The sequence below is a fragment of the Cetorhinus maximus genome, chromosome 18, assembly GCF_964194155.1.
Source record: "Cetorhinus maximus chromosome 18, sCetMax3.hap1.1, whole genome shotgun sequence".
Lineage (NCBI taxonomy): Eukaryota > Metazoa > Chordata > Chondrichthyes > Lamniformes > Cetorhinidae > Cetorhinus > Cetorhinus maximus.
In genome coordinates, this window is record NC_135896.1 from 81,761,133 (window position 1) to 81,875,341 (window position 114,209).

A 114,209-nucleotide genomic window follows, 5' to 3' on the forward strand; every position below is an offset into this window, starting at 1 on the left:
TGTTGTTTAATCATTCTACTTTGTTGCTCAGGAGCCATTTGAACTTTCTACCCTATGAGATTACTGATAAAATAGAATCCGATTACACACCTTGTATGAAATAATTATTTTGAATAATATCATGCACCCAGGAAGAGAAAGTCTTCTCCTTCTCAGAATGGAAAAAGATCTTGTGCAGCTTATCTGGGTTGTAAGTGTTAATCTCCCCCCCAAATATGAATTTACTGTCACCATGTCCATATGGTGCAATATGTAGAACACGTTAATGAGGGCTGAGACGGTCACCAAAATCAGTGTTATCATCTGCACAGTGTTATAGATAACCACTGGGATATTTTCCTGTCAAATTAACAATATTGCATGATGCTGTTAAAATAAAATTTGTACTTTCTGTTTTGTTTAGTAGTTGCGGTGGGATCACTTGTAGGGTGCACACAAATTAATGCTGCAATATATCATTGCTGCTGTTAATATTAATGACCCATGCTGCATATATGTTCGATGATATTTGTAACCAGATGCCAACAATGGACGTTATTATTTTCCTAGGACTTTTCTGTGATTGGTGAATTGATTGGTGATCTGGAAAGGGGAAAAAATATCATGCATTATTGAAGGAGAGGGTTAAAGAGGTAGGGGTGGGGTGGTGTGGGGATGTGGAATAAGGAGCACAGAAACAGAAGCACTAGAGCCCATGATTTCTCTCCCTGGTCCTGGCACTGGGTTTCTATAAAGCATGACAACAGATGTATGAAATTTCTTTACTCTGTCCACTTGCAGTGTGAAGGTCTATCTCTGATGAGAATATTGATTATGAAAGTAAATTAGCAAGAAATATAAAAACAAACAGCAAGAGCTTCTATGGGTATATAAAAAGAGAGTGGCTAAAGTAAGCATGGAACCCTTGGAGGGTGCGACTGGAGAATTGATAACGGGGAGCATGGAAATGGCAGATAATTTAAACCAATATTTTGCATCGGTCTTCACAGTGGAGGACACTATAAACATCCCAAAGATATCAGATAAGCAAAGAGCTAATGTGAGGAAAGATCTTGTAACAGTCTCTATCACGAGGGACAAAATATTTGACAAACTAATGGGACTAAAAGGAGAGAAGTTGCCAGGACCTGATGGCCTGCATCTAAGGGTTTTAAAGGGAGTGGCTGCTGAGATAGTGGAGGCATTGGTCGAAATATTCCAGAACTCGCTGGTTTCCAAGAGGGTCCCAGCAGATTGGAAAACCGCTAATGTAATACCCCTGTTCAATAAGGGAGGGAGACAAAAAACAGGAAACTATAGGCCAGTCAGCCTAACATCTGTTGTTGGGAAAATGCTAGAGTCCATCATGAAGGAAGAAATAGAAGCACATTTAGAAAAGCTTAACGTAATCAAACAATCAACATGGTTTTGTGAAAGGGAAATCATGCTTGACAAATTTGCTAGAATTCTTTGAGGATATAACGAGCAGAGTTGTTAAAGGGGAACCGGTAGATGTGTATTTGAATTTCCAGAAGGCATTCGATAAGTTGCCACATAAAAGGTTATTGCACAAGATAGGAGCTCATAGTATTGGGGGTAATGTATTAGCATGGATTGAGGATTGGTTAACACACACAAGACAGAGAGTCAGGATTAATAGGTCTTTTTCAGATTGGAAAGACGTAACTAGTGGAGTGCCACAAGGATCAGTCCCAGGGCCTCAATTATTTACTATCTATATTAAAGACTTGGAGGAGGGGGCAGATTGTAATGTATCCAAATCTGCTGATGATACAAAAATAGGCGGGAGGGCATGTTGTGATGAGGACATAAGGAATATGCAAGATAGGTTTAGTGAGTGGGCAAAAACTTGGCAGATGGAGTTTAATGTAGAAAATTGTGAGGTCATGCACTTTGGTAGGAAGAATCAAAGGCAGACTATTATTTAAATTGAGACTCCAAAAAAGTGCAGCACAGAGGGATCTGTGTATTCTTGTGCATGAAACGCAAAGAGTTAGCATGCAGGTGCAGCAAGTAATTAAGAAGGCAAATGGAATTTTGGTCTGTATTGCTAGGGGGTTGGAGTTTAAAAATAGGGAAGTCTTGTTACAACTGTACAGGGTATTGGTGAGGCCGCACCTGGAGTAGTGGGTACAGTTTTGGTCCCCGTATTTAAGAAAGAATATACTGGCATTGGAGGCAGTTCAAAAGAGATTCACTAGGCTGATTCTTGGGATGAAGGGGTTGACTCATCAAGAACGGCTAAACAGGTTAGGCCTTTATTCATTAGGGTATAGAAGAATGAGGGGTGATCTTTTGAAACGTTCAAGATTTTGAGGGGGCTTGACAGGGTAGATGTTGAGGAGATGTTTCCACTAGTGGGGGATTCTCAGACTAGGGGACATAGTTACAGAATAAGGGGACACTCATTTAAAATGGAGATGCGAAGGAATTTCTTCTCTCTGAGGGTAGTGAATGTCTTGAATTCTCTACCCCAGAGAGTTGTGGAGGCTGGATCACTGAAAGTATTTAAAGAGGAGGTAGATAGATTTTTGAAATATGGGGGAGTTGAGGGCTATGAGGAGCTGGCACGAAAGAGGAGTTGAGGCCTGGGGCAGATCAGCCATGATCTTAATGAATGGTGGTGATGGCTTGAGAGGTTGAATGACCTACCCCTGCTCCTATTTCTTATGTTCTTATGATGAGGTGAAGACTGACTTTGGTGATTTGAATGTCTCTGTTGGTTTTAGGTATGTCTCTCCTGGATGTGACATACGTATCTGCTGGATTGAAGCCTGTCTGCTGGTGTAGGTCCAGTCTCTGCTAGGTGTAGGTCTGTATCTGCTGGATGTAGGTCTGTAGCTGTTGGTTGTAGCTCTGTCTCTGCTGGGTGTAGGTTTGTCTCTGATGACTTGAAGTCTATCTCTGGTTGTAGAAGTAATTTGAAATGATGAATTAAGGATGGGGCACAACTGATTTTAATTATAAATTTTAATTAATCTTATTAAATAATGAACCTAGGGAAGATGTGGAATTGCTAAGACCCTGTCTGATTCATCACACTGAGGTTGTACACTGTTTCAAAATTCAGACTATGCCACATGAATCCAGTTTCTCCAACCCACACCTCAATAATTGGCTTGGTGTTTATTAATCCATTGGGGTGAGTCCTAAAGATCTGAATGTGTCAGCCTGTAGAATACATAATTTAGACATTAGCCGCTGTCTAAAAGTACACCTTATACCCAGACTGTAAGTCAACATAAAATGACAAAGCTTCCCACATACTGAAAGATTTAATAGCTTTAATAATTCCTGACAGTTACTTCGAATTCTCCTCATTGAATAAAGAGGTTGAGAAGAAAGGAAAAGGTCAGAAGATCTATCCCTAATCTTCTTCACGATACTTTCATGCAAAAAGTTCAATGACATGTGTCTTTTGGTGGAAAGGGGGAATGGATAGCGTTTCACTGTTTTTCCACAGGCACTAGTAGCCCTCCAGTAATTTGTCCAAATGGCCATTCTTTGTGAAGGAATTTGCATAGTGAAGGGCAGCAAATTATGCAACAGTGGAGGGGGGAGGCCATGGTTATATATGGTCATTGCAACAAATCCTGTCCTCAGCAAATTGCTGAAAAGCTGCCTTCAATTTGTGACTTGCACACCCATGCACATTCTGGCAGTAGTTTTCTTGATACTGCTCAAGAGAGTGTTTGCTGGCTGCATTCTTCCTCCTCCCTAGCCCAGGAACACTGAGACCAAAAGAATGACCTTAACTGCTGCCTTGACTGAGATCAGTTATCTCAGCACAGACTTGAAATTGAGCCTGGAAACCTCAAGTCTTTATGGTATAGTTCTGTATTGGACAGTATCTTTTCTCAATTGATGATCAGGGGAGCTACAATATACTCTTACCATGATCTTTATTATGGTATTGCATGCTTGCAAAAGAACAAGTAAAGGGTTTGCTGACAATTTATTTAAGAAGACAATGCATATTTCAATCTGTTGGTTTTGGTTTGGGACTTTCTTGGTTTGCTGTAATTATAGGAACCCCTTTATGCTATATGTACTCTTACGCAATTATAGATAAAATACAGCTCACATACCTCCCAACCAAATCTGGGAGTATAACCAATCACCTACCTCTCCAATATTGCTACCGAAACTTCTGACTACAACAGAAAGGCAGTAATTTGGGAGTTCCCTGGATTGCCCCTGAAGATGTTAAAAGCATTGAAAGGTGTCACTGAACCAGGCGAGGGAAGGTCAAGGACATACCACTCCATGCTGAACCCTGCAACAACATTATATCCTTGAACACCTTGGGCAAAATTTGTCACTTTATGCTCCAAATGGGGAGCAGCATTTGCAGGGAATGCATCCTGGCACTCAGCCCATCATTCCTTTACTCATTAATTTTAATAATGAGCTGGCACAAACAAGATCAAGATGTGTTCACTGCTGGCAGCACTAGCAATGCCAGATAATGAACATGCCCTTGGATTTTCCATTAATATGTACATGAGTTGTCTAGAGCATTAAGCCATTTAATGAGCAGCCGATTGGTAACTGGGAACTCACTGTGGAAAGAACAAGAATTGTTGAAAGTCTAGGCACATTGCCATAGGAAATGCTTGGCAACTATGAAGTGGCGTGATTTGCAGTTAGCAATTAGTGAAAATTGAAGCAGGGGCTATATTATGTATTAGTGCATTGCTGTGTACACATCAGCTAGAGTGCTCTAGCCACTGAGCTAGGGGCAGAGGGTATTTTACCGTCTATTAAGTGATTCAGTCAGCACAATGGTTAATCACTAGCAATGTGCAGTTAGAGAGAGAAGCAATCATGAGGTTTTTATGTACCAGGGAGCAAAGGGTAGGGCACAAGATATCAGAATTCTGATTCAAAATCCACATTAAGGCTGGGAGGAGAAGGGGAAGAAAGGAAGAGTATATTTGCAAGAAAGGTGCTTAAGAAAACGTCTGAGTGCTGAGCTAATAGGCAGTGGGCTGTGGGTGGTATCTGAGCATTTTACATTGACAAGATTGCAATGGACAAGGTACTGGGTAACAGAAGTAAGACTCTTGAAAGGGTCCCGAACTACTTGGGAAAACCTAGACTTGTGCAAAAGATCCCTTGAATACTTCACTCAGATTCATGACCTTTCTGTATGTAAAAAAAATCTTCCTGAACAGAGCAAAACTACCAAATGCTTGAGGAGGTCTACAAGCCCTAGGTTTGGTGTGGGGTAAAAACAATACAGCATGTGGCAAACTCACCTTACATCAGAGAAGACCATTTAGTTAATATATTTTCTTGGGATAGGGGTCATGCTGGCAAGTCCAGCATTTATTGCCCATTCCTATGAGAAGATGGTGGAGGCGGGGGGGAGGTGCATGGTGGCATACTGTCTTGAACCGCTTCAGTCCATGTAGTGAAGATGCACCCACTCTTAGGTAGGGAGTTCCAGCAGTAATGAAGGAATAGCAATGTGTTTCCAAACCAGCACAGTGTGTGAATTTCAGGGGAACTTGAAGGTTGTGGTGTTCCCCCTGCCCTTCAGGCAGATAGAGATTGCATGTTTGGGAGGTGTTGGAAGACCACAGTGAACTCTCTCAATTTAGTACTACAGCTCTCCTACACACCCCTAGCATACTTCTGCTGCTCTGGCAGTATTTTCACCCTAATTTCAGTAAAAGTCTAACGGTGGAGTTAAAGTCTCACACAAGGGAGTTTAACTGCCTCAATTTCTAGTGTTGTAGTCATTTCCATTAATCATTTATGGGTAAAACAACGCAGGCAAAGTTTAACACAAACGTACCAAAGCACAGGAGGGAGATTGTTAATGCAGTGGTGTCAGCCATGGCTCAGTGGATAGCCACCTCACTTCTGAATTAGAAATACGGCCGTGGTTCAAGAACACAAAATCTAGGCTGACACTCCAGTGCAATACAGAGTGAGTGCTGCACTGTTGGAGGTACCGTCTTTTGAATGAGATGTTAAACTGAGGCCCCATTTGCCCTTTCAGGTGGATGTAAAAGACCTCGCGGCATTATTCAAAGGAGTCCCGGCCAATTTTTATCCCCAAACCAACAAGACAAATAATCTGGTCATGGTCACACTGCCTATTGTGGGACCTTGCGATATGCTAAAGTACAATTCACAAGTACTTCATTGGCTGCAAGGTCTGAAAGGCCTAAATAAAAGTAAGTCTTTCTCTAGTGTCAGCTGTGGTTCAGTTGTTTGTACTCTTGCCTCTAAGTCACAAGGTTTTGGGTTCTAGTTTCCACTCCAGGGCTTGAGCATAAAGATCAAAGCTGACATGCCAGTGCAGTACTGAGGGAGTACTGTTCTATAACAGATGCCATCTTTCAGTTGAGACATAAAACTGAGATCCCATCTGCTTGCCTGGGTAAATGTAAATGATTCCATGACACTATTTAAAGATGAGCAGGGGAGTTACCCTGTGTCCTGGCCAATATTTATCCCTTAATCAACATCACAAAAGCAGATTATTGCTGTTTGTGGGAGCTTGCTGTCCACAAATTGGCTGCTGCATTTCCTACATTACAACAGTGACTACACTTCAAAAGTAAAGCGCTTGAGACATCCAGCGGTCATGAAAAGTGCTATATAAATTCAAGTGTTTTTTTGTTTAACATTAATGCCAACCGATTTCAGGAACTACTCGTACTAATACATAAGCATGTCCACTGACAATACAGTCTGATCCACCCTGCAATCCCTTCAGCCAGAGCTGTACTCCTCCCTATAATCCGATAAAAAGCCTTGACCAGTTGAGAATGAGCAGGTGGGTAATCAAGCCAACACTTAAAATTATTGCACCTTTTAATCAAGTCACCTGCTCAAAGAGAATTTTTTTTTTTAAAAGTTTGTTTAAATTCAGATCAAAAAGTGTGCAAGGAAATCTGTCCAGTAAATTACATCTAATGTTCAATAGGTTGTTTGTTCCAGTTTTCATTGACAACGGAAATCTCAAAGGTCTTTTTGGATCTGCATCCTGTTGAAGGTGGTGAACCTACAAGTGTTCGACCCTTGTGTGGTATGAAGGCACAGCTGAGAGGATCACCCTCAGTTTCATTATTGCACTGCTCAGTAATTAAGCCAAAGTATCCTGCTGCTAAAGATTTATAGTGACTTCATCTTCCAGTTGTCCGTCATGTATGGGGTCCACTAAATCATTTGCTGAGGTCTCCTCTCTTCTGTCTCCCATCAAACCCAGAGGAGCTGTCACATAACGATAGTCAGCAGTGTCTGAAATAGCCGAGGCTTCCATACTGTCTACACCATCCACTTCCCAGCAGGCCAGGCTGCGGCCTTGATCAGATGCAGAAGCCTCTGCCCCTCTCTGCAAGTTCATGTAGAGAAGTTGTTCTGACTCTGTGATTGGAGAGAGGCCCAGTAAGAGGCTTTCCAGCGATGTCCTCAAAGATTCAAAGGAGGGCCTGAGCTTGGGGTCAGTGTGCCAACACTTGTGCATGAGCTTGTACCTGTCGCAATACAAAAACATTAAAAGCTCTTAATAACAAAGTCATTCAACTGTAGACGAGGATTCCACAACATGTCTCTACTAAACATCTTCAAGGTTACTTTGGAAGGAACAAAAGAACAGGAGTAGGCCTTTCAGCTCCTTATTCCTGCGTAGCTAGTGGTGAAGCAGAGCAAGGGGACAGCACATGCAGTAGAGCTGGCACCAGAGCTGCTTTCACGAGATATATCAGCCTCATATAATGATTAACCCAGCCCCCTCTACAGCAAATTCATCTATTGCAAGTGTCCTTTGTCAAAAGAAACACTCTCCCATTTAACAAAAAGTGTTTGTTTCCCCCGACCCCCACCCGATCCCCATGAAATAAATTAAACACTAAACAAATCCATTTCCAGCCCTTACCTCAACCATAAGTAGCACCGCTAACCCCTAACCCAATAACAACTTGCATTTATATAGCGCCTTTAATGTAGTAAACTGTTTCAAGGTGTTTCACAGGAAGGATTATCAAATGGAATTTGGCACCATGCCACATAAAGATATATCCAAAAACTTGGTTAGAGATAAGTTTGAAGGGACATCTTATAGGAGAGAGAGGGAGAGAGGTGTAGGGAGAGAATTCCAGAAACTTAGGACCTAGGCAGCTGAAGGCATGACCACCAACAGTGAAATGATTAGACTGGGGATGCACAAGAGGCCAGAATTGGGGAGTGCAGATATCCCGGAGGGTTCTGGGGCTGGAGGAGATTACAGAGGTAGGAACGGCCAAGGACCTGGAGGGATTGGAAAAAAAGGATGAGGATTTTAAACTCGATATGTTGCTTGACTAGAAGCCAGTGTAGGTCAGCGAGATGTTGATAGGTGAAGGGACTTGGTGTGAATTAAGAACCGAGGAACATTTTATTCTGAAAGTTAATTCCTGTCCTAGTGTCCCCTAGAATTGTTACTTACAGTTCATCAATGCAATCGGGGGGCTGCTTCAGCCGATGCCCACGTATGAGGTAGTCATAAATCTCTGCATTCTCAACCCCTGGGTACGGGGTCTGACCTCTTGTTGCTATTTCCCACATGGTGACTCCAAATGACCACTAGAATCAGAGTTACACAGTTACAAATAGAAAAGATGTATGATAAACACACTGGCACATTCTCATTTACCCTGCTATGTTCCTGATACCTGTTGGGAGCCTCACTATAGCTGTAAGTCAATAGCAGGTTTGCATACAGCACACACATATCCTGTCTCTACTCTACCGCTGCCCCTGATACCTCATGTGTTTCACTCCTGCCAGCACCTTTAGCACATAGTCTTGAGCATCAATATTAATGGGAGGACCAGGAGGGTACGGGGAACCCGGTAGCAGGTGCTGCACATGGCGAGTTTAGGGGATCCTGCAAATCTTAATGGCAAGGCTTCATTTGAGTAAATGTTAGCAAAGATCCACCTGAGATTTGGCCAGTTTGACAGCCTGGGTGGATGTCAGCGACTGCAGCGCCACAAGGCTGCCCTGGGAGATGGTCCCCAGTAGTCAATGAGGTTGGCAGTGAGGGTGAAGGGGGGTATCTGGCTGAGATCTGTAGGGCAACAACCCAGGAATATGGAAGCCAAAGGTTTCCTTGTGAGGCCCAGAAGAGCACTCAAAAGAGCAGGTTGGTTAGGATGGGAAAAGGCAGGAAGGCAGCTAATCTAATGGCATGTGACAAGCTAGATTTTAACAGACTACCCCCTGCCAAACTAGCTTTCTGTCAGGTGCAGTCCTGGACTAACTGGAGCTTAATCAGATTTTCTGTTTCAGCCTCTCAAGGCACCAAGCCTTCACCCGGTAATGCCAATCCTCAATTGACCTAATGACATTCAAGGTGTCCCTTACCATCCAGTCCTTGGGGATACCACAACAGACTGCTTCTCCCTCTGGTCTTTCGTATTTATTTGAACTCATTCTCACAATGACAAGGCCAGCAGTTACTGCCCATCTCTAGTTACTTAATAAGATGAAGGAGGGCCTTCTTCTGCAACTCTGGCCATTTAAGACCGAGATGAGGAGAAACAAAGTAAACACTGCCTATCTTGCTAGCTGTGGTTCAGTGGGCAGTGGAAGGTCATGGGTTCAAGTCCCACTATAGAGGCTTGAACATCTGTTTGATACACTAGTACAGTACTGAGGGAGTTCTGCATGGTCAGAGATGCCACCTTTTTGGATGAAGTGTTAAATTGAGGCCCCGTCAGCCCTCTCAGGGGGATATAAAAGATCCAGTGACACTATTCAAAGAGCAGTGGAATTCACCCCGTTGTCCTGGCCAATATTTATCCCTCAACCAATATCACTACACCAGATTATCTGGCCATTATCACATTACTGTTTGCAGGACCTTGCTGTATGCAAATTGATTGCCACACTTCCTAAGTTACAACACTGGCTGTAAAGCGCTTTAACACGTCCTGAGGTTATAAAGAAGCTGCCTAATTGCAAGTCTTTCCGTTGGTCGTGAGTCTCTGATCTGCTCTGTGTCATAGTTCACATGTTCTACGCAGTGACTGTCAGTTAGATGATGACCTTGTCTGTTCCATGTGACCTGTTCCCAGGAGTGGCTTCATTGTTCCCTTGTCATGACCTTTACCATGATTGGAATGATTTTTCCACCCCAGGGCTAGAGCAAAACTGTTACCAATCTATAGAAGCTTCCAACAGCAACAAAAATTAGCCCCTTATTGACCTTCTGACATGCCATTCCCATGAGCAATAACTTTAAAAGGGGCATTTTCATAAGCAATGACCTTAAAAGGGGCAAGACCAGCTAAGATCTGAAGGTCACAACTATGCTTCAGACTGTACATGAGCAATGCCATAGGAGATAACTATGTGCATAACATACATGCATGGACTTTGTACATACCACATCACTGTGAACTGTGTACACATTATCTGCCAAACTCTCCAACGCAATCCATTTGACAGGCAGCTTGCTCGCGCTACCTTGTCTATAGTAATCACCGCTGTACAGCTTCCGAGATAAGCCAAAGTCTGCCACACACACACGCATATCTTGGTCCAGCCTGGAGAAAACAAGAAGATTTGGTGCAACATATATAAGAATTCACAATGACAATCGGGTTGATTTTAAGAAGCTCACACTCCCACAACACCCATATAGTAACAGGAGGAGGTCATTCAGCCCCTCGAGCCTGTTCCACCGTTGAATTAGATCATGGTTGATCTGCACCTTAATTCCATCTATCCACCTTGGTTTCTTGACATCAATGGTAAAAAAATGACCAGAGACCATTGTCAAGGACAAAATTAATTCTCATTTGGAAAAGCACAAGTTAATAAGCGGCAGGACTTGTTAAAGACATTAAACCATTGTCATGCCTGATGAACTCAAGATTGAGTTATTTGATGAAGTAGCAGAAGGGGTTGATGAAGTTATTGCAGTTGATGTATACATGGACTTTCAAAAGGTATTTTGATGGAATACTCTTCACTTGCCTGGATGAGTGCAACTCCAACAACACTCAACAACGCTCAATACCATCCAGGACAATACAGCCTGCTTAACTAACACTCCCTCCATCGCCAGCCCGCAGTGAAAGCAGTGTGTACCAACCACAAGATGCGCTGCAGCAACTTGCCAAGGCTCTTTCGACAGCACCTTTCAAACCCCTGACCTCTACCACCTGGAAGAATATGAGCAGCAGATGCATCGGAACATCGCCACCTGGAAGATCCCCTCCAAGCCACACAGCAACCTGACCTGGAACTATATCGCCGTTCCTTCACTGTCATTGGGCCAAAAACTAGAACTTCCTTTCTAACAGTGCTGTGGGTGTACCTACACCAAATGGACTGCAGCAGTTCAAGAAGGTGGTTCACCACCACCTTCTCAAGGACAATTAGGGATGGACAACAAATGCTGGCCTTGCCAATCATGGTCAAATCCCATGAATAAATAATAATATGTACTGCATACCCCATATGTGCTCACTTACATGCAGTTGCGTGTGGCCAGGTCCCTGTGGACAAAGTTCTTGCTACTCAAGTACTCCATTCCTTTGACAATGTCAATCATAAAGTTCAACAGGGTCTGTACTGGAATGTCCTGAAAAAGAGAGAGACAAAGAATATCATCAACTGGGGAATAGAGAGACACAACACAAACCATCTAACCAGGGCTTGGAGGAACAAATATAGCCAAACACCCCAAGATGTGTCAGACAGGGGTAATTAAAAAGAAGAAAAAAAGAAAGACCTGCATTTATATAGCGCTTTTTATGGCCTCCAAACCTCTCAAAGCACTTCACAACCAATGAAACATAGTCATTGTTGTAGGAATCGCTGCAGCTAATTTGCGCCCAGCAAGCTCCCACTAACAGTATTGTGACACTGACTAGATAATCTGTTTTTGTGATGTTGATTGAGGGATAAATATGGCCAGTTCACTGGGGAGAACTCCCCTGTTCTTCTTCAAAATAATGCAATGAATCTTTTACAGCCAAGTGACAGGGTAGATGATTTAATGTTTCATCTGAAAGACAGTACCCTCCAACTGTGCAGCACTCCCCCCCCCTAGTACTGCACTGGAGTGTCAGACTTGATTTTTGTACTCAAGTCCTGGTCAAAAAGCTAAATATTAAGCCAAATTGTGAAGGATTTTAATCAGGGTCTTATTGGAAGAGAGGGAGGTGGAAAGATGGAGGGAATTCCAGAGAATGGAGCCTAGTTAGCTAAAGTCACAGCTGCCAATGATGAAGCAAAGGAACAATTGCTAGAGGTGAGGATAGATGGAGCAGGGAGGAAGGATTTGAGGAAGCTATGATGGAGAAAAGAACAGAGTTAACTTTGCACTTAGGGATAACGGCCGGAATTTAATGCTCTCCCCCGAAGCGAGTTTGGAGGTGGGAGAGGTCACTCAATTTGGTGGGAGTGTGTGTGGTGCAGATCCCACTACCTTCCTGCCTCTGCCCCGATTAAGCCTGGAGCGGGAAGTCTTGTGGACGGCCATCGTGCCCCGATGCCATTTGAGGCCCTTAAGTCCACTTATGAGACTCATCCCGCTATTGCTGGTATTCAACCAGCAGTGAGTGGGACAGTCACCATGTGGGAAGGCCTAAAAGTAAACTCTGTCATTCAGGCTCCAGGAGCAGGAGGATCCCTCATTCAAAGCACTCAGTGCCTGAGCTGGGGTCCTGCGTCGGGAAGGTGGGGGGCGATGGGGGTCAGCTGAGAGCTACACCCCTGCCTTTGCTGCCAATCCCCCTACCCTGCCGCCCCCACCCCACAACTCCCACCCCGCCCTCACTCACCTGGGTCTCTCGGTGACCCTAGGCCCCGTCCTGGGAACATTGCTGGCAGCTACCACCAGTCCCGCTGCCTGCAATGAACAGCTGCCGGCCTCTGATTGGCCGGCAGCTTTCGAGGTGGGGCGGGATTTCCACCCCTAGGGTCCTTAATTCCAGGAAGACCATTGACGGGCCTTCTGCAAAGGAGGTGGTATGGGGCTCTCCGGGCAAAACTCCCATCACCTACATTAAATATTGCCCATTGCGGCAGTGTGCATTTGTCACGAGGGCAACAAAGCCCGGCAAAACTTGATATAAGTTGGTCAAATCGGGCAAAGGACGGTTAAACCAGTTGTGGACCAGATATACTCAAGTTTGTGCCCCATGACTTGAGGGAGCAAAGATGGTGGCCAGGGAGATTGACAAAGATGGAAGAGAAGAAATGTGGAGGTTTGGGGATGGTTGAGCAAATCGACAGCTACAGAGGTACTGTGGTAAATGAAAGGCCAACTGCTAGGTATTTTGGAGTTAGAGAGAGAGAGAGCACGAGACACACAGACACACACACACACACACACACACATATCATGAACTAGAGCACAGAAAGAGACAAGTAAGAGAGAGGTACATCACCAGCCAGGCACAGATAGAAACAAATAGAGGTAATATAAACCAGGGTAAAGAAAGAGAGAGACATGCAGACATTACCAATTTTAACATGGAAAGTGAGTGACAGTAAAAGTGCAGAGCAACGCTAATGGTAAAGAGTGTGAAAGAGGGATCACCAATCAAAATAAGCAGAGATAGAAAAAGAAAAAAGTCATGAAAAAGAGGAGGAGAGCAAGAAAGAGACGATTAACTAGGGCAGAGAGAAAGTAAAAGAACAACATTTGACCAAACGGGGCACAGACAAATGTGTCACTAACTAGGGCAGAGAGAGTAACGCACATTACCAAGTAAACTGATGGCGAGAATCGCAGGACAGCAAACAGCGATGACCTGAATTTAACTATAACAGCTGAAATAAAAACAAATGTCTGTGCCAAACACTGACTTCCAAATAAAATCACTTCCTTATCAGCCTAATAATGATATGATAGGCACAGAGGGAAAATTGTCTTCACCAGTAGCATGAAATGTGCCCATAGCCAAGCTGATGTATGTGATTCTCTCAGCCATTTGCTTTTTTAAATTCATTTTTCACAGGTTGCGGGCTTTGCTGGCTGGGCCAGCATTTATTGCCCATCCCTAGTTGCCCTTGAGAAGGTGGTGGTAAGTTGCCTTCTTGAACCTCTAGAGTCCATGTGGTGCAGGTACACCCACAGTGCTGTCAGGGAGGGAGTTCTATGATTTTGACCCAGCGACAGTGAAGGAACGGCGATATATTTCCAAGTCAGGATGGTGAGCGGCTTAGAGGGAAACTTCCAGGTGGTGGTGTTCCCATCTATCTACTGCCCTTGTCCTTCCAGATGGTAGGGGTCGTGGGTTTGGAAGGTGCTGTCTGAGGAGCCTTGGTGAATTCCTGCAGTGCATCTTGTAGATGGTACACACTGCTGCTACTGTGCGTCGGTGGTGGAGGGTGTGAATGTTCATGGAAGGGGAGCCAATCAAGTGGGCTGCTTTTGCTAGACACTGTCAAGCTCCTTGAGTGTTGCGGGAGCTGCACTCATCCAGGCAAGTGGGGAGTATTCCATCACACTCCTGACTTGTGCCTTGTAGATGGTGGACAGGCTTTGGGGAGTCAGGAGATGAGTTACTTATTGCAGGATTCCTAGCCTCTGACCTGGTCTTGTAGCCACAGTATTTATATGGGGAGTCCAGTTCAGTTTCTGGTCAAACGTAACGCCGAGGATGTTGATAGTGGGGGATTCAGCGATGGTAATGACATTGAACGTCAATGGGCGATGGTTCGATTCTATCTTGTTGGAGATGGTCATTGCCTGGCACTTGTGTGGCACGAATGTTACTTGCCACTTCTCCACCCAAGCCCGGATATTGTCCAGGTCTTGCTGCATTTGGGCATGGACTGCTTCAATACCTGAGGAGTCGCAAATGCTGGTGAACATTGTGAAATCATCAGGGAACATCCTCACTTCTGACCTTATGATGAAAGGAAGGTCATTGATGAAGCAGCTGAAGATGGTTGGGCCAAGGACACTACCCCAAGGAACTCCTGCAGTGATGTCCTGGAGCTGAGATGACTGACGTCAAACAACCACAACCATCTTCCTTTGTGCTGGGTATGACTCCAGCCAGTAGACAGTTTTCCCCCTCTTTCCCAGTTTTGCTGGGGCTCCTTGATGCCACACTTGGTCAAGTGCAGCCTTGATGTCAAGGGCAGTCACTCTCACCTCACCTCGGGAGTTCAGCTCTTTTGTCCATATTCAAACCAAGGCTGTAATGAGGTCAGGAGCTGAGTAGCCCTGGCGGAACCCAAACTGGGCATCAGTGAGCAGGTTATTGCTAAACAAGTGTCACTTGATAGCATTGTTGATGACCTCTTCCATTACTTTACTGATGATTGAGAGTAGACTGATGGGGCAGCAAATGGCCGGGTTGGATTTGTCCTGCTCTTTGATTACAGGATATATCTGGGCAATTTTCCACATAGCCGGGTAGATGCCAGTGTTATAGCTGTACTGGAACAGCTTGGCTAGGGGTGTGGCAAGTTCTGGAACACATGTCTTTGGTACCATTGCTGGAATATTGTCAGGACCCACAGCCTTTGCAGTATCCAGTGCCTTCAGCCATTTCTTGATATCACGTGGAGTGAATTGAATTGGCTGAAGACTGGCGTCTGTGATGCTGGGGACCTGTGGAGGAGGCCGAGATGGATCATCCACTCGGCACTTCTAGCTGAAGATTGTAGCAAATGCTTCAGCCTTATCTTTTGCACTGATGTGCTGGGCTCCTCCATCATTGAGGATGTGGATATTTGTGGAGCCTCCTCCTCCTCCAGTGAGTTGTTTAATTGTCCACCACCATTCACAACTGGATGTGGCAGGACTGCAGAGCTTAGATCTGATCCGTTGGTTGTAGGATCGCTTAGCTCTGTCTATCACTTGCTGCTTATGCTGTTTGGCATACAAGTAGTCCTTATAGCTTCACCAGGCTGACACCTCATTTCTAGGTATGCCCCGTGCTGCTCCTGGCACACCCTCCTGCACTCTTCATTGATCCAGGGTTGATCCCCTGGATTGATGGTAATGGGGAATATGCTGTGCCATGAGGTTACAGATTGTATTCAAGTACAATTCTGCTGCTGTTGATGGCCCACAGCGCCTCACGGATGCCCAGTCTTGAGTTGCTAGATCTGTCTGAAATCTATCCTATTTAGCACGGTGGTAGTGCCACACAACACAATGGAGGGTATCCTCAATGTGAAGGCGGGACATCGTCTCCAAGATGACTGTGCGATGGTCACTCCTACCGATACCGTCTTGGACAGATGCATCTGCAGCAGGTAGTTTGGTGAGGCTGAGGTCAAGTATGTTTTTCCCTCCTGTTGGTTCCCTCACCACCACCAAACCCAGTCTAGCAGCTATGTCCTTTCGGACTCAGCCACTCAGTTGTGGTGCTACCCAGCAACTCTTGGTGATGGACATTGAAGTCCCCCACCCAGAGTACATTCTGCACCTTTCAGTGCTTCCTCCAAGTGGTGTTCAACATGGAGGAGCACTGATTCATCAGCTAAGGGAAGGTGGTACATGGTAATCAGCAGGAAGTTTCCTTGCCCATGTTTGGCCTGATGCCATGAGACTTCATGTGGTCCGGAGTCGATGTTGAAGATTCCCAGGGAAACTCCCTACCGACTGTACATCTCTGCCTGTCCTGTCCTGGCGGTGAGACAGATGATGGTGGTGTTTGGGACCTTATCTGTAAGGTATGATTCCATGAGGATGAATATATGAGGCTGTTGCTTGACTAGTTTGTGAGACAGTTCTCCTAATTTTGGCACTAGCCCCCACATGTTAGTAAGGAGGACTTTGCAGGGTCGACAGGGCTGAGCTTGCCGTCGATGCCAGGTGGTCCATCCGGTTTGATACAGCTGAGTGGCTTGCTAGGCCATTTCAGAGGGCATCAGCCAGACTAGGTAACGATGACAGATTTCCTTCCCAGATGGGATTTTACAACAATTGACAATGGTTTCATGGTCATCATTATTGAATTCAAATTCCACCATCTGGTACAGCTGGATTTGAACCCGGGTCCCCTGAGCATTACCCTGGGTCTCTGGATTACTAGTCCAGTGACAATACCACTATACCATCGTCTCCCCTACTGATTCACCAATAGCCCTTTTCTTGCCGCTAAACCCAATTTTCCCCCCACAATGTCTTCACGAAAATAATGTTTGGAAGGTTTATTTTCTTTGACAAATGAGAGGAGCTCTGTGCCAGCACTTGTCACTGTGACATCATACATAAGGCATGTTTTATTCATGGTTTTGCATCATTGTTTATTCATTCTTTAAAGAATCTCAGTTTGATACCACTCCAGAGCACGCGAGCACAGAACAAGTTGTCCTTTGGCAATGTCATCCCACTCAGAATGCATTTCTGGAAGACAAGCCTTCTCTAGCGCTGTGAAGAATTCGCTTCATTGGGTGGATTCACCCATAGTCTGTGCCTCTAATGCTAGGCAAGGGAGCTATGTGTGAGGGATACTATTGGAATGTGTAATTGCTTTTAAACAAGGGGAACTTTCCATTTATCTCTACTTGTTGGGTAAAAATTTTCTTCTTTATGAATCTTTGGAATTCTCTACCCCAGAGGGCTGTGGAAGCTCAGTCACTGAGTATGTTTAAAGTAGAGATTGATGGATTTCTATATGCCAGTGACATAAAGGGATATGGAGATAGTGTGGGAAAAAGGCATTGAAGCGGATGATCAGCCATGATAGTATTGAATGGCGGAGCAGGCTCGATGGGCTGAGTAGCCTACTCCCACTCCTATGTTCCTACGTTCTTTATCTTTGTCGCTGAATTTCCAGCACCCACTGAGGGAAGGTTTTGTCAGCATTGCTGTCCTCTGCTCCATCACCTATGTGGCCAATCTTCATGTATGCACCTAGACTGTGAGTGGCAGCCCACTATTCCTTTGTGGGAGGAATCACAGTCAAATCCAGAGCTTTCCTCCCTGTATTTCTCCAGTTGGGGAAGGGGCATGGGGTTGGGGTCACTGGACAGCTCTTTCTCTTCCTAGCATAAGGGGCACTGAGGCTGATTGTATCGCTCATTAGCTACTCTGTCTGAAGTCATCCAAATGAGGATTGGACCAGAGCCCATCGTAGTCTGTACAGCACGGAATCACACCATGCACAGGCTGTTCACCAAGAAGATTAGCTCTTCTTTAACATCACATTCTCCTGTGTGGAAATCAGTAGGAGAGCAGGCCTTTCCATTAGCAGCTGGAGGTTGAGGCAGATCATTAACTTACAACTGGCTGGTCTCCAAGCCTGGAGAGTACAAGGTAGGTCCGAAGATCTCCGTGTTTCATAAAAGGTAGCAAGACCATGGGAACTGGAAGCCGGCGATGGGCTCGACTCTGGAGACTCACTCCTAAATGGAGCAGAAAAAAAAAGAAACAAGGAAACATTGTTTTTAATTCAGGGCATGAAGATGCTGTGTTACGCTATTCTCCGAAGGAGCACCAGTTGAAAAAGCTGTTAAAAAGCATATGGGTCCCTTGTCTTTATTATTAGAGGCATTGTACAACAGCAAAGGAGTTATGCTAACCCCCTACAAATCACTGGTTAGGCCTCAGCTGGAGTATTATGTTCATTTCTGGCACCACACTTTAGGAAGGATGTTAAGGCCTTGGAGAGGTTGCACAGTAGGTTTAGTGGAATGGTGTCAGCGAATGAGGGAATTCATTTATGTGGAGAAACTAGAAAAGCTGGGATTGTTCTCCTTAGAGCAGAGATGGCTAAGAAATGTGAATTATGAAGCGTTTTGATGGACTAAATAAGGAGAAACTGTTTCCTGTAGCAGAAGGGTCAGTAACCAGAGGACACAAACTTAAGATAATTGGCAAAACAACCAGGAGGGAGATGACACGTTCCTTTGAAGTTGTGAGTTGCGTGTATTTGGAATGCATTGCCTGAAATTGTGCTAGATGCAGATTCAAAAGTAACTTTCAAAAAGGAATTGGGTAAGTATTGGGAAAGATAAATTTGTAGAGCAATGAGCTAGGAAATGGCATGGCGAGTGGGACTTATTGGATAGTTCTTTCAAAGATCTATAGGCCAATTGGCTTCCTGCTGTGCTGTATCATTCTATGATTCATTTATTTTGTCTGCAATACCAGCCAGGTTCAATCCCGTCTTATAGTACCTGCAGGATCTGGGAGTAGATGGAAGGGAAATGAACCCAACTTAAGGTTACTCAGTACTACCATTCACCGGGTAGATGGCACAAGATGCCATGTCCCAAAATGTTACCCCTCAACGTGTTTCACGTTTGCCACTCACCCTCAGACAAACCTTAGCAGGCCCCAAAGCCAATGCAATGCTTTGGAAGTGTAGTTACTGTTCTAATGTAGGAAACAAAACAGCCAATTTGTATACAACAATCTGCGACCAAATTATCGATTTTATGATATTGGTTGAAAATTGGCCCGGAAATTGGGGGAACTCCCCTGCACTTCTTCAAAAGAAAAACCTTTTATTATTCTTTCACGGGATGTGGGTGTCACTAGCTAAGCCGGCATTTGTTGCCCATCCCTAATTGCCCTTGAGAAGGTGGTGGTGAGCCACCTTCTTTGACCACTGCAGTCCATGTGCTGTAGGTACACCCACACTACTGTTAGGGAGGGAGTTCCAGAATTTTGACCCACCGACAGTGAAGGAATGGCAATATATTTCCAAGTCAGGATGGTATGTCCGTGACTTGGAGGGAAACTTGCAGGTGGTGATGTTCCCATGTATCTGCTGCCCTTGTCCTTCTAAGTGGTAGAGGTCATGGGTTTTGGAAGATGCCGTCAAAAGAGCCTTGGTGAGTTGCTACAGTGCATCTTGTAGATTGTACACACGGCTACCACTGTGCATCGATGGTGGAGGGGGTGAAAGTTGAAGGTGGTCGATGGGGTGACAATCAAACGAGCTGCTTTGTCCTGGATGGTGTCAAGATTCTTCAGTGTTGTTGGAGCCACACTCATCCAGGCAAGTGGAGTTTTACATCCACCTGGGGTTCAACATCTCATCTGAAAGATGGCACCTTCAAAACTGCAGCACTGAGAACATAGGTTCAAATATCTAGAGTGGGGCTTGAACCAATGACCTGCTGACTCAGAGCCCAGAGGGCTACAAACTGAGCCACAGCCATCAACACATTAGCTGCATTTGACAAAGAGACATGGACCCTAGTTAGTGTTCAGAGCAACTATTACAGCATAAAAAGAGGCCATTCAGTGCTTATCCTAAAGGTGGTTGCTGTCGAGTTCCCTGCCGTGCTTTCTTTTATCTTGTTCTACCTTAGCTGTGCTATTTACTTTAGGGGACTGAAAAACTTGGTCGGCCCAGATTTTATTTTCAGAAGGATGTTGATCTAAATTTCGGAGCAATGGAAAATAGTCTGAGGGAAACGACATTATTAAAAGGGAACTGGAAACACTGTAAAATGCCAACAAGCTAAGGCAACTGTCGAGGATTGCCACAGTGCAGATCTTACAGATTTTGCCAAAGGTTCATTTAAATATTTTATATGACTTCTAGAGTCTCAGTGAAGCATGAAATGGGCACAAGTGCTTCAGCTCACCATGAGGCAGTAACGTTCTGAACTCTAACTTGGAGTGGATGGAGTCTGCTCTCCCAACCCAGGGTTCCCTCAGTGTTTCCAACCTGCCAGAACCCGCCCTAGAGTCTCCAGGAATTAAAGATTAATCTCCTGAGCACTGCTGCAAGCAAAACCCAGAAGAAAAATTGTTTTCATTTCTTTGAGCACTTTTGATTTATTGGTTGTAATTGGCTATTCGACTGACAGTCAATTACACAGAGCCTGTTTGCTTTCTAACCGGTTGTGGGTAGGCGGTACACTCTGAGGATGGACTTCTTGGGAGACCAATGGCAGGAGAGTAGGGAGGAGGGACTGGTCAGAGGCAAAAGGTCATGTGATGAAACCTCCTGGAATAGATCCAACCTGGGTTGGCAGCCCAACATGCTGGATTTAGTGGGTTAAATAACTGAACACCAGATGGTGCAATTCTCCAACTGGTCTTCCAGTCTAGTCTCCTCTGTACACACACTAGTCCCTGCAACACTCACCAATCACCTTAATGACATTCGGGTGGTTGAATTCTTTCATGCAGGCTGCCTCTCGCAGAAACTCCTCGATATCTCCAGATGCGTTGATTTCAGCTGCATGGGAAAGATAAAGCAACATAAGAACAGAGGACAGAAGCAGACAATTCGATCTTTGGAACCTATTCTGTAATTCAACTAGATCTTGGCTCACCTTATATTTTAACTCCATCTACCTGCCTTTGATCCATACCTCTTCATACCCTTACCAAACACAAACCTATCAATCTCAGTTTTGACATTTCAATTGACTCCCAGCTTCAACAGCTTTTTGAGGGAGAGCATTCTGGATTTCCATTAACTTTTCTGTGAGGAAAGAATATCACCCCTGAACTGCCTAGCTCTAATTTTAAGATTATGTCCCCTTCTGGATTTCCCCAAATGAGGAAATAGCTTCTCTTTATCTACCCTAATCATCTTAAACATCTCGATTAAATCACCCCGTATCTTCTATACAGTACTCGAGGGAATACAAGCCAAGTCCATGTAACCTGTTCTCATAGTTTAACTCATTTAGCTCTGGTATTGTTTCATCAGATACAAAGAGGGACGGACATCAATCTGAAGCTTCTTTAAGCAGCTTTAGCAACTGCAAGCTCGGCCCTCAATTTGCCATGGCTCCCAGCCTTGGTGATGACCATCTCTCAGTCTCATTAGCCTCAATTAGGAGGTAGTTATCTTTCCCTCCCATTTTTCCAGAATGTGCAAATGTCCCATGCACTGACTCTCATGTGTGTGATCTTCATGTGGCTGGAAATAATATAATTAAGATTTGAAATTTAAAGAATGATCAGATTAACCCTCAACTTCACTAGGTAGGAAACAAAGTGTTACAAAAAGTGAGGGGGGGTAGCATCAATCATCCATGTCGAGTACTAAATGGCTCCAAAAAAAATTAAAGTCAGAATGTTGCTTCAAATTATGCCTGGGGAAAATAGAAGCCTTGTTTTATATGTAGTTTTAAATATCTTAAGAAGAATTTATGTCCTCAAAGAGTGACGAAAAAAGAGCACAACACGGGTTTGAAAATGAGTGGGATAGTGGAGTGGAAGTATGTTAAATGAATATTTAGTTTAAGAGCATAGCACCTTTCATAACTTCAGGACATGATAAAGAATCTTACTGTCAGTGAAGTACTTTTGAAATGTTGTCAGTGCTGTAATGTGGGAAACACGGCAGCTAATTTGTGCACAGCAAGGTCCCACAACAGCAGTGTGATAATGAATAGATAATCTGTTGTAGTGATGTTGGTTGAGAGATAAATACTAAATCAGTAGCATGAGGAGAACTCTTCCTCAAAATAACATCATGCGATTTTTTTTATATGCACTTGAGAAGGCATTAGTTGGTTTAACGTCTCATCCAAAAGACAGCACCTCTGACAGCTCTGTACTACACCCTCAGTACTACACTGGAGTGTCAGCTGAGATGTCCTTAAGCCTCTGGCTGGGACCTGAACCCACAACTTTCTGATTCAGAGGTGAGAATGCTACCCACAACTGAAAACTATCACCAGTTGCTGCAGTGGGAGGGTTAGAATAATAGAGAAATCAGCTTCAATAAGCTAAATGGCCTTTTCTCATCTTTGATTCTCTCAAGCTAGGATGAATGAGAGGGTGGATGGAGAGAGGTATCACTTCATTGGAGCCCAATTATGTCAATCGTGTCAAGGCTGGAAGCCCAAATTCCACGCGTCCATTTCAGCCCAACCACAAAAACACAAAGACCACAAGAATTAGGAGCAGGAGTAGGCCATTCGGCCCCTTGAGCCTGCTCTGCCATTCAATAAGATCATGGCTGATCTGATTGTGACCTCAACTCCACTTTTCTCTGCCCACCATAACCCTGGACACCATTGTCGATCAAAAATCTACCTAATTCAGCCTTGAATATATTCAATGACCCACCTTCCACTGCTCCACAGATGAACAACATTCTGAGAGAACGAAATTCTCCTCATCTCAGTCCTAAATCAGAAACCCCTGATTTTTAAACTGTGTCCCCTCGCTCTAGACTCCCCCCTCAAAGGAGGACATCCTCTGAACATCCACCCTGTTAAGTCCCCTTAAGATCTTATATGTTTCAATAAGATCACCTCTCATTCTTCTGAACTCCAATGGGTATAGGCCCAACCTGTTCAACCTTTCCTCATAAACTAAGCCCTTCATATCAGGACTCAGTTGAGTAAACTTTCAGTCAAATGCTCCTAATGCAATTATATCCTTTCTTAAGTAAGAAGACCATAACTGTACTCCAGATGTGGTCTCATTAAGGCCCTTTACAGCTAAAGTAACACTTCCCTTCTTTTATCGTATTGCATCCTCAAGATGGACAATCGTTTCACTCACTTTTTAACATTTTCACAGCCAACTTTTGAGAGGACCCATCTTCCATCTTTAAATAAGCCTCCTTGACCGAGCCAAACTCTCCTGGAAATTAAAAATGGAAAGAAATGTTGGCAAATCAAATAATAATGTAATCAAAATTTTAAAAATGATGGGGTCCTATGTGATTTCTCATTGGACTCGGGGTGGATTTATGACATTCATCCAGTGTCCTGCAACATTTAATATACAGGCCCAAACTTAAACTACCAACCCCCCCATCACTAAAAAAAACTTGCATTTATATAGCACTTTTCATAACCTTAGACATTCCAAATCACTTTGCAGCCAATGAAATACTTTTGAAATGTCATCTGTTGTAATGTAGGGAATGCAGCAGCGATTTGTGCACAGCAAGCTCCCACAAACAGCACGGTGATAATGAAAGGTAATCTGTTTTAGTGTTGAGGGATAAACATTGGCTCAGAGACTGGAGAAAACTCCCCTGTTCCTCTTCGAATAGTGATGTGAGATTTTGTACATCTATCTCCGAGAGCAGGCAGTGCCTCACTCCCTCAGTGCTGCCCTGGATTGTCAACTAGATTATGTACTTGAGTGGGATTTCTAACCACAATCTTCTGATTCAGAGGGTGAGAATACTACCACTGAGGCAATGTTGATACAGTTGTCAGGTAGCACACCTTCTTCCAATGTGATATCCCTCTGTTGTGGAATAGCCCTTTGAGATTGGCTAAGCAACACGAAGAACCACGTCAGTCCAGAAGGATAGTATGAGTCAGTACCTTCAGGACAGGAAGGGAGGAAAGCTCACCAACCACAGAAAGACTGACCTCTGCCCAGCGTCCGCCCCAGTTCAAGCTGCCTCTCATGGATGAAAATATCTTCCAGCTTCTGCTTCAAAGCATTGCTGATTCCCAAAGTGTCGACTATATCAAGACAAAAAAACAGTTACTAGAGTAGTGTGCAGCACAACAACCTTCACAGACAAATAGAGAGAGACACATACAGAGAATGCCTGAAAGAGTGTGCTGGCATCAAGAACAACAGACAGAGAGACCCAGAATGACTGGGAGAGTGTGCACAGCATGGAGAACACCAGACAGAGAGAGAGACAAACACACGAAGGGCTGAATTTTTAGGAAGGCGGGGAACACATTCCACCCCCCCACCGAATCCAAGAGCCCCACTGCCATTTTACGCTCTAATGAGCATTGATTGGCATAAGGCAGGACTTCTGCCCCTCAGTCAGAGGAAGCCCAGCCTTGAGAGCTGTCAGCCAATCAGATTGGCCAGCAGCTCTCCAGTCCCTCCAGCAACAATGCTGCAGTGGCCGGAAGAGGTACTGCATGGAGCTACCAGAGCCTAGGTCCCAGGAACCGGAGGCCCATCTAAGTGTCAGGAGCCCCAGGGTGGGTCGGGTAGGGAAGGCCTGGGGGGGGAGTCGCGAGGGATAGGCCGGGGTGGTAGGGATGTATGGAGGTCACAGGGCCTTAAGGGGAGGGCCAGTCAGAAGGGGGCTTCTGATGGAGATGCACCCCGCCCCCCAACCTTCCCACCTAAGGACAATCTTTCTTCATTTTTAGCTTTCCTCCCCTGAGCTGTCATCTACCTGCCAGCCTAAAAATTGAGGTTGGGCAGGAAACGGCCCTTAAGTGGCCATTAATTTACCACTTAAGGGCCTCAATTGATGCAAGGGTGGGCTTTCTGTCCGAGGTCCTGCCCATCCCAGTGTAAAATTGCTACAAGTTTGGGGCAAGCGGGAACCCAGAGGGAATCCCGTCCGTGCAATTTCACATTCCCCCTTGCCTTGGAACCCGCCCGGGTGAGGGGAGCATAAAATCTTGGCCAGAATTACTGGGAGAGTATGCACATTTTGGAGAGTATGCAAAGCACATTGGGAAGAGCAGACAGAGATGCAAGAGGCTAGAGAAGGCAACTGAATATGTACAGGACGTTGTCCTTAACTGGACTGTGTGAGTGAATATATAGCGAATTTTGACTTGGTTAGCTCTTGTTTTTTTCTATTGATCATAAATGCCAGCATCACCCATCTAATAAATACTAAAAAAATAAAGTCCAACGTTACAGTCCACCTTAATTGAATGCTACACTCTACACTAAATTAATGCAACAATCCACCTGTATCAAATAATCCATCAGTGGATCATTATATATACATTAGTGGAACATTACAAACTATTATTGAACACTGACTAATCACATTTCACAGATTGCTTTTCCTTAGCCCCAGCAATACAAGAACCAACGGTTTTCATGTGGGTTAAAATTCCTTGTTACTACATTCAGCACAATGGAGGCTAATGCCAGTTACTGCGTGTGCTATTTTAACAATGTGATTAATGCAAAGGTAGATGAACAGATGGTTTTGATTTGAGTATTTTATGCAAAGGGAGGGAAATGTGTGGAACAGACTGCACACAGAGAGAGTGGAGGCGGATAGTGTTAGCAAATTCAAGACAGGGTTGGATTTATTTTTGAGAAAATAAGCGATTGAGAAGGTATAAGGGAAGGGTAAAATTGCAAGCTGCAAAGTGTGTGTACGAGTGCTTAACAAGCCCGCACCACCTTTTCACACGGGTATTAAAATAACTAGCTAGAGTTAATGAGTTAAAATATTTAGAGGTCAGTTTTATACCATCTATCCCTCTGAAATATAAATTTCCAACCTATTTTGAGAATTCTTGAATTAATTTTGCTTTGTGTCCTCTAGTTTTCTATTCACAGCTTAAGTCTAATAATCTGGGATCATAGAATATTACAGTACAGAAGGAACCTCTTTGACAGAGGCATCCAATTAGTCTCACTCACCCGCTCTTTTCCCAGAGCCCTGCAATTTTCTCCCCTTCAAGTATTTATCCAATTCTCCTTTGAAAGCCACTATTGAATCTGTCTGCCCCTTTCTGGTAGTGCATTCCAAATCATATAGCTCATTCATCCTGGCCGCATCTTCTGGCACTTTTGCCAATCACTTTAAATCTGTGTCGTTCGGTTGCTGACCTTTCTGCTAGTGGAAATAGTTTCTCCCCATCTACTCTATCAAAACCCTGTTTGATGTCCTTATTTAAACTCTACAGCCCCACCTGTTATTGTTTGTCATCTCTCTTTCCTTACATCCAATCTTTTCCTGGTCTGCACTGTGACCATTTTCGCCTTGATGAAAGATCTAGCCCAAGACATCTTCCCATCTCAGCTGTGATGCATGAGCATTACATCCTATTTGGATAGTACTGGAAGGTGATGGGGAGAGTCATCCTATTTGCCCCATGGTGATTTACCAGTTACCTGAGGGTACATAACAGGGAATGGGAGAAAGGTCCAGGGGAGGTGACTGATGGTATAGTCAAAGACACGTATTCCCCTACCATCTCTGTGCTCCCTGACCTACACTGACTCCGGCAACACATTGATTTTAATATTTTCATCCTATTTCTTAAATCCCTCCATGGCCTTGCACCTCCCTATCATTGTAATCATCTCCAGTCCAACAACACTGAGGTGTCTGCGCTCTTTCGCAACCCCCATTTCACCATTGGTGGCCACACCCTCAACTGCTAGGCCCAGAGTTCTGGAATTCCCTCCCTAAACCTCTTTACCTCTTTCTGCGCCTTTAAGACGCTTCTTAAAACCTACCTCTTTGACCAAGTCTTGGTCACCTGTTCTAATATCTCCTTATGTGGCTTGCAAGTAAAATTCACTTTGATAAAGCTCCTATAGGTGTCCTACTCTGTTATAGATGCTCAATAAATTGCAAGTTGCTGGCATTGTTTTGAGAAGGCTTTTGAAGGAAGATGTTGATTATATTAAGGGAACTCCAGTGTACAGGAGTATGATGCCTGAAGATTCCACCATGGACGCTTGAGCAGAGGGAAAAGATGATGCCATTAGCTTGACCATGGAGAAGAGGCATTGGAGGAGACAGAGGTGATGCAAAATGGCACAGAGAGGTCAAGGGGGAAAAACAGGCACATAGTGTCATGGTCACAGGCACATAAGAATCATCATTGATCTTGACCAAAGTTCTGTTGAAGAGTCATACGGACTCGAAACGTTAACTGTGTTCCTCTCCGAAGATGCTGCCAGACCTGCTGAGTTTTTCCAGGTATTTTTATTTTTGTTTTGGATTTCCAGCATCCGTAGTTTTTTGCTTTTATCTTAAGATTTTTTTGTTCTTTGGAATGACAGACATGGAATTGGGTGGGAACCTCAGAGCCAAAATTAATGATGAGGCAATAGTTAGAGAAGATGAAGAGGTCTTCAGATGAAGAGATGGGCTTAAGCGCCAGGGATTGAGGGTGGGGTAGGGGGGTGGGGGGTGGAATGATGGCAATTTGGGAAGGGAGAGGAACATGGAGAGAGAGAGGGGGAGTGTTAAAGGTGGTTGAGAGGTAAAGTGCTGGATTGGGAAGGAGTTACTGGTTTCATTAAGATTACCCTAATAGTGGTTGAAGGGGGAGAGAGGGGGAAAAGATGCAGAAGTGCAGAAATGGGGTACTGGGAGACATCCAAGGCAGAGATGTGACTGGTCAATAGAAAGGAGCATGATCCACGGGGATAGCTTCAGTTTTTATACAAACCAATCATGAATTCCTCACGGAGTGTCAGAAGCGAAGATGGGACAAATGAGTAGGAAGGTTAAAGGAGTTTAAAGTAGATGCAGTGATGGTTTGGAGTTACCCTTGCCCTCCAGGAATATCCCAGAGTGATAAGAGAACTTGACCACAGAGAGGGTCAAGTGAGATTACCCGAGGTGGAAAAGATAAACCTGGAGTTTGACAACCAATGCATTAAGTGTGCTAGAGCATATTCCTTCATGCATGAAGTTATAGTGGTGTCTGATCTACTAGGGGAATAGTTAGGATGCGAGGGATCTGGTGGAGACAATGGTATGTATGTTGGTAAATCAGTGAAGAGGGAGTTGGATGCTAAAGTATAGCAAAGGATGTGGAGCAAAAATGAGTAAATGGAGTTGAGGTGCAGATCAGCCATGAATTAACTGAACAACAACTTATATTTATATAGCAACTATAAGGCAATGAAACATCCCAATGTGCTTCACAGGAGCATTATAAAACAAAGTATGACACTGAATCACATGAGGAGGCATTAGGTCAGATGACTAAAAGTTTGGTCAAAGAGGAAGGTTTTAAGGAGCGCCTTAAAACAGGAAAGCCAGTTAGAGAGACGGAGAGGTGTAAGGAGGGAATTCCAGAGCTCGGGGCTTAGGCAACAGAAGGCACGGCCACAATGGTGGAGCGATTATAATTGGGAATGCACAAGAGGCCATAATTAGAGGAGCGCAGATATCTCGGAGGGTTGTGGGCCCAGAGGTGATTACACAGATAGTGGACACAAGGGGATTTGAAAACAAGGATGAGAGTTTTAATGTCAAGACATTGGGCAGAATTTTACGGCCCCGTTGCAGTGGGGGCGGGGCTGTAAAATGCGGCGACTTTGGCGGATCCGTAAAATCCCATCAGCATAAAATTCCACCCATTGCTTGACTGGGAGACAATGTAGGTTAGCAAGTACCGTGGTGTTTGGGGAATGGGATTTGCTGCCAATTAAGACACAGGTAGAAAAATTTTGGATGGCCTCAAGCTTATAATGTGGAAGACCAGCTAGAACTATGTTGGAATAGTCAAGTGTGGAGGTATCAAAGGCATGAATGAGAGTTTCAGCAATATAGAATGAGAAATCAGGCTAGAGGTGCTGAATGGCCAAACGCTGTTGCTCTGTTCCTATGTTATAAATGGATTACAATGATGTTTATTCAGACTCACAAGGCTTGGGATTATCTACCTTTGGACTGGAGTACTAGATTTGATGCTTCATTGCCAAAACTAGCTACAAAGACAACTCTATGTATACATGTGAATAATCAAATAACCAATAGCTTCACATACATGTAGCCTCGATGCGCTCTGCTCCTCTACGGTTGTAGACTCTTCCTGCCCTGTATTGGACCATCTGGCCCACTCCATCGGAAATAGGGCCAAAGGCTTCTCTGTGGAGAGTGATCAGAGAGATCAGCAGCTGGCTTTGTAATACAATGTTTCCACTGGCAAAGTACACACCTCCAAATCACAACAATATTCTGCATGTTACAAAGATGAGGTACTTTTATTTTTCATCCCTTCCCTCAAGAAGCTATTTATACATTGACCAATGCCTCTGTCTTCACACCTAGGGGGACAGCTGTACACAGATTAATGTCTCTCTGTCTCGTCCTCTAAGGTTATATCTGTACACAGTCTGGACTCTTCCAAAGATCAGAAGTGGAGAAAGCAAAAATGAACATCATTTTAATTAATTCATTCAAATATTTAAATATAACGTCCAGTCATTTGTCAGGTTGCGCGATCAGATTAGTTAGCTTTCACTGGCTGTCACATCTTCGTTGACAGTTTTAACCCATGGAAAGTGAACCAACAACATATTTTGTCATGTGACCTAGCCTGCATCAAGGCAGGTAGTGTCATTGGTCTGGCCATGTTACTGTGTGGGAGAGAGGACTCGTAGTTGGGGAGACACATCAATTCTTTGACGTAAATCAACAACAACAACTTGCACTTATATAGCGCTCACATAGTAAGAGGTCCCAAGGTGCTTCAAAGGAGCAACTATCAAACAAAACATGACACCAAGCCACATAAAGAGATATAAGGGGAGGCGATGGCATAGTGGTATTGTCACTGGGCTATTATTCTAAAGAGCCAGGTTAATGCTCTGGGGACCTGAGTTTGAATCCCACCACAGCACATGGTGAAATTTGAATCCAATAAAAATCTGGAATTAAAAATTTGATGATGATCACCATTGCCAATTGTTGTAAAAACCCATCTGATTCACTAATGCCCTTTAGGGAAGGAAATCTGCTATCCTTACCTGGTATGGCCTACATGTGACTCCACAGCCACATGGTTGACTCTTAAATGCCCTCTGAACAAGGGCAATTAGGGATAAGCAATAAATGCTGACTTAGCCAGTGATGGCCACATCCCATGAATGAATTAAAAAAAAGGTAGGTACCATTGGGCAAAGAGGTACAAAAAAGAAAGACTTGCAATTATATAGCACTTTTAGCAACCAGCAGATGTTTCAAAGTGCTTTACAACAAAATGAAGTACTTTTGAAGTGTGTTCACTGTTGTAATGTAGGGAATGCGGCAGCCAATTTGTGCACAGAAAGCTCCTACAAACAACAATGTGATAATGACCAGATAATCTGTTTTTTTGTGATGCTGATTGAGTGACAAATATTAGCCAGGACACTGGGGAAAACTTCTGTGCTCTTCTTCGAAATAGTGCCATGGGATCTTTTATGTCCATTCGAGCCAGCAGACGGGGCTTCGATTTAACATCTCATCTGAAAGGCGGCACCTCCGACACTGCAGCACTCCCTCAGACTGGAGTGTCAGCCTTGATTTTGGTGCTCAAGACTCTGGAGTGGAACTCCACTCTAGTGACTTGAACATGGAACCTTGTGACTTAGAGGCAAGATGTAGGTGTTTAAAGGAGCATTATTAAAGCAGGAGAGAGAGGCAAAGGCAGAGTGATTTAGGGAGGAAATTCCAGAGTTTAGGGCTGAGGCAGTTGAAAGCATGGTTGCCAATGGCAGAGTGATGGCATTGAGTAATAAACTCACCCGAACTGCATTTCCTTTCTCCGGATGTGGTACATAACAAGCAGCACACTGATTAGAGTTAAGGCTGCACAAAGAATTCCAATTATCACAGGTGCCCACGAGATCCTTCGCTCTGTTTCCTCCAACCCTAAGAGAAATATGCCATGAATTATAGGTTAAGCGACTGCCAAATTCTAAGATCAGAGTCCTTTGTCAGCCCCTCACAGCCAACCTCACAACAGAAAAAAAACAACCAGTCATAAAAATGAGGCAGAGTGACAGGTGTTTTGCCTGGTGGCGCAAGGTGTCTGTGCCAATACCCCCTCACATGGTGAGGTGCCCAACCTCTACAGGTCGAGCATCCTTTATCTGAAACCCTCGGGGCCGACTGCATTTCAGATTCCAGATACTTTCAGTTTTCGGATACCACATGGAAACTTACATTACAATAGCCTAAGCCTAGGCTACCTTTAGTCTAAAGTAAATACAGTGGTTGGAAAAGTAAGATGTATCACTGAATAATAAACACAGGGTACCTGTAATAAATTACTTTTTGACATGCTCACCACAAAACTCACAAGGTAAACAGTGCAGACAAACAGCTAGACTTCATCGCGCTAAAGGTCGATGAGGTTAAAAAAAATGCGGGTTTTGGATCTGCTCAGTTTACGGCTAAAGGATTCTCAACCTTGGTGGCAATACAGGCTGGCAGTAGTGGTCAGGTTTAAACAGGAAATGTGTCCATGTGAAAGTCAGGAAGAGAAAAGAATAGTTAAGCATGTAACAGGAAATACATCAAATCTAAATCATTAAAACAGAAATTAATAACAGCAGTAATAATGATGATGAGCATAAGGTTGAGGATGCCACTGTTGGTTAAGTTAATCTTCAGCCATTAACATAATATTTCTCATTAGCCGGGTCCTAGCAGGAAAGTGGGCACAACTCTTGCTGTGCAACAGGAGATTAACACTAAGGGCACCCAACATGCAGTGCAGCAAGGGGCTATATGTCAGGACACTAATTTCTCTAGCAGTAGGGTGTAGGAATCAGGGTCAGCTGTCCAGTACCAGGCTCAGGAGGAAGCTCAGTATCCTCAACAATGGAAATCTCTACCAGTATATCCCCTCAATTTTTTTTTTTATTTTTCCGCCTATAACAACTACAACCTATCTTTGTACAGCGCCTTTAATGAAATAAAACATTATAAAATAAAACATGACACACCACCACATAAGGAGTTTTAGGCCAAATGACCAAAAGCATGGTAGGTTTTAAGGAGTATTTTAAAGGAGGTAAGTGAGGTGGAGAGGTTTAGGGAGGGAATTACAGAGCTTGACCCAGGCATCTGAAAGCACGGCCACCAATGGTAGAGCAATTGGATGCTCAAGATGCCAGAATTAGAGGAACACAGATATCTCAGAGTGTTCTGGGGCTGGAGGAGATTACAGAGATTACAGGAATCTAGCAATAAATTCCTTCTTGCAGTAGATTCCTTCTTGTGTTCATTTCCCTTTAGTTGTAATTTTCCACTAGCAGTAGATTCCCTCTTACATTATATCCTAACAATAAATCCCCTTTAACAGAAGATTCCCTCTTGCACTAGATTCACTTTAGCTGTAGGTTTCTTTGCAGTAGATCCCCCTTCCACTAGATTCCTTCTAGCAGTAGATTACCTCTTACACTAGTTTCCATCTGGAAGTAGATTCTCCCTTGTAGCAGATTACCCATAGCAGGAGAATGTCCAGTGCACTAGGTTCCCTCTTACAGTAGATTCCTTCCAACAGTTGATGATTCTTACCAGTAGATTCACTATATTTCCAACTAGATGTAGATTTGCCATTGCACTAGATTCCCTCTGGCAGTAGATTCCCTCTACCAGTAGATTCCCCCTAGCTCACAGAATAACAGAATGGTTGCAGCCCTGAAGAAGACCATTCAGCCCATCATGTCTGTGTTGGCTCTCTGAAGGAACAATTCACCTTATGCCACCACCTCCCCTGCCTTCTGCGAGAGTAGCCCTGCACATTCTTCCTTTTCAGATAATAATCCAATTCCCTTGGAAGATTCATCTTGCACCAGATTCACTCTAGCACTAGATTCTCTGTTGCAAGATATTCCCTCTGTAAGATTCCCTCTTGCAGTACATCCCCTCTCGCAGTAGATTCCAGCCTGCAGTAGATTCTCTCTATTAGTATATTCTCTGTTTTAGTAGATCCCACCTACAAGATTCCCTCTTGTAGTGGATTCTCTCTAACAGTGTAATGTCTGTTGTGATAGATCCCCTCAACTAATGGATTCCCTCTTGTAGTAGATTCCCTCAGCTGGTGGATTCGATATTGCAGTCGATTCCATCCAGCAGTGGTTCCCTCTTATAGTAGATTCCTAGTTTAAAAAGCCCAAATCAGCCTAGTGGCAGGACTCCCACTGGTGACACTTGCTGAAAATTCCTCAGGACAGCAGAAGCCATAAGGAAAAGTTCAAACAACAACTATAACTAAGGTGACTAATCCTAATGACCACAGTTTTAAAGTGATTGTGTAGCAGTCAAGAGGGATACATCACGGTTCATTCAGCATTGATGAGCCAAAAGGCAGTTTTCATGCAACAAAGGGTGATTTGGTGACTTGGGCACATGTGGGATTAATGGCATAGAAAGTGACACGATTTTTAAACACAGACAGAGATCAGCCACATAACCCAACAGCAGCACAGACAGATCAAAGCAAAATACTGCGGATGCTGGAAATCTGAAACAAAAACAAAAATTGCTGGAAAAACTCAGCAGGTCTGACAGCATCTGTGGAGAGGAAGACAGAGTTAACGTTTCGAGTCCATATGACTCTTATTCAGAGCTAAAGGGAAGTATAAATGTGGTGAAATATATACTGTTTAAAGATGGTGGAATAGGAGAAGCAGCACAGACAGGCTGTGAATTCACCATTAAAATGGCCAGCCACCTGATAACAAGAACTCAGAGGGATGCCTGGCTTCCAGTATTATTAAAATACGGCACGAATCACAAAGAATTTGGAGCAGGACCATGTGACACACATTCCCACAATGAAGATATTCGTGATGGACAAGGACAGGGGGTTATAACCAACATCCCAGCGAGGGATAAAGAGAAAAGAAAAATGATACATTGGACAGATTTTTGATCGACAAGGGAGTTATGGGAGACAGGCAGGAAAGTGGAGTTAAGCCCACAATCAGATCAGCCATGATCTTATTGCATGGCGGAGCAGGCTCAATGGGCCGGATTACCTACTCCTGCTCCATCTTCTTATGATCTTAAGAATTTGCACAAAGTATTCAGACTCTCATGACAGAGGCAGAGTGACTGAGAGATACAGAGAGCCTGAGGGAATCATTTGCCTCTTCACTGTCCAGGAGGCTGCTCATTTGTTGGAGGACACAGCCAATTTTCATCCCATTTATGTCAAAGGAACCACAATCGAATGGGATTGATACCAGCCAGGTGGTAAAGTCAAAAATTACTCTCATATGTAAGAAAAGGTAAACAGGTGGACGGTCCAGAGAGCACAACTAAACAATAGAGACTAAATTTAAGAGGAGCTAATATACAGTCAAAGGGACTAAAAATTGGCAACTTAGCAATCTATACAAACACACAGAAGAGAGTGAGAAATACACACAGAACAACAAATTGTATTTATATAGCGTTCAATGTAGTAAAACGTTATTGATGATTCATAGGAGTGTTATCAAACAAAATTTGACACCAAGCCACATAACGAGATATTAGGGTAGATGACCAAAAGCTTGCTCAAAGAGGTGGGTTTTCAGGTGTTAAAGAATAAAAGAAAGCTGGAGAGGTTTAGAGAGGGAATTCGAGATCCTTAGGAGCTAGGCGCTGCCTCCAATGGTGGAGTGATTACAACTGGCAATGCTGAAGAGGCCAGAATTAGAGAGGTGTAGATATCTCAGAGGGTTGCAGGAGGAGGTAACAGATACAGAGAGGGGCGAAGCCATGGAGAGATTAGAAAATAAGGCTGAGAGTTTTAAAATCAAAGTATTGTTTAACCAGGAGCCAATGTAGGTCAGCGAGCTCAGGGGTGCTGGGTGAAGGAGATTTGATTCAAGTTAAGACAGCAGAGTTTTGAAGGAGCTCAAGGGTATGAGACAAAAACAGAAATAGCTGGAAAAACTCAGCAGGTCTGACTTCATCTGTGGAGAGGAAGACAGAGTTAACGTTTCGAGTCCATATGACCCTTCATCAGAACTAAGGAAAAATAGAAATGAGGTGAAATATAAGCTGTTTAAGGGGGGTAGGACAGATGGAGCTGGATAGAGGGCCAGTGATAGGCGGAGGAAAAGGAGAGATTGCCAAAGATGTCATAGACAAAAGGACAAAGGGGTGTTGACTGTGGTGATATTAGCTAAAGGATGTGCTATTGATGACATTAAGGGTAGAAAGCAGGACGAGCAAGTGACAGATAGCCCTAGTGGGGGTGGGGTAGGGGGAAGGGATTGAAATAGGCTAAAAGGTGGAGATAAGACAATGGATGGAAATAAATTTTAAAATAATAACAGAAATAGGTGGGAAAAGAAAAATATATTAAAAAAATATATAAATTATTAGAAAAAAGGGGGATCGGAAAGGGGGTGGGGATGGAGGAGAGAGTTCATGATCTAAAGTTGTTGAACTCAATGTTAAGTCTGGAAGGTGGTAAAGTGCCTAGTCGGAAGATGAGGTGCTGTTCCTCCAGTTTGCATTGAGCTTCACTGGAACATTGCAGCAGGCCAAGGACAGACATGTGGGCATGAGAGCAGGGTGGTGTGTTGAAATGGCAAGCGACAGGGAGGTCTGAGTAATGCTCGCAGACAGACCTCAAGTGTATGAGGGTGGAGGATGGGGGGATGACCAGGAGTAGATTGGAATAGCAGCAAATGAGCTGAGGCAGGGCAGAGTCAGGCAATGTTACGGAGGTGGAAATAGGCGATCTGAGTGATTGTGTGAATATGTGGTCAGAAGCTCATCTTGAGGTCAAATTTGACACCAAAGTTGTAAACAGTCTGGTTCAGCTACAGAAAGTTGCCAGGGAGAGGGATGGAGTTGGTAGCGAGGGAATGGAGTTTGTAAAATGGACCAAAGACAATGGCTTCAGACTTCCCATCATTTAATTGGAGGAATTTTCTGCCCATCCAGTACTGAATGTCAGATTAACAGTCTGACAGCTCGGAGACTGTGGAGGTGCTGAAAGGTGGTGGTAAGGTAGAGCTGGGTGTCCTCACTGTAAATGTGGAAATGGAAGCTCCTTTTTCAAATTATATCACCAAGTGGGGGGGCACATAGATGGAAGGAGGAGCATGTAAATGACAGGAGAGGTCCTTGGGGACACCAGAGGTAACGGTGCAGGAGCAGGAAGAGAAACCATTGCAAGTGATTCTCTGGCTACGACTGGATGCATAAGAATGAAATCAGGCAAGTGTAATCCCACCCTACTGGACAACAGTGGAGCGGTGTTGGAGGAGGATGGTGTGGTCAATCATAAGAACATGGGAACATAGAACGCAGAAGCACCAGTAGGCCATTCATGTCAAAGGCTGCAGACTGGCTGAGAAGGTCAAGTAGGAAAAGTTAACCTTTGTCACAGTCACATGGGATTTCATTTGTGAATTTGGTAAGAGCCGTTTCAGTACTATCACCTAATTGGAGGGATCCAAACATGGAGTGCCTGTAGAGATGGTCATGGATTTGGGAGGCAGCAGCATTGAATATGGAGAGGAAAGGGAGGTTGGAGGTGGTCGGCTGCAAGGACAGAGACAGTCAGGGATAAGTTTTTTGAGGAGAGGGGTGATGAGAGCAGAGGCACAGAACCTGAGGAAGGACAATCATTCATAATACCAGCTAACATAGGGACCAGGAAGGGAGGTTGGATGGTCAGTAGTTTAGAGTGAATAGGGTCGAGGGAGCAGAAGGTGGGTCAAATGGACAAGATGAGCTCGGAGTGTCCATGAGTGAGGGGAGATAGGAGAGAATCTAGATAGGGAAAGATGCGCATTCAGGAATAGGTTGGGAGGGAGGATTAAAGGAAGTTTGGCCGATTTGGTTAGTAGATGGGAGGGTTAGAAAATGAGTTGCAGTAAAAAAAAGAAGCTGGGGATTATCTTTGCATTCCAGGACGATCCTGGATTGGTGAGCAGTTTTAGCAGATGAGAGCAGGACCCAGTAATGCTTTATGTGGTCTAGCCAGATCTGGCAGTGAACAGCAAAACGAGTTGTCCGCCACATCTGTTGAAGTCTGATTCCCTTGAACTTAAGAGAGCCAAGGTATGGGCCATACCAGGAGAAATAGCCAGGGTTAGAGAGAGGTATGGTTTTAATGGGCCTAGGATATTGAGGTGGTGCTGAGAGTGCAGTTGAGCAACACAGGCGGTTTCAGAGAAAGAGCCAAAAAGAATACACAGTAAGGGAGAGAGAGAAAAAGGCAGACTTGCGTTAGGAGAAATAAAGAAAAACACACACAGAAAGGAGAGGATTGTTGTATGTGCCTGCATACAATGTAACAGTGCTCAGCAGAGCAAGAGTTAATGTGCAACTGGAGAATAGCACTACCCACTGTATGATGTATAGAGTCACGTGGTAATAGATGCAGAGAACAATCTAGAGAGAACACTCTGGAAGCAGACTGAATGAAAGTAACAGCATCATGCATGACAGTAACCTGGAGCCTGTAAATAGTTAAAGATTAACAATAAAGGGTTCATGTTTAATTATACAAGTCTCAAGATCTCATTATTGAGGCATCTAAGAACCCATATTACAACAGGAGTTGTACTCAAAAAGGAGAGAGGAGACAAAGACACACAAACCTGAGATAAAGAGAAATGCAGACAGAAAGGAAAGAATGAGAAAGACGTGCACAAAGGGAGATAGAGAAACACACACAGAGAACAGGAAGGTTAAAGGGAAATGATAGAGAAATACACACAAAGGGAGAGGCTAGGAAATGGAGAGCAGTGAGGGAAAGGGAAAGGCAGGTGGCCTGTGAAACTCATGGTAGATAGTAGGTTAAAGGGTATATGGTAATAAGCATCATTAAATCATCACGCTATGTGCAAAAGTACAATTGGATAATGCCTCAAACTCCCTCCTAGTTCTATTTCAGGTGACCAGTGAGTGACTTCAAACCACATGCTGGGCAAACACTCTGACTGAAGTGCAAGAAGCTGAGAAATGTCTATTCCCACCCCCATGAAATGCTGCTCCTGTTCCATCCGCTACAGAGTAAAGGAAAGGTTCATGCTGAGTGTCTGATGTATATTCATCTCGCACCTCAACAACATCATGCCCTCCCCAACAGACGTTTGAAAGACATTGTTTCCTATTTCTCGTAACAAGAATTAAGGCATTTTGCACTCACCAACCTAAAGTCAGAGCTAGGAATGGAACAGCACCCCTTTGATAAAATCCACATAGCGTTGATGTTGAATATTTCCATATGGCAAAGCTCTCTTGCCTTTAGACCAACAAAATAATTCAGCCTCAAGGGACAAGGCACTCCTGCAGGAAGGCTGCATCTCCATTCTTCAGAATAACTCTCCAGCGGCTGGTGTCAGCAGGATTGGAAGTTAGTGCCAAACGATGGGCCAGTTTCCCTCTGTCGACCTGTGTCTACAAGGAACTGGGCTGAGACTAACCCAGATTTATTTCATATAAAATAAGACCATAAGACGTAGGAGCAGAAGTAGTCCATTCGGACCATCGAGTTTGCTCCGCCATTCAATGAGATCATGGCTGATTTGATAATCTTCAACTCCACTTTCCTGCCTTTCCCTGGATTCCCTTACTGATTAAAAATCTGTCAATCTCAGCCTTGAATATACTTAATGACCCAGCCTCTACAGCTCTCTGTGGTAAAGAATTCCACAGATTAACAACCCTCTGAGAGAAGAAATTCTTCCTCATCTCTGTCCTAAATGGGCGATCCCTCACTCTGAGATTATGCCTTCTGGTCCTAGACTCTCCCACAAGGGGAAACAACTTCTCAGCATCTACCCTGTCAAGCCCCCTAAGCATCTTAGATGTTTCAATAAGGTCGCCTCTCATTCTTCTAAACTCCAATGAGTACAGGCCCAACCTACTCAACCTCTCCTCATAAGAAAATCCCTCCATACCCAAGATCAACATGGTGAACCTGCTCTGGATTGCCTCCAATGACAGTATATCTTTCCTTAGATAAGGGGCTCAAAATTGTTCACAGCATTCTAGATGTGGTTTAACTTGTATAGTTTTAGCAAGGCTTCCCTATTTTTATACTCCATTCCCTTTGAAATAAAGGCCAACTTTTGCCTTACCTATTACCTACTCAACTTGTATGCTAGCTTTTTGGGATTCATGCACGAGGGCACCCAAATCCCTCTGTGCTGCAGCTTTCTTCAGTCTTTCTCCATTTAAGTAATATTCAGCTCCTCCAAAGTGCATAACCTCACATTTTCCCACATTATATTCCATCTACCATGTTTTTGCCCAATCACTTAACCTGTCTATATCCCTCTGTAGACTCCTGGTGTCATCCTCACCACTTGCCTTACCATTTATTTTTGTGTCATCCACAAACTTGGTGACAGTACGTTCATTTCTCTCATCCAAGTCATTAATATATATTGTAAATAATTGTGGCCCCAGCACTGATCCCTGTGGCACTCCACTCGTTACAGGTTGCCATCCTGAAAATGCCCCCCGTATCCCAACAATCTGTCTTCTATTAGTTATCCAATCATCTATCCATGTTAATATACTACCCCTAACACAATGGGTTTTTATCTTATTAAGTAGCCTTTTGTGTGGTATCTTATCAAATGCCTTTTGGAAATCCAAATATATTACATCTACTGGTTCTCTTTTATTTATCCTGCTTGTTACCTCCTCAAAGAATTCCAATAAACTTATCAGGCATGATTTCCCCTTCATGAAGCCATGCTGACTCTGTTTGATTAGATTATGTATTTCTAATTGCTCTGCTATTACATCCTTTATAATAGACGCTAACATTTTCCCAATGACGGAATCTTCATAGATAGCAGAAGAGGAGAGTTTCATACTATTAGCTAGATTAGATTCCAACTTGTAACTCACTCCCAGATGTCCATTAGGAGTTTAGAACCATAGAAAGTTTACAGCACAGAAAGAGGCCACTTGGCCCATCATGTCTGCGCCAACTGAATATCAAGCCACCCAGCCTAGTCCCACTTTCCAGCATTGCCTTGCAGGTTACGGCATTTGAGGTGCAAATCCAGACACCTTTTAAATGAGTTGAGGGTTTCTGTCTCTACTTCCCTTTCAGGCAGTGAGTTCCTGATCCCCACAACCCTCTGGATGAAAACGTTTTCCTCATCTCCCCTCTAATCTTTCTATCATTCACTTTAAATCAATGTCCCCTAGTCACTGACCTCTCTGCTAGAGTAAATAGGTTCTTCACATCCATTCTATCCAGGACTCTTACGTTTTGCACATCTCAATCAAATCTCCCCTCAGCCTCCTCTGTTCCAAGGAGAATAACCCCAGCCTATCCAATCTTTCCTTATAGCTGCAATTTTCCAGTCCTGGAACATTCTCGTAAATCTCCTCTGTACCCTCTCTCGTGCAATTACATCCTCTCTGTAATGAGGTGACCAGAACTGTACAAAGTACTCAAGTTGTGGCCAAACTAATGTTTTATATCATTCCAGCATAACCTCCCTGGATTTATATTCTGTGCTACAGCTAATAAATGAAAGGATTCCATATGACTTCTTAACCACCTTATCAATCTGTCCTGCTACCTTCAGGCATCTGTGGACATTCACTCCTAGGTCCCTCACTTCCTCTACACCTCTCAGTATCCTCCCATTTACTGTGTAATCCTCTGCCGTGTTTGACCTCCCCAAATGCATCACCTTACACTTCTCTGGGTTAAATTCCATTTGCCACTTTTCTGCCCATCTGACCTGTCCATTATTGTAGATATAATAGATATAACCATTATTGTAGATATAAACCATCCCTCAACTCACAATTAAGGGTATTATATCCTGGTGTTTTACAGTAATTAACACGCCTAACTGCAAACAAGTATTCAGATTAAAATATTTCTGATTATTCCACAGCAAACAGCATTAAACATGATGATAACTAAGTGATTTGGTCCAGTCAATAAGTGTACTGAAACCTACAGATTTGGAAGGACCCACATTTGATTTCCAATCTGTGCTGATTCACTCAAAGTAAAGCCTGTAGTATTCCAATAGCTCTAGGCTTACCCTAGACTTGGGAGCAGTAAATCAATCAGCCAGGGTCTGCTCCTAACCCCCTCTGCACCCAGGCCCCTTGCTGAAAAGTCTCTGTGTGCATGGACATAAAGTTAAGACCAGTTTGGCAGAAGTGATACACCCCATGATCCATTAGTCTATAATGCTCGGCTGTGTTCACACTGTGTGGTCACTTATTTAACATACCATAGGGCAGAATTTCCCGGTCGGCGTGCGGGGGCGGGACCTGCACACCGACACGTAAAATGACGCAGGGTGGCGTCGGGCGTGCTTCCTGACGTCACCACGCGTCATTTAGATTTTCCGTTCAGCGGGCGCAAGCCGCCGAACTGTCAAAGGCCCATTGAGGCCTGTGAATTACCTAATTGAGGTGGTTGTCAGGGCTGCCCATCCAACACGGGCAGGCGAAGAGCCCAGGCGGCCTTCCAAAAAAGCATGAAATCTCATCCACCGGCAGGGAGGGATTTAAAATGTTCGGAAAATTTTTAAATAAAAGTAATGGACATGTCCCAGCTCATCTGACAGTGTCACATGAGGGGACATGTCAGGAAAATTTTTTCATACCTTTAATAAATTTTTATAAGTTCAACCGATCTCCCTGAGGCAGCACTTTGCCTCAGCGAGATGTGTGAGCTCTTCAGCGCACATGCGTGAAAGAGACCAGCTCAGGAATTCCATCCCCCCCTCAACCCCCCCTGCCCGCACGGGGAGTGCATAGCGCTTCCGGGCAGACGTCACGCTGGGTGGGCCTTAATTGGCCCGCCCATGTAAAATGGCAGCGCGCCCTCCCCGATCGGGAATCCGCCCGCTCCCTCACAGCCCCCCTGATGGGGGCAAAATGCTGCCCATAGTGTTACATGGAACTGCAACCTAACATTTCCTTCAGAAGAGGAGGGAGGAATATTCGAGTTCAAAAGCAAGGAGTTATACTAAACATTAATTAATCAATGGTTAGGCCGCAACTGCGGCATTGTGCCTAATCTGGGCATCATGTTTTAGGAAGGATGGCAGGGCCTTGGAAAGAGTGCAGAGGAGATTTATTAGAATGGGAGCAAGGCTGAGAGACTTCAGTTAAGTGGGATGACTGGATAAACTGGTTCCACCAGCAGGAGGGTTAGTAACCAGAGAACACAGATTTAAAATAATTGGCACAAGAGCCAGAGGGAGATGAGGAGAATTAGTTGTATGCAGCGAGTTGCTGTCATCTGGACTGCACTGCCTGAAAGCTTAGGGGAAATAAGATTCAATAAGTAACTTTAGAAAAAGAATATAAATACAAAAGCAAAATATCGCAGATGCTAGAAGTCTGAAATAAAGACAGAAAATGTTGGAAATACTCAGCAGGTCAGGGAGCATGTGCCAGGAGAAACAAAGTTAACATTTCCAGTCAATGACTCATCAGATTTGTTCTGATGAAAGGTTATCACCCTGAAACGTTCACTCTGCTTCTCTCCACTGATGCTGCTTGACCTGCTGAGTATTTCATGCAGTTCTTGTTGTTTTTGAAGAGGAATAATTTGCAGGGCTTTTGGGAAAGATAGGGAAGTTCAACTATTTGGATATCTCTTCCAAAGAGCCAGTACATGCACAATGAGCCGAATGGCCACCTTCTGTGCTCTACGATGAGTGGGGAGGGGGTAAGAAACTGAACATTAACTCCCTGGCGACAAGTCCAAACCGGTCAATGTGAGCAACTTAAATCCTCAGAAGCCGTAGTGTGATTTACATATTAGTTTGCAGGTTCATCCAATCCTGCGAGAGAAGCCTCATTCACCTTGTCCCTGGGCTAACAGAAGCACAGGTGCACTCCATGGGCCCCGGCCACCTGCAGTCAGCGCACAGACCCGAAATGAATGCTTCTCAGAGGGATCGAAGGGGTGTAGGACAGCCTGGGTTCCCGTATCCACTGTGATCTCCTGCAAAGTAACACAAAGTCTCTCATTATTCTGTGATGCAATCACACCCTTTGTAAACAGACCATAAAAGGTTCATGAGCAACCATGACACATCAAAGCTAAAATGAAGCTCCATGTGGAACACAATGTCCTGCTACAGTGTTTAATCATATGTGGACTTCATCTCATCACAATACCTAACAGACTGCCCAGCTCAAAGCATTTCAGTCTCCTTGGAGACTATATTGGTACTATTCACAAAGCCCTGCGGCCTTTCCAGTTCTCAAAAGCTCTCTTATTCCTGTTGTATACTGAAATTAATTTAGCCTCGCATTGTGTCCTCCTGCCACAGGCCTACCGGTTAATCAATGATCAGTGTTAGCGATAGAAACGCCAAATACACAGCATTTCTGTCCAGCATGTGTGAGAGGGAAGTGGGGCTGTTACTTTACTGCCTGCCTGCAGGTTTCAAATGTAGGTAGTTTGTAATTTTAATCTCGACTATTATTGGCCCCAAATAATGGAGATTGCAGATCGGAGCATGGGCATAAACAGTAGGGTGGATTAAAATGGAGATTGGTGCTGGAAGGATGAGTGTTTAACACGGAGATTAGTAAAGGGAGGATGGTGTTAAATATGGACTGGGTCAGAATGGAGATTAGTAATGGACATGCATCAAATGTGGACTCGACTGGAAATGGTACAGGGTACTGCTGCACTGGAGTGCAACCTTAAATGGAGTGCTGGAGTTTGGTGAGTTGAGGAAATCTTAAATCTCTTTCTAAAGTCTGATATTGTTTGTATTTATCATTTAATGGAAAGTACTGTTTAAATTCTAAATCTCATCCAGGGGCCCAAGCAGGTAGATAGAACCTCAAAGATGATAATCTGTGGATTATTACCTGAGCCACATGCAAATTGGTGTAGGGCAAATAAGATTAGAGAAGTGAATGCCTGGCTCAAGGACTGGTGTGGGAGAAATGGGTTCTGGTTCATGGGGCTGCAGCACCAGTACTGGGGAAAGTGGGGCTGTACCTTAGGGACAGCCTACACCTGAACCATGCTGGGGCTGGTGTTCTAGCGAGTTGCATAACTAGGGAAGTTTTAAACTAAATAGTGGGGGCAAAGGATCAAAACTGGGAAGATGTGGTAAAATAAAGAGTGGAGACAAGGGGTGGGATTTTCCAGCCCCACCCACCGCTGGGATTGTCCCGATCCCACCATGCCACGGCACGACTGGAAAATCTCAGCCAAGGGAAGAGAGAAAGGTACTAATATAGAAAAAGATAAACAGACCGTGACACGAAGGGACAGTGAGGACAAATCAATAAATAAGGCTAGATGTTGCAAAAATAATAAAAGGACAAAACTAAAGGCTCTGATTCTGCAGGCACATAGCATTTGAAACAAACACAGATGAAGTTATAGCACGAATAGAAATAACTAAGTACGATCATTTAGCTATTATAGAGGCAAGGCTACAGGATGAATAGAATGGAACCTGAATATTGAAGGTACATGACGTTTAGAAAGGACAGGAAACTGGGTAAAGGTGGAAGGATGGCTCTGTTAATTAATGATGGTATTAGCACATTAGAGAGGGATGACCAAAGTTCAGGACACCAGGGACAGAATTTTACTCTCGTTGGGCGGGTGTGCGTCCAACCCGAGCGAGTGTAAAATGACGGGCGAGCGTCCCGATGTCATCACGCACTCGCGCGATATTTCGGTTGGTGAGCGGGCGTGCACACGCGGGAGTGGACAGCACATCCGCTGACAATTAAGCAGCTTATTAAGGTCCTTAAACAATTAATTCACTCGAATTTTTCACTGCCCGCCCAACCGTTCGGTTGGCGAAAAGGCCAAGCAGCCGTTGCATTTTTGGCAAAACCCCATCCACGGGCAGGACGAGGTTTCGACCAGTGATTTTAAAAAAGTAAAAACTTTTAACACTCGTATTTAACATGTCCCTGCTCATGTGACAGAGTCGCATGAGGGGACATGTTTTAATTATTTTTAATATCTTTATTTTTATTGCTAAAAATCTTCACCTTCTTGAGGCAGCTCTGTGCCTCAGAGAGCTTTTACTGCGCGCACCCCCGTGCATGTACACACTTCCACGCTCCACCCACCCCCGCCCCAGCAGCGCAGCAGCGCGTGTTTCGTGCTGGCTGGCTGTTAACTGGCCAGCCAGCGTGAAATCTATGTCGGTGCCCAATCGCGGGTGGCAGTCACTTTGCGACAGCGGGCTGCCCCTACCCGACGAGGGCAAAATTCTGCCCCAGGGTGTAGAAGTGGTTTGGGTTGAGATGAGAAATGATAAAAGCAAGAAGTCACTTGTGAGAATGGTGTACAGGTCCCCTAATTGTAATTATACGGTAGGACAGAGTACAAAGGAAGAGATAATGGGAGCTTGTCAGAACGGTACGGTGATAATCATGGGAGATTTTAATCCACATATAGTCTGGAAAAATCAGATGGGTAAAGGTAGCCTAGATGAGGAGGTCATAGAATATTTTTGGCATAGTTTCTTAGAACAGCACATTCTGCAGACAACCAGAGAGTAGGCTATACCAGACCTGGTATTGTGCAACGAGATAGGATTAGTTAATAACCTCATAGTGAAGGCACCCTAGGTAGCAGCGATCATAATGGGGAGAACTTTCTCCATGTCGGGTGGGGCGTGCAGGAGTGTGAGCGGACGGTCACAGACCCGATCGCCGCCAGCGATCAGAACCGCACCACCATTTTACGCGGACGGGCCAATTTAGGTCTGCCCAACGTGTTTGCCGACTCCCAGGGACGGCGGGAGTGGGCGGGCAGAGGCGGATCGGCAATCACTGCCAGGTTGAATGGCGACCCGGCGGCCTGTTTAAAGGCCAAGCTGCAGCCACTCCAAGGCTGCTGTACATGGCCAGAGGTCGGGGCCGTGCATGGAGGGCTAGCCATGCAGGAGGGTAGGGCGGGTAGTCACTGTACGCCCAGGTTTTCAGACGAGTGACTTGCTGCCCTCCCTGGGGAGGTGACAGCACGGCGGGAGGTGCTCATCCCTGAGGATGGGAGGAAGAGACCACCCCACTTGACCAAACGTGCATGGGAGGAGGTAACAGAGGTCGTGAGCTCCAACGTGGTGCGGTGCTCATGGACCCAGTGTCGCAAGCGCTTCAACAACCTGCTGCGCACAGGAAGGGTGAGTAGCATGTTGGCATCGTTCTGTTCACCCATCATGTAAGCTTCTCCCCTCCAGCGCCCCACCCATGTCTGAGTGGCCGTTTTGAGCAGGAGGCCCTCAACCTGGAGAGGCGCCACACGCCCAGATCCACCAGAGCCAGAAAGGCTGGGGTTCCACGGGCAGGTATGTGTGGCCAGCACCCACGTAGTCTCCCAGCATCCATGGCAGTGCTGATTGTTGAATGAGTGACATAACCAACATGGCTTGCCCATTGCATGTGGAATGATCCGGAGGACAGGCAGGTACATTGACATTGCCCGCAGGCTAACTGATCGAATATCCTTACTCTTCCTTTCAGCATCAGCGGCTCAGGGCCAGGACCCGGAGCAGCAGGGCCCCCTCTGACACCTGAGGGCCATGAAGTCTCAACATCACCAGCGTCGCCCCATCTCTGCCAGGCAGGCACCAGCACAGATATTAGCACCTTGGTGGGCATCATATCTTTGGCTAGTGTCCCGGATCACAGTGGTGAGAGCATTTCACAGTCGCTGGAGGAGCTGGCGGAGACAGAGAATGCCGATGGCGCCAGCAGTTGTAGAACTGCAGGGGCCCAGGCACATGCTCAGTCCGTCGCTGATGATGAGCCTCTGGAGTCGTCGGCAATGCAGCCAACTGATGAGATGCAGCCGGGTGTGCGGGACTATCTGGTGGAGATACATGAGGCTCTGCTTGGCTTAGTATCAGTGGTGGAGGAGTCTACGCAGACCGTAGCCGATGCATTGAGCCTCTTGGGTGAGCGCCAAGCTTCCTCCATGGAGAGAGTGGTGACTCTCATGGAGAGGCAGCTCCAGGGACAGGATCAGGGGTTCCTGGAGTGCGCTCAGACCTGCAATCCCTCACAGGGGCATTGACATCATGTAGTCAGTGCCCGTGTGGGTGGTGGTTTGGGCACCAAGTATCCCACCTCGGTGCCCATCTAACTACAGTGAGCAGGGAGTGCCAAACGGACCTCACGTTGGCAGAGCAGCTGTCGTCTCTGCTGGTGCCTCTCAGGGCGATCTGGGTGAGGGCGGCAGCTCCTCCGCCCCTCTGCCAGTGACCACGGCACCCAATGAGGCTGCGATGACTGGGGAGATGACAGCTGTGGAGCTGGCAGCTCCTTCCCAGGCGGGGCCAGCACAGGCTCAATGGGCCAGAGGACGTCCGCCAAGATCACCAAAGCCACCAGGACATCAGAGAGAGCAGGCTGTCTCAGATGCTAGTGCCAGCGAGGGGGCAACACAAAGATGTAGCACCCGCAAGTGTAAAATGAAGGCAGCTAAGACACACCCCAGGTTCATCACTGGTGGTTTTTTTGTTGGCCCCCCTATGAGTTCCTTCTGATTGTGTGTGAAGTGCAACACCATTTTATTTCTGTTATGTCAAGAGACTTTTGTTACAGCATTAAATTTATGTCATCTAAATGGCTGGGGGTGCCTCTTTTCTTGGGCTGGTGCATGGATTCCTGAGATTTGATGAGTAATTTGGGTGTCATTGACATTTATTGACTGGGCCCAAAGGTGGCTCCTCTGCAGGCTGAATGTGCACTCCTGGCCTCCTCCCCCTTCTAGCCATCCGTTCCTCCTCAGATGAGGTGCCTCCAGTGGAGAGATCACCTCCCATTCCCCTGCTCAGGGAGGCTTCCTGAAACCTACAGGCCCCAAAACAAATCCTCACTGAAAAGTGCTGACCTGAAGGTTATGAGTCCAGTCCAAGCAGCTGATATGCGTTTGCAACTTTTCCACCTCACACAGGCAAGTTTCACTAACTTCTGAGCAGTATCTTTTAAATGTCTGGATTCATGAATCCACTGAGTCCTCTTCTCCCGCCTGTGGATGAGCTTCAGGCAAATTTCTGATACCCTTCTGCCCGTTGCAACTGTGCGACGAGCCGAAGATTGCACGGGCACCTTAAAATCCAGGTCAATTGGAGCCTCAAGGGCCTTAAGTGGCCCATTAATTAATGGCGGCTGTGCAACGAACATCGTCGTGCGCCCGCCCACCGAAATATCACGATGGCACACGGTGACGTCGGGACGCAAGCCTGACATTACCGCACATCATTTTACACATCGGCGTGCGGGTCCCGCCGCCCCCCTCGCTCGTTGACAGAAAAATTCTGCCCAATACGATTGAATTTTACATTCAGTTTGAGGGAGAGAAGAGTGGGTCCAAGACTAATATTTTAAACTTAAAAAAGGGCAATAATAAGGGCATGAAAGCAGAGCTAAATGAGGTTGAGGGATAGGTCAATAGAGATGCAGTGGCAGACATTTAAAGGGATATTTCAGAATACAGAGAATATATACATTCCAATGAGAAAGAAAAGTTCCAAGGGGAGGACCCCCCATCTGTGGTTAGCTGAAAAAGTTAAACACGATATCAAACTTAAAGGAAAAGCATATAATTGTGCAAAGATGGCTGGCAGATCAGAAGATTGCACAGAGTTTAAGGAACAGCAAAGAATGGCAAAAAGATTAATAAGGAGGGAAAAATTAGAGTACGAGAGAAAGATAGATAGAAATATAAAAACTTTTAGTAAGAGTTTCTATAGATACTTGAATAAGAAGAGTTAACAAAATGAGCATTGGTCCTATAGAAAGTGAGTCTGGGGAATTAATAATGGAAATTAAGGAGATGGCAGATGAATTGAGCGAGTATTTTGTATCAGTCTTCACCATGGAGGACGCAAGTAACATCCCAGAAATAACTGTAAATCAAGAGTTGGAAGGGAGGGAGGAACTCCGGTAAATTGCAATCACTAGGGAAGTGGCACTTCGCAAATTGTTGGAGCTGTAGGTTGACAAGGCCCCAGGTCCTGATGAACTTTATCCTAGGGTATAAAAGATGTGGCTAGTGAGATAGTTGATGCATTGGTTTTAATTTTTCCAAAATCCCCTAGATTCAGGGAAGGCTCCATGAGATTAGAAAATAGCAAATGTAACTCATTTATTCAAAAATGGAGACAGAATGCAGGAAGCTACAGGCCAGTTATCTTAACATCTGACATAGGGAAAATGTTAAGAGCTATTATTAAAGATGTTATGGCAGGGCACTTAGAAAAATTCAAGGCAAAACGACACAGTCAACATCGTTTTGTGAAAGGGAAATCATGTTTCACCAATTTATTGGACTTCTTTGAAGGATTCACATGTGCTGTGGATAAAGGGGAACTGGTGGATGTACTGTACTTAGATTTCCAGAAGGTATTTGATAAAGTGCCACATCAAAGGTTATTGTGGAAAATAAAAGCTCATGGTGTAGGGGGTAACATAATGGCATGGATAGAAGATTGGCTAGCTAACAGGGAACAGAGAGTAGGCATAAATGGATCTTTTTCTGGGTGTCAAGATGTAACGAGTGGTGTGCCACAGGGATCAGTGCTGGTGCCTCAACTTTTTACAATTTATATAAATGACTTGGATGAAAGGACCGAAGGAATGGTTGCTAAATTTGCTGATGACACAAAGATAGGTAGGAAAGCAAGTTATGAAGAGGACATAAAGAGGCTACAAAAGATCAAATGGCGTATGATGTGAGAAAATATGAAATTGTCTATTTTTGCAGGAAGAACAAAAAAGCTTAGTATCTAAATGGTAAGAGATTGCAGAGCTCTGAGATGCAGAGTGATCTGGAGGTCCTGGTTCATGAATCGCAGAAGGCTAGTACGCAGGTACAGCAAGTAATTAGAAAAGCTAACAGAATGTTATTGTTTATTGTGAGGGGAATTGAATACAAAAGTAAGGAGGTTATGCTTCAGTTGTATAGGACAATGGTGAGATCACATTTGGAGCACTGTGTACTGTATTGGTCTCTTTATTTAATGAAGCATGTAAATGCGTTAGAAGCAGTTCAGAGAAGGGGTACTTGGCTGATACCAGGAATGGGCAGGTTATCTTATGAGGAAAGGTTGGACAGGCTAGGCTTGTAGCCATTGGAGTTTAGAAGAGTAATTGAAACCTTTAGGATCCTGAGGAGGTCTTGACATAGTGGATGTGGAGAGGATGTTTCCTCTTGTGAGAGAATCTAGAACTAGGGGTCAATGTTTAAAAATAAGGGTTGCTCATTTAAGACAGATTTCAGGAGAATTTTTTTTCTTAGAGAGTAGTGAGTCTTTGGAATTCCCTTCCTCAAAAGACAGTGGGAGCAGAGTCTGAACAGTTTTAAGACAGAGGTAGATAGATTCTTGATAAACAAGGAGGTGAAAGATTATCAGGGGTAGGCAGGACGTTACAATCAGATTAGCCATGAATTGAATGGCGGAGTGGGCTCAAGGGACCAATTGGCCTACTCCTGCTCCAAATTCGTGTGTTTATATGTTCGTATGTTCGTACATACTAGTTCAAAATGGGACAATGTGGATAATCTCATGTTCAATCAAATACTCCAATGCTAGTTTTTGTATGGGTTAGGAGGAGCGTTACTCCAACTCAAAATCTGGCTGTCCCAGATTCAGAGCGCTGGTGAGACATAGCACAGACTGGACCACCTTTAAGTCCTTTCCATCCAGCGCTTCCAGGTCATGGTCAGTATTGAATAAAGGCAGAGTGAAGCAGTGTCTATACTATCTCCTCAGATCACTCCCGGTTCATTTGGAGTATAGATTGCAGGTCCTTTAATTTATCTAAACAGTGCAGCTCCACCCGCTCTCAGAAAAATGCTTCAATTAAATGAAGGAGAGGCTTTACTGACAAAATAACCACCCTAATTATCTCTCTGAGGAGACTAGCAATTTAATATTAATCAATGCCAACTTATGGACAATTTTACGTTGTCTACCCAATCATACATGTAACTAGATGGAAACTGTTTCAGAGTCAGTCACTACAGCCAGTACAGAAGGGATGTATTGGGCAGATCTAAAGAAAAAGTTCTTTATCCCATTGATTAGGATATAGAGAGTACAGTAGCGTATTTATAGGGTATGATAGCATAGTGGTTGTAGAGGTCTGGATGAATGATTCAGAGACATGAATTCAAATCCAACCACAGCAGCTGCGGAATTTTAATTTGATTAAATAAATATGGAAGAAACAAAACTAGTTTCAGTCATGGTGACCATCAGATTGTTGTGAGCATGCATCTGGTTCACTCATGTCCTTACCCAGTCTGGCCTACATGTGAATCGGGACCAACAGCAATGTGGTTGGTTCTTAACTGCCCTTTGAAATGGCCTAGAGAGCCACTCAGCTGAACTCAAGAAGTCGGTGCACCGGTTCTTCTCAAAGATGATTAGGGATGGGCAATAAATGCTGGTCTTGGTGGTGACGCATACATCCCATGAGTGAATAAAAAACAGGAGTGCCAGAATCCTTGGCATATTCCTGGTTCCAATGAGTTGGTTCATTTTTATGAGAGGCAGGGTTATGGAGAGAGGGAAGGGAGATCTTCCCATATATTATTGTCCAGTCTGTGCATGGAAGAGCTTCCTATTTTTTATTTGTCCATTGCTTAGGGCCTAGGCAACTGAAGGTGTGGCTGCCAAGGGTGAAGCGATTAAAATTGGGGATGCTCAAAAGGTTAGAATTAGAGGATCGCAGATATCTAGGAGGTTGTGGGGCTGGGGGAGATTGAAGAGATAGCAAGAGATGGGCAAGGCCATGTGGGGATTTAAAAACCAGGATGAGAATTTTAAAATTTGGTTCTTTGGCTGGGAAAGAAAAAGATTGGGCAATTGTTAAAAACACACACAAGACAATGGTGATATGTGGTATAATTGAGTTTATAGAGAAGAATAGGATTGGAAATAAAAGCAAAAAGCAAATGGGAGGATGGTGGAAAAGAAGGGTCAGTAGAGAGAAAGAAACAAAGCCATAAAGGAGACAGGGACAGTCTAAAAACAGAAAGGCAACAAGCCTTGGAAAACATCTGGGGTCTTCAAAAAAGTAGCAGTTGCAGGGGGCGAGGGGAAACCCAAATATGTTCCTGGAGATTACTGCTGCTGGGCTCAGACTTTCTGAGGCAATGGAATTGGAAGACAAGATGGGAGGAACATGTCACAATGACAGTAAAACTTGGCTCCACAGTGTCACCTATGGTGAGAAGCAAGTATTAGTTATTGAGTTTTCCAGGCATTGTCCAGGAATGTGACATAGGAAGACAATAGGAAATGTACACAGTCACAATACTTTTCATTTATCATAATGGAGGACGTTTTATAACCACCTTCTTTTCCTCCTGCCTGCTCCACTCCACGATGTATCCGAGTAGAATGCCATGTACATCCCAAGCTGCCACATCATACCACCATATCACCAATGATGATCCATTGTAGAAGTAACTCACATTCCTTGGTGGTGCACTTGGAGCTATGATAAAACAGGCCATGTGTCAATGGACATACCACCTTCATAACTATAAGATGCAATTTCAAAAAGTCTTTGTAACAGCATATAGCATCTGCCTTTAGGCAGTTAGTTTAATATCTGGTGCCAAGCTGTAATACTTCTCTGTTTCCACACTATTTTCTCTGCTGTGATTGGACGCCAGATCCTAAGAATTGACACCCCATGAACCCACTGACCTCAATACCAGGACCGACACACATCGCTACCCACCTCTCCCATACAGGCAGTGGCATACACCAGTCATACTAATGTGCTGCAATACCCAGGTATTGACCCAAGTGCATGGTTGGTATCTATGGCCATGGTCCCAGAACCATGATGCAGACACAAAGGCCTGTCTGGTACCACAACATACAAGTAGCACAATTCTGAAGCTATAGATCTGATACTGGCACTGATACAGCTATACTGACATACCCCAACACTTGACACCTGGCCATCACTTTTGTATGCATAGAAATCACCAAAATATTCCACTTTATTGGATTTCCACAAGGTTTTTCTCTATTTCCTTTCTATTAACTCCTATCCTCATGGAGTTAACCTTTACGGTGCTGAGACTATGTAGTTAGGATATAGACTATGTGCCTTCCATTGCTCTAGAACCAGGGGTCGCCCATTTAAAACAGAGATGAGGCAAAATTTTTTCATTCAGAGGGTTGTGAGTCTTTGGAACTCTCTTCCTGAAAAGGTGGTGGAAGCAGAGCCTTTGAATATTTTTAAGGCAGAGGTGGATAGATTCTTGGTAAGCAAGGGGGTGAAAGGTTATCGGGGGTAAGGTAGGGTGCAGATTTGAGGTTACTACCAGATCAGCCATGATCTTATTAAATGGCGGAGCAGGCAAGGGGTTGAATGGCCTACTCCTGCTCCTTGTTCATATGTTCATATGTACATATGTTCATATGCTCTGGAGCATACTGGGAACATAGCACCATACAATTCAGCATGTCTGGCTATTCCACGTTGGCATTCTGTCCACATGGATTTCCTTCTCCATCCATTCCTGCGGTCAAGACTCTGCCAACATGGATTCTATTCATCATCAATTCCCAGATATGGGATACACACTCCATTGATTCAACCCATAGTCCATTCCTAATTTCAGAATGGAAATTCCACAGTTTCCAGACCTGCCCATTGCCATAGACAGCATGTGGACACCATGACATTCATCACCACAACTTTTCCCAGGATGTAGGTCTATAGTTTCCAGTTCTCCTGATAATTTCCATACTTAGAATCATAGAAGCAGAGAATAGCACACAACAGAAGAAGGCTATTCAGCCCATCGAGTCTGTGCTGGCTCTTTCAAAGGGAAACCGATCTCAGCATTGTCCCAGTTTCCTGCAACGTTTTTCTCCTTGAAATATTTATCCAATTCCTTTTTGAAGGCTACAGTTCATTTCTATCCTCCACCAGATCAGGCAGCGCATTCCAAATCCAAACCATTCGTTATGTTAAAAAAGTTTACCTCACGTCCCCTGGTTCTTTTGCCAATCACCTTAAGTCTGTACCTTCTGTTTATAACCACTGGAAACAGGATCCCTTTATTTACTACATCAAAACCCGTTCATGATTTTGAATTCCTCTATCAAATCTCCACTTAGGATGTAGTCTTCATGGCAAATCTTTGCAATCTAAGCAGTATTTTTTATTCTTTCATGGGAGTACCAGAATTTGTTGCCCATCCCTAATTGCCCTTGAACTGAGTGAGACCAGTTTTCTAGACCAATGTACTCTGGGTGGGGGGCTCCAATGTCCATCACCAAGAATGGCTCGGTAGCACCACAAATGACCAAGTCCGAAAGGACACAGCTGCTAGACCGGGTCTTCGGCAGGTGGTGAGGGAACCAACAAGATGGAAAAACCTACTTGACCTTGCCGTCACCAATCTACCTGTCGCAGATGCATCTGTCCATGACAGTATTGGTAGGAGTGACCACTGCACAGTCCTTGTGGAGACAAAGTCCCATCTTCACATTGAGGATACACTCCATCATGTTGTGTAGCACTACCACCGTGCTAAATGGGATAGATTTCAAACAGATCTAGCTACTAAAGACTGGGCATCCATGAGGCGCTGTGGACATCAGCAGCAGCAGAATTGTATTTGAACACAATCTGTAACCTCATGGCTCGGCATATCCCCCACTCTACCATTACCATCAAGTAGTGGGTCAACCTGGTTCAATGGAGAGTGCAGGGGGGCATGCCAGGAGCAGCACCAGGCATACCTAAAAATGAGGTGTCAACCTGGTGAAACTACAACACAGGACACTTGCATTTTAAACAATGGAAGCAGCATGCGATAGACAGAGCTAAGTGATCCCACAGTCAACAGATCAGATCTAAGCTCTGCAGTCCTGCCACACCCAGTTGTGAATGGTGGTGGACAATTATACGACTAACAGGAGGAGGTGGCCCCTCAAATATCCCCATCCTCAATGGTGGAGCAGCCCAGCGAATCAGGGCAAAAGACAAGGCTGAAGCATATGTAACAATCTTCAGTCAAAAGTGCCAAGTGGATGATCCATCTCAGCCTCCTCTTGGGGCCCCCAGCATCACAGATGCCAGTCTTCAGCCATTTTTGTTCACTCCATGTGATTTCAAGAAATGCTGAAGGCACTGGATACTGCAAATGCTATCGGCCCTGACAATATTCCGGCAATAGTACTGAAGACATGTACTCCAGAACTAGCCACGCCCCTAGCCAAGTTGTTCCAATACAGCTACAACACTCATATCTACTCAACAATGAGGAAAATTGCCCAAGTGTGTCCTGTACACAAAAAGCAGCACAAATCCAATGTGGTCAACCATTGCCCATTAGCCTACTCTCAATCGTCAGCAAAGTGATGGAAACTGTTGTTGACAGTGCTATCAAGCAGCACTTACTCAGCAATAACCTACTCATTGACACTCAGTTTGGGTTCCGCCAGGGCCACTGAACTCCTGACCTCATTACAGCCTTGGTCAAACATGGACGTAAGAGCTGAACTCCAGAGGTGAGGTGACAGTGACTGCCCTTGACATCAAGGCAGCATTTGACCAAGTGTGGCATCAAGGAGCCCTAGCAAAACTGGAGACATACGAAGCACAAAGGAAGATGGTGTGGTTGTTGAAGATCAATCATCTCAGTCCCAGGGCGTCACTGCAGGAGTTCCTCAGGGTAGTGTCCTAGGCCCAACCATCTTCAGCTGCTTCATCAATGTCCGTTCTTCCATCATAAGGTCAGAAATGGGGATGTTTGTTGATGATTGCACAATGTTCAGCACCATTCGCTACTCCTCAGATACTGAAGCAGTCCATGTCCAAATGCAGCTAGACCTGGACAATATTTAGGCTTGGGCTGATAAGTGGCAAGTAACATTCATGCCAAACAAGTGCCATGGAATGACCATCTCCAACAAGGGAGAATTTAACCATCTCCCCATGACATTCAATGGCATCCCCATTGCTGAATCCCCCACTATCAACATCCTGGAGGTTACCACTAACCAGAAACTGAACTGGACTAGCCATATAAATACTCTGGATACAAGAGCAGGTCAAAGGCCGGAAATTGTGCAGAGAATAACTCACCTTCTGAATCCCCAAAGCCTGTCCACCATCTACAATGCACAAGTCAGGAGTGTGACAGAATACTCTCCACTTGTCTGGATGTGTGTGGCTCCACCAACATTCAAGAACCATCCAGGACAAAGCAGCCCGCTTGATTGGCACCCCATCCACCACCTTCAACATTCAATCCTCCAGCACCAATGCACAGTGGCAGCAGTGTGTACCATCTACAAGATGCACTGCAGAAACTCACCAAGTCTCCTTCCACAGCATCTTCCAAACCCGTGACCTCTACCACCTAGAAGGACAAGGGCAGCAGATGCATGGGAACACCGCCACCTGCAAGTTCCCCTCCAAGCCCCTCACCATCCTGACTTGGAAATATATCGCCGTTCCTTCACTGTCACTGGGTAAAAATTCTAGAACTCCCTCCCTAACAGCTCTGTGGGTGTTCGTACACCACATGGACTACAGCAGTTCAAGAAAGCAGCTCCATCACCACCTCCTCAAGGGCAACTAGGGATAGGAAATAAAAGCTGGCTTAGCCAGCAACGCCCATATTCCCATGAACGAATAAAAAAATTCTACCTCAATGTCTTTACAAATATGTGTCAATTGTGGCCAGTGGGTAGTGACTTGAGCAGAACTTTTAGGATGGTGGGCGGGCACGATCAGTGGGCCCAGGATCGGCTGCGGAACGGACCGCCGATCACGATCGCCCCCTGACCGCGAGTTCATGCTGACTGGCTGATTGTCTGCCAGCCAGCGTGAAACACGTGCTGAGAAGCTCAGCGCTGCCGGGGTGGGGGCGGGAAGAGGGCGGGCGCTGGCGTCAACGTGAGCACGGGCCAGCACGAGAGAAAGCCCCCTGAAGGCAGAGAGCTGCCTCATGGGGGCTGCAGAACCGAAAATCCTCAACTAAAGTTTTGAAAAGCAGAAAAAAAAAATGTCCAAGCATCCCAATCAGGCACCTGAAAATATACATGATGAAAATGCTGTCCACCAATTTTTATTTTTATTTTATTTCATCATGGAAACCTCATCCCACCCTTGGATGAGGTTTCATGAAAAATGTAAAGGCCGCCTGGCCAATTCACCTGTCTGCCAACCATAAAATTAAAGACAATCGCACCGTTAATGACCTTAATTGGCTACTAAATTGTCAGTGGGTGCGCTCCCGACTTTTGCGCCCCCCCCCCGCCATCCGAAATATCGTGCGAGCACAGGATGACGTCAGGACGCTCGCCCGACGTCATCTCGTGCGATTTCAAGCCGGATCAGGTCGGGCGCACACCGGCCCAATCAGGATAAAATTCTGCCCCTTGAGTCAGAAGAGCATGGGTTCCAATTCAACTCAAGAGATTTGAATATCTAATTAGGCTGACACTCTCCGTGCAGGACTGAGGGAGTGCCACACTGTCAGAGGCATTATATTTGGATGAGCCATTAGCCCCTATCTCCCCTCTCTGGTGGATGTAAAAGATTCCATAGCACTATTTGAAGAAAGGCAGTCAAATCTCCCATGTGTCCTGGTCAAGCATCCCTCAACCAACATCACTAAAACAGATTATTTGATCATTATCATATTGCTGGTTGTGGTAGCTTGCTGTACATGAATTGGCTGTCGTGTTTCCTACACATTTTACACTGTGGTTGGTTAGGATATCGAATGGGCTATCTGAGACTGCTGGAGGAAGAATCAACCTTGGCTTTCAAAAGGGAATTCGGTTAAGTGTCTAAAAAGAAAAGATTTGCAGAGCTAGTGAAAGGGCTGGAAAGTGGGACTCACTGCCTTGCTCTTGCAAAGAATTGGCATGGACACAACAGGTCAAATGGCCTCCTTCTGTGCTACAACCATGCTGTGATCCTATCATACAACAGCATCCACACTCCAAAAGTACTTCACTGGCAGTAAAGTGCTTTGGGATATCCTGAGGTCATGAAAGGTTTTATCCAAATTTTGTTTTATTTAAATAATATTACTCTTGGGAAGAAATTGCCCACGCGCATGCATACGTACACACACACACACACACGACAGATTAACTTACTGGTTGAACTCAACTTATGAAGTTATTTCAACAGAAACTACAATGACCTCAAAGACCCTTGGGTATGGTAGCACATTGGTTATGTTATTGGACTCATAATGCAGAGGCTTGAACTTATGATTCAGAGTCATGACTTCAAATTCCACCATGGTAGCTGAAGAATTTAAATTAAATAAATCTGGAATTTAAAAAAAGTTAGTATCAGCAATAGTAAGAATGAAGCTACTGATTCGTTGTAAAAACCCACCACTCATGTCCTTTAAGGAAGGAAGTCTTCCATTTTACATGACCTGATTTATTTACCTGACTCCAAAACAACAGCAATGTGGGTGACTTTTAACTGCCCTTTGAAATGGGCGAGCAAGACACTCAAGTTGCATTCAAGAAGGTGACTCACTTCCACCTTGCAGGGCAATTTGGGATGGACAATAAATGCTGCCCTTGTCAGTCATGCCTATACACCATGAATGAATGAAAAAAATTAAGGCTGGAGAGACTCAGTGCCCATATAAGCCATCCTTTTACTACACATGACTGTGGAGCACCTCACCTGCTTCAGATGTTTGGAAATGTATCCACTCAGTGAACTCAGAACGCCCGACTTCATTACTACAGCTAAGTCGGACACTGCAGGATGTGAATGGGCTCAGACCTCTGATTGTGTGCCTGTATGGTGGAACAGGAAATGTCTCCTCAAAAGATATGTTGTAATTTGAAGTAACATTCACCTTGTTGGGATCAAAAACCTAGAGAGGCAGATAGACACACACACATACACAATTTGTTAAATTACAGCCAAATGACAGAATATCCACAGCCAACTTTATTATAAAGGAACAGAAGGTTCCTTATGCATATAGAAGCCCTCCAGTACCAGCACCCCAATCACCGACACAGTCTCACACTCCAGTACCAGCACCTCCATCACAAACACTGTGTCACACTCCAGTACCTGCACCTCCATCACAAACACTGTGTCACACTCCAGTACCAGCACCTCCATCACAAACACTGTGACACACTCCAGTACCTGCACCTCCATCACAAACACTGTGACACACTCCAGTACCTGCACCTCCATCACAAACACTGTGACACACTCCAGTACCAGCACCTCCATCACAAACACTGTGACACACTCCAGTACCAGCACCTCCATCACAAACACTGTGTCACACTCCAGTACCTGCACCTCCATCACAAACACTGTGACACACTCCAGTACCTGCATCTCCATCACAAACACTGTGTCACACTCCAGTACCAGCACCTCCATGACGAACACTGTGACACACTCCAGTACCTGCACCTCCATCACAAACACTGTGACACACTCCAGTACCTGCACCTCCATCACAAACACTGTGACACACTCCAGTACCTGCATCTCCATCACAAACACTGTGTCACACTCCAGTACCAGCACCTCCATGACGAACACTGTGACACACTCCAGTACCTGCACCTCCATCACAAACACTGTGACACACTCCAGTACCTGCACCTCCATCACAAACACTGTGTCACACTCCAGTACCCGCACCTCCATCACGAACACTATGTCACACTCCAGTACCCGCACCTCCATCACAAACACTGTGTCACAATCCAGTACCCGCACCTCCATCACAAACACTGTGTCACACTCCAGTACCTGCACCTCCATCACAAACACTGTGTCACACTCCAGTACCTGCACCTCCATCACAAACACTGTGTCACACTCCAGTACCCGCACCTCCATCACCAACACAGTCTCACACTCCAGTACCAGTTCCTCCATCACCAGCACTGTCTCACACTCCAGTACCAGTTCCTCCATAACCAACACTGTCACACATTCCAGGACCTGTTCCTCCATCACCAACACTGTTGCTTGCTCCAGTACCAGCAGATCCATTACCAACACTGTGTCACACTCCAGTAATAGCACTTCTTCCAGCAACACTGTCTCATACTCCAGTGCCAGTCCCTCCATCAACAACACTGTCTCACTCTCCAGTACGAGTTCCTCCAGCATCAACACTGTCTCACTCTCCAGCACCAGTTCCTCCATCATCAACACTGTCTCACACTCTAGTACCAACACCTCCATCACCAGCACTGTCTCAAATTCTAGTACCAACATCTCCAGCGGCAACACTGTCTCGCACTGCTGTACCAGTTCCTCGATCACCAACACTGTCTTACACTCCAGTACCAGCTCCTCCATCACCAACAGTAGCTCACACTCCAGCACCAGTTGCACCATCACCAACACTGCCTCACACTCCAGTGCCAGTTTCTCCATCAGGAACACTGTCTCATTGTCTAGTACTAGCACCTCCATCAGCAACACTGTCTCACACTCCAATTCCCATTCCCCCATCACCAACACTGTCTCACAGTCCAGTCCAGCACCTCCATCACCAACACTGTCTCACACTCCAGTAACAGTTCCACCATCACGGAAACTGTGTCACACTCCAATACCAGTTCCTCTATCACCAACACAGTCTCATAATCTAGTACCAGCCTCTCCATCACCAGCACTGTCTCCAACTCCAGTACCAACACTCCATCACTCACACTGTCTCTAACACCTGTACCAACACCGCTACCAGCAATACTGTCTCACACTCCAGTGCCAGTCCCTCCATCACCAACACTGTCTCAAATTCCAGTACCAGTTCCTCCATCACCAACTGTCACACACTCTGGCTTCAGCACTTCCATCACCAACACTGTCTCACACTCCAGTACCAGTCCCTCCATCACCAACACTGTCTCACACTCCAGTAACAGTTCCACCATCACGGAAACTGTGTCACACTCCAATACCAGTTCCTCTATCACCAACACAGTCTCATAATCTAGTACCAGCCTCTCCATCACCAGCACTGTCTCCAACTCCAGTACCAACACTCCATCACTCACACTGTCTCTAACACCTGTACCAACACCGCTACCAGCAATACTGTCTCACACTCCAGTGCCAGTCCCTCCATCACCAACACTGTCTCAAATTCCAGTACCAGTTCCTCCATCACCAACTGTCACACACTCTGGCTTCAGCACTTCCATCACCAACACTGTCTCACACTCCAGTACCAGTCCCTCCATCACCAACACTGTCTCACACTCCAGTACCAGTTTCTCCATCACCAACACTGTCTCAAATTCCAGTACCAGTTCCTCCATCACCAACTGTCACACACTCTGGCTTCAGCACTTCCATCACCAACACTGTCTCACACTCCAGTACCAGTCCCTCCATCACCAACACTGTCTCACACTCCAGTACCAGTTTCTCCATCAACAACACTGTCTCACACTCCAGTACCAGTCCCTCCATCACCAGCACTGTCTCACACTCCAGTGCCAGTCCCTCCATCAACAACACTGTCTCACACTCCAGTGCCAGTCCCTCCATCACCAACACTGTCTCACACTCCAGCTTCAGCACTTCCGTCACCAACACTGTCTCACACTCCAGTACCAGTTCCTCCATCACCAACACTGTCTCACACTCCAATACCATTTCCTCCATCACCAACACTGTCTCACACTCCAGTACCAGTTCCTCCATCACCAACACTGTCTCACACTCCAGTACCAGTTCCTCCATCACCAACACTGTCTCACACTCCAATACCAGTTCCTCCATCACCAACACTGTCTCACACTCCAGTACCAGTTCCTCCATCACCAACACTGTCTCACATTCCAGTACCAGTTCCTCCATCACCAACACTGTCTCACACTCCAGTACCAGTTCCTCCATCACCAACACTGTCTCACACTCCAGCTTCAGCACTTCCATCACCAACACTGTCTCACGCTCCAGTACCAGCTCCTCAATGCAGTTTCTTCTGCTTAATGCTCATGCAAAGCACATTGTCGCACTTCGCTAAGTTAAAGGAGCTATATACATGCAAGCTGTTGTTGCTATTGTTGATAGGTACAACATCCTCAGCTCCCACATGCACAGGAACTGAAGCAAATAAACTTATGGGCTATGCAGTTCGAGATGGAAGATGTGTGAATCTTTGACTTAGTTTTTATTGTTGTCCTTCAATTATTAACAAATATCACTAAGCTACCTACAAACATGAAATGGTTCAATTCATTGGCTCACTTTGGGCTCATTAAACTGATTCCCAAATATCATCTCCTGAGGTAGTTACTGAAAGCAAAAGTTACGTAGAAGAAAATAGTTTATTTAATCCTTTAATTGAAGAAGAAAACCAGAAAAGCATTTACAGTAACCTGGTCTAATCCACCCTGGACAGTTGCTTTCCACAGATAGTATTTCCACGGTCCCATCAATAAAGGACCCAGTAAATTCCATGCACCATTTGAGCTGCTCTGTGTGCATTTAGCACTACAGTCTTCAACTCCATTCCTTACTATTACTTTCTAAAGGAGACGATCAAAGCTGCATTAATTTAGAAAGCAGCTGATCAGTTTTGGAAGTGAGCGGACCCAGGGGTTACAAACGTAATAACAGCATTACTCTAACAACAACAGTCTCCACAAGAAGAATGCACCATTTGTAGCTAACTAAGGAAATTGCGGGCAGGTATCAAATTGAGGGAAACGGCATACAATTCTGCAAAGATTATTGGTAGGCCAGAAGATTGGGAAAATGTTAGAAACTAGCATAGGATGACTAAAAAAGAAGAGAAATTAGAATTCGAGAGCAAATAAGTAAGAAATATAAAAACAGTGTTTTTCCAAGTATGTTAAAAGGAAGAGAGTAGCTAAAGTAAATGTTGATCCCTTAGAGGGTGAGACTGGGGAATTAATAATAGGAAACAAGAAAATGGCTGAAACTTTGAACAAGTATTTTGTGTCTGTCTTCATGGTAGAAGACAGAGAAAGAATCCCAAGAATAACAGGAAATCAAGAGGCAAAAGGGAGAGGGGAACTTAAAGTAATTTCGATCATTAGAGAAAAATTATTAGGTAAACTAATAGGACTAAAGGCTGACAAGTCCCCTGGATCTGATGGCCTCCATCCTAGCATCTTAAAAGAAATGGCTGCAACCAAAATTCCCTCAATTCCGGAGAGGATGCAGCGGATTGGAAAACCAAAACATTAACACCTCTATTCAGGAAAGGAGGGAGACAGAAGCAGGAAACTATTGGCCATTTAGTTAACATCTGTCATTGGGAAATTGCTGCAGTCCATTATTAAGGAAAGAGTAGTAGGGCATTTAGAAAATCAAATGCAATCAAGCAGATTCAACATGTTTTTATGAAAAGGAAATTGTGTTTGACAAATGTATGCATGTTCTTTAAAGATATAACAAACAGAGTCGATAAAGGGGAACCAGTAGATGTAGAGTGTTTGGATTTCCAAAAGGCATTCGATATGGTGCCACATAAAAGGTTACTACACAAAAGAAGTGCTTATGGTGTTGGGGGTAAAATATTAGCCAGGATAGAGGATTGGCTAACTAACAGGAAACAGAGAGTTGGGATAAATGGGTTATTTTCAGGTTGGCAAACTATAACAAGTGGAGTGCCACAGGGATCAATGCGAGAGCCCCAACTATTTGTAATCTATATTAATGACTTGGATGAAGGGAATGAGTGCATTGCAGCCAAATTTGCTGACGCTACAAAGTGCACAAAATTTGGCTGATAGAGCATATGTGGGAAAATGTGAGGTTGTCAACTTTGGCAGGAAGAACAAAATGCAGAATATTATTTAAATGGAGAAAGACTGCAGAATGCTGCAGTACAGAGGAATCTGGATGCTCTCATACACAAATCACAAAGATTCAGCATGCAGCTACTGCAAGTAATTAGGAAGGCAAATGGAATGTTGGCCCTTATTGCAAAGGTGGATGGTATACAAAAGTGGGAAGTCTTGGTACAATTGTGCAGGGCATTGCTGAGACCACAGCTAAAATAGTGTGTATTGTTTTGGTCTCCTTACTTAAGGAGGGATATACTTTCATTGGTGGCAATTCAGAACGGGTTCACTAGGTTGATTGCTGGTATGAGGGGGTTTGTTTTATGAGGAAAGGTTGAGCAGGTTGGACCTATACTCATTGGAGTTTAGAAAAATGAAAGATGATCTTATTGAAAAATATAATATTCTGTGGGAGCTTGACAGAGTAGATGCTGAGGGTGTGGGATGGACTTAACAGGGTGCTTTAGTCCACACACCCTTGGCTAAAAGGTTTTTAGGTGTCTAATATACATGGAGTTAAGACGAGAAAGTCTGGAGCAGGAGGCTGAGCACTGATGTAGCTGACTGAAGCTCACTGTGCTGTCTGCAGTGATGCTATTTCATCCAGGGTGAGCTGGCTGCTCTAAGCTATATTGTAGGAGAAGGCAGAGTCCAGGAGTTTAAGTGAGAGTGAGGGGAAGTGTGAGAAGGTATGTGATAGAGAATGCAAGAGTGAGTGTGGGAGTGAGAGGGTGTATGCGAGATTGCGAGTGTGTGAGAGGGTAAGGGTGAGTAACAGAGACTGAGGGCAGAATTCTTCTCCAGCGGGATCTTACAGTCCCGCCAAAGTCAATGGACTTTTGAACGGCTTGCCGCATTTTACGGCCCTGCTCCCACCACGATGGGGCGGTAAAATTCCACACCGAGACGGTGACAGAATGAGTGAGTGTGTGTGTGTGTGTGAGTGTGAGAGAGAGTCAGGGTAAGTAAGAGAGAGAGGCTAAGAAAGAGAGCAAGAGAGTGAATGTGAGAATGAGGAAAATATAAAATATGCAGTGGTCCCTCTCATGTCGCTTGGTGACGGGCTACAGAGAAGCCCTGCCTATAACCTGGTGCCTGTGTGGTCTGGCGTGGCATGGAGTGACACCAAGGGCATGGGAGCTACTTATTAAACATTTTGGAAAAGCACTTCTCTGTGAAGGAATTGAAGTCTCACGATCATTCCAAAGTTGATGGACAGAGACCCCAGTTTTGAGGAGGGCATACGGAAGTTTCTAGACTCTAAAACAGATACCTGGGAGTATATTTACCAGCAATATGTGCTTGGTGCATAAAGTGGGAATTAAATAGAGTGCAGATCTTTTTCTGTTTAGCTTATCACATGAATTCTTAGGCTTGATGGAGCTCCACTTCCAGTTGGATTTATGTCTAAAAATCCAGGTTGGGATCCAGAAGAAGACTCCATTTTCCAACTAACCTCTCCATCTTATGTGTGGAGTCAGAAATTATTAAAGTTTTTAGGAACTTTCAATAACAAAGAACTATAACTTTGATCCAGTTCCCTGTCCTATTTTGATTCGGAGAAAGATGGGAATAGATGAAGACTATTTCCAGCCAGATGACAGACTTTGCCCGAGTAACCATCCACACCTCTTTATGTGAGAAGAATACAAAATTTTCCTCTCCTGAGCTGTAACCTTGTTCAATACAAAAGCCCTCTGTCTGTGACTACAGACCATGTACTAATTGGAATCTGGCAACCCTATGAACCAAGATTTCACAATAGAGGGGCACAAATTTGGAATCAGACCAAACATCCACAGCCCAAACCATTTCACTACAATCTGAGATGTCTAGAGAAAACAAAAATGTGCTGTTAAAAATGTAATCCCAAGAACAATTGATTCAACAGAAAACACAAAATTGGGACCTGAACAAGGGTTTATGTACACACAATTACTTCAGGTTACCTCACAGCCCTGCATTGCTTCAATGGGGAAGGTCCAACCAAATTACAGGCACTTAACTGGCCAGAGATAGGCCTCTCCAGGGAGTAAGGACCCCAGGGCAGAAACCCCACCCGCAGAGAGCTACCAGCCAGTCAGGGGCCGGCAGACCTACATTATACCCAGTGCCACCAAGAGCAGTGGGTGCTGCCAGTAATAAAAGGATATATTAATAGGGTGAGATAAAGTTATGTGGGAAGAACTCATGTGGAGCATAAACCAGTTGAACCGAATGGCCTGTTTCTGTACTGTACATTTTATGTAATTCTATGTACAGACAATGTTAAAGAAGGAATTGGCTTGGTTTCTGACACAATGGGCCTGATTTTAACTCTAGTGGGTGGGGTTGAATGAGTTAAAATCTCATCCAATACGTACAAGGAGAATCTGCACAATCTGATCACCGCTGCGAGAGTGACCGCACTTACTTGAGCTGTACAGGCCTGAAGCTTCGAGAAGCCGTCAAAGGCAACAGTCCAACTGATGCTGACATTGTTGGAAGTCTGGCTGTTGATTCTCAGCTTGGTGGGCTTGGCTGGTGAAACTGAACAAGAAAATTACTCAACAATTGGTGCATGGGGAAGCCACAGCCAAAGAACTCATCAGCTCCAGTGCAGAATCTCGGTTTGAGCTGACAATGCAAAACACTGTAAATAAATCCTGTGGGCAACACTAGCCCAGTCATAGTCTCTCTAGAACAGAGGTTCTGTTCAGTATTCTACATCCAGGCTACATCTGACTATCAGCTTGAGAACAAGAGAATAAGAGAGTGAGTCACACTGCATTTGTTTTTAAATCATGTGACAACTCGCCCTTTAGCATAGCTGTTCCAGGAACCCATCAGTCAGCATGTAGGAGCATGAGATAAGTAACTGTGTGCTCTTAAAGGGACAGCCTTCCCCAAACAATACAATTCTCCTTTAAAAAGGGAAATTCATTACTGGTAGCCAATTAAAACCATGTTAATAACAGTTATAAATTACAAAACAGCAGAGCAAATTTATTACCCTTAAATGCAGACGAGAGGAGAAAGGGGAGCAAGGAGCATGGAAGGGAAGGAAAAGAAGAAGAGGCAGGAATGAAGGAAAAAAGAAGGGAAGGGGAAAAAAGTAAGGAAGTAACGGGGGGAAAACAGAAGGAACGGAAGGGAAGGAAGAGGAGAAGGAAAGGGGGGAAAGAAGGATAGGAAAGGGATGGGGAAGCATGAGGAGAAGGCAAGAAATCAATGAAAGGGAAATGAAAAGAGAAAGGGCGAAGGAAGGAGGGGGGAGAAATGAGAGGGAAAGGAATGCAGGTGAAGGAAGGAAGAAGGTAGAAGAAAGCAAAGAAGGAAAGAACAGATGAGATAAGGGGGTTGAAGGAAAAAATGAAAGAGAAGAAAGGGGGCGAAGGGGATGGGTAAGAGTGTAAGAGAGGAGAAACAGAAAGAGAAAAAGGATGAAAAAATACCACTTGCATTTATATAGCACTTTTAACATTGTAAGACATCTCAAAGTGCTTCATGAGAATGATTATCAAACAAATTTTAACACTGAGCCACTTAAGGGGATATTAGGAGAGATGACAAAATCCTTGGCCAAAAAGGTAGGTTTGTTTTAAGGGGCATCTTAAAGGAGGAAAGTGAGGCAGAAAGGCAGAGAGGTGTAGGGAGGGATTTTCAGAGTTTAGGGACTGGGCAACTGAAGGTACAGCCACCCATGGTGAAGCAATTAAAACAGGGGGCCAGGGTTGGAGGAGATTACAGAGATAGGCAGAGGCAAGGGCACAAAGGGAAGTGAACACAAGGATGATAATGTTTCAGTTAAAGTATTGTCAGAATGGGAGCCAATGTAGGTGTTATGACACAGCAGTTGATAAAGGCTGAGTTGTATAAATCCCAGAGGGAAACTTGAACAACTGTCATAACCTATATTGTCAATTGGTATATTTGAGATGCAGCTCTGAATTCAGGAATAAGACCACCGAGCCTCAAAAGATTTTCTGTATAAAATTAAATGAAACATTTATTAATTTAACAACAAATTAAACACATACACATGTCTACAAATTATTACCATAATAATTTTCAAACAAATCCCCAAATTAATCATTCCCAGGTAAATCCCAAGGCAACAGTAACCCATAGACGTCAAACAGACGCCAGGCAAAGCACATTTGACCTTATGAATTCAAACTGAGGTTCCTTTCAGTTTGGTTCCTTTACAGACACCATTGAAGGCTTACAGGCTGGTTAGATCTTAAATGCCTCTCACCCACACACACACGCTCCTTTTTGTTTATACCTAGCTTCCCCTTTGAATGTAAATTTTCCATTGTATTATTAGGTTTTTTAATTTTACCTTTCCTAACAATAATCCTTTCATTCCACCAATTTTATTAGTAATATAAACACATTGCTTGGTGTCTCCCAGATAGGTGCAAGATTTTACCCATTCTCTTGAATGGTTTATTCAAAAAATGCAAATTGCACTTTACCTTCTTCTCCTTACATTTATCTAATTGATATATCAAACTGCTATACATCAAAACACCCAGACTAGCTGGCTTTAATCCATTCGGACACACACAGACACACACATAGACACAGACACTACAATTCCAATGTAACAATAATTTCCAATAACGTTATAGATATTAATATCTCTTCATGACAGTGGGTCAGCAAGTACAGGGTCGATGAGTGAATGGGACTTGGTGCATGATTGGATATGGGCAACAGAGCTTTTGATGAGCTCCATTTTACGGAGGTTGCAAAGTGGGCGGCTGACCAGGATGGCATTGGAAAATCGAGTAAAAAACTATCAGAGCATGGATAAGGGTTCCAACAACAGACAGAAGAGAACTGGACGAACTGTGATTGTGAACTTACCTTTGACATTGGCACTAGCTGTCCGGGAAACGGTTACTCCCTTTGAGTTGTGTGCTTCGCAAGTGAAGGTGGTCAGCCTTTTAATTCCTGAGGACAATGATTGCAGAGAGACAAGATGTTACATTCTACAGATTCAAAGCAACCACCTCCCCAACCCAGCTGAAGAGACAAAGAGAAGGAAGAGTTCATGCAGTTTGCTCTTGTATTGGGGACAGAATGAGACATCATAGAGAATCAGTAACGCCTCTAAATTAGCTGGTTTCAGCTGAGACAGAAGTAGGACAATACAATTGGCTTCACAGGAACAGAAGGAGGCCATTCAGCCCCTGGAGCCTGCTCTGCCATTAATTAGATCATGGCTGACCTGACCTCAACTGCATTTAAACCATTTGTCCCATATCTTTTGCTACCTTTGCCACACAAACCTCTATCAATCCCAGTCTTGAAAGCTCCTGTTGAGCCCCAGGATCCACAATCTATTGGGGAGAGTCTCAGATTTCTTTGTGAGAGAGATTGTTTCTGGATTTTGCTCCTAAATGAACTTCTGTCCTTGAGTTAGAGAGGAGGAAATTATCAACTCAAAATCCCTGGATCTAATCGCTGCCCACTGACCTCCTCCCGACGCCCCTTCTGGGAAATGTGTGTCTGCAGAAGTTAGGCAAGAACAAGGGCAGGCTCAAATGTGATGCCTCCACAGTCGGACAGTTTCAGGTCACCAGTGGAAGTAAAAGGCTGCCAAAACTAATGAGTGCCCTAGACTGTGCCATCACCTATCAGAGCAGGAGAGCAGAAAAGAGGAGATGCAAGAACTGAAATTCTGAATGCTGCTTTCTGCATCACCCTTCCCTTCAGCAGTTCAGCAATAAAGGGCCAGTTATAACCCCCATTTTGTGTTAGGTCCTTTGTATATGCAAATCAGGGGCCTTGCACCTGGTTGGTGCACCTGCTGCAAGATTGGTTTGCTCTGAAAGTGTGCTCAGGAAGACAAGGCTTATGTGTGGCCTACCTGGTGGTTATTATTGTATAAGGGTCTGACATAGAAAGATGTGGGACTGGGTACAGTACCGCCTGCACTGTGATGTGAAGGACCACATGACCTGAGTCTAGAGGAAAGCCTAGTACTGGACAGAGACGTGTGTAGAGGCAAGCATGGAGACAGCTCTTAGCTTAGACTTTATACTGTATATATGTATTTAGTTACTAGTAGTTAATAAATGCTTACTGTTAAACTATACAAGATTCAGAACCTCTTCATGAGACCTACTGCACTACACACATCTTACAACTTCTATTATAGGGACTGCTGCACAACCGACATGGTAAGTTTCAAATAGAATTTGGAGCTGGAAGGGCAATGATTATTCGAAATATAAACCATCTGAACATCTCAACTAGATACTGGCCTGTAACTCACTGCCTGATAACAGGCCAAAATACTGACATTTTCTTTTCTGGTTGTCACTTTTTAGAATTCTTTTTGCCCTTGCAATTTCAAGTGCCTCTTCAACTGTCTTATGGTCAGTACATGGGCTCACTCCAGGTATTAATTATTCTATATATAAACCATCTGAACCCCTCAATTGGGTTCCAGCCTGTATCTGACTATCCACTTCATTCTGCACAGTGCTTTTATTAATTATTGGTATGCATTAAATTGCTATATGTGTGTCCGTACATGCTGAATGCTGTCTCTGAGTTTTACTCAGTGGGGAGACAGGCCTCCAGGCACCTGGGCTGATGTGGTTGTTGCAAGTAAGGCAGTTTGGCACAGTTACAAGAGAAATCCCTCCAAACACACTCGCCTTCCCCACCTCTGTTTAAAGAACATTGATAGCAGGCGGATATCTAGGGGAGGAGGTTGCTGACAACTGCTTGCCTTCCAAGAAAATGCAGATCGGCAAATTTATTCACAAAGCAGGTCACATGCAAGCAGCAAAGCAAGCTTCAACCTGCTGGAGGAGCTGCTAATTTCAAGCTGCAGGTTTCTGTGAGAATGTTAATCTAATAGGTTTTCAATGAAACAATTACAAGAACTAGAGTCCCTGCTGGCTTCAGGAAAGAGAACCAATTGTGAAATACAACTGGTGCCATGTTACCCGGGCAGCACTGGCATTTGCAAAGAGGCTGGTGCACATCTTCTGTGCAATGCCAACATTCTCAGGCATGCAACTGTTCCTCCACCTAGGGCAGTACTAGCATTCTTACACGGGCTGCTCCATTCTGTTTGGGCACTGCCAATAGCACCAAAAAGGCTGGTGCCAGAGTGTATGGTACAGTGCCAAAGAGGCTTTGTTAATTCATTTTGGACCTGTACAATTGTGTGGGTTCTCACCTCTGGACAAGAGCTGGCTCTAATTTTTTCTGTGGAAAGCAATCAATTAATGGATGCCCATTAATGGATGGAGTGGATCCCATTCGGACAGTATGAAAGCTGATTTCAGCCATGCAGTAATACACTCTCAAAGCATCTGATAGCTATCTGCAGCACGGTAATTCAATTCAATTCAAACGGCCGAACAACAAAGAGGTAGAACATAGCAACCCCACTGAGAGTCAAATAGCAAGACTGTGACAGAATCCAAATGAGAGAATATGATATCGGCACTGAAGTGGACTCCCAGGGTCTACTCTCTCCCTGAGAGTTTGATATTGATAAAGTGATGGACTCCCAGTGAGTGAGCTCAATATTGATAGTGACAGACTCCCATTGAGAGAGTTTGATATCAATACACTGACGGACTCCAGTGAGACAGTTCAATATTGATACCACGTCAGACTCTGCGTGAGAGAGTTCAATATCGACACGATGACAGACTCCCAGTGAGAGAATTCAATATAGGCACTATGACACATTCCTAGTGAGAGAGTTCCATATCGACACTAGCACAGACTCCCAGCGACAGAGTTCCATATTGGCAATGTGATAGATTCCCAGTGAGAGAGATCCATATCGACACTATGACACATTCCTCGTGAGAGAGTTCAATATCGACACTAATACAGACTCCCAGTGAGAAAGTTCAATATTGACACTATGACACATTGCTCGTGAGAGAGTTCAATATTGACACTATGATAGACTCCCAGTGAGAGAGTTCCATATCGACACTATGACACATTCCAGTGAGAGAGTTCAATATTGACACTATGACACATTCCTCATGAGAGAGTTCAATATCAGCACTATGATAGATTCCCAGTGAGAGAGTTCAATATCGACACTATGACACATTCCTGGTGAGAGAGTTCAATATCGACACCATGACAGATTCCTCATGGGAGAGTCAATATCGACACTATGACAGATTCCTAGTGAGAGAGTTCAATATCGACACTATGACACTTTATCGACACTATGACACATTCCTCGTGAGAGAGTTCAATATCGACACTAATACAGACTCCCAGTGAGAGAGTTCAATATCGACACTATGACAGACTCCCAGTGGGAGAGTTCCATATTGACACTATGACACATTCCTCGTGAGAGAGTTCAATATCAGCACTAATACAGACTTCCAGTGAGAGAGTTCCATATCGACACTATGACACATTCCTCGTGAGAGAGTTCAATATCGACACCAATACAGACACCCAGTGGGAGAGTTCCATATCGACACTATGACACATTCCTCGTGAGAGAGTTCCATTTCGACACTAATACAGACTCACAGTGAGAGAGTTCAATATCGACACTATGACACATTCCTCGTGAGAGAGTTCAATATTGACACTAATACAGACTCACAGTGAGAGAGTTCAATATCGACACTATGACACATTCCTCGTGAGAGAGTTCAATATCGACACTAATACAGACTCACAGTGAGAGAGTTCCATATCAACACCATGACACATTCCTCATGAGAGAGTTCAATATCGACATTAATACAGACTCCCAGTGAGAGAGTTCCATATTGACACTACGACACAGTGCCAATTGAGAAAGATCAATATCGACACTAATACAGACTCCCAGTGAGAGAGTTCAATATCGACACTAATACAGACTCCCAGTGGGATAGTTCAATATCAGATAATGACAGATTCCCAGTGAGAGAGTTCATTGACAGTATGATAGACTCCCAGTGAGAGAGTTCAAAATCGACACTAATACAGACTCCCAGTGGGAGAGTTCAATATTGACACTAATACAGACTCCCAGTGAGACAGTTCAATATTGACACTAATACAGACTCCCAGTGGGATAGTTCAATATCGACACTATGACAGATTCCCAATGAGAGAGTTCAAGATCAACAGTATGATAGTCTCCCAGTGAGAGAGTTGCATATCGGCACTATGACACATTCCCAGTGAGAGAGTTCAAGATCAACACTATGTTAGAATCCCAGTGAGAGAATTCCATATCGACACCATGATAGACTCCCAGTGAGAGAGTTCAAAATCGACACTATTTCAGTCTCCCAGTGGGAGAGTTCAATATTGACACTAATACAGACTCCCAGTGAGAGACTTCAATATCGACACTAATACAGACTCCCAGTGAGAGAATTCAATATCGACACTATGACAGACTCCCAGTGAGAGAGGTCAATTTGGATACTATGAGAGACCCCCAGTTAGAGAGTTCAATATTGACACTGTGACACACTCCCAGTGAGAGAGGTCAATTTGGATACTATGAGAGACCCCCAATGAGAGAGTTCAATATCGACACTATGAGAGACCCCCAGTTAGAGAGTTCAATATCGACACTATGATAGACTCCCAGTGACAGAGTTCAATATCGACACTGTGACACACTCCCAGTTAGAGAGTTCAATATCGACACTAATACAGACTCCCAGGGAGAGTTCAATATCGACACTAATACAGACTCCCAGGGAGAGTTCAATATCGACACTAATACAGACTCCCAGTGAGAGAGTTCAATATCGACACTAATACAGACTCCCAGTGAGAGAATTCAATATCGACACTAATACAGACTCTGCTTGAGAGAATTCAATATCGACACTAATACAGACTCCCAGTGAGAGAATTCAACATCGGCACTATGATAGACTCCCAGTGAAAGAATTCCATATCGGCACTAATACAGACTCCCAGTGAGAGTGTTCAATATCGACACTAATACAGACTCCCAGTGAGAGAATTCAATATCGACACTAATACAGACTCCCAGTGAGAGAGTTCAATATTGACTCTATGACACATTGCTCATGAGAGAGTTCAATATTGACACTATGATAGACTCCCAGTGAGAGAATTCCATATCGACACTATGACACATTCCAGTGAGAGAGTTCAATATCGACACTATGACACATTCCTCGTGAGAGAGTTCAGTATTGACACTATGACACATTCCTCGTGAGAGAGTTCAATGTCAGCACTATGATAGATTCCTAGTGAGAGAGTTCCATATCAGCACTATGATAGACTCCCAGTTATAGAGTTCCATATCAACAATATGAAAGATTCCTAGTGAGAGAGTTCAATATCGACACTATGACAGATTCCTAGTGAGAGAGTTCAATATCGACACTAATACAGACTCCCAGTGAGAGAGTTCAATATCGACACTATGAGAGACTCCCAGTGAGAGAGTTCAATATCTACACTAATACAGACTCCCAGTGAGAGAGTTCAATATCGACACTATGACAGACTCCCAGTGAAAGAGTTCAATATCTACACTAATACAGACTCCCAGTGAGAGAGTTCAATATCGACACTAATAGAGACTCCCAGTGAGAGAATTCAATATCGACACTATGACAGACTCCCAGTGAGAGAGTTCAATTTGGATACTATGACAGACCCCCAGTGAGAGAGTTCAATATCGACACTTTGACACACTCCCAGTTAGAGAGTTCAATATCAACACTGTGGTAGAATCCCAGTGAGAGAGTTCCATATAGGCACTATGACAGACTCCCAGTGAGAGAGTTCAATATTGACACTATGGTAGAATCCCAGTGAGAGAGTTCAATATTGGCGCTATGACAGACTCTGCTTGAGAGAGTTCAATATCGGGCACTATGGTAGAATCCCAGTTAGAGAGTTCAATATCGACACTATGACAGACTCCCAGTGAGAGTGTTCAATATCGACACTAATACATACTCCTAGTGAGAGAATTTAATATCAACACTATGATACGCTCCCAGTGAGAGAGATCAGTATCGACACTATGACACGCACCCAGTGAGAGAGATCAATATCGGCACCAATACAGACTCCCAGTGAGAGAGTTCAATATCGACACTAACACAGACTCCCAGTGAGAGTTCAAGATTGACACTATGACACATTCCCAGTGAGAGAGTTCAATATCGACACTAATACAGACTCCCAGTGGGATAGTTCAATATAGGCACTATGACAGATTCCCAGTGAGAGAGTTCAAGATCGACAGTATGATAGTCTCCCAGTGAGAGAGTTGCATATCGGCACTATGATAGACTCTCAGTTAGAGAGTTCAATATCGACACTATGGTAGAATCCCAGTGAGAGAGTTCAATATCGGCACTATGACACACTCCCAGTGAGAGAGATCAATATCGGCACCAATACAGACTCCCAGTGGGAGAGTTCAATATCAACACTATGACCAACTCCCAGTGGGAGAGTTCAATATCGACACTAATACAGACTCCCAGTGGGATAGTTCCATATCGGCACTATGACACATTCCCAGTGAGACAGTTCAATATTGGCACTATGATGGACTCCCAGTGAGAGAGTTCCATATTGGCACTATGGCACATTCCCAGTGAGAGAGTTCAATATCAACACAATGACAGACTCCCAGTGAAAGATTTCAACATCAACACTAACACAGACTCCCAGCGAGAGAGTTCCATGTCGGCACTGTGACAAACTCCCAGTGAGATAGTTCAATATCGACACTATGACGGACTCCCAGTGAAAGAGTTCAAAATCGACACTATGATAGACTCTCAGTGAGAGAGTTCCATATCGGCACTATGACAGATTCCAGTGAGAGTGTTCAAGATCGGCACTATGATAGAATCCCAGTGAGAGAGTTGCATAACGGAATTATGACACATTTCCAGTGAGAGAGTTCAATATTGGCACTATGATGGACTCCCAGTGAGAGAGTTCCATATTGACACTATGACAGATTCCCAGTGAGACATTTTGATAGCAATACTTGGATGTATCCCTGCTATAACTGCACAGTGATGACCCTTACATCCAGCTGCTAATTGTCAGGCTTTGATCAGAAGGCTCATTAGCACTGGCAGTAGATCATTGGATGCCTGTTCTGAGGATCTGTTAACTCTAGGTGACTAATTTAATGAGTACTCTACCTAACGCTCACACAAGTCGTACCTTTAACTGTCAGTACAGAAAGGGATTCTATCCCTATTCCTTCGACTAGGACCCCTCCCATCCTCCATAATATCTCTGTCGGCATTGGCCTTCCAACAGCAGCACAGGTCAGGTTGAAAGGTGTATCTTTAAATACAATGATGTCCTGTGGATGCACTGTGATGTATGGCAGACCTAATCAGGAAAAAAGATGTCATTATATATCAACCACATAAATCCTAATTACAGCACCCCTCCCAATAAATAACATTGGCATGATTTTTGGCACTCCAATTGGTGTCATCGCCATCAATTACCCATACTGCATTTACTACCCAACTGTAGAACAGACAGAATCAACACCGCAAAAGATTATTGTTAGCATGAATCCACACTGGCCTTTAATACTGACCTTGTAATGTCCATTACCTTAAATCCTACACACTGGCCATTTGTCTAAGCTCTTACACACTGACCTTCTTTATAGATAATGAATGCCATTAATCTAAACCCTACACAATTACCCTAGATACAAACCCTGCAATCTCCAATGTCCTAAACTCTACACAATTATCCATGATATAGGCCCTACAATCACCTTTGTCCTAAACCCTATACGATTATCCTCATTGCGGACTCTGCAATCTCCATGATCCCGAGCCGAATACACTGAACCTGGACACTGACTCGCCAATATGCCGAATGATAAAACTAGGTACCGTGCCTATCTCCCACCCCCGTGTTTACTTCAATAAATCCTACGCACTGACTGACTCTCCCTTGCCCAGGGCAACATTAATATTTACTTCCTTACCTTCCACGGTTAAAAAGGCCTTCTTCGAGTTAATATGAATGCCTTGCACACTCGCCATGCACCAATACCAGCCCATGTCTATTTGCTGCACGTTTATCAACCTGAGGAAAAGAAATGGATGCAGAGGTTTATCACAATGAAACTTATTGCAAACAAGTCAATTTTGTTCAGCTATTAAAGTAACATCACTGATTTAAATCATAGAGACAGCACAGACTCCAAGTATTTGTGATTTTCCTCCTTTGCCAGAATGTCTATAGAGAAGTGGATCACACATTGTGCAACTAAGCCACACAGACCAAGAAAGGTCAAAGTCCAACCTGCAGTCTGGACCGAGTTACCTGACCTCAACCAGGGCAGTGACGGCAACACTGCAACTTGACCGTAATGCCCCTGTCAACTTGAGGATCCTGGCTTTTGATGGTCATTCAGTTGGAAAGTGCCAACTGTTAGACAGCAGGTGAGGCCAGTGTCAGGATCAACTGCTGTCCACTCCCATACGTTGTCAAAATACCTGCACAATGTTTGAGGTCACGCATCAAGAGAGGCCACTTGGCTTAAAAAAATATACAGTTTTGCATTTGTATAGCACCTTTCATAGAATCACAGAATCACACAGTGCAGAAGAGGCCCTTCGGCCCATCGAGTCTGCACCAACACATGAGAAACACCTGACCTACCTACCTAATCCCATTTACCAGCACTTGGCCCATAGCCTTGAATGTTATGACTTGCCAAGTGCTCATCCAGGTAATTTTTAAAGGATGTGAGGCAACCTGCCTCCACCACCCTCCCAGGCAGTGCATTCCAGACCGTCACCACCCTCTGGGTAAAAAAGTTTTTCCTCACATTCCCCCTAAACCTCCTGCCCCTCACCTTGAACTTGTGTCCCCTCGTGACTGACCCTTCAACTAAGCTGCTCCCTATCCACCCTGTCCATGCCCCTCATAATCTTGTACACCTCGATCAGGTCACCCCTCAGTCTTCTCTGCTCCAATGAAAACACCCAAGTCTATCCAAACTCTCTTCATAACTTAAATGTTTCATCCCTGGCAACATCCTGGTGAATCTCCTCTGCACCCCCTCCAGTGCAATCACATCCTTCCTATAATGTGGCGACCAGAACTGCACACAGTACTCCAGCTGTGGCCTCACCAAGGTTCCATACAACTCCAACATGGCCTCCCTACTTTTGTAATCTATTCCTCGATTGATAAAGGCAAGTGTCCCATATGCCTTTTTCATCACCCCACTAACATGCCCCTCCGCCTTCAGAGATCTATGGACACACACGCCAAGGTCCCTTTGTTCCTCAGAACTTCCTAGTGCCATGCCATTCATTGAATACTTCCTTGTCAAATTACTCCTTCCAAAGTGTATCACCTCACACTTTTCAGGGTTAAATTCCATCTGCCACTTATCTGCCCATTTGACCATCCCGCCTACATCTTCCTGTAGCCCAAGACACTCAACCTCACTGTTAACCTCCCGGCCAATCCTAGTGTCATCTGCAAACTTATTAATCCTACTCCCCACATAGTCATCTATGTCGTTTATATAAATGACAAATAATAGGGGACCGAGCACAGATCCCTGTGGTACGCCACTGGACACTGGCTTCCAGTCACTAAAGTATCCTTCTGTCATCACCCTCTGCCTCCTACAACTAAGCCAATTTTGAATCCACCTTATCAAATTATCCTGTATACCATGTGCACTTGTCTTCTTTGTAAGTCACCCATGTGGGACCTTGTCAAAGGCTTTGCTGAAATCCATCTAAACTACATCAACTGCACTACCCTCATCTACACACCTGGTCACCTCCTCAAAAAATTCAATCAAATTTGTTAGGCATGACCTCCCTCTGACAAAGCCATGCTGACTACCCTGATCAAACCTTGCCTCTCCAAGTGGAGATATATTCTCTCCTTCAGAAATTTCTCCAATAGTTTCCCTACCACTGACGTGAGACTCACTGGCCTGTAGTTCCCTGGCTTATCTCTACAACCCTTCTTAAATAGTGGAACCACATTAGCTGTTCTCCAGTCCTCTGGCACCTCCCCCGTGGCCAGAGAGGAATTAAAAATTTGGGTCAGAGCCCCTGCGATCTCTTCCCTTGCCCCCCTCAGCAGTCTGGGACACAAATCATCCGGACCTGGAGATTTGTCCACTTTTAAGCCTGCCAACACCTCCAATACCTTGTCACTCCCTAGATCAATTTGCTTAAGAACCTCGCAGTCTCTCTCCCCGAGTTCAATACCTTCATCCTCATTCTCTTGGGTGAAGACGGACGTGAAGTATTCATTCAACACTCTAGCAATGTCCTGTGGCTCCACCCATAGATTGCCTCCTTGGTCCCTTATGGGCCCTTCTCTTTCCCTGGTTATCCTCTTCCCATTGATATACTTATAGAATATCTTGGGATTTTCCCTAATTTTACCAGCCAGAGCTTTCTCATATCCCCTCTTTGCTCTCCTAATTGCTTTCTTAGCTCCACCCTGCACTTTCTGTACTCCACCAATGCCTCTGCTGATTTGCTTCCCTTGTACCTGCTAAAAGCCTCTCTTTTCCTTCTCATCGTAACCTGAATATCTCTGGTCATCCATGGTTCTCTGGGTTTGTTACTCCTTCCTATCACCCTAGAGGGAACATGTTGAGCCTGTACCCTCCCCATTTCCTTTTTGAACGCCCCTCCCCCCACTGCTCCTCTGTAGATTTCCCCACAAGTAACTGTTCCCAGTCTACCTTGACCAGATCCTGCCTTATTTTACTAAAATCCACTCTCCCCCAATCCAAAACATTTTTTTGCAACTTGTCGATTTCTTTGTCCATAACAAACTTAAACTGTACCATGTTGTGGTCGCTATCACTAAAATGCTCGCCCACCACCACCTCAGCCACCTGTCCGGCTTCATTCCCCAGAATCAGGTCCAGCAATGCACCGTCCCTTGTTGGACCCTCTACATATTGACCTAAAAAGTTCTCCTGTACACATTACAAGAAATCCACTCCATCCAAGCCCTTAACACTATGTCTATCCCAATTAATGTTGGGAAAGTGGAAATCACCTATTGTTTTTACACACCTCCACAAATTGTGCACATATTTGTTCCTCAATTTCCCACTGACTATCTGGGGGTCTATAATAAACACCTAATAAAGTGGTTGCCCCTTTTTTGCCCCTAAGCTCTACCCACAAAGCTTCATTCGATGCCTCCTCCAAGATATCATCTCTCCTTACTGCAGTAACAGACTCCTTAACTAATAATGCAATGCCTCCTCCTCTTTTACCCCTCCCCTGTCTCGCCTGAAGATTCTATATCCCGGAATGTTGAGCTGCCAATCCTGCCCTTCCCTCAACCACGTCTCAGTGATGGCTACTATATCACAATTCCACATGTCAATCCTCACCTTTAACTCATCCATTTTACTTGTAATACTCCTGGCATTAAAGTAGAGGCCATCTAGCCTTGTCTTACTCCCTTGAAGCTTATTGCAGCTTTACTCCCTCTGACTTGATTGTTTTACTGTATTATGATGTGTCCCTATTCTGCTAACATTCTGTGTCCCCTCCCCCTGCCGAATTAGTTTAAACTCCTCCCAACAGCACTAGTAAACACGCCCGCAAGGATGTTAGTCCCACTCTGGTTCAGATGTAGACCGTCCTGCTTGTACAGGTCCCACCTTCCCCAGAAACGGTCCCAGTAATCCAGGAATCTAAAACCCTCCCTCCTGCACCAACTCTTAAGCCACCTGCGCTATTCTCCTATTTCTGAGCTCGCTAGCACGTGGCACTGGGCGTAATCCAGAGATTACAACCCGAAAGGTCCGGCTTTTTAGTCTACTGCCTAACTCCCTGAATTCTTGATGCAAGACCTCATCCCTCTTTCTACCTATGTCATTGGTACCAACATGTACCATGACCTCTGCCTTATCACCCTCCCCCTTCAGGATGCCCTGCAGCTGTTCAGTGACATCCTGGACCCTGGTACCAGGGAGGCAACATACCATCCTGAAGTCATGTTGACGGCCACAGTAGCACCTATCTGTTCCCCTGACTATAGAATCCCCTATTACTATTGCTTTTCCTCCCTTCCTCCCCTCCTGTACAGACAGGCTGCTTATGGTGCCAGAAGCTTGGCTCTGTCCGCACTCTCTGGAGGAACCATCAGCCTCCAAAACGGAATACCAATTTGCGAGCGGGACCCCAAGGGACTCCCGAACTACCTGCCTGTTTCTCTTGGACTGCCTGGTGGTCACCCATTCCCTTCCTTCTTCAAGGCCCTTCATCTGCGGTGTGACCACCTCTCTAAATGTGCTATCCACGATGATCTCAGACTCACGGATGCTCCACAGTGTCCCCAGCCGCCGTTCCAGCTCTGAAACCTGAAATTCCAGGAGCTGCAGCTGGGCACACTTCCTGCACACATGCTGGTCCCGGACACTGGAAATGTCACCGGCTTCCCACATGGAGCACGAGGAGCACACCACGGCTTTGAGCGCTCCTGCCATGACTTATCCCTTTAGATTAAACCTTTTAAGTCAATTACTCTAGGGCCATTCTTTCCTGATCCTCGTTACTGCAGAGTATACAAACTGTAAACCACAAAAAGACCTTAAACTATAAGCGATTAAAGTGGTAAATACCTTACCCACTACTTACCAGTGATTCCTTTCCCTTGTAGCCTCTACTGCTGCAGCACGCTCTGAAGGTTTAAGAAGTTGGATAGCAAGGAAAAAATGCAAAGAGCACCTCATCCCCTATACACCGAATTCCCTCTTTGCACCAAATTCTGAATACCCATTCTGGCTGTGCCCCACTCAGGATGTGCTCGCTCTCCTGTTCATGTGCAAGCACACTGTAGCGTGCTTCCAGGTAGTCCCTTTCTTAAATAGAGCTGACTTGACCCACCACTAGTTAAGCTTCAAATAGTAATTAACCCCTATTCAGGCCCTAATCAGGCTTCAGGCGATTGACAGTTAACTGTCGGACAGTCCGCTGAGTCAACTACCTCACCAACCTTTTATGATCTCAGGATTTCCTAAAATTCATTACGGGCAATAAAATGTTGTAATGTAAGAAACATGGTAGCCAGTTTGTGCACAGCAAGATTCCACAAATAGCAATAAGGACAGGATAGCCTGTTTTTGAGATGTTGGTTGAAGGATGAGTATTGGCCGGGACACTGAGGGACAGCTCCCCTGCTCTTCTTCAAAAGGATACTATGGGATCTATTACGTCCATCTCCGAGGGCGGACAGGACCTGGGTTTAGTGTCAGGGCTGCACTGGAGCGCCAGCCTAGATTTTTGTGCTCAGGTCTCTGCAGTGGAAATTAAACCCACGACCGTCCGACCCAGAGAGGAGAGTGATACCCACTGAGCCCACTGCCAATACCACCTTACAATATTGGTGAACCACGGGTACTGGATGCCAACATGACTCAGCCTTCACTAGGCAAAGGGAAAAAAATGAAAACAAACATTCCTCTCCTTAAACACCCACGGAAGACAACTCAGAAGGAGGCAGTACATCATGAGGCATCAGCATGTCACCCCTGATGGCCACATTTCCCGACAGATTGGGAATATGCTATGAATTAGCAGTCAAAAGCCCTGCCATACATTCTACCCTCTGATGGTGCAGCCATCATTTTAGTCATTCCCTCCATGATTTTCTGTTGCTTCAGCCAATGCTGAGATAGCAACACAACAATTACCTCAGTATCCCTCAGTTGGGAAATGGAATAACCCATCACACTACAGTATGTACAATGATCTCCCAACATCCATAAACCTTGTACACTGACCCTACCTACCATTCCAGTTACAAGTCAAGAAGTAACCTAAGTCTGACTGGTGATCACCATAATAAGAAAAAAAAAATCTGCATTTGTATAGCGCCTTTCACAACCTCTAAACACCCCAAAGTGTTTCACAGCCAGTAAAGTCCTTTTGAGGTGTATCACTGTTCTAATAGAGGGAACACCGTAGCCAATTTGCAGACGGCAAACTCCTACTAAAACAATGAGTTAAATAAGAAGATCATATGCTTTAATGATGTTGGTGGAGAGTTAAATATTGTTCAGGACACTGAGGAAGAACTCTCTTACTCTTCTTTGAAATAGTCGCATGGGAACTTTTGCATCCACCTGAGAGGGCAGACAGGGATGGGGAATGCACCAGGGAACAGCTGCCCTTCCTCCTCCTCCTTGTGCTTTTGTTTAATTGAAAAAGAGACAATGCCTGAACATGTTCTTTCTGCTGGTGGAGGACAGGGCTCTGCACATGAAAATAAGTAGCTTCTAGTAAGTGGGCATGCGAGTCCGGTTGACGATCTTTTTTGGTTGTCAGTGCATCCAAAAGATAGCACATCTGACAGTGCAGCACTCTCATGATAATACACTGGGACCGTCAGCCTAGATCTCGAGCTCACCTCTATGGAGTGGGCCTTGAGCCCTCTCAGGTAACGGAATGCCTGTTTGGGTTTGTGGGATTACCTGATGCTGTTCAGCAATTCGTCCTCGCTAAGGTGCAGGCTGGTGGACTCTACATCTTGCAGCTCTCTGCCGTCCTTCAGCCAGTGGATAGCAGGCCAGTCCGAGAACCCCTTCCCCTTCAATTGACATCCCATCTGAGTATTCAGGCCCAGTGAGACTGTGACATTGGTGGGGTCGGCCACAAACTCCAGCCCTGTCAAAAGAAAGGAAATGAATAAGAAATTGCTCATCAAGTATATTTTACTGAGTGTGCACATCAACAGATTTAAGCCAACTACAGGGGATTGGCTTTGCCCCACACTCCTGTCTTTGCTGAAAGGGGTTAGACCCCCCCGATTGTCTTGTGAGAAAAGAGCCCGCTGGTCTGGAACCAAGCCGTATTGAGCAAGAATGGCTTGTATTTCCTTGAACATAAAAGGTTAAAGGTTAAAGGATGACCTAATTGAGGTGGTTAGAGATCAAAGGTGATGCTAGGGGAGATAGGGAAAAACTATTTGCTGTTGAGGCAGAGTCTACACAAAGGGGGCATAACCTTAGAATTAGAGCCAGGTAATTCAGGAGCGATGTCAGGAAGCACTTCTTCACACAAAGGGCAGTGGAAATCGAGAACTCTCTCCCCCAATGAAGCTGTTGAGGCTAGTGGGGAGGTGGTGGGGGGTGGCGCAATGGTGGGGACTAGTTGAAAATTTCAGAAAGGAGATTGATAATTATGGTATGAGGGTTACTGAATCACATCAGGTCGATGCAGCTAAGATCAGGCATGATCTAGTTGAATGACACAACAGGTTTGAGGGGCTGAATGGCCTCCTCCTGATCCTATTCCTGTGTTCCAAAGCCCAGATTCAATCCCCAGCCTATACCGAGCTGTCTGATCTCATGCCAAAGGCACAGTTGATGCTTTTAATTGGCCTCAGCACCCCTGGGCTATGGCAGGGTCTGGGCATGGTGGGGATGGGGAGGAGGTGAAACTGGCCTGGCTTCTCATTCCTGACTGTTATCCAACGATGCTTTGCAGGGGAGTGTTTTAATGCCCCATATGTTGAAGTTAAATGTCTAGGATCGCACATGAAGAGCAGCCACACGTGACATATCTGGAGACAGTTTATCAACTGACAAACATAGCATTAATGAAGTGTTCTCCATTGGAGCTCTAGCCTTGTCTTCTTACTTGGAGAATGCCCATGGTCCTAAAGCTGCTTTATGCTCTTTCCTGCTAATTATCAGCCTAGGCTCAGTGGCAGAACTCTTACCTCCAAGTCAGGGTGTTGTGAGATCAATGTCACTCCAGAGCCCTTAGCACATATTCCAGCACATATTCTTAGCACACATTCCACTGGTACTCTAGTGTGGTACTGAGAGAAGTGCCGCGCTGTTGGAGGTGACATGGGATGGGATATCAAGCCAAAGTTCTATCCGCCCTCTCAAGTGCACAGATTCAGTGGCATTAGTCAAAGCGGGTGAGGGGGTGTTCTCCCTAGTGCCCTGTCCAATATTTACCCCTCGCCCAATATCATTGAAATAGATCATCTGGCCATTAACATATTGCTGTTTGTGGGACCTTCCTCTGCGCAAATTGGCTGCTGCATTTCCAACATTGTAACAGTGACAACACTTCAAAAAGCACTTCATTGGTTTTGAAGTTACTTTAGGGCGTTCAGAGGTTGTGAAAGACACTATAGAAATCCATGCATTCCTTACTTCCGGAGCCTCCCTGTGGAGGAATGACAAACCTCCGCTTATTTTAAAAGCGGAAGGGGAATTACACTCAAACAGCCGCCTCGGCAAACGTGGCATTCAGGGAAAACCTGGAGTATGGATAAGAAGTTGGCGGTGTTTGGGGGGAAAGCACCAGGATGAAGCATCACGGAGAAGATACAAGGTTTACAGGGACTGGAAGAAAAAAATAGCAGCAGAATAAAGAGTAGGTCAGGAATAGGAGGGATCAGATGGGAGGAAACGTGAGGCAGTCTATGATGGGTTTAGAGTGCATGTGTGTAAATGCACTGAATGTGGCAAACAAGGGCCGGGAATTTCCAGCTCCGGCCGCCGCCGGATCTTCCAGTCCTGCTGAAAGCCAATAGACTTTTGGCTGGCCCATTCCATCCCCTGCAGTGGCTCCCTCCATGGTGGAGCCAGAAAATCCCAGCCAAGGTTTGGGAGCTGCAGGCTCAACATAAGTAGTCTTATGGATTATGATATAGTGCAGTAACAGACTTAGACAGGGGAGAAATAGGCTTTTAATATACCTGACTAGAGTGTACACTTGGGAAAGATAGGGAAGGAATAAATGGAAAGGGGGAGTGTGTGGGTGATGGCAAAATTGATCAAAGATACTGGGCAAAATTCTTTCTCAGACATGAAGCAACATGGAGGCAGGTATTTTGCAAGCTGGCCGGCTGGTTTTCCGCATTAACCCACCCACTCCCCCGGGCCATTTTCTTGGAGGTGGGATCAAGGGGCTAAAGTGCTACCCGCCCACAAGTAACGGGCAGGCAACTGAGGTTAGTTAAAGGTCGAACTTACAGACTCAGTCTTCCAATTCTCCTTAAATATGAAAGCGGGAGCCAGAGGACTGGAGGTGTGCAAATGTTACAATCCTGTTCAGAAAGTGGGGAGGGATAAACTCAGCAATTACAGGCCAGGTAGTTTAGCATTGGTGATGGGAAGCTCTTAGAGATAATAATCTGGGACAAAGTTAACTGGGCTTGGAAAAATATGGGTTAGTAAAGGAAAGCTTGCATGTATTTGTTAGACTATTTGCGTTTGACTAACATGATCAATTTATTTGATGAGGTGAATGAGGGTAGTGCACTTGATGCTGTGTATATGAATTTTCAAAAGGTGTTTGGTGAAGTACCACATCATGGACTTGTTAGCAAAATTGAAACAGGTAGGGTTAAAGGGGCAGGAGCTGCATGGATATGAAATTGGCTAAACAATAGAAAGCAGAGAGTGGTGAATGGATGTTTTTCAGACCAGAAGAGACTGTGCAGTGGTGTCCCCAAGAGTCGTTGCTGGGACCAATGTTCCCTGTAAAATTTTGCTGTGTGCAGCCAGTTTTTTCCATGTTCCATACCTTTAAATTTATTTGTGTGACCACGGCAGGCACGGAATACGGCCTGCATTGTATCTTCCAGGTTGCTGTGCAAACATGCAAACACACAGTTTAGTGGGAACATTGGTTGAGGCCTCTGCTTTTTTTGATATATATTATATATATATATATATATATTAGTGACCTGGACTTAGGTACACTGGATATTATTTCGAAGTTTGCACTAAAATCAGAAATGTAGTAAACAGCGAGGAGAAGAATAAAAGACTTCAAGAAGACACAGAATTGGCAGACATACGGCAGATGAAATTTAGCGCAGAGAAGTGTGAAGTGATTCATTTTGGTAGGATGATTGAGGAGAGAGAGTATAAAATAATTGGTACTATTTTAAAAGGGCAGAAAAGACAAACCTGGGGGTATGCATACTACAAGGTGGCAGGACCAGTTGGCAAGGCTGTTAAAAAGACATTTTCTAACGAGTAAGAAAAAGTCCAAAGGATGGACACCATCCACAGTTAACTAGAAAGGTTAAAGATAGTATCAAACTTAAAGGAAAAATATATAATTGTGTAAAGAAGGCCAGGAGATTGGACAGAATATAAGGAACAGCAAAGGATGACTAAAATATTAATAAGGAGGGAAAAATTAGAGTATGAGAGAAAGCTAGCCAGAAATATAAAAACAGATGGTAAGAGTTTCTATAAATATTTTAAAAAGAAATGAATTAACAAAGTGAGCATTGATCCTATAGAAAGTGAGTCTGGAGAAATGATAATGGAAAACAAGGAAACGGCAGAGGAATTGAACAGGTATTTTGCATCAGTCTTCACTATAGAGGATACAAGTAAGATCCCAGAAGCAGCTGTAAATCAGGAAATGGAAGGAGGGAGGAACTCAGGAAAATTAAAATCACCAGAGAAGTGGTACTGAGTAAATTGTTGGAGCTGCGGGCTGACAAGTGCCCGAGCCCTGATGGACTTCATCCGAGGGTCTTAAAAGAAGTGGCTAGTGAGAAAGTTGATCAATTGGTTTTAATTTTCCAAAACTCCTTAGATTCGGGGAAGGTCTCATTAAATTGGCAGATAGCAAATGTAACTCCATTATTCAAAAAGGAAGGGAGACAGAAAACAGGAAACTACAGGCCAGTTAGCTTAACATCTGTCATAGGGAAAATGTTAGAAACTATTATTAAAGCCATAGCAGGGCATTTGGATAAATTCAAGGTAATCAGGCAGAGTCAACATGGTTTTGTGAAACGGAAATCATGTTAAGCCAACTTATTGGAGTTCTTTGAGGAAGTAACATATGCTGTAGATAAAAGGGAACCAGTGGATGTCCTGAGTATACTTAGATTTCCAGAAGGCATTTAATAAAGTGCCACATAAAAGGTTATTGTGGAAAATAAAAGCTCATGGTATAGGGGGTAACATATTGGCATGGATAGAAGATTGGCTGGCTAACAGGAAGCAGAGAGTAGGCATAAATGGGTCTTTTTCAGGTTGGCAAGATGTAACGCATGGTGTGCCATAGGGATCAGTGCTGGGACCTTAACTTTTAACAATTTATATAAATGACTTGGATGAAGGGATTGAAGGGATGGTTGTCAAATTTGCTGATGACACAAAGATAAGTAGGAAATTAAGTTGTGAAGAGGACATAAGGAGGCTACAAAAAGATATAGATTGGTTAAGTGGGCAAAGATCTGGCAAATGGAATATAATGTGGGAAAATGTGAAATTATCCATTTGGCAGGAAGGATGAAAGATTACAGAGCTCTGAGATGCAGAAGGGTCTGGGTGTCTTAATGCATGAATTGCAAAAGGCTAGTATGCAGGTACAGCAAATAATTAGGAAAGCTAATATAATGTTATCATTTATTGTGAGGGGAATTGAATACAAAAATAGCGAGGTTATGCTTCAGTTATACAGAGCACTAGTGAGACCACATCTGGAGTACTGTGGACAGTATTGGTCACCTAATTTAAGGAAGCATGTAAATGCTTTGGAAGCAGTTCATAGAAAGTTTATCAGACTAATACCTGAATGGGCAGGTTGTCTTATGAGGAAAGGTGGACAGGCTAGGCTAGTATTCACTGTATAAGATCCTGAGGGGTCTTGACAGAGTGGATGTGGAGAGGATGTTTCCTCTTGTGGGAGAATCTAGAACCACGGGTCACTATTTGGGGTCGGCTATTTAAAACAGAGATGAGGTGAAATTTTTTCACTCAGAGAGTCGTGAGTCTTTGGAACTCTCTTCCTGAAAAGGTGATGGAAGCAGAGTCTTTGAATATTTTTAAGGCAGAGGTGGATAGATTCTTGGTAAGCAAGGGGGTGATAGGTTATCGGGGGTGGGTGGGATGCAGATTTCAGGTTACTATCAAATCAGCCATGATCTTATTAAATGGCGGAGCAGGCTTGAGGGCCCGAATGGCCTACTCCTGCTCCTTGTTCGTATGTTCATATATGGGATTCTTGGCTTTATGAAGAGAGACAATAGAGTACAAAAGCAATGAAGTTATGCTAAATCTTTATAAAACATCAATTAGTTCAGCTAGAATAGCATGTTCAATTCCACACATTAGGAAGGATGTCCGGGCATTGAAAGGATGCAGAAGAGATTTACTACAATGTGCCGGGGATGAAAGATTTTTACCTGAAGAGACCAGAGAATCTTCTCCTTAGAACAGAGAAGGCTAAGAGGCAATTTGAACGAGTTGCTCAAAACCTTGAGGAGTTTTGATAAAGTAGACAAAGGAAAAATAGTTTCCAGTAGCAGAAGAGTCAGTAACCAGAGGAAACAGAATTACAATAATTAGTAAAAGAATCAAGAGGATAATAGCAATATAATATAACACAAAGAGTAATAATATGAGGAAAAACTTATTCACCCAGAGGGTGGTTGGAATCTGGAACGAACTTCCCGAGTGGGTGGTGGAGGCAGGTTCAATCGAGGTATTCAAAAGAGCATTGGATTGCTATCGGAAAAGAAAGAATGTGCATGGTTATGCGGATAAGGCAGGGGAGTGGCACTTGGTAGAATGCTCTTTCAGAGAGACAGTGCGGACTTGATGGGCCAAATGGACTCCTTCTGCACTATAAAGATTCTGTGATTCTGGATGGAAAAATCTTTTAAAGCAGCAAGTCACTATGACCTAGAATGCATTGGATGTTGTAATTCATTAATAAAGGAATTGGATAAACACTTGAAAAGAAAAGATTTGGAGGCAGTGTGACTAATTGAATGGTCCTTTCAAAGAGGCATCACAGGCACAATGGGTCGAATGCCTTGTTTCTGCTATATCAATCGATTGTTCATGAAAGGTAGAAAACAACTGGTATTTGTTCACGGAGGTACAACAGGGTGGGGCTGCTCAGTGGGATGCTGCAGGGCTTGGCGCTAGGACCGATATTGTTGCTGATGACCTGGATGCTGAAACACAATACAAAGTAGTCAAACTTGCGGGTGACAGCAAACCAGGGAAGGAGGAGAGGTGGGTGGGGTTGTGGGATTGGATGAGGAAGCTCAGAAATTACAGAATGAGTTGGAAAAATATGCAAAAACAATTGCAGGAGAGATTTAATGAGATAACTACTAGGTTAGAAAAAATGGATGACACTCCTATTCAAAGAATGCTGTTGAGGTAGCTAGAGGTAAATATGAAAGGCAGCAAGGAATCTTGATAGGCTTGTATCTTAAAATATGCAACCACTGCGAAACAACAATCAACACAATCAGTTAGCGTAGTTGCTTAGAGTGTAGTTCTCATAATGCCAAAGTTGTGGGTTCAGTCCTCGTGCCAAGGCAGGTCAAACATAGGCAAGGAGGCTTTTTACTGATTACCACTTAAAGCTCTCCCTCAGCTGATGAATCGGTGCTCCTCCATGTTGAACTTCACTTGGAGGAAGCACTGAGGGTGGCAAGGACACAGAATATACTCTGGGTGGGGTCTTTAATATCCTTTACCAAGAGTGGCTCGGTAGCACTACTTCTGACCGAGCTGGATGAATCCTAAAGGACATATCTGCCAACATGGGCCTGCAGCACGTGGTGAGGGAACCAACAAGAAGGAAAAACCTACTTGAACTTGTCATCACCAATTTACCTGTGGCAGCTGCATCTGTCCACGATAGTGTGGGTATGAGTGACCACTGCACAGTCCTTGTGAAGGCGAGGTCCATTTTCACACTGAGCATGCCCTCCAATGTGTTGTGTGGCATGACCACCATGCTAATTGGGATAGATTCAGAACAGGTCTAACAGCTCAAAGCTGGGCATCCACGAGGTGCTGTGGGCCATCAGCAGCAACAGAATTGTATTCAACCACAATCTGCAACCTCATGGTCCAGCATTTCTCACCCTGTCATTACCGTCAAGCCCAGGGATCAGCCTTGGTTCAATGAAGAGTGCAGGAGGGCATGCCAGGAGCAGCACTGGGCATACCTAAAAATGAGATGCCAACTTGGTGAAACTACAACAAAAGACTGCTTGCATGCCAAACAGCAGAAGCAGCAGGCAATAGACAGAGGTAAGCGATCGCACAACCAAGCAATCCCAGCACCTACAGATCAGATCAAAACTCTGTAGTCCTGCCACAATCAGTCATGAATGGTGGTACACAATTAAACAACTAACAGGCGGAGGAGTTTCCATAAATATCCCCATTCACAATGATGGAGAAGCCCAGTGCATCAGTGAAGGCTGAAGCATTTGCAACCATCTTCAGCCAGAAATGCCAAGTGGATAACCCATCTCGGCCTCCTCCGGAGGTCCCAGCATCATATCGCCAGTCTTCAGCCAATTCGATTCACTCCAAGTGATAGCAAGAAATGGCTGAGGGCACTAGATACTGCAAAGGCTATGGGCCCTGACAATATTCCAGCAATAGTACTGAAAACTTGTGCTCCAGAACTAGCTTGTGCCCTGGCCAAGCTGCTCCAGTACAGGTGCAATATCTACCCGACAATGTGGAAATTTGCCCAGGTATGTCCTGTCCATAAAAAGCACGACAAACCAAACTCAGCCATTTACTGTCCCATCAGCCTCCTCCCGATCATCAGCAAAGTGATGGAAGGGGTTGTCGACAGGGATATCAAGCGGCACTTACTCAGCAATAACCTGCTCATTGATGCTCAGCTTGGGTTCGGCTAGAGCCATCTAGCTCCTGACCTCATTACAGCCTTAGTTCAAACATGGATAAAAGAGCTGAACTCAAGAGGGGAGGTGAGAGTGACTGCCCTTGAAATTAAGGTAGTATTTCACCAAGTGCAGCATCAAGGATTCCTGACAAAATTGAAGTCAATGGTAATCAGCGGAAAGCTCTTCAGTGGTTGTACCTAGCATAAAGAATGATGGCTGTAGTTGTTGGAGGTCAATCATCTCAGTTCCAGGAGTTCTACGGGTCGTGCCCTAGGTCCAACCATCTTCAGCTGCTTCATCAATGACCTTCCTTCCATCATAAGGTCGGAAGTGGGGCTGTTCCCTGATGACTGAATGATGATCAGCACCATTCCTGACTCCTCAGATACTGAAGCACTCCATGCCAATAATGCAGCAAGACCTGGACAACATTCAGGCTTAGACTGATAAGTGGCAAGTAACATTTGCACCACAATAATGTCAGGCAAGATCATCTCCAACAAGAGAGAATCCAACCATTGCCTCTTGACATTCAATTGTCATCACTGAATCTCCCACTATCAACATCCTGGGGGTTACCATTAACCTGAACATGAATTTTACCAGGGTTATAAATACCAAGGCTACAAGTGTGGATTAGAGGTGGGGAATTCTGAGGTGAATAATTCACTTTCTGACTCCTCAACAACTGTCCACCATCTACAAGGCACAAGTCAGATGGAATACTCTCCGCTTGCCTGGATGAGTGCAGTCCCAACGACATTCAAGAAGCTTGACATTATCCAGGACAAAGCAGCCTGCTTGATCAGCACCCAATCCACCAAATTTAACATACACTCCATCCACCAATGCAACAATGTGTTCTATATACAAGATGCACCGCAGCAACTCACCAGGGCTCATTCAATAGCACCTTCCAAACCCGTGACCGCTACCATCTAGAAGGACAAGGGCAGCAGATAGATGGGAACAGCACTACCTGAAAGTTCTCCTCCAAGTCACTCACCAACCTGACTTGGAAATATATCGCTGTTCCTTCTCTGTTGCTGGGTTAAAATCCTGGAATTGCCTTGCTAACCTACACCACATGGACTGCAGCAGTTCAAGAAGGCAGCTCACCACCACCTTCTCAAGAGCAATTAGGGATGGGCAACTAATGCTGACCTTGCCGACGCCCATGAAAGAATTTTTAAAAAGCTTTGCTTAAGTTCAAGTCAACAGAATATTGAACTACATAGAATAAATAGAATACAAGTTAAAGGATAGCATAATCAAATTGTACAGAGTATGATCAGACCGTACCTTGAGATAAGAGTGTTCAGTTTTGGTCACTGAGTCACAAGGGAAATGAATTTGTGTGTTAGAAGTGGTCAAGTCTTGGAGGTCTGAGTTATAAGGAAAGATTCTGAGGAACAAAGGGACCTTGGCATGTGTGTCCATAGATCTCTGAAGGCGGAGGGGCATGTTAGTGGGGTGGTGAAAAAGGCATATGGGACACTTGCCTTTATCAATCGAGGCATAGATTACAAAAGTAGGGAGGTCATGTTGGAGTTGTATAGAACCTTGATGAGGCCACAGCTGGAGTACTGTGTGCAGTTCTGGTCTCCACATTATAGGAAGGATGTGATTGCACTGGAGGGGGTGCAGAGGAGATTCACCAGGATGTTGCCTGGGATGAAACATTTAAGTTATGAAGAGAGGTTGGATAGACTTGGGTTGTTTTCGTTGGAGCAGAGAAGATTGAGGGGCAACCAGATCGAGGTGTACAAGATTATGAGGGGCATGGACAGGGTGGATAGGGAGCAGCTGTTCCCCTTAGTTGAAGAGTCAGTCACAAGGGGGCATAAGTTCAAGGTGAGGCGCAGGAGGTTTAGGGGGGATGTGAGGAAAAACTTTTTTACCCAGAGGGTGGTGACGGTCTGGAATGCGCTGCCTGGGAGGATGGTGGAAGCGGGTTGCCTCACATCCTTTAAAAAGTACCTGGATGAGCACTTGGCACGTCATAACATTCAAGGCTATGGGCCAAGTGCTGGTAAATGGGATTAGGTAGGTAGGTCAGGTGTAATTAAAATGAAAAGCGAAACCTCAGGAATAATAAACTCAGGATCATTACCCGAGCTACGTAAAAATTGTAACTGGGACAAACCGATTAGGAAAGTTAACACTTGGCTAAAGGTGTGGTTTGGGAAACTGGGCTTTCAAGTTATGCAACTTGTACTAGGGCCAGAACCAAGCTGGGCCCAAGGCCCTAGTAGAAAAGATAACTAGGGCTAAAAATAAGACAGTAAACTAATAACATGGGGTGGGGAGGGAATGGCTAGAAATAACAGAAATCTAACAATAAAACAATCAGGGGAAGAGAGCAAAGGGCAAATTAAAGGAAGGAGTAGTAAACACAAACGGCCAGAGATCAGAAAAAGTCACACAGCATGAAGATAAAAAATCCCACTAAAAACAGTGACAGGAGAATAATAAACAACAAAAAAACAATTTGAACTGTTGGGACAACAATGTACATAGTATTCAAACCTAAGTGGATGAACTGGAGGCAATAAGTTGTAGAGAGGATCTGGATTCAGTAGGAATGACTGAAACACGGCTACATAAAGAACAGGATTGGCAACAAAATATTGCAGGATATAACACAAATAGGCAAGAAAAGAAGAAGGGAGGTAAAACTGATTTACTAGTCAAATATAATATAATGCAAATCGAAAAACGCATATAACCAACAGTAAGATAATTACAGAAATCATATGGATTGCAGGGATAATAATCTTGAGAGAGTTCAATTATGTCTATAGTAAACTGGCAAGGAGAAGTAGCAAAAGGAGAAAAGAGAATTGAGTTTTTACATTGTATACAGGACTCTTTTCTGCACAGTCCAATGAGATAGGAACCACTGCTGGATCTTGTTATGGATAATGAACCAGAACAGATAAAAGTAAGAGTAACAGAGCATCTAAGTAGCAGCGATCCCAAAATAGTGTGGAATATTAGGAGTGAGAGTGACATTAAAAAGGTCATAAACAGCAGAACATCTTTGAAAGGGTAATCAACAGAGACTAAGAAAAACATAAACCACTAAAAATCAAAAACAAGCTATTTAATTCTGGAGGCATCGCAAATAAATAAAGAATTAGAGAACACTGAATATAAAGAAAAAGCCCAAGAGGACGTGCTTATTGAGGAGAACAAAAGAAAAGACCAAAACCTTTGAAGTTTTTAAAATCCATCAGGGAGGCAAAGAGAAATTATGAAATCAAATTATCAAAAAATATAAAAAGAACTATGCTCCACAGACAAACAGGGAGGGGTGTGATGTGTAGGCAGGGGTGAAGTTTCTGTCAGGAAACCCACAATTACTTGTTTCTCCGCACACTGTGGAGTTTTGGCAGGTTCCCCACCAGATGTTAGCTTTCTAATGGGACCATGGATGGGGGAGTTTGGGGGCTAGGCAAAGGCACTTCTCCCTGAAGCTGGCCTCGCCTACTCTTAGCTGCCGAGTTTCCCAAGGGCTGGGAAACACAGCCAGCCAGTTAAACTTGTAAAGCAGGTTAACCCAAAGGCTGCCAGCTTTGCTGGAATATTTCATTGTCCAATCACCACCGCCACCATCCCCCACCCACCAACCCCCACTGCCTTCTGGGAGCTGATTGGCTGCCCTCCCTTCTTCCTGCCTTAGTTGAACCTGGAAGTGGTTCAGTTGGAGGCGGGTTGGGGTCAGGTTTCAAATCTTTAAAGTTTAAACATCTCACCCAACCCTCATCCACCCATTTCTGAGGGTTAAAATGCCATAACTAAAAAGGAAAACTTTAAAAGTTTTTAAAAATAGACACTTTACTAGAGGATGAGCTTAAAAATATTAACACGCTCAGATAAAGGAAGGAAATAATTGAAGAACAAGCAAAGCTAAATGAGGATTAGACCCCAGGTCCAGATGGCAAACCCTCATATATATTCATGGCAAGTAGCAGGGCACTTGTTTATAAATATATAAAAGTTGCATTGTGCCAGGAGACTGGTGAACAGTTAACATTGCTCCAATATACAAAAGGGGGGGGATAGAAGAAAACCTGAGAACTATAAACCGTCAGCTTAACATAAATTGTAGGAAAAATACTGGAATCTATGCTAAATAAAAAAAGCGATAGCAGAGGATCTGGAGACAGAAAATATCATTTAAAAAACAGCCAGCATGGATTCAAAAGTTGAAGTCACACTTAATTAACTTGAAATAATTCTTTGAAGAGGTAATGGAAAGAGCAGACAAGGATAACAAGTAGATGTCATGCACTTCTTTTCTCAAAAGGCTGCAATAAGCTGCACAGTCGGCTCAGGCCAAAGGCATGTGGAAAGTAAATGGATAGTGAATTGGCTAAGAAGTAGAAAGCCGAGAGTTGCGGTAAAGGGTAGTTATTCAAGTTGAAGGATGGTAGAAATTGATCCACACGGATCAGTGCTGGGGCCACTGTTAGTCATAATTTACAACAATGCTTTGGATTTAGGAACAAGTAACACAATATCAAAATTTGAAGATGACACCAAACTGGGGCACCAGCAAACACTGAGGAGTGATGGAACATAAAAAGATATTAGGAAAGTTGAAGACTGGGCAGTTAAATAACAAATGAACTTTAACATAGAGAAATGTGAAGAAAAATAGAAACACCAGCTACATCTTAGAAAACAAGAAACTGAATGGGCTAGAAAAGCAAAGGGATCTAGGGATAGAGATGAATACATCATTGAAAGCAGCACTGTTGGTTAGAAAAGCTGCTGAAAATGTTAACAAAGCACAGAGATATATTTCTAGGGGTACAGAATTCAAAAGTAGTGAAGTTATATTAAACTTGTATAGGACCCTGGTCAGGCCGCATTCGGAGGGCCATGCATAGTTCTGGTTTCCACACAATGAAAAGGACATAGAAGCATTGGAGGAAGTTTTAAAAAGATTTATAAGGATGGTAACAGAACTGAAAGATTACAGCTATCAGGAAAAATTGAACAAGTTGAGTCTGCTTGCTTTAGGATATAGGAGACTTAGAGGTGACTTGATCGAGGTCTTTAAAACTATCAATGGATTGGACAGGGTAGATGTGGAGAGAGCTCGCCCACTTTGGGAGAATCCAAAACTAGGAGCCAAAAATACAAGATAGTTATTAATAAATCCAATAGGGAAATAAGGAGAAATTTCTCAATTCAGTGAGGCTAGAATGTGGAAATCGCTACCACAGGAAGTAGTTGAGGCAAATAGCTTAGATGCTTTCATAAGAACTAGATGAGTTTGTGAGAGAAAGGGAATAGAAATATATTCTGAAAGGCTGAGACAAGGCAAATGAAATGGGAGGAGACTCATGTAGAGTATAAACCCCAGCACAGACTAGTTGGACTGTTTTTGTAATGTATACTCAACATAGTTTTATGCAACAGTTAAGGATATGTAAATCTGGGAAATTATTTCAAGTTGATTTTCTAAAAAATGGACAATTCATGGCATGGCCCCTCAGATAAAGTAGTGGGGGTAAAACTCAGGTATGATTTAAGAACCAATTAGACGTTGCAATGGTGGCTAGTGGGGCAGCATTCTGGAAGGATGTGCTAAGATGAGCCTAATAACCTTCCTCATCAGTGTTTATAATGGAACAGGTAGAATCAGAACTTGAGGAAGAACACACACAAAGCTGAAAATTCCTCTCATTCATGAGAACTCTGATGTGTGAGGATATAAAATGTCTTTATTTCACCACTGACCACCACCGCTCCCCCCACCCCCACTCCCACTTCATGTTCCCCCTTTCCACACTCAAATTACAGCTGGGGGTTGAATCTCAAGTACTGCTATTGGTCAGTTACAAGGGCAACTGAATGTCAACTGTTCCTAACATATCAGTGGGAAAAAAACAGAAAAAACTGGGAAATAGAGTACTGGTCCGAACCGGTCTTGTATACCTTAAAATGGAACGCCAGTTCAGACCAGTGCCCTTATTTCCCAGATTTTACTGTTTTTTCCCTTCCCCAAGCCCACCTCCACCCTCTCTCCCAGGCCCCCACCCAACATCAGGACAGGAAGGGGGTTTCTCCCAGCTTTTGACTCTGAGGTGAGGGTCTCAGTGGAGTGAGGGATAGGACAACGTTGAACCTTGACCTCCGCCCATACCACTCTGAATCCCGAGGCGGGTGCCACGTCAGGTCCTCTCAGCCAGATTCACTCCTGAAGAATTGGGCTCTGCCATATGCAATTTGTTCAATGGGGAGTGTTCACACAAACAAGAACCAGCTGTGGTTGAGCTGTCTGCTCTAAACCTGAGGAACCACAGGTTCCCCCCCACCCCACCCCACAGCCTCATCACCCTCACCCCACTCCCTCAGTGGCTCCCAACACAAGTTTATTCACCCAACAGTGATGGCATCCTTATTGGTCCACTCTGAGCTAAATAAGGCAAGTGCACAAATGAGTCATCAGAGCTGCATCCATCTCTTCGCCTCTTATCTGCAATAAGTAAGATAAGGAAGCAGGGAATAGGTCAAATCTTTCAGTCGTCAAACCTGTTCTTTTCACAGGCCACTAACCCTCTATTGTCCTTGTTTATTTCCTGTCCTCCTATTTTGATAGTGCAGCTCAGTGGGTTGGACTCTCATCTCATCTTAACGTCAGAAAGGTGTCAGGCAAAGCCCAACTCCAGAGACTCGAGCACAACATCCAGACCTCCACTCTGGTGCAATGCTGAGGGAGTGCTGCACTGTTGGAGGTGCTGTCGATCTGGTCATTATATCGCTGTTTGTGGGATTCTGCTGTGCAAAAAAAAACAGCTGCTGCATTTCCCTACTTTACAACAGTTCAAAGGTACTTTCTTGGCTGTAATGTATGTCAGGATAGCCTGAGATCGTGAAAGGGGTTACATAAACGCAAGTCTTTTCTTTCTTTTTTTTTTGAATGTGGGTTTCATGGTGGAATGCAGTGAAGTCAGGGGTTCTGAAACCACAGCCTCATAGCCGAGCCCAATCTCTCCTCAACCGGCATTCTCACCTCGCATTGGATATAGGTCAAGGTGGGGGAATCTCGGCTGTTTCCACCATCCTTAGCCCACAGTGGCAGAGGCCAGTCATGCCCCCCACCTCCCCCAACTTACTCAGCAATGGCTGTCAGCTGAACTTGGGATCTTCCTGATCCATGTGACTCAGTACACCACACAATGCACCCACACTGTACAATCCCCTCTGCCACAGCCTCACCCCTCACCCATTTCATCTCTGGGCTCTGCAAAGGCTTTCCACTGACTCCGAAACATATCACCAAATCAGTCTTGGGCTGTAAGTAGCCTCTGAAATATTGTACGCGCAGAACCAACTCGCAATACAACCCTGCCACTCAGACACAAATACTGAGTAAAGATGACACAAAGGGGTTTAGTATCTGAGGGTAGAATGGAAGCATGTTATTAGGAGATTGTAGGTTGCATTTCAGGTGTGTGTATCTTCGTGGGAGAGTGTATAGGGAGTTTGTTTCCCCGTTATCTAATCTATTTGGGAGTAGGGCTGCCAATTCTCTCAGGTTGCACTGGGAGTCTGGAGGAGTTTAATGATAATCGCCTGGACAACCCAGGAGAAAAAAAATCATAACAAAAATAACTGCGTTTTTTTAAAGCACTTTCCTCTATTGTTTGTAAAAAAAATATTAGGCAAAGGGAGGTATTTAATTGTCAGTGAAGAATATTCCAATTGGGGGCAGGACGGTCTGCTTGCTTTCTCATTGGTGGGTTCACTATGGGATAGATGTACTGGTTGACCAATGGTAAATCAATGGTGGGGGATAATGGGTGGGGTGGTTGGAGGTGGGAGGTCACGTGATGAAACCTGGAATGCTCCAAACAGAGTTCGCAAGTCCGACCTGGCACAGGAGCACAAGACAGATTTACTTTGCATCTTAGGCATGTTTTACCTAACCTGGGGCCTGCAATAGTACTCCCTATCTTTATTGAATTTCCCAAACAAGAGCACAGCAGTCATGCAGTAACAAAAGGCTGATGGCACTCTGCCTGTGGTGAACTGCCACTGCTAGTGAGTGGGACACACCCACTTGCACATCCTATTTGCATGGAAAAATAAAATAAAAAGCCATCCCGGCAGCAAATGCGCCTTGAGAAATGTCATAGTCATAGAGTCATAGAGGTCTACAGCACAGAAAAAAGCCCTTCGGCCCATTGAGTCTGCACCAGTCAAACAAGTATCTAACTATTCTAATCCCATTTTCCAGCACTAGGCCCATAGCCTTGTATGCCATGGCATCGCAGGTGCATATCCAAATACTTCTTAAATATTATGAGGGTATCTGCTTCTACCACCCTTCAGGTAGTAAGTTCCAGATTCCCACCACCCTCTGGGTGAAAAAATTCTTCCCCACATCCCCTCTAAGCCTCCTGCCCCTTACCTTAAACCTATGCCCCCTGGTTATTGATCCCGCCACCAAGGGGAAAGGTTCCTTCCTGTCTACCCTATCTATGCCCCTCATAATTTTATACACCTCAATCATGTCCCCCCTCAATCTCCTCTGCTCCAGGGAAAATAACCCCAGTCTATCCAATCTCTCCTCATAACTAAAACTCTCCAGCCCAGGCAACATCCTGGTAAATCTCCTCTGCACTCTCTCTAGTGCAATCACATCCTTCCTATAATGCGGATTCCAGAACTGCATGCAATACTCAAGCTGTGGCCTAACCAGTGTTTTATACAGTTTCTACATAACCTCTCTGCTCTTATATTCTATGCCTTGGCTAATAAAGGCAAGTATCCCATATGCCTTCTTAACCACCTTATCTACCTGCCCTGCTACCTTAAGGGACTGGTGGACATGCACACCAAGGTCCCTCTGATCCTCGGTACTTCCCAGGGTCTTACCATTTATCATGTATTCCCGTGCCTTGTTTGTCCTGCCCAAGTGCATCACCTCACACTTATCCGGATTAAATTCCATTTGCCACTGATCAGCCCATCTGACCAGCCTGTCTACATCCTCCTGTAATCTAAGGCTATCCTCCTCACTATTTACCACCCCACCAATTTTCGTGTCATCTGCAAACTTACTGATCAACCCTCCTACATTCAAGTCTAAATCGTCTATATATACCACAAACAGCAAGGGACCCAATACCAATCCCTGAGGAACCCCACTGGACACAAGCATTCAGTCAAAAAAACACCCCTCGACCATCAACCTCTGCTTCCTGCCACTCAGCCAATTCTGGATCCAATTTACCAAATTACCTTGGATCCCATGGGCTCTTACCTTCGTTATCAGTCTCCCATACGGGACCTTATCAAAAGCCTCGCTGAAGTCCAAGTAGACTACGTCAAATGCATTGCCCTCATCTACACACCTGGTCACCTCTTCGAAAAATTAAATCAAATTGGTCAGACATGACCTCCCCTTAACAAAGCCGTGCTGACGGTCCTTGATTAATCCCTGCCTCTCCAAGTGTAGGTTAATTCTGTCCCTCAGAATCGCTTCCAATTGTTTCCCCACCACTGAGGTTAGACTGATTTGTTCATTGTACAAGATAAAAGCTCGGCTCCCGAGTGCTATTCAAATATGGAAATACTGTACCGCTGGAAGTTAGAAGCTGTTTAACTTTCTGGAACAAGTGAACAGAATCAAGTTTCACAAATGTTAGTTAAAGGTGAAAGAGATCTTGCAGTGATTAAAACTCTCCCTTATGGCCTGTACGCAAAAACACTACTGATCTAAATACACCTTGGCATTTCTGTAAACCAACGTCTTTTTAATCTCGGTGGAGACCGTCATGTTTTTGACTAAACAATGTGTTTGTTTCTAAGTCTGCCAAGCACTTTATTCTTCGTACCCCTCCCGCCTTTCTCCTCGCTACAAGGCACAGATACTTTCTACACTCCAGAACCACCCCTGCTCTTCTGTGTGGGCATCGGCAGGCTATTCCACTACACATGGCATCACAGTTTAGCCTGATTTTATCCTCCCCTGACACCTACACACCTGAATGGGTGACAATAGATACTGCTAGGGAGTGGAAAACCCAGCTGGTAGTTTGTATTCTCTCTTCCCATACCTGGGACTCTCAGAGCAAGGATTGAGCAAACAACCTTCTGATCTGAATGACTCAGTACCACTTTGGAGGGAATCTACTCATTGCATCAGGGCAGGAGAAAATAGAAAGATACCTGCAAGGGAAAACATTCTCCTGGACTTTCCTTCCATTTAAAAAATAGTTTAACTACCCAGGGTACTGAGTCACAAATTGAACAGACACTCACGGGAAAACTGTGTGCTCCAATGTCACAGCTGCTCAGCAGAGTACAAACCACAGAGAGTGTTAGAATCATCAGAAAGGCGCATTAACACTGCATAGACAATCAGCTGCTGCTTCTATACAGTGCTGCACTGAGGGTGGTAAAGGGAGAGGGTTAATGGCAGAGAGGGGGTTGGGGCTGGGAGGAGGTCAGGGGCAGGGAGAGGTTTATGGACACGGGAGGGACTTAGGGGCAGGGAGTAGGTTAGGGGCAGGGAGTGGATTAGGGCAGAGAGGGGTTAAAGGCAGGGAAGGGGGTCGGGGCAGTGAGGGGGTTAGGGGCAGTGAGGGGGTTAGGGGCAGTGAGGGTATTAGGGGCAGTGAGGGGTATGGAGCAGTGGGGGGTTAGGGGCAGTGAGGGGTTTAGGGGCAGTGAGGGGTTAGGGACAATGAGGGGTTAGGGGCAGGGAGGAGGTCAGGGTCAGTGAGCGGGTTAGGAGCAGGGTTGGCATCAGGGGGGAGCTGAGGGACAGGCAGAAGTTAGGGACCAGGAGGGGGTCAGGGAAGGGAGGGGATTAGGGGCAGGGAGGAGGTCAGGGGCAGGCTGGGTGTTAGGGGCAGGGAGAGGGTTGGGGCAGGGAGAGGGTTAGGGGCAGCGAGGGTGTTAGGGACAGGGAGAGGGTTAGGAGCAGGGAGAGGGTTGGGGCAGGGAGAGGGTTCGGAGCAGGGAGAGGGTTGGGGCAGGGAGAGGGTTAGGGGCAGGGAGAGGGTTAGGGGCAGGGAGAGGGTTAGGGGCAGGTTGGGTGTTAGGGGCAGGGAGAGGGTTAGGGGCAGGGAGGGTGTTGGGGCAAGGAGAGGGTTAGGGGCAGAGAGAGGGTTAGGGGCAGGGAGGGGATCAGGGGCAGGGAGGGTGTTAGGGACAGGGAGGGTGTTAGGGGCAGGGAGAGTGTTAGGGGCAGGGAGAGGGTTAGGGGCAGGGAGAGGGTTAGGGGCAGGGAGGGGATTGGGGTAGTGAAGGGGTTAGGGGTAGGGAGGGGATTAGGGGCAGGGAGGAGGTTAGGGGCAGGTTGGGTGTTAGGGGTGGGGAGAGGGTTAGGGGCAGGGAGGGGGTTAGGGGCAGGGAGAGGGTTAGGGGTAGGGAGGGGGTTAGGGACAGGGAGGAGGTTAGGGGCAGGGGAGGGTGTTGGGTAAGGAGCCGGTTAGAGGCAGGAAGGGAGTTAGGGGCAGGGAGGAGATTGGGGCAGTGAAGGGGTTAAAAGCAGAGAGTGGATCAAGGGCAGGGAGCAAATGCCTCAAATCACAGAATGATTAGAGCACAGAAGGATGCCAATCAGCCCATCGTGTCTGTGCTGACTCCCTGCATGAGCATCTCAGCTAGTGTCACTACCCCACTCTTTTCCCATATCCCCGTAATTGTTTTCTCTTCAGATAATTATCCAACTTTCTTGTGAAAGCCATGATTGAATCATACTCTCAGGAAGTGCATTCCAGATGCTAACCACTCACTGCATTAAAAAAGTTTTCCTCATTTCCCTGTTGGTTCTTTTTCCAATTACTCAAATTGTTGTCCTCTGGTTTATGATCCTTCCACCTTTATGAATGGAAAGTTCCTCTCTATCTACCCTATCTGGACCACTCATGATTTTGAACACCTCTATTAAATCTCCTCTCAACGTTCTCTCTCTAAGGAGCACAACTCCAACTTGTCCAATCTATCCAAGTAACTTATGTCCCTCATCTGGCCAATCATTCTCGTAAATCTTTTCTGTGCCCTCTCTAAAGCCTTCACACACTTCATAAATTGCAGTGCCTGGAATTGAACACAATACTCCAGCTGAGGCTGAATCCGTATTTTATAAAGATTCATCATAAATTCCTTGCTTTTGTACTCTATGTCTCTATTTATAAAACCCAGGATCTCATGTCTTTTTAACCACTTTCTCAATATGTTCTGCCACCTTCAACAATTCCTGACTTAGTCGTCTTGTGCATCCCCCCTTCCTCTACACCACCATTGGCGGCCATGCCTGGAATCCTCAGCTCTGAAATTTCCTCACTATACCTCTCTGCCTGTCTCTCCTCTTTAAGCTGTCACTGCTATGTGATGTTACTCACGTGGGACAACACTGTGACATGATGTCTCTCGTGTGTGAGCTAATGTTACTCATCTGTGATGATACTGCAAGATCATGCCGATGTGATGTCACTGTGGTGTGATGTCACTGCAATTTGATTACACTTGCTTGTGATGTCACTGTGATATGACATCACTGTGATGTGATGTCACTTATTTATGATGTCACTGTGATGTGGCCTCTGCAATGTGATGTCAGTTACATGTGATATCACTGTGATGTGATGTCACTGCGATGTGTCAATGCAGTGTGATGTCACTGTGATGTGAGGTCACTGCAGTGTAATGTCGCTTATCTGTGATGTCAATGTGGTGTGATGTCACTGCAGTGTGATGTCACTGCGATGTGGTGTCACTGCGGTGTGATGTCATTTCGATGTGGTGTCACTGCGGTGTGATGTCATTGCAGTGTGATGTCACTGCGATGTGGTGTTGCTGCGGTGTGATGTCACTGCAGTGTGATGTCACTGCAATGTGGTGTCACTGCGGTGTGGTGTCACTGTGGTGTGATGTCACTGCAGTGTGATGTCACTGTGGTGCGGTGTCACTGCAGTGTGATGTCACTGCGATGTGGTCACTGCAGTGTGATGTCACTGCGATGTGGTCACTGCGATGTGGTGTCACTGCGGTGTGATGTCACTGTGATGTGGTCACTGCAGTGTGGTGTCACTGCGATGTGGTCACTGCGATGTGGTGTCACTGCGGTGTGATGTCACTGTGATGTGGTCACTGCAGTGTGGTGTCACTGCGGTGTGATGTCACTGCGGTGTGATGTCAGTGCAGTGTGATGTCACTGCGATGTGGTCACTGCGATGTGGTGTCACTGCGGTGTGATGTCACTGTGATGTGGTCACTGCAGTGTGGTGTCACTGCGGTGTGATGTCACTGCGGTGTGATGTCAGTGCGGTGTGATGTCACTGCAATTTGGTCACTGCGGTGTGATGTCACTGCGATGTGATGTCACTGCGATGTGGTGTCACTAGGTGTGCAGATTACATCTCCATGTTTTATATAACAAAATCATAAACATATTCTTACTAAGGCAGGTTACAAAATCCTCATGGCAACCTTTTCCCCTGTACATATACTGCTCCTCTCTCTCTGGTCAGAGAGAAGGTTTGGTTTAACATATGAAGGGGATGGCCCAGGACAGCCGCTTTCTCACTCGCACTGCCCAGTGCATAATGCCAACTTTCCTCATCACCGGAGAGGAACTGCTGCAGGGCAGCTTCCAGAGACAGTTTAGCAATCCGAGCAAATCCATAGCTACTGAGACAAGAATTAGGGAAAAGTAAATTAAAATACTCCTTTCAACAAATGGCAAACAAATAAAAACTCTGCCTCCAGCCATAACCCCCGCTAAAGTTTGCAAAACTTTGGTCGCCCTCTCTCCAAACTTTGTTTTTCTCCCCTTCCCTTCCTTCTGATCCAACTTACCCCAGGTGAGCCGGAGCAGGAGGGCGATGGTCAGGCACAATCCCGGAATCATCCAGATATACAGACCCAGCTTCAGAAGGGGCCGGAAAGCTGTGACTGCTTACAGCGGGGTTGTTATTAATGATGTTGTACACTGTGAATCCTGCTCTGCATTTACACCGCAGTGTGAGCCCTCTCCGGGGGCAGCCAGCGCCTCATAGCTCCCACCCCCCACCCCAACCCACCCCCCCACGACTTCAATCGCCTCCAGCTCAGAGCTTCTACCCTGCACCTCGACAGTGCCAGCGACCAAAGACTTGGCAGGAGGAGGAGGAGATTGAGGGACCTCCCATCGCTTCTCCCTATGGATCTCAAGCCAGAAAACAAGGAGGAGTTTAAGGGTTCGGAAAAGGCACTGCACGTCGGCAAGCTGCAACCTGAAGCCCCAGTGCCTCCAGCTCCGATACTGTCCTCAGATCAATTCATCTTCTAACTGAGCTCAGCTCCAGCATCATCCAGACCGTCTCCCATCATTGGCTCATAGAGGACGTGAAATCATCCGCACCCCCCCACGGCTTTCAAATAGCATCGACACCATCCAGGGGCTGGGATAGACCTCAAAGTGCGAGTCACCCAGTGTTCTGGGGTCGATTCAGATGGTTTACATATAGAATAATGTATACCCGGGAGTGAGTTACAGGCTGGAATCTAATCGAGGGGTTCAGATGGTTTATATATAGAATAATGTATACCCGGGAGTGAGTTACAGGCTGGAATCTAATCGAGGGGTTCAGATGGTTTATATATAGAATAATGTATACCCGGGAGTGAGTTACAGGCTGGAATCTAATCGAGGGGTTCAGATGGTTTATATATAGAATAACAAATACCCGGGAGTGAGTTACAGGCTGGAATCTAATCGAGGGGTTCAGATGGTTTATATATAGAATAATGGATACCCGGGAGTGAGTTACAGGCTAGAATCTAATCGAGGGGTTCAGATGGTTTATATATAGAATAATGGATACCCGGGAGTGAGTTACAGGCTGGAATCTCATCGAGGGGTTCAGATGGTTTATATATAGAATAATGGATACCCAGGAGTGAGTTACAGGCTGGAATCTCATCGAGGGGTTCAGATGGTTTATATATAGAATAATGTATACCCGGGAGTGAGTTACAGGCTGGAATCTAATCGAGGGGTTCAGATGGTTTATATATAGAATAACAAATACCCGGGAGTGAGTTACAGGCTGGAATCTAATCGAGGGGTTCAGATGGTTTATATATAGAATAATGGATACCCAGGAGTGAGTTACAGGCTGGAATCTCATCGAGGGGTTCAGATGGTTTATATATAGAATAATGGATACCCAGGAGTGAATTACAGGCTGGAATCTAATCGAGGGGTTCGGGGTGGTTTATATATAGAATAATGGATACCTGGGAGTGAGTTACAGGCTGGAATCTAATTGAGGGGTTCAGATGGTTTATATATGGAATAATGGATACCCGGGAGTGAGTTACAGGCTGGAATCTAATCGAGGGGTTCAGTTGGTTTATATTTGGAATAATGGATACCCGGGAGTGAGTTACAGGCTGGAATCTAATCGAGGGGTTCAGATGATTTATATTTGGAATAATGGATACCCGGGAGTGAATTACAGGCTGGAATCTAATCGAGGGGTTCAGATGGTTTATATATAGAATAATGTATACCTGGGAGTGAGTTACAGGCTGGAATCTAATCGAGGGGTTCAGATGGTTTATATATAGAATAACAAATACCCGGGAGTGAGTTACAGGCTGGAATCTAGTCGGGGGGTTCAGATGGTTTATGTATAGAATAATGGATACCCGGGAGTGAGTTACAGGCTGGAATCTAATCGAGGGGTTCAGATGGTTTATATATAGAATAACAAATACCCGGGAGTGAGTTACAGGCTGGAATCTAGTCGGGGGGTTCAGATGGTTTATGTATAGAATAATGTATACCCGGAAGTGAGTTACAGGCTGGAATCTCATCGAGGGGTTCAGATGGTTTATATATAGAATAATGTATACCCGGGAGTGAGTTACAGGCTGGAATCTAATCGAGGGGTTCAGATGGTTTATATATAGAATAATGGATACCCGGGAGTGAGTTACAGGCTGGAATCTAATCGAGGGGTTCAGATGGTTTATATATAGAATAATGGATACCCGGGAGTGAGTTACAGGCTGGAATCTCATCGAGGGGTTCAGATGGTTTATATATGGAATAATGGATACCCGGGAGTGAGTTACCGGCTGGAATCTAATCGAGGGGTTCAGTTGGTTTATATTTGGAATAATGGATACCCGGGAGTGAGTTACAGGCTGGAATCTAATCGAGGGGTTCAGATGATTTATATTTGGAATAATGGATACCCGGGAGTGAATTACAGGCTGGAATCTAATCGAGGGATTCAGATGGTTTATATATAGAATAATGGATACCCGGGAGTGAATTACAGGCTGGAATCTAATCGAGGGGTTCGGGGTGGTTTATATATAGAATAATGGATACCCGGGAGTGAATTACAGGCTGGAATCTAATCAAGGGGTTCAGATGGTTTATATATAGAATAATGGATACCCGGGAGTGAGTTACAGGCTGGAATCTAATCGAGGGGTTCAGATGGTTTACATATAGAATAGTGGATACCCAGGAGTGAGTTACAGGCTGGAATCTAATCGAGGGGTTCAGACGGTTTACGTAAAGAATAGTGGATACCCAGGAATGAGTTACAGGCTGGAATCTAATCGAGGGGTTCAGATGGTTTATATATAGAATAATGGATACCCGGAAGTGAGTTACAGGCTGGAATCTAATCGAGGGGTTCAGATGATTTATGTATAGAATAATGGATACCCAGGAGTGAGTTACAGGCTGGAATCTAATCGAGGGGTTCAGATGGTTTACATATAGAATAGTGGATACCCAGGAGTGAGTTACAGGCTGGAATCTAATCGAGGGGTTCAGATGGTTTACATATAGAATAGTGGATACCCGGGAGTGAGTTACGGTCTGGAATCTAGACGAGGGGTTCAGGTGATTTATATATAGAATAATGGATACCCAGGAGTGAGTTACAGACTGGAATCTAATCGAGGGGTTCAGATGGTTTATATAAAATATTCAATACCCGGACTGAGTTATGGACTGGAATCTAATTGAGGGTTTCAAATGGTTTATATATAGAATATTCAATACCAGGGATTGAGTTACAGACTGGAATCTAAGTGAGAGGTTCTGATGGTTTATATATGGAACAATGGATACCCAGGGATGAGTTACAGGCTGGAATCCATGTAAGGTGTTCAGCTGGTTTTCTATGGAATAACGTATCTCTAGGAGTGAGTTACAAGCCGGAATCTGACCATGAGATTTGGGTGATTTATTTAAACCACAGTGGGACCCAAGAGCAAAGATTAAATTTCACCATCAGTTTCATGCCATTAACATCCTAAATGGTAGCTTTTGTTGTCCAACACAATTTTGCTCGTGAAAACTGCAGAAGTTACCATGACTTCATCAGAGGACATATTAAATGTCAATGAATGTGGCATTCAGTTATTTTGTGTGTTGAGGCGGATGCTTTTCTCTAGTATGTGTAGGAGAAAATTCATCAGCAATTGTACAAGTTCAGAGTTTAGAGCCATGCAGAATCCTGCCTGATTGTACTAGCAGTTAGATCTCAGTGCTTGAGGCTTTGGGCAAATTTCATGCTCTCTTCAAGTAATGGTAGGGGAATATTAGGACCATAGTTTACATCTATGCCTTATTTGTGCTGCGTCCAAAAGCACTGGAGACCCAGGTTACTAAGAAGACAGGGTTGAGGAATCAATGTCAGGAATGGGGTGCAAAATTAATGAGCTGGAGTGAAAATGGGACCTGATGGACATAATTATAGACCTTGTTATAGTATCAATCATGACTGTAATTGCAATTAGCACAAGAAATAGTTTCTTCTGAAGAATATTTTGGATGGGTGTGGGTAGACGTTGATTCCATTTTCTTTGGGGTTCATGGATAGCAGTATATAATCAGTCTAAGGTTGTTAGCTGCCCAATTCTTCTGGTCATTTTCCATGATAGTTTTGGAGCTTATCCCCACTGTGGGTGGACAGACAGTTTAGGTCCTGACCTACAGCTAGTGCAAACAGCTCGAGAACAAGTTGGAGACATTCTCCTTCTGGGTTGTTTGTCTATACAGGTTATCAGTTTAGCATACCTCTCTGCAGTTGAAATAGTAGGAGGCAGCAAATGTTTGCCTCATTCAGACGTTTGTAAGCATTGCCTGTTCTGAGGCGCCTGAAATAAAGCGCCTTTCACAACCACAGGACGTGTCAAAATATTTTACAACCAATTAAGTACTTTGAAGTGTAGTCACTGTTGTAATCATAAAATGACACAGCAGAGGAGGCCATTCAGCCCATTGTGCCTGTCCTTTAAAGCCCACTCCTCAGCCTTTCCACATAGGTCTGTAAATTTCTCCCCTTCAGGTATAGCGGAGCAGGCTCGAGGGGCTGAATGGCCTACTCCTGCTCCTTGTTCGTATGCATATCCAATTCTCTTTTGAAAGTTATTATTGAATCTGCTTCCAACCACACTTCCAGGTAGTACATTCCACATCACCATAACTTACTGCTTGATAATGTTCTTTTGCCAATCACCCTAAATCTGTGTCCTCTGGTTACTGACTCTCCTGACGCTGGAAGCAGTTTCACCTTATTTACCCTATCAAAATCCTCCTTAGTTTTGAAATTTTGAATACTTCTATTAGCTCTCCCATTAACCTTCTCTGTTCTAAAGAGAACAATCTCAGCATCTCTAGTCTCTCCACAGAACTGAAAACCATTCCAGTAAATCTCTTCTGCATCCTCTCCTTGATATCCTTCCTAAAGTGTGTTACCCAGAATTGGACACAATACACCAGCTGCACCCTAATCGGTGATTTATAAATGTTTAGCATAACTTCCTTGTTTTTCTACCCTAAGTCAAGGTTCAATTCTCAACTTGTTCTGCTGCCTTCAAAGATTTGTGTACATAATCCTCCAAGTCTCTCTGATCTTACATGCCTTTTGAAATCCCACAAAGCAACAATGAGATAAATGACTAGATGACCTGATTTTGTAATGTTTGTTAAGAGTTAAATATTGGCCAGTACACCATGGCGAACTCTCCTACTTTGACTAGCACCATGGAATCTCTTATGTCCACCTGAAAGGACAGACAGAGCTATTGTTTAACATATTATCTTAAAGATGGCACCTCCAATATTGCAGCACTCCCTCAGTACTGCATTGGGGTGTCAGCCTAGATTCCGTGCTCATACTGCTGGAGTGGGACTTGAATCCACTCTGACTCGGAGGGAAGAGTACTATTCATTGAGCTAGGCTCTTGTCGGAATGGTACACTTGTTCCCTCTTCAGTGGAAGGGCTCAGGAATCTTCTCTTATTTATTTACATGACTAACTTCTTTGTCAGGTAAAGAGATCATTTTGAATTGTCAATTGACAAGATTTCTGAGAGATGAATTGGAGGTGGAGCGGGTGAGATTCTCATCCTACTTGAGTTCCTGGGAGTTGGTACTGCCATCTTCTTCCCTTAATGCTGCACATGTGTTACCATCAGGCGTGTAAGTTCACACATGCACAGCATCCCGCCTGCCTGGCATCAAAACCTCTCCTCTGACATCTCATAACCCACATCATTAGGGGCAATTTCCATTCCAACTCATGACTGACCCCAATATCTGAAGCCACCCAGCAATGAGTGACGGGACTGGCACCTTCTGTTGCAGCTCCTTAGGCCTTCGAAACTATTACATTCACCGTTGGTGTGTACCTCCGCACATGAGTAGTTGATTCCTGCTGGTGGTTGGTATTGCATGGCTGAGCTCCAGCTCATTTAGCTTGGGTGAGTCTTATCTTCCAGGAGAGTGTGAAATCTGCCTCTCAATGACATGTTTTATAAGAATATGTAAAATTGATGATCAGGAAAAGAGCAGCTAGTCCATCAAGCTCGCATCACATCTCACGATGGCTGAAGTCCTTATGACTATACATCTACCCAGCCCCTGCCCAACAATGGGAAGCTATCCAGCTCTTTAGTTATTTTATAGACCTCTAATAGTTTGCCTCTAAGTCTACAGTGCTCTGAAGTAAATCGACCAAGGCCCTTAAGCCTATCCAAGGTTCTTGCAGCCAAGGATCATTCACGCAGTTCTTCTCTGCACCTCTTCCAAGGGCATTATATCACCACACCCCACAACTATCTGAAGGGCCCAATATTGGGCACAGCCTGTCAGATGTGGTCTGACCAGCAACTTGTACTGTCAAAATGATGTTCGTTGATTTATACTGAATGATTGTATTAATAATAACCAATGATTAGCTTTAACTACAGTTTCTCTACTTTGGCCTGAACCTTCACTGGGAAATGGGCCATTAAAAATACACAAAATTGGTTGAGAGCTTTTTAAAGTCTTAACCCTTGCACAAGTTTTGGTGTCATCTGTAATTTTACTTAACATATCCCCAACACGTACAAAAACAGAGAGCGCTGGAAATACTCAGCAGGTCTGGCAGCATTTGTGGACAGAGAAACAGACTTAATGTTTCAAGTCAAATATAACTCTTCTTCAGGTATAAAGAAAGGTAGAAATATTCATGGGTTTAATGCCATAGAAAGGGGGCTGGAGGGGGAGGAAGAACAAAAAGGAAAGTCTGGGATAGATTAGAGGGAGGGAGAGATTAAATAACAAAGATAGCATGGAACAAAAGGCAAAGGGAGTGGTGATGCTTGTAGTAAAGAAACAAAGCATTGGTCCAGAGTGAGTGTGAATGGCACAATAATGAACAGCTCCGTTTGTGACATTACTGCTGTCTGGGTCATTAATCAAGATAACCAAGAGTAGCTGACTGAGAACCAAGTTCCTTCAAAATTTACTTGTGTGCGTTCCCTTTAAATTTTCTTCTGTGGCCACATACACAACATTTATCACAAAGCAAGGTCTGCACAGTACTTGCACCCAGATAGTTTAGTGGGGACATTGCCTAGAACCAATCTTGTGGACACCATTAGTAAACATAAGAGGTTAGTGTACAAAATTAAAGCACATGGGATTGGGGGCAATACATTGGCATGGATTGAGAATTGGTTGACAGGAAAGAGTAGGAATAAATGATTTTTTATCAAAGTAGCAGGCGACTAGTGGAGTACCACATGGATCAGTGCTTGGGCCCCAGCTATTCACAATATATATATCTCAATGATTTGGATGAGGGAACCAATTGTAATATTTCCAAGTTTGCTGATGACACAAAACTAGGTGGGAATGTGAGTGGTGAGGAGGTATTATAAGTCTTTAAGGCAATTTAGACAGGTTTAGTGAGTGGGTAAGTACATGGCAGATTCAGTATAATGTGGATGAGTGTGAAATTATCCACTTTGGTAGGAAAAACAGAATTGCAGAGTATTACTTAAATGGTGATAAATTGGGAAATGTTGATGTACAAAGGGACCTGGGTGTCCTTGTACACCAATCACTGAAAGCAAGCATGCAGGTGCAGCAAGCAGTTAAGACGGCAAATGGTATGTTGACCTTCATTGAGAGAGGACTCGGTTACAGGAGCAAAGATGTCTTACTGCAACTGTACAGGGCCTTGGTGAGACCACACCTGGAGTAGTGTGTGCAGTTTTGTTCTCCTTACCTAAGAAAGGATATACTTGCCATTGAGGGAGTGCAGCGAAGGTTCACCAGACTGATTCCTGGGATGGCAGGAATGTCATATGAGAGGTTGGGTCAACTAGGCCTGTATTCACTGGAGTTTAGAAGAATGAGAGGGGATCTCATTGAAACGTATAAAATTCTGACAGGGTTGGACAGACTGCATGCAGGGATGATGTTTCCTCTGGCTGAGGGGTCTAGAACAAGGAGTCACAGTCTCAGAATACAGGGTAGGCCATTTAGGACTGAGATGAGGACAAACTTCAAGTGGTGAACCTGTGGAAATCTCTACCATAGAAGACTGTGGAGGCCAAGTCACTGAATATTTTTAAGGAAATAGATTTCTAGACTCTAAAGGCAGCAAGTGAAATGGGGAGAGAGGGGGAGTATGGTGTTGAGATAGAGGATCAGCCATGATCATATTGAATGGCCGGCAGGCTCAAAGGGCCGAATGACTTACTTCTGCTCCTATTTTCTATGTTTCTGTTAATGACAGGAATATAGACTGTTGCAAAATATTAATTTAGTAACTCTTCTGTAGTCTGAGAATCAATTTAATCCATCCTATAATATCCTTTAGTGGCCTTATACACTCCTTAATGGCCTTTTAGCATTTCTGAAAAAGCTTTTGCAATTAGTGCCATAATTGCACATCACCTACTTTACCAGAAATCTCTTGGCAAACCTCTTATGACTGTTTTCGTCTCCCTCAATTGCATGCAATACTTGGCCCCGTTCTCCTGCAAGTTAAATTCTTTAAGTGTGTAACATGTCTTCTCTTTAACCTGATTTACCTCTGGACATGCCTCGTCAATCATTCTTTTAGTGGTGCAACCAACCATCACCAGATATATTAGCTTAGAGAACGTAGGTGTGCAGACTTAGCACAATGACATT

At 44.5% G+C, this 114,209-nt stretch overlaps 1 protein-coding gene across 2 annotated transcripts; it reads right to left on the bottom strand.

Moving 5' to 3' along the window:
* Window positions 1-6,813: 6,813 nt before the first annotated feature.
* Window positions 6,814-105,795, bottom strand: tyro3 (TYRO3 protein tyrosine kinase). Of its 2 annotated transcripts, none has more exons than XM_078563063.1 (19): window positions 105,578-105,795; window positions 83,553-83,745; window positions 77,055-77,155; window positions 76,262-76,435; window positions 68,936-69,022; window positions 66,495-66,610; window positions 58,950-59,145; window positions 52,606-52,748; window positions 43,110-43,251; window positions 31,079-31,205; window positions 29,338-29,438; window positions 24,244-24,339; window positions 23,417-23,497; window positions 21,033-21,125; window positions 18,209-18,330; window positions 11,481-11,590; window positions 10,388-10,547; window positions 8,444-8,580; window positions 6,814-7,493 (listed from the first exon to the last, which is right to left on the bottom strand). In XM_078563063.1, exons 1-19 carry the CDS (start codon window positions 105,627-105,629, stop codon window positions 7,124-7,126), a joined length of 2,601 nt encoding a protein of 866 aa, XP_078419189.1. In that variant the 5' UTR covers window positions 105,630-105,795; the 3' UTR covers window positions 6,814-7,123. The 2 variants fall into 2 exon arrangements, with proteins under 2 accessions (XP_078419189.1, XP_078419188.1); XM_078563062.1 differs by having other exon boundaries at window positions 52,603-52,748.
* Between the last annotated feature and the right edge of the window lie 8,414 nt (window positions 105,796-114,209).

Excerpts from the sequence above, each read along its gene's own strand:
- tyro3 (XM_078563062.1), bottom strand. The coding sequence starts at position 105,629 with ATGATTCCGGGATTGTGCCTGACCATCGCCCTCCTGCTCCGGCTCACC. Across the intron at positions 18,331-21,032 it reads GAATGTCATTAAGGTGATTG|GAGTGAGTCTCCAGAGTCGA; the intron begins GTGAGTGTTGCA and ends TGCTCCATTTAG. Across the intron at positions 10,548-11,480 it reads CTGGCCACACGCAACTGCAT|GCTGGACCAAGATATGCGTG; the intron begins GTAAGTGAGCAC and ends TGTTTTCTCCAG.